Below are 129,291 nucleotides of genomic sequence, written 5' to 3' on the forward strand. Positions count from 1 at the left end.
TCACTCACCTGCCTGCCTGCCTGATCACCCCTAACCACTCTACCTGCCTGCCTGATTGCCCCTAACTGCCTCTGCCTTCCTGCCTGATCACCCCTAACCTCTCTGCCTGCCTTCCTGATCACCCCTAACTGCTCCCCTGCCAGCCTGATTGCCCCCAACTGCCCTCCCCTGCTGGCCTGGTTGCCTCCAACTGCCCTCCTCTGCAGGCCTGATCTCACCCCCAACTGCCCTCCCCTGCCAGCCTGATCTCTCCCCCAACGGCCCTCCCCTGTGGGCCTGGTTGCCCCCAACTGCCCTCCCCTGCAGGCCTGGTCACCCCCAACTGCCCACCACTGCCGGCCTGATCTTGCCCCCAACTGCCCTCCCCTGCTGGCCTGATCATCTCTAACTGCCTCTGCCTTGGTCCCCACCACCATGGCTTTGTCAGGAAGGAAGTCAGACGTCTGGAAGATGGCTGGTCAACCTGGTCTAATTAGCATATTACCCTTTTAGTAGTATAAATAGATTACATAGGATAGGATTGCTTACATGGGGGGGGGGGTAGCCCTTTTCAGCAGGAGGAGATGCTCTTGGCAGACAAAAATACATAATCCCTATATCTGGACTGATAGCCAGCCATATGCACTATACTGCCAAACCGGTCATTAAAAAATTGAACTGCTTTCTTACACCTTACACCAAACAGCTGTTGCCCTTAAAACTCTTCCTCAGCCCCCACCTTAGGTTCTGCCTTCACAGTTCACCCAGATTAGGTGCTGATTCATCAGTTTCTATGCCAGTCAGTGTCAAAAGCTCTGCCCCACCAGGCAGCCATTGGCTCCTTGCAGTTCACCCAGATTTGGTTCTGATTGGTTGGTTTCTATGCCAGTCAGCATCTCTGGGCCTATCTCCGGGCCTGATCCACAGCCTCTGTGGCAGCTGCTGATCAGGCCCCACCTCTCACTCTCTCTGGGCCTTGCCAGCAGCCTCAGTGGCTGCAGATCAGGCCCTGCCTCTCTCTCCATGCCTCTCTCTGGGCCTGATCTGCAGCTGCTGTGGCAGTGGCAAGGTTGTTAGGCCTCCGACCCAGCCCTGGGCCAGAGGCCTAACAAACTCACTGCGCCCGCCCCCCTGCCACCCCACCTAACTGTCGGCTGCCAGCCTTGCTGTGATAGGAGCCTGTGGACTGCAGGGGAGGGACCAAGACATGCTCCATGCACTTCCTGGTGACTGGTCATCTGTCTGGTCATTTAGGTCGTGATGGTCCCTGGCCTTTTATAATGTAGATTACATAATAGGCAAAACTATACTGATAAAAAGCAGACCACTGGTTGTCTGGGGTCAGGGTGAAGGGAGATGACTGAATACAAATGGGTATGAGGACATTTTTTAGGGTGAGAAAATTCATTTTAAACTTTGATTGTGGTGGTGGTTAAATGATTGTGCAAAATTACAAAAACTCACCAAACTGGACACTTAAAGTTAGTAAATATCACTTTGATTAACAAAAATATGGGGACAAAAACCCCAACTATTTCAAACAACATGCAACTAAAATTTAGAGGAGTTGTTTACAAAGAGTTTGATAGGATGGGTAGAACACATATTGATTTACAGAGCTCAAATTTCAGGGCTCAAATATTTTAAATATCAGAATGAAAACATTTCATCTTCATTTTGAAAATGATAAAGCAGGCTGAGAGAACATGAGTAAGTTGTCCAAGGAAATAGCTAATAAGTGGTGAGGCTGGAATTCAAATTAGGTCTGAGTTCAGAGCTCACATCCCATCCACTCTATGCCTTTGACTTTTTAATTGGAGCTGACATTAGTGTTACAGAATTTACCAGGTGATTGAAAAATACACAGGTGTACTTGGAGATACAGGAAAAAACTATTTATTTCCAAATGTACTAGTACCATGACTCAGGGAAGCCTGTTTCCAAATCCTGAGCAAACCAATATGGAGGAAGCTTTCTTTTTATACCCTTTGGTTTCTTTGTCCCCCAAATATGGATCAGACTTCTGGACCTTTCGTGGGCTTTGCAAAAAGCCCCGTGTGTTGGGATGGGGGACATGAGACCACACCTAAAGGCCTGGCCTGGTGCCAGTACTGATAACCTCATCCGGGGGGTTGTGTATTTGAACATGATTTATGGCCTCTGTAAAATGTGAGTATTTAGGTAAATAGGTCTTGCAAGACCAGATAATTCAGGAAGGGGCAGTGACTTGATTTTAGGCTAACAAGAATGTGCATTAGGGATAATGATTAACTAGGTACAGAGTCAGACTGCTAGCCCCCTCCCTCTCCCCAATGTCTTATTTTCCTCATCATTAGCATTTAGCATGGTCTCTTGGGGGCATTTGAACTTGTTGTCATTAGCATGTAATGATAAATCTCATTAAAATACACACACACACACACACACACACACACACACACACACACACAGATGGATTTAAGAGAGAGGAAGGGAAAGGGAGAGAGAGAGATAGAAACATCAATGATGATCCTCAATGATGATCTCCTACTGGGGATTGAGCCCACAACCCGGGCATGTGCCCTGATGAGGAATCTAACTGGGACCTCCTGGTTCCTGGATCACTACTCAATCCCTGAGCCACACCAGCTGGGCTAGATCTCATTTTTAGGCTGTTTCAAATGTTTCCTATCACATCCTCTACCACAATCACAGTGCTCCCCAGTGGTCGGTGAGTGAGTCTCATGTGCCCTCCTCCATGCCTTAGTCTCCTCCACTTGATTACCCTCTAACACTCTCCTGTGCTGCCCATCAGTGGTTCACATCCAGGAAAGACATTCCTCTAGGGAGTACTTGGAAACCTGTGTATCAGGGGGCATTTTGAACCTACGGGTACTTAGTGGACAGGAGTCAGGGATGCTAAATATTATATTATGTCACACGAGAAGCGTGAATGAATCATCCAGCTCCAAATCGCCAACAGCGCTATAGCACTCCCCCCAAAACTTTGGCTAACTCCGGTCTTTAGAAACCCCAACTCAAATCATCTCTGTGAGGCTTTCTCTGCTCAACATGGGCCAAGCCACCTCTCCGCAATGACACCAGGCTGTCGCTACCTCTGCTGTTCCTGCAAAGCCTTTAGTTCTACGGTCTCTGTTTTCCTTCTCTTCTCGGGAGAAAATCCTGTCTGCCGAAGCTCCTTGGGGGCACTGTGGCTTCAGGAAGCCAGCCTGCCATTCGGCTGTACCCAGCAGCAGTTCAGGGGCGCCCGGCTTGGCTTTCCCGGTCAGTCACAAAATGATTTAAAAAGGCTGCTGTGGCAGTGCTGTCGGGCTTTCTTTAGGGATTGTAGCTAGAGAGACAAACAGGGGGCCTTTCTGCAGAACGGAGTGTAAATGTGGATGCTATAGATCCCCGTGAGAGCCTGGGGAGGGGTTGGGGGCCCTCGGCGGTGGCTGACCTTTGCCTGGGACTCCCGTGGCTTCGGAGATGGCTCTCCTGAAACCTCCGGCTGGCACTTAATTCTGCACAGGTAGCCACGGTGATTCATGCACCAGGCCATTAATCCAGTAAGAAGCCGCTAAATGGGCAGACGAACAAAAACAGGAGGCCCTTCTGAGAGCCGTAAATTATCTCTCGTAACAGCTTTATATACTTGAAAGTGAAGGGTATCCAGACACCGTAGAAAAGTACCTGGGACCTCAGTTTCTAATAGAAACCTCGGAAATTTGATTCAACCACTAACAAATTGAAGGCTTATTTTGTACAAGTGGCTGGGCTGACACCGACATGAATAAAAAGATAGCCCTTCATCTGTCAGGAGTTCAAGAACTCGGGAGAGTGATTCTTGAATACTATTTCTCCCTCCTCCCGCCCCTGTATCTAGTGCTAAAGTACTAGCCCCGTAACACCCTGTCCAGACTTTTCCTCTACTTCACCCCTATGGCTGGATGATGGCTGCAGCAGCCTCTTTTAACTTGGTTTCCCTGCTACTCCTGCCCCATTCGAAGCCAGAACCCACACATCAGCAGGTGAACATTTCCAAAAAGCAATCCGTTTGCTCAGTAACTGATGCAAACCCTTGTAATGGCCCTCTGTTGTTTTAAGGATGAAATCTGAACCCCTTACCAAGGCCCTTCACCGTCGCAGCCCTGATGCAGCGCCAGCCTTTCTGTAATAGAATCCCCCAATCCAGACCTCCTGGCCGTTCCCCAGACCGCTGTGCCCTAACTTCTACCACCTTGCACTGGTGTCCAGACCTCCAGTCCAGATAACCAAGCTTTCAAGATTCAGCTCTGGTTCCATCTCCTCCTTCTCCTGCCCCTGGGTGAGGGGTGCCTGTTTCTGCTCCCCTCACCACCATGCTTTCTCACTCATCACATGCATCATATCTGCCTCCTTATGTGTCTCTGTCAGTCAACTTTGATTTTCTCAACTGAACCACAAGAACTTTACCTGATTCATCATTGCCTCCTTAGCACTTAGTGTGCCTGGTACCTGGTAGGTACCCCATAAATGCTCGCTGAATGTATTTGGCCGAGTGCCTATGCAAGGTCATGATAAGTAAGACAAGAATGACTCATTCCGAGATGCTGTAAAGCGTGTTTATCTCCATGTGGTCCCTGCTTTGTTTCTAATATTGCACTTGGAAAAGTTATTGTGGAAAATTGAATGCCTCATTGTTCCTGAATGACGGACGGGAGTAGAAAAGAGACAATATTTGTTATATTTGGGGAAATCAAAATACAAGTCTCCAATAGAATTCTGCCTCACAAATGATATCAACATTCATGCTCAAGATGATATATGCATAGAAGATGTACAGTTTAGTAGGTTGAACATTTTGATTAATTAGTTGAGTTCGAAGCTTCATGATTTTGTTAAACTGCCTTGTGTGGGGCTCAGTTTTGTTTACTTGGACTGTGTATTAGTTTCCTAAGGTTAGCATAACAAATGACACAAACTTGTTGGCATGAAACAATGAAAGTGTATTCTCTTACAGTTCTGGAAATCTGAAGCCCAAAATCAACGTGTTGGCAAGCTGTGCTCCCTCCAGAGTCTCTGGGGGAAAAATCCTCTTTGCCTCGTCCAGCTTCTGGCAGCGATCCTTGGCAATGAGGCTACATCACTCCATCTCTGCCTGTATCTTCACATGGCTTGTCTCTGTCTTCTCTCTTCTGTCTCTTCTAGGGACACTTGTCATTGGATGCATTACCCAGGAAATCCAGGATGATCTCTTGCTGTGATACTTAACTTGATTACATATGCAAAGACCCTTTTCCAAAAAAGGTCATAGTCGCCAGAGATTAGGGCAGTCGTGGACATACCTTTTTGGGAAAGGTAGGGGGAGTACAAGTCAACCCATCACAAAGTGGAAATAGTAATTTTAAATGCATTTATAAAAGCCATTGGGATGACATTCTAGGGAGTTATGTAATTACTTCACCTTAAATAAATATAATTAACTATTTTGAAAGGCTTGAAAGGGGTCTTATTTTCTCAAACTGGAAGGGGCTGCAACTGGGTGAACATTCAGTATTAATATTAAATGAGGACACCAGTTGCTAAGATTCCCAACTGGCAGAGCTCTGCGGTAATAACACTGAACGCAGAATAACTGTGGTGGCACAGATATTAAACCTAATTATGTGGTACCTTTAGCACATTTGAAAATGTAAAATGGCTATACAAATACATTGGACATGTTGAGTCCAGTAAGAACACTTGGAAAGTTTATTTTTCTCAAGGGGTAGAAACCATTTTTTCCCTTATTGCTAATGATATTTTATGTTCATTAAGGAAGAAGCAAGAAGAAGCAGATTAACTCTAGGAATCCTTAAGCATCAATTCTAGAGTCTACCACAAAATGAATGAAAAAAGTAGTGCATAAATAGCACTATGGTGCCATGAAATCAGTCCATTCACGTAATCTAGTGATCTATGCAAAATGCTTGGTCTCAGGCAAAATGTAGTCTATTGCCTGTTTTGTAAATAAAATTTTATCCTATATAATAATATGCAAATCGGCCAAACGGTAGAACAATTAGTAGAATGACCGGTCGCTGTGATGCGTACTGACCACCAGGGGGCAGATGCTCAGTGCAGGAACTGCCCCCAGCCCACAGGCCCCAGGCGAGCCAAAGCGGGTGCCAGTGGGGACCCTAATTGCCCCACCAGTCACCCCGCAGAGGGAGGTGATCAGCGGTGGCAGGGCGATAGGGGGGCAGGGCTGTCCAGCGGGGCGGGCGGCAGGGTGATCAGGATGGTGGGGCGGGGCAGCGGTGGGGGGCAGGGCTGGCAAGCAGGCGGCATCAGGCCAGCCAAAGCAGGTGCCAGTGGGGGCCCCCAATTGCCCTGCCGGTCGCCCCACAGATCGGCCCTGATTGCCGGCCAGAGACCCTACCCATGCACAAATTTCATGCACCAGGCCTTTAATAGAAACATAATCATGCCCATTAGCTTACATATTATTTGTAGCTGCTTTTGCACTCCACTACAGAGCTGAATGGTCAGGACATGACATCATGGTCCTCAAAGCCAAAAACATTTACTATCTGGCCCTTTATAGAAAAAGGTTGCCAACCCCTGATTCTACTCAATAATATTTAACATTTTTGAACATGTACCATGTGCTAGATGCTATGTTGTTTTAAATGCCTTTTCCATATAGTTTTATTTCATCCTCAAAGCTGCACTATATGAATTGGTTATTGTTATTTCCATTTTACAGATGAGAAAATTGAGGCTTAAAGGACTAAGCAATTTGCCTTGGATTACAAAGCTGCTAAGTGACAGCAGTGGGACTTGAACTGCTGTCTGTTTTATTACTGAACTAGAGTTTTCATTCATCAAACTAAGTCCAACTTTCGTGTTTCCTAATTACTTAAATTAGCACAGAGAACCAAAGAGAATATAGTATATATTGGCATATATTTGTTGTTGCTTTCTGAAAAATACAAAAATGCTTTTTTTTTAAAAAATATTTTTTTATTGATTTCAGAGAGAGGAAGGGAGAGGGAGTGAGAGATAGAAACATCAATGGTGACAGAGAAAATCATTGATAGGCTGCCTCCTGCATGGGATCAAGCTTGCAACCCAGGCATGTGTCCTGACTGGTAATCAAACCGTGACCTCCTGGTTCATAGGTTGATGTTCAACCACTGAGCCACACTGGTAGCAAAAAAAATGCTTTTAAGTCTTATTAGAACAATATAAAAAATAAGCTATAGCATATTTTAGTTAGTATTTAATTAAGTTATCATATGCAAAGAGTCAATGAATTCGTCCGTGAAGTGAGCCCTCTGCTCTTGGTTATAAGCATGACTAAAATGAAGATCTCATTCAAAAGCTACACATGGAATGGAAACTTGACCAACAGATTTCACGTAGCATTGTGGTTCTATTGGCAAGACTATCATTGCAGTGGGGAAGAATGCCTCAAGCCATCTTATCTGAGGACCACTACCAAAACTCTCCCTACCCGACTCTCCTCCCTTCGGTTCCATGTTCAACAATGAAACTGCTAGTTATTCAGCGCTGGTGCACTGAACAATTGTGGGGGTTAGGGGAGCACCATTCACATTGTAGTCCACAGGAATGGCAGGCCTTAGGGTTCTGCAGTGTGCAGCCTGGGATGGTATAGGCAGGTGGCTCTGGAAAGAATGAACTAGTCTTGCCAACACCTGTAGTTTTAGTGAGAGTGATGTCACTCGTTGTGAAATAAACTGGCCTCCAGTTGCATGCATTGCTCTCTGTGAACCTGAATTCATGTGAGTCCACCACTGAGACTGGTCTGTTTTCTCTGTGCTCACACCATCAGAGCTTTGGATTTGGCAGACCAAGAACCAGTCCCTGGAGTGTTGTAATGTTGCCAAGGAAATAGATGCCACATGATGAGGGCCCTGGGTAAAGAGCTATAGACTTCCTTGGCATTTCTACGATTAAACCACATGCCTTCCCGTTTGTGGGTGATGTCTTGCTGTGCTACTCAGAAGTGAAGGACTAACTCCCCAGCTGTTGGGTGTGCTGCTGGCAGCCAGCCCTCAGCTGTCTAAAGGGATTGCACCAGCTAGAGAGCTGCCTTGTCCCACTGCTCCAACTTCTGAGCTCCAAGAGTTTCAAAGGCTCAACCTGTTTTCAGAATTCCCAGTGGAGTTGGCTGAGGCTCCTGTTAAGATTGTGCTACAGCTCCACTTGTCCCTCTGCCCAATCCTGCTTCCTTCCCTTCCTCACACAGGGGCTGGCACACTGCCCGCATGCCAGTCTCCATCTCAGAGTCTGATTTCTGGGAAACCCAACCTGTGACACCACGCAAACCTCAAAATCGAAGACCCCACCATTAGGGCCTGTCAATCCATAGAAATGACAATAAGGAACTCAGTCTCTACTTATTCGCCCAACAGTTATTTCTTGAGCATGTTTTATGAACCACGTACCTTCCAGGCTCTAAGAACGGAGCAGTGAATAAGAAAAGTCTGTCTTCTTGGAGAACTTTCTAGTGTGGAAGTCGGACAAAAACAAATAATTTAATATGTCAGGCAGAGATATGTAGTTGAAGAAAAACAAAGCAGGGTAATAGGTTAGAATGTGGAGGTGGGGGGGGAGGGGCTGCCATAGGGAAAGCCTTCCTGAGGCAGTGACATTGATCAGAGACGCGAAAGAAGTCAGCAGTGCAAGGATTTGGGCTCTAGCTGGCTTGGCTCAGTGGGTAGAGCGTCAGCCTGTGGACTGAAGGGTCCCGGGTTTGATTCCAGTCAAGGGCACATGCCCGATGTTTCGGGGTGGGGGGCATGCAGGAGGCAGCCGATCAGTAATTCTCTCTCATCAATGATGTTTCTATCTCTCTCTCCCTCTCCCTTCTTCTCTGAAATCAATAAAAATATATTTTAAAAATAAATAAAAATAAAACAATGCAAGGATTTGGGAGGAGGGCAGGCCAGTGGAGTCGACTGAAATGCAAAAGGCAGGTCCTAGTTTAGGGACAAGAATTGGGTTTTTGAGGATTATCAGGAAGGCCAGCCTGGTAGAGTGGAGTGAGCAAGGTGGCAAATAGTAGGAAGTGAAATCTGAGGCCCAGACAGGGGTCTTGTATTTTGAGCACAATGGGAAGCATTAAAGGGTTTTGAGCAGGAGAACAACAGGATATGATTTGTATTTTTAAAAGATCACTTTGACTGTAATGGGGGAAAGAATGGAAGCAGGTGGACCAGTGAAGAGGCCACGCCACCATCTCAACCTGAACCTATTCAATGTTCTTTAGAAAAGAAGCTTAGAGTATTTCCTTTCTATTGTCTTTTATATTATATTTTGTTAATTTTAGCTTTTATTCATTGCTTTCTCCTTTTTTCTTTATTTATTCTCTTTCTAGTTTCTTAAATTGACCACTTATTATGTTTTTAGATTTTTTTAAATAACAAAAGAATTAAGTTTATACAGTTCCACTTGAGTATGATGCTACCTGTATGCATAGGCTTAGGTATGAGATATTTCCTTTTTTGTTGATTTCCATATAACTGTTTCAGTTTTGATTTCTCTCTTTGATCCAGGTTGTTCAATTTTGTTTTATTTTCAAAAGATAGTTTTAAAATTGTCAATTATTTAAGATTTTTTGACATAATTTTGTTGTTGACATAATTTTATTAGCTTACAGTTAGAGAAATTGATCTATAGAAACACTATATTTCAGAAAGGTTGTCTTTCTGAACAAGTATATGAGCAATTTTTGTTTAAATAAATAAAAATTTTAAAAGCCTATAGAAAGCAGGCAAGAAAATAGCTTATTAGAGGTGCATAAATGTTATTTAATTTTTCTCTGTTAGTTGAAAAATAAAGGTTGCTTGTTAAAGATAGAAAATTGAGCACATAATTCTACTCTGTTCTCTACAAAGACCTCACTAAAAACTACAATAAATAGCTTTTAAAACAATCGTGAATCCACAAGAAGAAATAGAATAAGAAAAGAGAAGACTGGAATCTAATTTTGTGAGCTAATATGTACAAAGATAAGTGGCAATTGATTGGGAGCCACTACCATAAAGTAATGAAATTGTACACATCTTGAAGCCTACAGAAGTGAGATGGCCTTCCCTTGTACTAGTATCCTTTATGGTCCCTAACAAAGGGATGGGCACATAACAGCTTATTAATAAATATTTTTAATCATAAAAATATAGATTAAAAAGGGAAAAGTAAATACCAGAGGAATTCAAAAGCCTAGAACTTTCAGAAAACTAGGGACTGAAATAAGGGGGAAGTGTTATGAATATACAGAAACTTGACCAAGCTTACAAAAGTAAAGAGAATAGAAGAAATGAGCAATTAAAATCTATATATATAAAAGGTTAATATGCCAAGTGTCTGACCGTCTGACCAGTCACTATGATGCGCACTGACCACCAGGGGGCAGATGCTTAATGCAGGAGCAGCCCTGACACGCACTGGTCATTTACAGAGAAACAGCACCATGGACCTGGCGCCCACAAAGCAACACTTGGCTTCCCCCAACACAGGCCCCACCACCACCCTGGAGTGACACCCCACCAAATCACAGCCGACACTGCCGAGACCCCATGGTGCAAAATGCGGCCCAGCCTGGAAATGGTCACTATGGGCGTGGGGTAATGGTGTCACATAGCAACGCTTGGCTTCCTCTCCCTAGCGACTAACCTCCTTGCAGTTTCTTCAGCTCAGGAACATGACTTGCTTCATAGCCAGGTGCAAACATTTTATACTTTAACCAAATGTCTGTGAAGCATTTTCCCGTGCCTCATCTCATTTGATCCTCACAGAAGTCCTAGAGTAGGTAGATAGGAGATTTGGTGGAATCCTATTTTCTTTTCATTAGCCAGAAAATGGAGATTTAGAAAGTTTAGAAACTTGACCCGACTGCAAAGAAATAAGAAATGGTGGACCTTGAAAAGGACTTCAGGTTTTCTCACTGTGCAGAATATAGTCAAACACTGCTGCAGTTAAATATTTTACCCTTTGTTCTTCCTGCATGATCTACAATAATAATCTGCTTTGTGTTGATATTTACTGCTGTGTTGCTGACAATTACCTGAAAGAGAAGTTGGGGTGCTTCACTGGGCTGGAAAAAGTTTAACTAAATCAGAAAGTAGGTCTAATTAAGCAAGTGTATTCTCTCTATATAAAAGGCTAAGTTGACTAGCAAATGTGTGATATATATAAAGCTCTCGCTGGCACCAAAATATTTTCTTTCCTACACCTATGTTATGGCATATGTATTTACAAAAACAACAAAAACTAATGCCATGAAGAACACAGCAAGTCAGTACTCAGATGGATCTGTGAACCAACCTTACTAAAGTAACCCTTACCTTCCATTAGTTTCCCCCATGTTTTCTAATAATTTTCCCACCCCTAGCCCAAACCCCTTTACATTTGTTTTGTCATATCTCCACAATATATCATATTTCGTTAAAAAGAAAAAAAATATATATATATACTAGAGGCCCGATGCATGAAGATTTGTGCAAGAATGGGCCTTCCTTCCCCTAGGTGCTGGCACCGCCTTCGCTCTGGCCGGAGCCACCTTTCCGCTCTGGCCCGGAGCCGCCTTTCTGCCTTCCCATGCTGCCCAGAGGCCCGGAGAGGCTGGGGTGGTGCAGAATGCCTGCGTCGTCACCAGGGCGACGATGCAAGTGTCCCACCCCACCCCCTGCCGCTTGGTGGCTGTGTATGCAAATTAACTCGCCATCTTTGTTGGGTTAATTTGCTTATTCACTCCTGATTGGCTGGTGGGTGTTGCGAAGGTACGGTCAATTAGCATGTTACTCTTTTAAAATATATATATATATATATATATATATATATATATATATATATATATATCATATCTGCATGCCCCACACTGGGGATCAAGCCCACAACCTGGGCTTGACCAGGAATCAAATCGTGATTTCTTGGTTCATAGGTTGACACAAAACCAGAGCCATGCTGGGCAAGCTAACTTTAAATTATATTTGATTCAAATGCCTAATTAGAGCAGCCTGCCTTGGAACTTGGTCTTATTTGTTGAAGATCTCCAGCTTTTTTGAGGTTCTTACTCCGCACTGCTTCCTCTGGCCTACACACAACCTCATTTACTTCTGTTAACTCTTTGAATCTGAACGAATTATTAGCAAAAAGGAAGGAAGGGGCCAAGAGATATCCTTCCCTTCCCCTCCTCCCACTCCATCCTGGAACCCTCTTGGTTGGTGCATTCTAGAAACCATATTTCATTCTTTCAACATTATTGAATATCTTTCACACATTGGGCCATGTACTAAATGTGGAATATACAAAACCAAGAGGCCATGGTTCTTATCCTTGAGAAGCCAAGCACATTCCAAACGCATATTCTAAAAATGGACCAGACAGACCTCAGAGTCTCCAAGAGTGTCAGAGGGGTGATCTTCAATGAATGTTCAGGACAGTGTTTGGCAAATCGTAGTTCTCATAATCTTTACAGATTCAGATGCTACACAGTGTCACATGGGCATAGGCTTTTCCTTGATGTCCTTACCATCTGCTCACCAGCTTTCTGCCTTGGTTTGTGCTCCCTTTTATTTTAGTTGGACAGCTCCTAACATCCTGAGGAGGAACTGTTTCTAAGCTATAAAGAACTTGGAATGTGTTTTTCAAAAGTACATTTTTTTCAACATTCAAGGAATTTTAAGAAATGTACCATTTGCCTCAGGGCAGATGATTTAAAAGATCTCTCTGTGATGGCTTCAAATACGCTGGTGATTGGGAAGCTGATGCATGAATATAAGGCATTATTATTCCCCAGTGAGGCTTCAGAGGAGGAAACTAGTTAGGGGACTATTTTCCTCCCTAACGTTTTATTCCTGCTGAAATAAGTCAAAATACCCAATGTTCTTTGTATTCGGAGGTGACACTGGTACAAGCACGACTGTCAGCGGCTGTCAATCCTGGGCTTTGGAAGCAATGTCACGGTGCTTTAACTTGCTTTTCAGTTTGCTCAGCATGTCTTTGAAGCACTGCCTCTACTCATCTCTTCCACAGCTCACTGTTCAGCCAAATTACACTATTTCAGCAGGAACTCGGCTAAATCCTTAAAAGGTAGTGGGCCAGCTTCCTCCGTGTTGAGGATGAAATCCTGTCTTTTTCAAAGAGTGATCTTCAGGTAGGCACCATCCACATGCCTGGGGTGGTTGTTACATTGCATATTCCTGGACATCATTCCCAAACCAATGGATTCAGAGACTCTAGGGGTGGGATATCAGGTAACCTGCATTTGGCCCAGGGATTCCTATGCACTGGTGGTTAAGACCTCTGAGTTGAAGGCTTTTACAGTCACTAACTATGTTTTGGTTGAGCCTCTATATTCCTTTACACTCAGGGACATCAAAAATCTTAGAAGCTCATTCCCAGAAAGACACCTGGAAATATTACAAAGGGCAGGTCTATTCATATGATTCAAATCATCCAAGAAAACTTTCTGCTCCTTAAAGATTCTATGGCTTACATTTTGAAAATATCCCCATGTAATCAAGTATACTTTTCTAAATGTCCAGGCAGAAAACAAGTCAAATTCAAAACAGTCACATACTTTGAAAGAAGAAGAGCTTGAAGAACAGGAGTAGAATGATAACATTCCACGGGAAGGGAAACAGCCCTCAGCTTGGCTAATCCATGAGCAAACAAGAGCCCTTTCAGGTATTGGTTAAGAAAATAAAAATAAGTGCAGCAACACCTTGGGCTTCCTCCCCAGACAGGTATACTCCCAGCCCTGCTCAGGGCAGACTGCACTTCTTCCTCCAGCCACCAGGAGCTCCATCTCTATCTATGGTTTCTACAACTACAGACAGCATTTCCACCCAATTGTGTGTGTTTAGCTTTTGATTTTGAAATAATTATAGATTTGTAGGAAATTTCAAGAAATGCACAGGGATGTTTCATATACCTGCACCTAGTTTCCCCAGTGGTAACATCTTGCACAACTATAGTACAATGTCACAGCCAGGAAATTGACACTGGTCTCTGGTACAAGTCACAGGGCTTACTCAGATTTCACCAGTTATACATGTATTTTGTGTGTGTGTGTGTGTAATTCCTTGGAATCTTATGACATGTGTAGATTAGTACAACCTCTACCACAAGTAAGCGACAAAACTATTCTGTCACCCAGGCTCCCGGTTCTATCCCTCCAGAGCCATGCCCACCCCTTCCACCACCATCTCACCATCTCTAACCCCTAGCAACAGCTAATCTGTTTCCTATCTCTATAATTTCCCACAATTATTTTTTAATAGCATTTTAATAGCCTTGAGGCAACCGCCAACCATGCTGAGCTTCCTGCCTGGACTGTCCAAGTTGCCTCTCAGGGTACCAATTACTGTTTTTGTCAGTGCTCTAGTTGCAAAGTTACATAAATTTTTAGTGCTTTGACCACAATCCTAATATTCCTAAAAGCATTATTCTGAATGGACAATTTTGCTGACTGTGTGGCTTGTCTCACAATGTCTATTCTATGTCACAGCAGAAAGAACTGCATCATGGCTCCAACATAATAGGAGGGTTTTTCTTTTACCCACAGAAAAATCCAAGGAAGATATTATGTCTAGCAAGATTTTTCTTCCAGTTGGCAATCAAGTAACCCAGATTTCTTTCATTTTCTGATTCTGCCATTTTGATGGTTAATTTTACATGTCAAATGGACTGGGACACGGATGCCCAGAGATCTGGTAAAATATTATTTCTGAGTGTGTCTGTAGGGGGTTTCTGGATGAGATTAACGTTTGAATCAGTAGACTGAGTAGAGGAGATTGCCTTCTTTCCCACACCCCCTGCCCCCCAATGTGGTCAGGCCTCATCCAATCTGTTAGAAAAGCTGAATAAAATAGAAGGCTGAATAAGAAAGAATTCTTGCTCTCTGCCTGACTGTCTTTGAGCTGGGACCTTGGTCTTCTCCTGTCTTTGGATTCCAATTCCGACTAGAATTTACACTTTATGCTGGTTCTCTGGCCTTCAGACTCAAACTGTAACTAAACCATTGGCTCTCCTGGGTGTCTAGCTTGCCAGCTGCAGATCTCAGATTTTTTCAGCCTCCGTAGTCTTGTGAGCCAATTCCTTATAGTAAATCTCTATGTATACATCCTGTTAGTTCTGTTCCTAACGGACCCTGACCAACACAACCACCCTCTCGGGCCATGACATAGTTGTGGCTGCCTCTCCGTAGTTGATGGGCACAGAGAGGAAGGAAGAAGCATAGCTGCTCCTTCAAGTTGATTAGGAAATGACACAACTTTCATTTAAGTCCCCTTCGTCTAGAACTCAGTCACATGGCCACTCCTAACTGCAAAAAGGCCTGAGAAAATTTGAGGTCAAAGGATATTTCTCTCTTCGAAAATTGGAGGTTCCACCTGGCCAGAATGGCTCAATGGTTGAGCATTGACCTATGAACCAGGAGGTCACAGTCTGATTCCCGGTCATGACACATGCTGGGGTTGTAGGCTCGATCCCCAGTGGGGGATGTGCAGGAGGCAGCCGATCAGTGATTCTCTCTCATCATTGATGTTTCTATCTCTCTCTCTCCCTCTTCATTCCTCTCTGAAATTAATAAAAACATATTAAAAAGTAAATAAAAATGGAGGTTTCCTTAGGAGGAAAAAGGGGGAAGTAGATGGCTTTGGACTAGGCCAAAAAACAGTGTCTGAAATAAGAATGAGTATGGAGATGAGGCTGCAAAAATTTTCATTACCGAATTATTTATAATAGTGAATATAATATTCTAACAGCTTAAAGAAGCCATAATCGGAGAGTGGTTAAATATATCATAATGGGTTCATACAACAGAATAAAATGCAATGTTACAAATGGTGTTTTAGAAGAATACATGGTTTAGAATGACATGGAAAATGTTTATAATGCACTGTTGATTTTAAAAAAGAAGGTAACAAAACTAACTTATATATAGTATGTTCCCTTTTTTGTAAAACAACAACAAAACAGTATATATGTGTACAGAAGAGAGACTGAATGGATATACAGTATATCACAATTTCAACTGTGGTTATCCCTCTGGGAAATTATAGGTGATTCTTATTTTTTTAAACGTGGAGTTTCTAAAACTTTGGAAATACAAAAAATGTATCACACTTGAAATAGGAAAAAAAATTTAAAAATAAGGTAATGAATATTGGTGACCATAAAACAAGGATAAAAGGCACAAGGTTAAAGAAGGAATTGGTGACCTGGGTTTGAATCCTTACTCTACAATTTATGAATTGTTTTACTTTGGATGAGTTATCAACCTTTCCAGGTCTTGAATTCCTCATCCATAAAATGAGAACACTGGAAATAAAAATATCGACCTCACTGACTTGTTATGAGGCTTAACTAAAATATTGTTCTTCTAGTTTAGGACTTGGCACGCAGTAAGTGCTCCAAGAGCTTAGCCATTGTTATCATGATCATTATTAACAGTAATAGAATACTGTTCAAGGTCACAGGGTGACATGGAAGTGTTTGAACATTCTCTCCTTTCCTAGGCCAAATATAAATCTTCATAAATACAGCCCTGCTTCTTCCTCCAAATCTCCATTGCTTTTTGTTCACCTCAGTTTTTGCACTATTCTTGTTCATAAACTTTCAAACATGTTCTTTGCTATCAATACCATTCAGCCTAATCTCTAATCTCATTTTTTAAAAACCCCCACAAATTCTAATCTTCATTATTTCATTTTAGTAGAAGATCATACCACTAATCAGTCATCATTAAACATCATTTCTGATGAATTTGGCTTTTAAGAAACTTCTAAGCAGTTATGATGACCACTTTTATAGAATGTCTCCCTCACCACTACCACACACATATCTGCCTCTGTTCCTACTGTTTCCTTTTCTGTAGAGGTAACTCTGTGGCTCTCTCCAGCCCCTCATTTACTCCTACTGCCCCCCACCCAGGTCTTTCTTCTTCCCAGTCTTTGGGGAAGGCAGCAGCCAGACTTTCCTGTGCCAGCACTGATTATGGATAAGCCTGGTTAATTCTGGATATTGTATAGGAAGCCATTTGACAATGTCTCTAACCTACACTTTATCAGTCATTGAGATGAATTTTGGTCTCTATCTGCCTTATACTTTGTCTTATTTTTTAAGTGGTTCAAAACCTGGATGAGGAACCATTTTTATTTATGTACCCTACTCAAACACACACACACACACACACACACACCACACACACACATGCTCGCGCGCAACAAACCCATGCTTTAATGAAAATACAACTTATAAAGATCAAGGTGGACTTTCACTTTTGTTTTACTAAAACAATGATAAGCAATGATAAGGAGCAGGTGGGAAGGAAGCTATACTGAAGCATCCAAAGAAGTAAAAAAATAAAAATCTGACCAGAATTTGAAGGACTAGGTGAGTGCTCAATGTAGATTCAGTTTGCATTTTTAGCATAACATAGTGCTTCTCAAACTTTAATAGTGCCCAAAGATCACCTGAGGATGTTGTTGACATTCATATTCTGATTCATTGAGTTTGAAGTGAGCCCAAATTCCGTATTTTCATAAGCTCCAGGTGATGCCTTTGGTCAACACACAGCACCTTGAGTAGCAAGGGTATAGGATATCATGAACTGCTACCTTCTGCCCTTGATACTCACTCATCAACTTCTTTATTTTGAAGCAAATTTACATTAATAATCATTTTGCCTAGTCTAGTATTTATGATGTGCCTCTAGTTCCCCAAGTGCACATCCACCTGGATAGCATACATACCATGTTTGCTAACGTCGCTCACCTGCCCCCACCTTTTATATTTTAAAGTTTTTAAAAAATATTTTTATTGATTTTTTTAGAGAGAGAGGAAGGGAAAGATATAGAGAGATAGAAACATCCTATATAATAAAGAGGTAATATGCAAATTGACCATCACTCCAACACACAAAGATGGCCACCCCCATGTGGTCAAAGATGGCTGCCCTCATGTGGACACAAGATGGCCAGCAGGGGAGGGCAGTTGTGGCTGATCAGGCCAGCAGGGAAGAGCAGTTGGGAGGGACCAGGCCTGCAGGGGAGGGCAGTTGGGGGGTGACCAGGCCTGAAGGGGAGGGCAGTTGGGGGGGGACCAGGCCTGCAGGGGAGGCAGTTAGGGGCAATCGGGCCAGAAGGGGAGCAGTTAGGCGTCAATCAGGCTGGCAGGGGAGTGGTTAGGGGGTGATTAGGCTGGCAGGCAGAAGCAGTTAGGGGCAATCAGGCAGGCAGGCAGGCAGGCGAGCAGTTGGGAGCCAGCAATCCTGGATTGTGAGAGGGATGTCCAACGGACAGTCGGACATCCTTGAGGGGTCTCACATTGGAGAGGGTGCAGGCTGGGCTGAGGGACACACACACACACACACACCCCGTGCACAAATTTCGTGCACCGGGCCTCTAGTCAATAATAAGAGAGAATCATTGATTGGCTGCCTCCTGCACACACCCCATACTGGGGATCAAGCCCACAACCCAGACATGTGCCCTGACCAAGCATCGAACCGTGACCTCCTGGTTCATAGGACAATGCTCACCGCTGAGCTACACCGGCTGGGCTGCCCCCACCTTTTAATGGCTCCCCATTATCAGCAAAGCTTTTGCTGCATTGACAAACCACCCCAAAATATAGGGACTTAAAACAACAACTATTCATTTTGCTCACGGTTCTGTGGGTTACGATTTGCGTTGGGTATGGTCAGCTGCACTTAATTGCTGTCCTCCTGATAGTGCTGACTGATGGCTGGCGCCGTGGAGAGCACTGGGCCACAGGTTTCTCCAGAACATCTAACCGGCTTCAGCAGGCTTGTTCATATGGTGGCAGGGAGGGTCTAAGTGCAGCATTAGGCCAGCCCTTTTCATTCTTCTACCTGAATCCTGTGTGCTACCATCCATCCGACTGATCAAAGCAAGTTGCATGACCAAATTCAGCATCAGTGCAGGGCTGAGTTACCTAAGGGTGTGGCTACTAGGAGGGGGAAGCACTTGTGGCTGCTTTTGCAATCTGAATATTCAAGTGTAAATTGGCCTTTAAGGTCTTCCCCAGAGAGGCCTATCAGGCTTGTGTTTTCTCCACACTATTGCTTTTTCACTTCACTCCTCGTGGGCCACTTTCTATCTACTTTTGAACAGAGCCCTTGGCTGCTTTCCAATGCTACCTCCTACTTAAGCTTGGTGTCTCAATTGGATGGGCTCTTCAGTCATATGGCACATCTCATTCAGACTCTTATATTGGCTAATGGGCAGGTTATATCCTCCCCTGCTAGATGGGATATTTCTAAAGGGTCTTGATTGGGGCTTGCTTTTTTGCATTCCTATAATATCCAGCAAGTAATACCAATTGCTTCTATTTATTAAGTGCTTTTTTTTGAGTGTAGCTAATTTATAAATCTTTTATCTCATACAAAGTAAGTGTTCTTATTGGCTCCTTTTTTATAGACTAGGAGATGAAACACAGAGAAATGAAGTAACTTGTCCAAGATCACAGAGCCAGGAAGTGGCAGAGTCAGGATTTGAACCCATTACCCATTGAACTCAGAGCCTGGCCTTTTCAACTAGTCTTCTCATTGATCAAAAAGCACAGTTTGAATAAGCCTCATGCCCATAATTAAGAATTGGCCAAGGAGTGTGTATGTTTTTTTTTCACTTGTTGGAAATGCAAGTCAGGCTTTGGGGGTAAAAGAAGGTGTCAGGGTTAATGGGCTTCTTACATGGATGAGCTCAGATTTTTACTCAAGTCTAGAGGTTCAGGCTCTGTAGAACTGAATCATTGATCAAATGATTTCAGACTCACAGAAAACTGAGAGAAAAAAACACACACAAAGAAACAACAACAACACAGAAAACCCCAAACCAAAAAACAACAATCTAGCCAGCTTACTTATTTGTGTTTCGGGAGATGAAGTGAGAACCATATCAGCATAGATATCAGACTAATGGTCAGCATAATGTTTTATTGAAAGGGAAACGAAGTTAAGATGAGAAGGATGCAGAGTATGTTTACGTTCTGCCTCCTTCCAAAAAAGATTTGAGTCCATTGCAAAGGGAGTGGCTATTTTTAAGTAATACAGTCACCATGGAGGCAGGGTGAGTCATTCTCAATTAAAATGCTGAATCTGCCACGCTGACGGGAAGACTCATATTGAGTCATCAATGCTCCATCTCCCTTGGGCGGTCCTGGAGAAATTCTCTTCTCTCAACGTCTCCATGTTCAATATTGCATGAGGACATCAATATTGACTGGCTTTGCTCTCTTGGTTTGGATTGTGAAGACTGCTCCATTCTGCCTCTGATAATTCACTTCCCAGCATCACAGCTGCATTTGGGCAGCTGGCACCAGGGGATGACAATGCCTTAGTATAGAGGGATGGGATAATGGGTCAGTCTTTCTGTAGGTGAGAATAATGCAGGAAAAGTAATATTACCAGGCGAAGCAAATAATGCTTTAGATTTTGTTTTCACATTAAAAAATATGGTACACAATTGCGATTGTGAAGGAACTAAAGGTAAATACCTCGTGTAGCAGTCAGGACTGAATGTAGATATCACTCTAGAAGGGACTAATTGTAAGGAGTAATGTGTGTACAAAATCCCTGGGAAGTCTAGGGGTGTGGGCTCTAGACTGGCTTCTAGAAATGGCTCCCAGGATTCTGCCGAACTGACCCACCAGGGGAGCTATCACCTCTGAGGCCACCACGAGGGCCACTGATGTCCAGAACCCACTGCTGAGGCTGTGTTTCTGGAATTGGGAAGCTGTCTGGACACCAGGAGGCTGGAGAATGGACTCCAAAAGGCTGAAACCGCTGTTCATGTCTCATGTCTCTATTGCATAGCTCGCCAATGACGACGCTCAGTCGAAAGAAGCAGGACCCTTTCCAAGTCTCATGCAAGTACATCTAATTGGTCAAACTTAACTTGCTTCTAGAATTAAGAATTGCTAGTTGGGAGGGAGTTTGGGAAATGCAGTTTGTAGCTGTCCAGCCTCTGGTAAGGCCCAGAGAACGATGCTGACCCAGCCAGCCCACACTCTTCACACCCAGGGTGTAGTGGCTTACTCACCTCCCTGGCAACGACCGGCAGCAACAGCAGAGATCATGGTCTCACTTGTGCTGAGTGCTCCCTCTGTGGCACGTGCTGCGCTGACCCCTTAACATCCGTCACTGCCACCCCCTCGCCATTACTATGCTCCTTTCACAGTGGAGTGAGCTGGGGCCTACAGAGATTGGGTAATTTGTGCAAATTTATGCTGGAGGAAGAAGAGGAGCCACGCTCTGAACTCCACCTGCCTGATCGCCACCACTCCTGGACCACGTCCTGTCATCACTGCTCTACCACCTGCCATCGCTCTAAGTCCAAAGCCTCTTTCTCACTCTCTTTCAAATGTCAGCAAGGCCAGGCTCCGGGCCAGTTCACAGGCTCCTGACAAGTCTCCTGCAGCTTTTCTCTGGCTCCTGCTCTTCACTGGGTATTGTAACTTTGCAACTATCTCAGCAGTTTCACTGCTTGGAGGGAGCTTTCTCTACCTACCTGTCCTCCCACTGGAGAGAGAATTGCTTTACTCATCCCAGGGAAGGTCTGAAATTACTTTCTGCTACATCCACATCTACCTTTATTTCATCTCTCTCCATCTGAAGTAGAGAAGATGAAGGCGAGACCAGGCTTTCGGAATTCTCTGAGTCTCAGCAAAATGTAATTACTATATATATATTTTTCTTTTCCTAATCACAGGAGACTTCTCTGAACAACCTAGTTACTGATTCTACGGCTCCCTCACTTCCTCCTTCCAACTGCTCTTTGAAGCTTGGCCTTGGCGGGGAAGTTATTTTGCTTCCAATTGCTTGAGCGGCCGCATTAATGAGGTTGATGACAGCCAGATCCTGCCATGCTTCTTAAAAGACTTGTCATTTCCTACCCCAAACATTTTGGAACACATGTGAATGGAATGACCAAGGGATGTGGTCATTCTTTGTGTACTTGCATCTGCCACTGCAAACCATCTCCTCAGAGTACCCTCATCACATGAGGTGTCACCTCTTCGCCCCTGGTTCCTGCCCTCTCTCCTCTCTCCACATCTGGGTTTATTCAGCAACCATCACACGGTAAGCCATCACTGGGACCCATTCTTATCATTTATTCACTCAAACATGTTTCTGAATGCATGCCAGGTCCTAGGCACATGCTAAGTGCTAGGAAGAGTAGGTAAACAGTCAAGCTTCTTGTCTTCCCAGAAGCTTCTAATCCAGTTGCTTACACAAGTAATCTACTCACAACATAATTTGGGGGAGAATATGTTTTTACTTCAAACTAGGTTCCTACTTCGATAACGTGACCAGGGAAGGCTTCTCAGAGGAGGTGACATTTACAACGAAGGAAAAGCAGGAGCCACCATGCAAGATGAGAAGGGGAAGATCATTTAAGGCAGCAAGCACAGCATGGAGGTGGGAAAATAAACATGTGGTGTGTTTCATAGTCTGCAAGGAGGTCAATGGGTGGGAGCCCACCAGCTCGAGGGAGGATAGTGCTCAATATCAATAAGGCCAGGCCTTACAGGGCCTTTTAAGTCAAGGTGAAGAGTCTGGATTGTACGCTTAGTGTGATGGGAAAGAGTTGAAGGATTCTAAGCAGGGGAAAGATGTGATCTGATGGATACTTAAAAGACAATTTTCTCTGCGGCGTGGGACGGGACGGGGATGGAAGATGATACCCAACAGTGGAAGCAGCCAGGCCACTGAGATTGTCCTCTGCCATGGGGAGATGACAGAGGCCTGGACTAGGTGGGGAAGGTGGAGTGAAAGGGGTGGGGTGAGGCCGGACAAGATTGCCAATAGATGAGATCGGAGTGGTGGCAGAGCAGAGATGTCTGTGATGACTTTGGGTTTTCAGAATCAAGGAATCCTGACACCAGCATGGCAGCAATCTTTTCTGCCCATGGGATTTAGTGGGCTTGCTGACTTAATAATATACTCTGGCAACCTGTCTTCTCTACATTTCTGGCTATATTCTTGTTACTCCATCCACATCCCAGTGGACAGAACTTTCAGGCTGCATAATCACCTGCCTAAAGCCTAGAGCCCGAGATGCCTCTTGGCTCTGACAGTGTGGGAAAATGGCTAAGCGCGTAGCCGCCAGGGCCAGACAGCCTGGTGTGAATCCTGGCTATTTCCCTTGACTAATGGTGCAATCTCACCTGGCTTCTCCAGGTTTAGCCCATAGAGTGGCTGGGAGAATTGGAAGAGCTACTGCAGGTAAAGTCCTCAGAGCAGCACATGGCATAGAGGCTCAGAGTTAGCTCATATTAGTGTACGTCAGAGGGATCAGGTGCTTTTGATCTGCCTTCCTTCTACACCCACCTTTACAGCAGGGTTTAGTGCTTTGAGGCATCCCCAAAATAGATCTAATAATCCCATAGTGGGTTAACAAGAAAAAATGATTTTGCTAAGTATTTCATAGGGACATGGGGGAAGGGGATTTCCTCTAAGGTGTACAACATTTCATTTCAAAACCCATTTGAAAATCTGGTCTCTTCTCTCCCTCCCTGGGCACTTGCTGCATATCTACCCCTCCCCCTTCCTTCTTGCAGTTTTCCTGGCCACTGGACCTGGATTCTCCCTCTCACCTCACCCTTAGTTTTTTCAGGGAAACCATAATTGGTTTTGCTGATAGTGTGTGTACGTGGGGGGTGAAAAGAAAAGAAAAAAAAACGGCTAAACCTTTCTGGGCTAAGATTTTATCTTAAGAGTTAGTAAAAAGAATAGAAAATAAACCCAAGGAAAATAGAAGGAAAGAAATAATAAGGATGAGACCAGAAATTTAGGGAAATAGAGAACAAAGAGATAAGTAGGAAGATCAATAATGAAACATTCTAGAAAATACCTAACCAGTATGCCTCAAAACTGTCATAGTTATGGAAAATAAAGAAACTGGGAAGTTGTCATAAACCAAGGACACTAGGGAGACACGATGACTGAAAGCAATATGGTATTCTGACTGGCACATCAAAAAAGGCAAGCAGAAGTCCAGTACAGTGGAGCAAGTAGCTTCAGGTAGAACTGATGCCAAGATCAGTACTAATGGCAAGTGAGAAACAAAAATTTTGTTAATTGTCCTGAGGTCTTGAAATAATTGATATCCTTATCCATCTGGCTTATTTCCTTGCAAGACCAAAGCATTCCAAGGGCTAGTGCAGGGTCTGAGAAAACCGATGTAGTTGAAGGATATAAGGCCTTCAACTATAGCTTTGAGCCCTTGCTTTGCTTCTGACTTCAAGGGATATTGGGGTGTTTGGGCAACAGTTTGGTAGGATCTATCTACTTGCTCTGTGTCAGTGGACTTCGAAGGTCACAGAATGTCAGGTTCGATGTTAAGACCATTATCTGGGTATGTATCGAATATAACGGGGAAGGCAAAAGTATAACAGGGCAGACACAACTTGGTTATGAATAGAAAACTTCTCTGGAACTTTAAGAAGTAGTTCCTCTGTTGAGCATTTAATATTACAATTCCACTTGCAGAGTAAGCCTCTCATTATTAAATTTGCAGGGGTGAAGTCCCATAGAGTAGGAAGAAATGTCTCTCATTCAAGTGCCCAAGGGTTATAGTTAAGGGCCGGGAGATAGGAAAAATACGTGGGTGATTTGAAAGATAGGAAGAGGTAGAGCAAAGAAGAGAGGTTTAATGTAGTAAGAGGAGCACCCTTACCTACCAGGAATTGATGAATGTGACCATCTATATTTGTTGAACTTGAGTGTTTAGGGTAAAACTCAGAGTATTGGGAGCTTTTTCCTTCTCCAGAGCACCTACATTGATCAGAATTGAGGGCTTTTCTTTGTCTTGGTTTTTCTAAAACTGGACATTCTTTTTTCCAGTGTCCCTTCTGTTTACACCGTCTATGCTGTCCTTGTCAAAAATGGTGGCTTGGGAAGTGGGTCACTTAAGCTGTTTGATCTGCAAGATCATAGTTTATTTTGGATTCTATCTCACTTTTATTCCAAACCCCTCTCAAAATGTTCTGACAGGTGTTTTAGTTCAGGCAAAGGTGCTATTGGTCACCCCAACAGAGTTTGTCCAAATGAATGCCAGTCTGGAGAGAACTGCAAACTCATTGGTCTCTAAGGCCGCTCCAACAACAGGCTTAAAGGGCCTGGGCCTGTGTTCCACCCTGTGATTCTGCTTCCTACGACAAACAACAGTTGTAGGCAGCACAATACAAAATAGAAGTTCAAAAGGGAGCCAACAAGGATGAAAAGGAATAGAATGATTCCACCAAGGATGCCTAACAAATGGGACCCAATAACAAAACCCGGGCACCAACTTTAGAATAAATAGCTGAGCAACTCAATGCGAAGACAGCAGAGTTCATATCCAGCATTGACATACCACAGACTTGACAAGCCACAAGCAGCAAGGTCCAAGGGGCCTCTGTGGGTACCTCCTCTGGTGGAAGGCTGGACATGCAGACCATATCTCCATGGAGTCTTCCAGGAAAACTGTGGAAATAAACGGAGACCACCCTAATAACTAACAGATTTTTAGAGCTTTCTAGAGCAAGGGAGATAGTCACTCTACTTGCATTGGGAAGACTCAAAGGCAGGCAGGGGAGTGGGAAAGCTTTATGGTAAAAGAATGAGAGGTTCAGGTGTGCTCTGGATGGAGGTTATAGGCAAGGAGAAGATGGAGGTTGGTTAAAGAAATGAGCATCAGATGTCATTGGTTTGGGGAGCATATTTGGCTTTCTCTGGTTGGTTGTGAGGTGGAAGCAGGTGAAAAAGTTGGGAAACTGGCAGTCATGGACCGTGTTCTAATTGTTCTGGGCAGATTGCTGGGGTTTTGGTTTGGCTTCTTGGGCTACTTGCTGCTGAGGGTGTGGGTTGGGGTTCTCATCGAGCCCTTGTCCATTGGTATAATCAGTCTATCAAGGTGAAGCTGTCATTGAGCAGTTAGATTCCATTTAATCACCATAACTATCTCCTCCAGGTCCCTCTTGTACAGACGAGGAAAAGCAAAGCTCAAGGGACTGTGAATAGTGTATCCAAGGCCATACAACTAGTGACAGCAAGCAAAATTCAGACCTACAAATGTTGGGCCTTTTTTTAAGGTCCAACTTGTAAAGACGATAAAATTATTCTGATGCTGCCCTATCTGTTAGAAACAGTAGGTACTCAAAATTTCTCATTGTATGAATGAATGGATGACAATAATTTTGGAACACTTCTTTTGAAATTGTCTCCACAGCCTGCATTTTAAAAAAATCCTTCAATGATGGCATGTCTTGATGGATTTAGATTTTGGAAACAAACATTTTTCCAAATTAAGACTGGCGAATAATGTGAGAGAACCTGCTGGCTCAAAGCCTGGTGTGTACATTCAGTAATGAGATGGATCTTGGGCTTTTTGCATATCCTGGATGTGATCTACAAAGCAGCTTTGAAGGCTTTTCCAAAAGAAAAGTTGTAAAAATAGTTGCATTTTGGGAATAAGTTCTCAACTTTTCCAAAGTTTGGAGGCCAATGCTTATTTTTTAAAAAAATAAGCTAACTCCTCATTATTTTTGCAATTTATCTTTCTGTGTAGTTTTACAGTTCTCAAATTGTCTACATCATTCAACAAATATTTGTTGAACATCTATTATGTGTTCAGTTTGTGCTTTGAACACGGATATGAAATATAGGTCTGTAAACCTGGAGCTCTAAGTGTAGTTAAGGAAGACGGAAAGTTAACAACTGAAATGCAATTGGATAAGTACCATGGCTGATAAATGGCAGGATGCCCTGGGAACATGCAGTAGGAATAGTGGCGAGTTGGTACATGTTAAATCACTGACCCCTGGTGGGGATGGGGTAGTGAGATAAGGGCCTGATTTTCAGCATTTGCTGGTTTCCATGGTGTAAATACTCCCCCCATTTCAAGCTACCAACATGATGCTACCTAAAAGGAAGTTGGATAGAGATGTGCAGCAGCACACCATTATATCCCATTCCACCTATACAGATACAATCGCTGCAAATAATGTCAAAAGCATAGATAATAGTAAAATATAGTAAAAACAATTGGGAAGTGATGAGTTCGAGCATTTGTTACTTTTGCTTTTAATACAGTTAACTTCATTATAAACTTATCTAATTTATTGTTAAAGAACAGCTACATTTACCTAAAAACCAGCTCACAAAATTACTGAACATTTAACAATCAGCTCTTGCAAGCAAGTAGGAACCAGTGCAAATGGGCTCTAGCAAGCCCCCGGACAAAAGCAATGTCTGGAATTACTGTAGATTCACCTAAAGGGAAGATGGTAAGGAAATTGAAGGCAGGGATCCTACCTTTTCATTTCTGTATCTCTGGCACCTAGCACTAGGTTGTTCAGTGGTCAACGTAAATCATTAATGCAAATTTAAAAAATTAGCCCCTACTATATTCTGGGCACTATTCTAGGAGCTTGGGGGTGGGTATGGCAGTAAAAACCAAGCCCCTGCCTTTAGAGAGTTTACATTCATGTGTGTGTGTGTGTGTGTGTGTGTGATGACAAATGCCTGTCATGTAAGGCGGCGGGAAGTAGGGTTAAAACTTCTGTAGTGCAAAGGAGAAAAGGAGTGAGAATTGCTTTTCATAAGGGTTGTGAGACGTTTAAAGGTTGAATGAAATGTCCTAGAATCTGGAAAACACGGTCTAAGGAAGGCTGAAGCGTAGACTCCGCGCCAATCTCACCATTTCAACAGGACTGGGACACAGGGTAACTTAAGAAATTTTTTCTTTCGAGAACCCCACGCAGTTGGCCTTCACTTTCCTCAGCCTTTCCGCACAAGTGCAAAGTCAGGTCCGTCTCAGAAAGCCCAAGGATTAACCTGACCAATCAGAGGCAGCGAGGCGGGGCTCACGTTCAGTACCCGCCGGAGCCCGCTGCGCATGCTCCAATTCGTCAGTTTCGGATACACTTTCTGGGGCACTTTGCGCATGTGCGAGAACGAGACGCAGAAATTTGTCCCTGGGTGTTGCCGTACCGTCCGGGCGGCGAGTGGCGTCCGGGTTTTCTTGTGTGTGTGTGCGTCCTGGTGTCCACTGTTCTAACGCCACCGTTGCCACCGCCAGTATGAACCCGGAGAGTTTCGCGGCCGGTGAGAGGCTGGTGTCGCCGGCCTACGTGCGGCAGGGCTGTGAGGCCCGCCGCACGCACGAGCACCTCATCCGGCTGCTTCTGGAGCAGGTATCGAGGGGTCGGGCGGCTGCCTGCCGCCGAGCCCCCGGCTCCGCTGCGCCCCGGTGACTTGCCGCGCCCAGCTTCACCCGCTTCCGTGTGCCGGCCGAGAGCTGTCCCCACGGCCTGTCGCTGCCGGCAGGCACTACGCCGACTGGCTGCGCTCAGCGCCTTCTCCACCTCGCCGCGCCCGCAAAACCTGAGCGTGTATTGGGGCGTGTGTGGGGTCGAGATCTTGAGTCCCGTCGTGTGTAACTTGGGGATGCGGAATGGAGCGGAAGTCCCAGTTGGTTTACCTTTTTTTTTGTTTGCGGAAAGGGCAAAGTTCGCACCTCCCACCTTTCACTCTTCCCGAGAACTCGGGGAACACGTGCTCATAAATCACGGTACACAGACCAAGCGCTGCCTCGGAACATCACCGGGCACGGCATTTCCGAATTTTAATTTCACTGAAGTTTGGCAACCTGCCGCTTTCGCAGTCTGGTTTGAAGAATCTCCGTGGAAGATAAGGTTTAATTGGCTTTCAGTGACCTTAACTTAGTACACCTTTAAATCGGAGTAAATCTCATCGCATTCATTCATTCATTCATTCATTCATTCCCTCTCGAATCTGTAGATAATTGTAGTGGAACATAAACCTTCTTCCTGGTTGAGGTTTCTTCATAGTGCTGAATTTCTGTCTGAGTTTTAGACAGCAAGGAGCAGGGCAAACTAACACACTAAAAGGGTTTAAAATGCATCGAGGTGCATTCTAAGGAACGACGAAGCCATCTTAAATATAATTAAATTATAACTCAATATAATTATATGTGTTTTTTGTTTTAAGGGCAAATGTCCAGAGGATGGTTGGGATGAAAGTACACTTGAACTCTTTCTACATGAACTGGCGATCATGGATAGCAACAATTTCCTGGGCAACTGTGGTGTGGGAGAAAGGGAAGGGAGAGTGGCTTCGGCTTTAGTTGCTCGGCGTCATTACAGGTATATATTTTTCAAATAGCATATGAAAACATTTCTTTCCCTGCTTTTTTTTTTTTTTTTTTGCTACAAACAATGGTGGCAGTATTCATCATATTAGATTATAAAATGTCTGTTTGGAACCTATTTCTTCCCTATTCAAATGAGCATGTAAACTTAAGATGCAACAATTTAATCTGAGTAGGTGCTTTTCAAGACAGCAGGGTAAAAGTTCTTGACAGGTTCAGTGTAGTTAACAATACTAGCTATATGTTCTTTTAAGAACAATTAACATAATAAACCTATTATTTGTATGATTTTAAAATATCTTAAGGTTTTTTTTTATGATTTTCCATGTTTCTTTTCTATAGTTGCAAGTTTTTTTAGAGAATGATATATAGATAGAAGTATAAATCATTGTTTATCTGCATCTAAACTGAATCCCATTTTATAAGCACCTTGCTTTGTTGCAATAGATGTAGGAAAGGGTATATTAAATTTAATATTAGATTATTAAGTTACTCTTAGATATTTTCAAAAAGCTTTTAATCAATTCTGATAATCATTTAATTGTCAGTGATTTAAAATATAATCATTTCTCGATTCTCCTACCTTTCTGTGAAATATAGGTAAACTCTAAAATGAAAACTCCTGTCTTCCATGATTTAAAATTTTACTGAAGTTTGACAACCCCTAGGTTTAACAGTCTGGTTTGAATAATCTTAGTGGAAAAAAAGTTCCATGATGACATTTTCTATCCCATAGTTGAATTTTATTTCAATCCAAACCACCAAACTTCTAGTTGAATCAAAAGGTTCAAACTTCAAGTTATAAAATAAATAAGTCATGGGATGTAATGTATAGCATGTTGCCTATAATTAATAATACTGTTTTGTATATTTGAAAGTTCTAAGAGAGTAGATCTTAAAAGTTCTTGTCACAAGAAAGAAAAATTTGTTACTGTGTGTGATGATGGACGGGAACTAGACTTGTGGCGATCATTTTACAATATATACAAATATTGAATCATTATTTTGTATACCTGAAACTAATAGGATGTTATATGTCAATTATATGTGTCAGTTAAAAGAAAAACCCTATTGCAGTTAAAACTAATGATAATGAATGTATAACTTGGGTGAAAAAGTCATGTTAAAAATGGGCTGATAACAGGTATTATCTGTAAAAAATGCTTTGTACATGAGGTTTCAGTGGTAATGAAGTGTGGCACTAGTGTTTTGTGATAATTCCAGGATGCAGAATTTCTGATCTATTTAAATATAAATTACAAATAGATTTTTGATTTTGAAGAATATTCAGAGGTCTTTTTAAACAGTGTATAACATCTAATTTAAAATGAGTGGATTAGCACATGCATTTTTCAAAGCATGGATTAAGGCAATATTTGAAATATCAACTCATCCCCATTGGAACTTAGTCCCCTACTCTGGTTAGGGGAAAAGGAAAGAAAGAAGAGAATTTAATGCTGCAGATATTTTGCTTTTCTACTGTTGCACAACAAACCTCAAAAACGTAGTGGCTTGAAATAATCATGTATCATCTCCTAGTTCTGTGGGTGAACTGGGCTCAGAAGGCTGATGATTGCTTTGGGTTTCGCATGTAGTTGCAGTCAGATGGTGGCTGAGTGTTTAGTCATCTGAAGGTTCAACTGGGCAGTTGATCCAAGTTGGTGCACTTAGGTTGCTGGGAGCTCAGTTGCCCTCTCCATGTGGCTTTGGCTTTTTCCCAGGAGGGCATGTGGATTACAAGAGGGAGTCCTCAAGAACAAGCCCTTCAAGAGCCTGGGTAGGAAACTTTAAGGCTTCTGATGCTCTAACTCAGAAATTCCAGATCATCACTTCTGCTACTTTCTTTCTGGCCCAGCAAGTCTCTAAGGCCTGACCAGATTCAAGTGGAGGGAATTAGACTCCATCTCTTGGTGTGGCAGTACCATATGGGTATAGGGAGAAAAGGAATTAATGGTGGCCAGCTTTGGAGACTAGATACGAGAGCAAAATTGATGAATTTGTTTCAACTTAATTGGATATTTTCATATTATTAATAGTTTATGAAATATATCTACAATAGTCAAGTATTGCTCCTGGTACTTTTTTTTTTTTTTTTGGTTGTTGCATTTGTATACTTATACAGTGGATTACTTAGAACACTGAATATTTTTGTCCAGTTGTTGGCCCATCTTTTGCTTAGGTTCATTCATGGAATTGGACGATCAGGTGATATTTCTGCTGTGCAACCAAAAGCTGCAGGTTCTAGCCTTTTGAACAAAATTACCAATTCTTTGGTCCTGGACATCATAAAGATGGCTGGTATGTACTGTGTTAATCGTAATACCTTTGGCTGACCAGCCACACATGCCTTTGCCTATTTTCTTTTATTAATATCTCTTTCAAAAAGGATACAAATGATTTTTGAGAAGACATATCTGTCTGTCTGTCTGTCTGTCTGTCTGTCTATCTATCTATCTATCTATCTATCTATCTATCTATCTATCTATCTAAAGCCTAAGCGACCGTTGCAACCGAACGGACGACTGAACAGGCTGCATGGGGTGACCAGGCCGGCAGGGGCATTAATGAGGGGTGACCAAACAACTGAACAGCAGGCTGCGTGGGGCGACCAGGCCGGCAGGGGCGTTAATGAGGGGTGACCAAACAACTGAACAGCAGGCTGCGTGGGGCGACCAGGCCGGCAGGGATGGGGGGCAGTTGGGGGTGATCAGGCCTGTAGGCAGAGGCTGTTAGGGGTGATCAGGCTGGCAGGGGGGCAGGTGAGCGGTTAGGAGCTAGCGGTCCAGGATTGTGAGAGGGATGTCCCGGATTGGAAAGGGTGCAGGCTGGGCTGAAGGGATCCTCCCGCCCCCCCCCCCCCCCGTGCATGAATTTCTTGCACCTGGCCTCTAGTATCTTACCTAATAATAGACAAACATGTAAATTGACTGTACCTTCGCTACACCTATAGCCAATCAGAGTGACTATGCAAATTAACCCCAAAAAAGATGATGGTTAATTTGCATACATAGACACCCTGTGTCCATACATCCGCTCCTGCACCAGGAGCCCCTGCGATCGGTGGCAGGGAGCTGGGTGTACGCTCCTGCCCAAGAGGCTTTCGGCCTGGGAAGGCCTGGGCAGGGGCGGAGCCGGTGATCAGAGGGAGCTGGAGGGCCCCTGCCCAGGCCTAAGGCTTCGGCCAGAGGCTTTAGGCCTGGGCAGGGCCCAGCCCAGGATTGGTGTGATCTATAGAGGAAACACCTTTTCTGACTGCACATTGGCTAAGCTTCCTGTATGCCACTGGTAATATTCTTAGTAACTTGGGTAATAAGAATTCAAAAAGGTGATCTAGGGTTTTTCCACCACACTTCTGGAGAAAAAAAATGAAGGTCCGCTGCTGGAGGGGCTAAGAAATATCATATCCTGCCCTAGCCGGTTTGACTCAGTGGATAGAGCCTCGGCCTGCCGACAGCAGGGTCTGGGTTCGATTCTGATCAAGGGCAAGTACCTAGGTTGCAGGCACCTCTCTGGCCGGGCGCCAGATCAGGGCTCATGCAGGAAGCAACCAATGAAAGTGTTCCTCTCACTTTGATGTTTCTCTCTGTCTTTCCCTTTCTCTTCCACATTCTCTAAAAGTCAATGGAAACATATCCTCAGGTGAGGATAAAAAAGAAAGAAAGAAAGAAAGAAATGCATATCCTATGAAAGACACATCTTGAAAATGCCTAAAGAAAGTTGTCATTTTTTCTTGGTGAAGGGACTGGAGTCCGTGTTAATGAAAACACCTTGGTGACTGTGGTGACTGGCAGTGGCTGAAGCAGCGGGGTGATGGGGCTGGTGCCTTCCCCTGATCAGCCCGGTTGCCTCCCACAAAGGGAGGCCAGACTGTGGCTTAGGTCCGCTTCCCGTGGGGAGCGGGCCTAAGCCATCAGTAGAACATCCCCTGAGGGCTCCCAGTATGTGAGAGGGGGCAGGCTGGGCTGAGGGACCCCCTCACCCCCAATGCACGAATTTCGTGCACCGGGCCCCTAGTGTATATATAAAAGGCTAAACGACCGTTCGACTGGCTGGTAGGTATGACATGCACTGACCACTAGGGGGCAGACACTCACCGCAGGAGCTGCCGAGCTGTGGTGACTTGGCAGCAGCGATTCTCGGGTGATGCACCCCAGAACCAGAGAGGAGGGAGCCCAATTCCCCACAGGGCCATGCGATTCCACCTTTGGCCGTGGGTTATGTTGTTGGGGCACTGTCGGCCCTGAATCTGGTTTACTGCCAAGCTGTGGTGACTTGGCAGTGGAGGTTCTCGGGTGACACACTCTGGAACCAGAGAGGAGGGGGCCGTGTGATTCCACCTTCGGCCGTGGGTTATGTTGTTGGGGCACTGTTGGCCCTGAATCTGGTTTACTGCACACTTGTGTTTGCGTTCCACACCCTGTATGATAGCAACTTTACAGAGTGCCCTCTTGTACTCCGGGACCCCTTGAGGGATGCCAGAGATCCAGTTTTGGCCCGATCCCGGCAGGCCAGGCCAAGGGACTCCACCTGCCGGAGGGACCCTGCTCACTCTGCAGATGCCCTTTGAGCAGCGGCGCCACCCCAGGTGCGGCTGGCCAGGGTGGGACCACGGGAGATTGGCTCCAGGGCTTGTCCGGCTCATCTCACCCAGTCCCACCCTGCTGGCCACCTTCTAATTAATTTCCTTTCAATGTGCACAAATCCGTGCACCAGGTCTGTAGTGTATATATAAAAACCTTTAGAATAAGATAGAAAATCAGATCATAAGCATGAAGGATGAAATTGGCAGTGAGCTTCCTGAGAGTGAGTACAGAAGCAGCAGCATTAAATCTACAACTCTTATTATTTGCTAGAAGTATATCATTCCCTCAAGAAGAAAGCTGGTTTTTCAATGGAATTGAAACTAATTTCTGTTTTACTTCTTATTCCTAGGTGTCCATTCAGTGACCAATTGCTTTGTAGTGCCTATGGCAACTGGTATGAGTCTAACTCTGTGTTTCTTGACATTACGACACAAAAGACCAAAGGCAAAGTATATTATATGGCCACGAATAGACCAGAAGTCCTGCTTTAAATCCATGATCACTGCAGGTAAAAGAAGAGACGTGTTGTATATAATGTATTCAGTATCACAGGTAGACATTTCAAACTTTTTATGTAAAGATATATAAATGAAAAGAAACTAAACCTATTTTTATTGTGATAAAATATACATAAAATTACCATTTTAACCATTTTAAAATGTACAGTTCCACAACATTAAGTACATTCACATTGTTGCGCAACTATAATCACCATTTATCTGCAGAACTTTTTCATCCTTTTAAACTGAAATTCTGCCCATTGAACAGTAACTGCCCCTTCCCGCTGCTCCCAGTTCCTAACAATCATCATTCTCATTTCTGTCTCTATGAATTTAACTACTCTAGAGTATTTTCCCTTTGTGCCTGGCTTATTTTACTTGTGTCTTTAAGCTTTAATCCATGGTATACTACGTGTCAGAATTTCTTTCCTTTTTAAAGACTGACTGACATTCCATTCTGTGTGTGTGTGTGTGTGTGTGTGTGTGTGTGTGTGTGTGTATGTATGTGTGTATGTGTATGTGTATGCTTGTGCATGTGCGTGCATGTGTGTGTCAAATCGAATTTGAGAATTTAACGTTATTTTTGAATGACTCAGTCTGTTGTGTGAAATGAACAGTATTGGGTTTTAATTTAACTGCATAAATAATCCTAAAGAAACTCATGTATGCCGAAACCGGTCTGCGGACTGAAGGGTCCCTGGTTGGATTCCGGTCAAGGGCATTTACATTGGTTGCGGGCACATCCCTGGTGGGGGTGTGCAGGAGGCAGCTGGTCAATGTTTCTCTCTCATCGATGTTTCTAGCTCTCTATCCCTCTCCCTTCCTCTCTGTAAAAAAATCAATAAAATATATTAAAATAAAAAAAGAAACTCATGTAAAAGGATTTGTAATAAGGACATATAGCAGAAATTGATAGACTTTAAAGAATACACTGATTTATTTTAAATGGTATAAAGTTATCAAGTCTGTTAATTTACATCCTATTAACTAAAGAATTGATAACCACATTCTTGGAATTTGGAAAAGATTGCCTTATTGAAAACTATTTTCCAAAAGATGTTGGCCTACGATTTACAGTTTATTCTTTTTCAAGATAGCCCCAATTCTTAGGAAGCAAGATAGTTGTATTAGTAAAAAAACACCTAAACTTGTATTTTAATTGCTTGAAAACAAAATAGGGTTGGGTCTAGAGAATTTGAGAAACAGTAAAAATGAGCTGTCTTCAGGAAGTTACTTATTTAAGTAAAGTTCGTATATTTGTTTTAATAGCTATGAAGGTATGGATTTAAAAAACCTGGATACCTCTGAACCACGTATTTGAAATGATGATTTTATAGTGACCAAGGTTTGATATTTCTGTAGCTAAAATGCAGACAACTTGGTGTGGATTCTAAAACTCAAAAGAAAACAACTTGCTCTTAACTGCTCTAACTTCCTGTGTGACCTTGGGGAAACCACTTAATCTTCCTGAACTTTGGTTCCCTTATCTTTGAAATGAGTGAGTTGAGCTAAATGATTTCTAAATCCTTTAGGCTTTTAAATCCATGAATCTAGCCTGCTGCTAGATTTGGTATTTGGGAAGACTGAAAATGAGACTGCATAATAACTTTATGTGCAAAATTTCCCAGGTTTATTTTCTATCCAATTTCTGAGACTTAAACCTTTAGGTTTTACTTTTTCCCTAGGTTTTGCTTGGTTAGGAATTTACTAGTATCACAGAGGAAATCTATAATAATAAAAGGGCAATATGCTAATTAGACCGGACATCTTCCAGACATCATTCTGGACATCCTTCTTGACAAAGCCAGGGCTAGAGGGAAGCCAGGGTCCCGGGTGCCTGCGGGTGGCCGTAGGAGGGAAGCAGCCCGGGTCCCGGGTGCCTGCTGGCGGCTGGAGGAAGGAAGCAGCCCAGGGCCCGGGTCCCAGGTGCTGGAGGGAAGCCAGTGCTGTAGGGAAGCTGGTGCCGGTAGCCGGGGGAAGGAAGGCCTACTCTTGCACGAATTTTCGTGCATCAGGCCTCTAGTAGTTATATAAGTGCTTTGTACATTATTTAGTGTATATGTTGCTTATACAACTTTTTAAGTTTATGGATACCTAAATATTTACCATATAAGGTTACATAGTTATTATTTGGGGGGATCTTTGATCACATGCTAGTTAGCTGTACTAATTCAATTGAAAACAGTTTTTAAAAAAATAGGTTTTTATTGATTTTAGAGAGAGGAAAGGAGAGGGAGAGAGAGACACATCAAATGAGAGAGAAACATCAGTTAGCTGCCTCCTGCACGCCCCTCCACCTGGGATTGAGCCTGCAACCCAGGCATGTGCCCTGACTGGGAATAGAACTGGTGACCTCTTGGTGCATGGGACGACGCTTAACTAACTGAGCCACAACAGCCAGGACAAAAACCAATTTTTATATTTAGGTTATAGAAGGCTCTTGTAAACCATCTTCTTTCTTTATTGATGGTTTTGCTATCTAGAAAAATGAAATGAGTCAGTGATCCCTAGGCTACTAAAATACCTTTTTCTTTAGAGGTAAAACATTAAGTTGATGATTGTGATTTGTTTCAATACTTGAGTTATTATTTTTATTCATATCTGAAATGAAGTGATCTTTAAAATAAAACTTAAGCATTGCCAGAGAATGTGTAGATTTATTTTTCTGTGGACTAGTGATCATTTTTGTCATCATTGGCTGTTACTACTTTTATAGGTGTATATTTAACATATGTTTTCCTTACTTCCCAGAATTAGTCTTTTTTGTCATATCAAAGTGCTAAATAGATTTGTGGTCCTAATTGTGGTCTAGTGGTCATGCACATTATTTTGACCTGCCTTTGACTCATTCCAGTGTTGAGCCAGGTCTTTATTGCTAGAGGAGGGTTCATCGACCAAAATAAGTATTTAGAGTTCTTGTGTAGAATAGTGCTACTTCCTAGAGTTTAAGGGTCTTCTCTTATTTTAGTTTACACTAATATTTTGATTTCTGATTTGGTTGGTTAGGTTTTGAGCCCGTGGTGATAGAGAACGTTTTAGAAGGTGATGAGCTGCGCACAGACCTGAAAGCAGTAGAAGCTAAAATCCAGGAACTTGGGTCTGATAATGTGCTGTGTGTTCATTCTACTACATCCTGTTTTGCTCCAAGGGTACCTGACAGGTAAATGATTTGTGAATATTGTCCTTTAGGTATTCATCAGTCTTTTATGTATTTATTTATTTTAAATATATTGTTTATTGATTTCCGAGAGTAAGGGAGAGGGAGGGAGAGAGAGAAACATCAATGATGAGAAAGAATCATTGATCGGCTGCCTCCTGCCCGCCCCCACTGGGGACTGAGCCCGCAACCTGGGCATGTGCCCTTGACCGGAACCGAACCTGGGACCCTTCAGTCCTCAGGCCGACACTTTATCCACTGAGCCAAACCGGCTAGGATTTCATCAGTCTTGTAAATAAAGTATATATACACTAATTTTCAAAGATGCTTAAGTAACATTTGGCAGTAAATAGGTGAATGGACTGTTCCAAGAGAATTGATTGACCTTGCTGAGAAACAGCATAATCTCTTGAGAAAATAAAAATTTAATATAGAAGAAGAAAAAGCAACTGGTACCAAGTGGAGATTCCTTTGTCACCCAAGTAGATGCAGAGCATCTGTTTTCTTGCTCTTTTTTCTGTTTCTAATTTCTTGGCATCTTTTTCCTCATTCTGTAATAGAAGTTTCTAAACAAAATAGTGAGTTTACTTGTTTTCATTGTTATCTCCACTCCTTTGATCTAACAGTTCTCCTCTGTAGGAACTATCAGTAGTAACAGAAAATTTTAGAATTATTTGTTGCCCTTTGAATATTTTTTAATTGGGAGATTAATCCAGATGTACACTTGAGTATATACAGTGGTTGCCTTTGCATTCTGAGAAAAATGCAAATGTTTAAGAAAATAAAAGCAAAGGGGAAAAAAGCAAATGTTTACTTTTCTAAAGGATGGCCACAAATTTTTAATTTGAAAATGTAATATGCTTAGGTATAGGAATACAGATTTCTAGTTTTGATAGCAAGTCTTTGTTTCATTTTAACATTTTGAATAGAAATGCTAGTAATTTGTTAAAATTTTGACTTTGTACTATTTTTGTAGCACCAAGTTATACTTTGGTTTCCATGGTACCACATAATTTGGCAGTAATGAATGCATATTGGCTTTTACTATCTTATATGTGGACTTTAAGAGACAATTTTAAAACCATGCTCATGAAAATTTGCCTTGCTCTAACCATGAGTCTGTGAATTTTAAGATTATATTGCAAATAAAACAAGAATTAATAATAATATAAGAATAAACTGTTTCATGTACTCACAATTGTAAACCTAGTTTTGCCCGCCTTGTATTGTATATGCTTTATTTATTACTTACCAATCATATTTTAAATTTACATTGAAATATTAAGCATCTCTCTTCTTTCTTCATTGATGGTTTTGCTATCTAGAGAAATTTTAATGTGATAGAAATAAATCACATTTCCAAAAACAGCATATGGATATTTGTTAGTTAGATTATTTATCCTTGAGGATAGTATTGTTTCTGTGTCATCTGGACTAGCTCTTTTTGGATGTTTACTATATGCCTTATGCAGTATTAAGTATTTTACATGTATGAAGTTTTTTATCAGTAAAATTCTCATATACCACTTTTTAATGGTAATATATGGTGAGTGTTTCTTACAAGAGTGAACTTTAGGAAAGTGGTGATACATCGTTATTAGTAATATGTTTGAATTTCTGATTTTATTAAATTTAAAATATTTGATGTCTTTACATTAAGCTTAATTCTTTTGTAGTCTTAATTTGGATGGGTAGATACTGTCTTTATTAGTTCATTAATTGGACAGAGAGCATTGTGGGGCCGGACCCCGGACTGGGACGGGGAACCAGGGGTGGGTGGTGGTGGACGCAGCCCCTTTTCCAGGGAGGCCGAGGGCCGGCTCCCTCTTTGGGGCTGGCGGCCAACCTCCTGCGCCCCGTCCCTCCCACTGTTCCTTCCCCCAGCTGGCAGGCCCCGATCAGCCTGGCCCCAATTGGCCCTGATCGCCGGCCAGGCCTGGGGACCTCACCCATGCACAGATTTTGTGCACTGGGCCTCTAGTTATTAGGTGTACAGGTTAATAATGCATATTTTGTAATCAAAGAAAACACGATAATTTCAAGAGAAACATCAAAAGTGCTTTATTCAAAGTAATGTCCATTGCTAGCTACACATTTCCCCCATCTTTAGGTAATTTGTGGATATCTGTCCCAATAGAACTTTTCTTGTTTTGAGGCAAACCATTCAGAGACCCAATTTTCCACTTCATCGTGCATTTTGAAGTGCTGCTCAGAAAGTGCGTGTGCCATTGATCGGAACAAGTGGTAATCTGAAGGAGCAAGGACTGGTGAATACAGTGGGTGGGTTAACACTTCCCAGGCAAGATCTTTTAACGTGTCTAACTGGTTTTGAAGTGTGTGATGGTGCATCATCATGAAGCAAATTTACTTTGCCGTGTCTTCTGGCACATTCTGGTCATTTCACGATCAAAGCGTGGTTCAAATTGATTATTTGTTGTTGGTAGCGATCAGTATTAACGGTTTCACCTGGTTTTAAAAGCTCATAATACACCACACCCTCCTGATCCCACCAAACCCAGAACATTGTCTTCTTTCTGAAGCAATTTGGCCTTGCAGTCGATTTTGATGGTTGGCCTGGATCAACCCATGATTTTGTGCATTTGGATTCTCAAAATGAATCCACTTTTCATCGCATTCACAATTTGATGCAAAAAAGACTTTCTTTCGTGCCATTGAAGCAACATTTTACTGATGACTTTTTGGTTTTCCATTTGTCTTTCGTTCAGTTGATGTGGCACCCATTTTCTTTAAAATCTTTCCCAGTGCTTGTAAATGGTTGGGAATTGTTTGCTGAGCAACGTTTAATCTTTCTGCAAGTTGTTTTTGAGTTTGACAAGCATCTTCATCCAATAATGCTTGTAATGTTGGTCTTCAAACTTTTTCAGTTGACCTTGACGCTCTTTGTCTTTCACATCGAAATCATCACCTTTAAAGCATTTAAACCAGCATTCACAAGTATCTTGAGATGGAGCATGTTCACCCGAAGTATACAATAACTTTCAGCAGCACTTTTCTTCAAAATAAAGTAATGAATTAAAACTTCCTACAAATGCTCTTATTTTGGCACGAAATTAGACATTTTTAAGCCTAAAAATATCTATGATGTTAACACCTTCAGCAAATTTGACATGAAATTTTGAAGTTTGCTGTCAATACAACAAAATAGCATACATATCCAATTGCATATATATCAACATATGTGTAACTCCATCTATTGAAAAAAATCCGCATTATTAACTGGTACACCTAGTATATGCTAAAATACTGCTGTAGAAATTTCAGTTTTGTCATCTTTTCCTCATGTGCATTAACAATAACTATTATATTAATTTTCACACTGTAATTTATAAAAGCATAATATGAATGTGTCTTTCTATTGAATATTTATGTTTGTAGATTAGAAGAACTGGCTCTGATTTGTGCTTCTTATGGTGTTCCACATATAGTCAACAATGCTTATGGATTGCAGTCTTCAAAGTGTATGCACCTCATTCAGCAGGTAAGAGAGTTTTAAAAATATGTCAAGAAAAAAATGGATTTTAACATATATGATTAATCTTTTGTTTTTCTTGCAATCTAATATTGTAAAAACAGTTATCTAGCACCCTCTATTTTATGGAGCATTAATGATTTGCATACAATATTCATTCAGTAAGAGTCATTTTCGGTAGTATGGTGGTAATTGTACTAATAGCTTTGATCTGAACCAACATAGAAATACTTCAGGAGCTTAGTTTTTAACTTTCTGAGTTATTCTCATTTTTCTAATATACTGGATTATGGTATTTTAAAAACGATATTGATTTAATATTAATATTTAAGGAAATCACTTTACCTTATTATATTAGACTGGAAATGACTTTATTTATAAACATTCTATTATACTAGTGACCCAGTGCATGAAATTCATGCACCGGGGAAGGGGGGGTGTCCCCTTAGCCTAGCCTGCACCCTCTCCAATTGGGGACCCCTTGAGGGATGTCCGACTGCTGTGTTGGCCCGATCCCTGACAGTCGGACATCTCTCTTGCAATCTGGGACTGCTGGCTCCTAACCTCTCAGCTGCCTGCCTGCCTGATCGCCTCTAACTGCCTATGCCTCCCTGCCTGATTGGCCCTAACCCCTCTGCCTGCCTGCCTGATCACCCTTAGCCTCTCTGCCTGCCTGTCTGATCGCCCCTAACTGCCTCTGCCTGCCTGCCTGGTCGTCCATAACTGCCCTCCACTGCCGGCCTGATCTCGCCCTCAACTGCCCTCCCCTGCCGGCCTGGTTGTCCCCAATTGCCCTCTCCTGCCAGCCTGATCTTGCCCCCAACTGCCCTCTCCTATTGGCCTGATTGCCCCTAACGGCCTCTGCCTTGGCCCCCACCACCATGGCTTTGTCTGGAAGGAAGTTGGACATCCAGAAGATGTCCGGTTGACCTGGTCTAATTAGCATATTACCCTTTTAGTAGTATAGATAGATTACATAGGATAGGATTGCTTACATGCGGAGGGGCGGGGGAGCCTTTTTCATCAGGAGGAGATGCTCTTGGTAGACAAAAATACATAATCCCTATATCTGGACTGATAGCCAGCCATATGCACTATACTGTCAAACCGGTCATTAAAAAATTGAACCACTTTCTTACACCTTACACCAAACAGCTGTTGCCCTTAAAACCCCTCCTCAGCCCCCACCTTAGGTTCTGCCTTCAAAGTTCACCCAGATTAGGTGCTGATTGGTCGGTTTCCATGCCAGTCAGCGTCAAAAGCTCCGCCTCCTAGGCAGCCATTGGCTCATCACAATTCACCCAGATTTGGTTCTGATTGGTCGGTTTCTATGCCAGTCAGCGTCTCCGGGCCTATTTCCAGGCCTGATCAGAGAGGCGGTGCTGATTAGCAGCCCCCACGGAGGCCCTGAGAGAGAGACGCTGCTGCTGGCGAAGCCCGGAGAGAAAGAGAGAGGCAACAGCTGATCAACAGCTGCCACGGAGGCTGTGGATCAGACCCTGCCTCTCTCTCCCCGGGCCTCTCTCCGGGCCTGATCTGCAGCCCCCTCGGCAATCAGTGCTGGGTTGCCGCGCCCGCTGCAGCGGCAGTCGGTGCTGGGTCACCACAGCAACCCAGTACTGACTGCAGGACTGACTTTTGATCAATCGAGCCTTTGGTTGTTTTGGATGTTACTGACCCTGGGTTCTTATATATTAGGATAACTGTCGAGTAAGCAAGTTTTTAAAAATTTTGACTTATCTTATTTTTATAAGCATCAACTACATCCCAATCATCTGTTTTAGATTCTTATTTTGAAAATATCCTTGCGTTTCCCACCCCATTCAAAATAAGAGTCGCAGCCATAGCCTGCGAGGCTTTGTATATTCAGGCCTCTGCAGCTCCTCTGCTTTCATTTCCTACTGCTCTCCTCTTACCCATTGTCTCACTGCACATGCCTTCTTTCCATTTCTCTGTCACATTACGTGTGTGCACACCACCAGGCTTTTGCTCTTGCTCATCCCTCTCACTGGATTGCTCTTCTAGAGAGTCACATGGCTTCTTACTTCACTTTTTATTTTATGTCAGTGAGACCTTCTTAGACACCTTATCTAAAATAACCCCTCCCTCTCCCTTGCTAGCATTTCTACCCCCCTTTTCCTGTTTTACCATTTTCAGTGATTTTTAAGGTGCACATTTTTTCACTTTATAACATCTCTGAAATTGGGATGTTTTACAATCATTGGTATCTTATAATGTTAATTGGCAGTTTTTTTCTTACCTAGTGGTATGTAAAATGTTGCTTCTTAAAATTGATGGCCTCTTGCTCTTTTTCTACATAGCACTTATTAATATTTAATAGGTTATTTTTTATTGTTAAGTTATTGACAGTAATTAAAATTAAGTTTTTGTTAGGGCAAGGACTTTGCTTTATTCATTGTTATGTCCTTAACTAGAGGCTCAATGCATGAAATTCATGCAAGAGTAGGCCTTCCTCCCCCAGCTTCCAGCACTGGCTTCCCTCTGGCACCTGGGACCCAGGCTTTTCTCTGGCCGCCGGCAGGCACCTGGGACCTGGGCTTCCCTCGCAGCCCTGGCTTCATCCAGAAGGTCGTCCAGAAGGACGTCTGGTCTAATTAGTATATTACGCTTTTATTATTATAGATAATTAGGACAGTACCTGGTACATAATTGACCCTCAATAACTAGTTACTAAAAAAAGGGAATTAATAAATGGAAGCATTATATTTACTTACAGTGATTAATTATTCATACTGTATTAGGATAGGGATAGATATTACCCCTGTATGGTATGACTTATATAATTTGTGTACATAATGATGTTAATAATCACATTTAGTTTTGAAATACATATGATTTAATGTCATGTGGACACAGGTTATTCACACATTATCTGTGGTCTTCTCCAACATGGTGGTGAATGCTCCTTAGCCCAGTAAATCTTATCTGATAATTTTTTTGTTTTTTATTAATATCATCTCTAATATAAATGTGGTTTATATGATAGTAATAGCCAATTTGCTAACTTCTTTACTCAAAGGTTGTACCAGTTAGGATATAATTGGCTGAAAGTAACAGAAATTCCCACTCAAATTAGCTTAACCAGTAAGAAAATAGATTTGTTTACGTGAGAATACACTGTAGGCACTGTATGTCAGTGTTTTGTAAGAGCTACCATTTCCTTGGAATCCTTTTCTATTATTCCTTAACTTTTTTTTTTTTTTTGATCCTCACCCAAGGATATGTTTTAAGTGATTTGAGAGTGAGAGAGAAACATTGATCTGTTGCCTCCTGTTCTCACCCTGACCGGGGATCAAAGCCACAACCCTGGTATGTGCCCTGACCAGGAATCGAACCTGCAACTCTGAGCCACATGTCCAGGGCTTATTCTTTAACTTTTTAAGGCTTCATCACAATTCTAAACTAGATTGTATCTACTTTGAATGGTAGCAGAGGAAGGTTTTATAATTCTCGATGCTGGAAATCTTAAAAATAATTTAATTTTAGTGATTTATTTTTATTCCACCTCCCTCATTTCCCCTTCTCTCCCCTTTTCCTTAATTTTTAGCAGCTTCAATTCTTTTAAAAGTCAAATACATCAGCATTACTAAAAGTTTAGAAAAGTGAGGAAGTAGAAGCTTATTCATAACCCTTTTACCTTAACAAATAATCATAGTAATCTATGTATCTATTTTTTTCTTATTTTATATACATTTATTGCTATTTATATAGTTAGTCATTGTGTACATTTAGGATTAACTTTTAAAAACAGTGAAAATATATTTAATTTTAAACTTAAACATAAACTTAGATGATCTCTACATGCCTATAAAGTTTTATAATGATAATTTTAATGGCTCCTTTACATTTACTGCAATGTTGTTTACTAACCTGGAAGTACTCTGTTTTGGTGCTCACACATATTTTTGAATACTAGAAATCTGGTGGCATATTCAAAGAGATTAAGACTAAAAGAAAATGAGCTTCAGGATATAATATAAAAGTTTCTCTCATAGTTGTGAATCAGGAATACCGTACTCTGTCATCACTTCTCTTCATTCATGAGATGGTTTTACTAAAATTTTAACCAGATAATAACACAATAAGATTGGTGAATAAATTTTAGCTATTTTTAAAACTTGTTGTGGATACTGTGTTAACTTCTAAAATTACCATTTACTCATGATAAAATAAAGCAGTACATAAATATTCCATTTTTCCCTAAAGTTCCCCTCAAAATAGTGGTGGTGGCACAGTTCCTTTATTTATTTTTAATTTTTTCTTACTGATTTCAGAGAGAAAGGGGGAGAGAGAGAGAGAAACATCAATGATGAGAGCGAATCATTGATTGGCTGCCTCCTGCACGCCCCCTACTGGGGATCGAGCCCACAACCTGGGCATGTGCCCTTGACCAGAATTGAACCCTGGACCCTTCAATCCGCAGGCCGATGCTCTATCCACTGAGCCACACCAGCTAGGGCATCACAGTTCCTTTAAATCAAATAAGTACTTGGATCTTGTTGAGTACTGGTTGCTGTTTCATGCCATTCTAAAAATAAAAATTAGTTAGCTTTAATTCTTCCCAATAGTTCTCGTTAGTAATATATACTATTTACTCATTACCCACCATGTGCCAGGCATCCTGTTAGACTTTTCAAGTTTGTTAGCTTAACCTAATAATTTAAGGTGTACTTATTGTTTTCATTCTACAAATGAAGAAGCAAACTCAGCTGGATTTAGTGACTTGCCCAAGATCCGAAGCTTTTATTTTGCTCTAAAAGACAAAGTACTAAAACTGCAAATACTTTCTTGGGAAGCATGTATTACAATAATGAGGCAACCAGTGAAGCAAGAGCTATAACTAAAATGTGTCAGGATTCTCTTTTTTTTAAGGGGCAGTGTCCCCAAATGACTTAATGCTGAGCATACAGAACATTCTGTATGCACAGGTAGTCCCCAGGAAGTTAGCTTTGCAGAACCTATGCTTATGATTATATATTGAACTGACTAATTTAGGATACTCAAGGAATACGGATGCTAAGACAACTTAATGGAGGGTGGGGGATATAGTAGAATTACAAAAATACATATAATTAATTCAGACATTTAGAGTCCGAGTGGATTTATAAAGATCCAAAGTGTAGGAAGCAGCAACTTTACATGTTAAGAATTTGAGAGAAGTAGGTCTTATACTACTTATTCACGGACCTAATTGTCAGTTCATTCAACAGATATTTACAGGGTTCCCACTGGCAACAGGATAGGTGCTAGGGATGCAGTAGTGAGTTCACAACAAAATCGCATCCTCATGGAGCAGAAGCAGACAGTAAACAATAAGTATGACAGTCTTGGTTAATGCCCTCATCTTTTGGGGGGTGGTGGTGTCAGTAGATGGAGTGATCCAGGATCCTCTCCTGGAATCAGGCAGTTGGGAATCTGCGTATGTGGAGGACCAACTTCAGTTATTCTCCGCACTCAGTACCCCTATTCCCCACATTGTTCAAGAGTCAGCGGTTAGTATTATTCACTGATGCTATCCCCAGAACCTAGAACAATGTTTGGGAAATGTTAAGTGCCCACATATTTGTTCTATGAATAAATGAGTAAATGGATGAACCAATAAATGGCAACTCTTTACTTCTTAGAACATACTTCTGTGTTTCCTATTCTATTTAATCGCTTCCATCCTTCAAATCTTTTTTCCTGCTCTTTGATAATGGAGCATGAGGTCTGTGTACCCTTCCTGGGATGAGGTCCAGCCTGTCTTTCCTTGCCTCAGGGTGTGCTGCCCTTTCGGGGCTTTCTGTGTTTACTGGTGAAGGGCCTTAGCAAATTCTGGCGCAGATTGTTCTTGGTAATTCTGCTCCCAATTGAGGTTCATGTTTCTCCCAGGATGCCTTGGACAGTAGTACTTAAATGTTCATAAAAGGCAACTGTAACTTCCACTTAGTTTTATGTACTATTATTTTGCATGTTTTTCAGTTATTCTATTAGTCTTACATGCTTCTGTTTTCCTGTGATGTGAGATTTTCTCTGATCACAGTTTATGAGGAATTAGAAGAGTAATGGGAAGGTGGAGACTTAATCATGTGATAGCCTGCAGCCTTTGCAGCTTCTCCCTGTTGCCTGGATCTGGTCTTGAGATTAGACCAGCTCTCTGCTGCTTCCATTCTTTCTGAGATATGGACGTGGAGAGAAAGTGTGAAGCTGAAGGTCAAAGGCGGTTATATTAATAGAAATGTAGATTCTGAATACAGATTGAAAATCTGTCCCCACAGATAAAGCAAATAAACCATCTTAGTTGAAATTTAGATAGTATCTCTATTTTTAAGAGGAGAAAATTGAAGCACATTAGACAGAAGGTCATAGACTGTGTTGGATGGGGACTGTGTTGGTTTTATATTTCTGGTAAGTAAGTATTCAATTTTTCACCAGAATATTAGATTTTCACTTGAAGTTCATTTGCAGTGGAATGAGATCATCTAAGATGATAACATTAGGAATCATGAGTTAATGTAGAAACATTGCCAAGAGTATACAAAAAAAAAAATTCCATTAAGTGATGTTAAAAATAAAAATTTCTTTTTCTCTTTTGTTATCTGAGTGGTGGTAGGAGCAGAATTATTGCTTTGAGTGATCATGCAGTTAGTAGGTTATCCAAGAATCAAAGAGAGGCACTTCAGTGTGCAGCTAATTGATTGGCAGCGTGGGTGGCTGCAGTCCATTAGATTATGGTGGCCACTCTTAACCTCCCAGAGGGTGCTTACAATTACTTAATAGTTTTAAGGCCCACTGATGACATTTATTGCCTAATAGAAGATCAGAGATGAGAGGCACAGTGGAATCTACACTCTAATACCCAATTTTAAGGTGAAAAAGCTCAGTTTCAATGTAGTTTCCACCTGAACTAATATTGAAACCCTGCCTTTCTCACAGTGTTGTTGTGAAGATTCAATGATTTTTGTGTGAAAGCAGGTTGTAAACTATAAAGTGCTCTTACACATATAAGGCGGAGCATTTGAAAACTCAGTTTAATACTTAAAAATATATTACTGGCACTTTTGCAAATAAATTGTTTATTTTCTGCATTACTTTAATGGTATTTATTTATTAATAGCTACTGTTGTCACTTCTAGAAATGAATATGTAATACTACATGTTATTTCATTCTAGGGGGCTCGGGTTGGAAGAATAGATGCTTTCGTTCAGAGCTTGGACAAAAATTTTATGGTTCCAGTAGGTGGCGCTATAATTGCTGGCTTTAATGATTTCTTCATTCAGGAAATCAGCAAGATGTATCCAGGTAAATAAATTAGTTGCTCTTCAGAAAAAGTACCTAATAAACAAAAATCCATTTGTACATAGACTACTATAATAAATCTGAATTTCCAAAGCTTTTTTACTCTCCTGAGTGTAACTTGTTCTTATTTCAGGAAGAGCTTCAGCTTCACCTTCTTTAGATGTCCTTATTACTTTATTATCACTTGGATCAAATGGCTATAAGAAGCTATTAAAAGAAAGAAAGGTAAGCTTTTCCTTTTAGCTATAAAATAATACTCCTGACTAGGACGGCACTCCAAATTATTGGTGTTTTTGCCTATTGGTTTTTCACTTTGGATAATAGATATCTAGTATAGTCCTACAGGATATACTTGATCTGGAACTACCATATGTGGTTTGCAATTAGTCATTGTCTTCCTGTTTATCTAGATACTTTGAGGAATCTTGGACAGGTGATTTTGCTTTTTTTGTTTGTCTTGAGAAACTCCTACATCAGGGATTCTTATTAGTTCAGTAAAATTCAGTTCATTTATCATTTAGATAGAGGTTCTTGAAAGACAAATGGAAAAGGCTTTTCTTTTTAGTTTTTGGAAGCCTGGAGACTTGTTTAGGCATGAGACATCAGTCAAAGAAGGAAGAACCAGGTCAGAAGTTGGCCAGTTTCTCTTTCTAAAATAATAAATTTATCCTTTGCCATTATTGGAATGTTGAACTCATTGGTTATATTGACTTTGAAAAGAAAAGTGACATTTGTGCTTGAAAACTGGGCTTTGTCTCTAACACTAAAAACTAGCTTAATTCAGGACAGCTCCAAAATGTAGACAGAGACAGTATTGGCAGGGTGAGTCAGACCAAGATGATTCATTCATCTCTCTTCTGGGAGAACTAGAGGTCTCTGATGCAATGCTGGTGTCTGTATAACTTTTTAGTACTTAGTAGCAATTATAGCACCTTGGATTTTCTAATAATACTTTACATATTTTTAAATATTTTTATCTATATTATCAGATAAATCCTCTCAACAGCTTTATGAATATGATAAGTTATAAAGTTTTTGTGCCCTATTTTACCCTAGTTCCCCTACCCCACTTACTCAGTCGATAGGGAAGTAATTATTTACTTGTGAGGATATCTCTTAAAATTTACATGAATAGGAAAAGATGCTAAGTATCATTAGTCATTAGGGACATGCAAATTAAATCCACAGTGAGATACCACTACGTACACACCTATTAAAAGGGCTACTATTAAAAACAACAACAGCTACCTGACACTATTAAATCTTGGCCGAGATCTCAAGCAAGTAGAACTCAGACATTGCTGATGGTACAGCAACTTTGGAAAACACTTTGGCAGTTTCTTATAAAGTTTAACATTCACTTATCATGTAAACTAACCATCCTACCTCTTACTACTTACTCAAGAGAAATGAGAATTTATGCCTGTACAAAAATCTAGACATCAATGTTTATAATGATTTTATTCTTAATTGCCAAAACCTGGAAATAACTCAAATGTCCATCATCTGGTGTATAAACAAACTGTGGTACACACATACACAGCAATAAAAAGGAACAGACTTACTAATATATTCAACAGCATAATGATTCTCAAATGCTGCACTGTGCTAAATGAAATAAGTCAAACTCACAAGTTCTGCATTTTTAAAAATCTTTAAAAATTTTTTTTTAAGTTCTCCATATTTTTTATATGGTTTCATTTATATGCCATGCTGGAAAAGGCAAAAAATATCAGGACAGAAAAAAGATGAATGGATGCCAGTGACTTGGCTTGGGGGAGGGAACTATTGTGACAAATTGTGGAAGTAGTTTCATGACTGTTAATATGTTTTTCAAAATTAATAGAAGTGGACACCTGAAAAGTGGACATTTGAAATTTTACTGTATGTAAATTATACCTTGATAAACCTGAGGAAAAAATTTTTAAATGATTAGAATAGAACTCCAGTTTGATAAACTCCATAAAGTAATGATCATGGCCATACATTGTAGTAGCCAAGAGAAGACCTCAAAATCTTCAAGAAACCTTTTTCAAAGGACAGATGAAGCTTTTGTTTGTAGGTGAGGTAAACTGTCACCTCAAAGTTTAGTTGTATCAGATACCAGTGGGTCTTAGCTCTTTCCTAAATAGTTGTTTCACTATGAAAAAGGTTCTTGAATTCGCAGATTTTATTTTATTGTTTGTGAAAGAATCAACTATTTCAGACCACTTCTGGTTTTAAAAGACTGTAAATATTTTTTAAAATAAAATAGTTATTTCCTGGGCCATGGCATTATAATTATGGTAATTGGCATATAATTTAGTAATCGAGTACAAGTCACATTGGTAATTTATAAATCAAACATTTTGTAAGGTTGAACAATTTAAGATGATGGTCTCTTCAATTTCATGGTACCTCATATCCATTTCTACCCCTATCAGATGTCAAGATGCAGCTCTCTTTGTAACACCCAGAACTTTGTTCTTTTCTTTTTCTTCTAATATATTTTATTGATTTTTCACAGAGAGGAAGGGAGAGGGATAGAGAGTTAGAAACATTGATGAGGGATGTGCCATACTGGGGATGTGCCTGCAACCAAGGTACATGCCCTTAACCAGAATCGAACCTGGGACCCTTAAGTCCACAGGCTGACGATCTATCCAATGAGCCAGACCGGTTAGGGCTGTTCTTTTCTTTTTATCTAGATAGAGTAGAGTGGAATAAACAGGGAGAGAATAAGAATAGGATTATAGCTACTGGGTATTAGCACGAGTCTATAGGGGTCCTGCTAGCTAAAGTTAGTTATTTTAACCTGAAACCTCTTTTAGGCTAAGGGAAAAGTAGGTGGATGGGGAAAACATTTTTATGAATGTATGCTGTATTCCAGAAACTCTGCTAGGTTTATTATATTCATTATTTCATATTAGAGTAAGTTTCTCAGGTAGGCATTATTCCCATTTTACAGAAAAGTTAAGTACTTACTCAGGGACCACATGTAAGTGCCCGAACTGCCATTGAAACTCAGGTTAGTGTGGTGCTAAAGTCTCTACTTGCTGTCTGATCACTCTGCTCTCACTGCGTCCAGTATCAGGGGAGTGTTTGCCTGCTCTGTACTAGGCACTTGAGCCATAAAAAACGATGATCTTGTGACTGCCCCTTTCTTACCTAGTGGAGGTATGTAAAACCCCAAAGGCTCTATTCTGTGTTAATTGGTTTATTTAAAATTCTTTAATAGAGACTTAGAATACAGATTATCTGCAGTAGTAGCCTTTTAGTATTAGAATGCTCATTTGAGAACTCTGTCACTGTAAGTGAATAAAATTGTTCTTTACAACTTCATTCAACAGGCAAATCTTTTCATTGAAAAATGTCGATGTCCTCCATAAACCATAATTACATATATGTAGCATAAATATTGTTTTTTTATTGGATTTGTTGCAGAAGTAAGAGCCTCTGTTGTTTAAATGGACTTGCTTTTGAACTGTGAAAATTTAATCGTGATAGTTTATTGGTTCAGCTCTGGAGAAGCTGAGGCAAAGCTATTTTGTTCCAGCCAGAGCTATTTATATACCATCACCGAGAGCTCCTTTTTATATTATTGGTGTTATTGCATACTAAAAAAAGGAGTGTTAAAAGAAAACTTGGAATTTTTTTATTCTGTGCCCTTATTCACCACAATGATATTTTTAGAGGGTATTTCATCTAGTATATCTTTTCAGAAAAGGCTTTATCTTTCTCACAGTAGAGGCAGACAAGAACTCAGCTTGAAGCCATTCCTTCTCAAGCTGTCTCTTTTGAAGGGTGAAAGGATCAGAGGCAGTGGCACTATGCGTGTGAATTGAGCCTCTTTGCCCTCAGCCCCTTCTGGATCAACACAGCTGCTTCATTGATGGGAGAAATGACCAGGAATTTAACTGAAGCAGCCTTTAAGGGAAGGGGTTAAATTTAAGAGACTGTTTCTTTGAATTTCTCTAAGCAAACAGAAAGATCAGTCTTACAAGTTTATCCTCACCTGTTTTGCTGGAGAAGGCCATTATTCTGCTTAGCTTTCCTTTTAGAAGAGTGCCTTGTTGACAGGTCAGGCAGGTAATCATGGTTGCAAATGTCTGCTGAATTGGACAAGTGCAGAAGAGGATGGCAGCGAATGGCTGCTCCAGGGGCTGGAATTTGTTAGTTGACACTTGGAGGACAAACTACATTATAAAAGAACATCAGACATCTAGGCCAAACAATGTTCTATAGCAAAGCTGGGTTTGGAAACATTAGAAGTTCTGCAGCCCTAAAGTGGAGTGGTTGAATCTCAACAAAAGCATGTGGCCTGTTCGTGGGGCCACAACAGAAGAGTTTGAAAGCTGTACTTTAGCCTGGGATGCAAAGACTGCCGAGTGTGCCTGGATCCTTTAATTTGGCCACAATCATAGAGACACATTGCATTGTACTGTTATCTTCAAATATGGACATCTTTGCATGGATATGTACCTACAGCCTGTTGTCCATCTATCCTTTCATGTTATCAGTGAAAGATTAGACTGTTTTCCTTTTGATGTATTACCCACCTTATGAGGCATACTGTAGTAATATGCAAAGTTCTATTTATATCTTAAGCTGAACATGAAACAGTATGTTTTAAAAAACATGATTACATAAGACCTTTTTCATTAAAATTTAGTGAATTATGCACAACTTTGGGTTATGGGGAGGGATAGGCTGAATGTTGGGCTTCATGACTGTAAATCAGTTTACAAAAGGCCATAGGAAAGGTAATGCTTAATATAATTCAACTTCCCCTCCATTAACATCTTGAACTATGGTGTAAAGTTTTGTATTTTTATTCTGAAAATATAGCTGACATTAGCATTCAGGTATACAGCTCAGTTTATCTGTAGTGAAGAGTCTTTTAAAATTAGGTTAAATACAGCAAAAATGACATAGAAAATCAATAATATTTCATTTCTTTTAAGTACAATCTCTCTATATATATTTGCTTGGGGTGCTAATAAATTTCTCCCTTTACAGAAGTATTTTATAATAAATGTCAGTTATAGATTTAACTGTAGCTAAAAAAAAAAAAAAAAAAAGGCAAGCAGGTTCTTTAGTGCCTTTAATATATCAGGTAAAAAACTGCTTAGCTAAGTATTAGTGTAGGAAATAGTGGTACAGTCTCCTAAACGATCTATTTAAAGTTAGTGATATTAATGGGAGAACATTTAGGACCTTAATGTGTGGAATATTGTAGGATTCAGTATATTGTGCTTTCAGATAACTTAAGCCTATTTGCTTATTGGATTACCTCATAACCCTTACACAGAATAGAGATACTATAAATATTCGCAGATGAATGTGAACTTGATTCATAAATATTTTCTTTTTTTTCTGATTACTCCCATAGTAGTGATATCAGATTTAGTTACCTTAGTATTATGCTTACTGTTTAAAGATTTTTACCCTAATGTTAGCTGCAGTTAAAACTGAGTTTTAGTGGTATTAGCAAGTGATTGATAGAACTGATTTAGTTAAAACTGATGTGTTAAAGTGTTTGTTAAAGTATTTTCCCAAGTGAACATTGGGAAAAATCTCAGTTTTTTCATTAACATGTATGCAGTATTAAGTTTAAAAGCACCACTAGGGGTGTTACTAAGGAAACATTTCCTCTCTGTTTAGAAGTAGCTAACTACAAATTAAGTACAGTTGATTCTTGAACAATATGGGGGTTGGGGTGCCAACACCCTGTGCAATCAAAAACCCACGTATAACTTTTGATTCCCCTAAAACTTAACTACAGTGGGCGTTGGTATCTGTGGGTGATTGGATCTGTGGGTGATTGGTTCTAGGACCCCTCCCCTCATATCAAAATCTGCAGATGCCCAAGTCCCTACCTATATATAAGGGCGTAGAGCAATGTATACAGTAGGCCCTCCTTATCCACAGATTCCGAACCATGGATCGAAATACTTTTTTCGACTTGTAGTTGGTTTAATTATGGATGTGAACTTGCGATACAGAGGGCCAACTGTATTTATTGAAAATAATTTGCATGTAAGTAGCTTTGTAGAGTTCAAATCTGTGTTGTTCAAGGGTCAGCTGTGCTCTATAAGTGTGACCACATTGGTGATTATTGTGGCAGCCATATTAGGTAGAATAATATTTTAAATTGGTGTTCAATTCTAAAATGTGTGTGTTTGTTTTTTGTTTCTATTGGGGGTGCGGAATGTAGGAGTCTGTGAAAGGTATTTATGGACTCTCAGATTTATTTCTGCTAAGAGTTTGATTTATAAGAGTAAGAGAGACAGGTGAAGATTAAGACTTTGGCGTATAATAGAGATGAAAAAATCAATAAATTAAAACGTGACTTTTTTAAACACTGGTGTGGTGCTGAAAGATTGTGAATTGTTTCAGTTGCTGAAAAACTCTTAACTTCTTCTATTTTATTGTTTCACCTTCTGAAGCGAATATTGAAACTAGTTTAAGAAGGAGGGGTCAGAAATTTTTATATGTCTAAGAAAAGATACCTACCACAAGTGTGGTGATGGCCAGAGGGGAGGAAGTGGGTGAAGGGGGGAGGGAATGAAAACATCTGTAACAGGGTCAACAATAAAAATTAAGTAAAAAAAAAAAAAGATACCTATCACAACTTTTTTTTTTTCTGTTTCTGGTGATAACATTTGTCTCCTTAAATATTTCTCTACACGCTCAATAGATATGACAAATGTGGATGTTAACTTTTTAAATATAAAAGAGTCAATTTCTTTTCATGATCTAAGATTTCATATTTTTTACATGCTGAGATTGATCTTATACCCTAAAAATTCAAGAACAACAATTAGCCAAAAATAAATTTCAGGTCAGAATATAAAATATACTGTGTCAACATTGTTTTGTGGTCTTTAGTAGATTCATTAATCCTATATAATAAAGAGGTAATATGCAAATTGACTGCCATGCCCTCACACAAGATGGCCGCCCCCATGTGGTCACAAGATGGCTGTGCCCATGTCATTGCAAGATGGCTGCCCCAATGTTGTCACAAGATGGCCACCACAAGATGGCCGGCAAGGGACGGCAGTTGGGGGCAAACAGGCCAGCAGGGGAGGGCAGTTAGGGGCGATTGGGCTGGCAGGGGAGGGCAGTTGGGGGTGACTGGGCCTGCAGGGGAGGGCAGTTGGGGGGATCGGGCCTGCAGGGGAGGGCAGTTAGGAGCGACCAGGCTGGCAGGGGAGGGCAGTTAGGGGCAACCAGGCTGGCAGGGAAGGGCAGTTAGGGATGACCAGGCTAGCAGGGGAGTGGTTAGGGGACAATCAGGCTGGCAGGCAGAAGCAGTTAGGGACAATCAGGCAGGCAAGCAGGCGAGCGGTTGGGAGCCAACAGTCCTGGATTGTGAGAGGAGTGTCTGACTGCTGATCCCTCAGGGATCAGGCCTAAATCGGCAGTCGGATATCCCCCGAGGGGTCCTAGATTGGAGAGGGTGCAGGCTGGGCTGAGGGACATCCTCCTCCCCCCAGTGCACGAATTTTGTGCACCGGGCCCCTAGTAATTTATAGACTTGATAGAAATTTTTCTCTTCTCTTAATCTTTGCCTAACCAAGGATGGAGTTAGTCGTCTGTGTGCTTTAAACATGAAAAAGTTATTCTGAGTCCCAGTGTGGGATCAGACTCTGCAACCCTTACCTTACAGAAAATGGAAGCAGCTTTTGTGACCTGTGAAATTAGAGAAGTATCATTTTCTGCCGTCTTCACATCAGGGTACTCTGTTGGTCTGGGGCTATTAGTTGCATCTTTAGACTTTATAGGTTTTGACTTTGGCTGGAGGAGGTCAGTGCAAATGGGTTGTTCGGGAGCAGACTTTTGTGGACAGATTTTCATTTCAAGACTTTGGAAAGGGCTTACTAGGAGAAAAAAGTATAATTTTAGGTCAAACAATTGCCAATTTAATATTTATATGTAACTTGGTTTAACTCCCACTTCTTACATGTGCACATGAAATTTTGTACTTATAAAATATTTTTACTTTATTTTCTACTATTAGCTGTGCATTGTTCTCTAGAGTAGGATCATGAATATAATATTTAGTTTTTAGTTGCTCTATTTTTAAATTGAGTTGAGAGAATTGTTAATATTAAGTTTATATGATTTAAAAGAAATTCATTTTTAAACTACCTCTTCCTAAGTTACTTACATTCTAAAAGCTTGGCACATTTTTCTTGGTGTTGAGGAAATAGTGGTGAAGCAGTCAGAGTCCTTCCTTTCAAGGAGTTTTTCTATTCTAGTAAATTGTCATAAGCAGTATTTGTTTAGGCAAATACATGAGATAATTTCAGATTGTGATAAGTAATGGTGTTGGAATGAGATTGAGAGTTGAGAATGGACAGAGTCGTTGAGCAGCTTTTAAGGGGAAGTAATAAAGGAAGGTCTCCTTAGTCTGTTTCTAAAGGGACCACTCATGGAATGACTGGAGAAGAGCTCCTGAGTCCAGGGGAAGCAGGCATGAAGGTTCTGACACTAGAATGAGCTTGGCATGTTCAGCTGTTGGAAAGGAGGCCGATGTGGCTGGCACTGTAGTAAGTGGCACAGTAGTAAGTTGCTGAGTTGTGCTTGTTGGCTGAGCCAGATCGTTCAGGGCCTTCTGGGTGAAGAGTTTGTATTTTTATACTTCCAGGAGGTAGTCATTGGGAGGGACATGGTCTGAGTTACGCTTTTGAAAGACCATTCTGTGTGTAGAACAGATTGTCGAGGGGCTGGAAAGGCGGCAGGGAAATCATTTAGAATGTATTGTTGTGGTCCAGGGCAGAGATCGACAGCTACTTGGACTAGAGCAGGAACCCTGGAGGTTCTGAAAAGAGGATGAATTTGTGACGGATACATGATAGCCCCAAAGCAGGAAATGTGCTGGTTCATCGTCTTCTTTACCTAAATCCTGTGGTTTCTGATAATTGTGGCAGCTTTGAATTTCACTATAGTGCAGCAAAGTAAAGAATTGCTCCTAGGGCACATGAATGATGTTTAATTTAATTTATATCACAAACTTGACACCAGTCAGATTTTGTCTTATTAAATTTGGCAAGTTTCAATACATATTTGATTTTCAACTGTAACATTTTCTTATTGCAGGAAATGTTTTCATATTTGTCCATCCAACTAAAGAAGCTGGCAGAAGCCTACGATGAAAGACTGTTGCATACACCTCACAATCCCATATCTTTAGGTAATTTTTTTCCTTTAAAAGGAAAATCAGCACTTGTGAACCATCCCCAGCAGGAAGCTGGTATTTCTAGAATGAGTATGAATTCCTTCTGGTCACAATGATATTTCTAAATTTATTACAGTATTAATTTGTAAATTGAAAAGGTTTAGTTAGCCTTTGGAAATGCTTTAATGTATTTCTAAGATTAAAAAAAAACCTATATTCTGAAAGAATCCAAGTCAATATTAAGTATTATAGCTAATAGTCAGAAAATAATACTTTAACTCCTGCTTCTAATGAAAATAATTTGGCCGCTAGTAAGGACTCAATATAAATATTAAAAAACATTTGTCAGTTAACAAACACCATAATATTAGAAGTTAAAGCTATTCTTATATTGTTTTATTGCTATTATTGTTTGTTTTCTTGAGCATCTCTGTGTTAGAGAATTCTGCATTTATGATAATTTCCTTTGTATAGGGGCTATGATTTTTATCATGTAGACAAGAACTGCTGAACGGCATAATATAAATGTTGACTTTTATGCATTTAAGTAACTTTTAAGCTTCATTATATTTCTTTTACTTTGTGAATATGTGCAGTGTAATATGCTTCATATTTCAGGCATATCTGAGGAAAGTTAGTAAATAGTCATTTGTAACAAACCTTTTTCAGGAATGGCTTCCATGGAGAACTATTTTGCCCAGCCAGTCCTTTGTTGGTTTATAATTTATGTAGATGCTATAGAAGGTGATGTGGTATAATTTGAATCCCAATTCTGCCATGTACTAGCCCCTAACTTGCTTTCCCCATCTATAAAATAGAGATAATAATCCTCACATGCAGAATTATTAAAGAACTAGAGGCCCGTTGCATGATTTTTATGCAAGAAAAGGCCTTCCTTCCCCTGGCTTCGCTCCCGGCCACCTGGGAGCCTGCAAGTCCTCGCACCCGGCCGGAGCACTGCTCCTGTAGCTCCCTCCATTGCCCCCTCTCCCCATCATAGCAGGTGTCCAGCCCCTTCCGGCCGCTCCATGCCTGCATATGCAAACTAACCCACCATCTTTGTTGGGTTAATTTGCATACTCACTCCTGATTGGCTGTGGGTGTAGCGGAGGTAGGGTCAGTTTACATGTTTGTCTATTATTAGGCACGGGCAGGGGGGTGTCCCTCAGCCCAGCCTGCACCCGCTCCAATCTGGGACCTCTAGAAGGATGTTTGACTGCCCGTTTAGGCCCAATCCCAGTAGGATCAAGCCTAAACGGGCAGTCGGACATTCCCTCTTAAAATCCAGTACTGCTGGCTCCCAACTGCTCGCCTGCTTTCCTTCCTGATTGTCCCTAAACGCTTCTGCCTGCCAGCCTGATCACCCCCTAACCACACCCTTGCCAGCCTGATTGATGCCTAACTGCTCCCCTGCCAGCCTGTTTGCCCCTAACTGCCCTCCCCTGTGCAGGCCTGGTCACCCCTAACTATCCTCCCCTGCAGGCCTGGTCACCCCTAAGTGCCCTCCCCTGCAGGCCTGGTCCCCCCCAACTGCTCTCTCCTGCAGGCCTGGGTTCCCCCCAACTGCCCTTCCCTGAAGGCCCGGTCGCCCCCAACTTCCCTCCTCTGCCGGCCTGGTCACCCCTAACTGCCCTCCCCTGCAGGCTTGATCGCCCCCAACTGCCTTCCCTTGCAGGCCTGGTCCCTCCCAACTGCCCTCCCCTGCTGGCCATCTTGTGGTGGCCACCTTGTGTCCACATGGGGGCAGCCATCTTGTGTGTTGGAGTAATGGTCAATTTGCATATTATTCTTTTATTAGATAGGAGGATTAGATAGGATAGAGGCCTGGTGCACGGGTGGGGGCTGGCTGGTTTGCCCTGAAGGGTGTCCTGGATCAGGGTGGGGGTTCCCTTGGGGCATGGGGCGGCCTGGGTAAGGGGCCTGTGGCGGTTTGCAGGCCAGCCACGCCCCCCCGGCGACCCAAGCAGAGGCCCTGTTACCTGGGATTTATTTATCTTCTATAATTGAAACTTTGTAGCCTTGAGCGGAGGCCAAGGCAGTCCAGGGCAGGCGGAAAGCTTGGCTTCCTCCGTTGCCAGGGAAACCCAAGCCTCCTGATCTCTCTGTATCCGCAACCATCTTGGTTGGGTTAATTTGCATACTCGCTCCCGATTGGCTGGTGAGCGTGGCTTATGGGTATAGCAGAGGTATGGTCAATTTGCATATTACTCTTTATTAGATAGGACTAGAGGCCCGGTGCAATGGGGGTGGGATGGTGTCCCTCAACCCAACCTGCATCCTCTCCAATCTGGGACCCCTCAGGGGATGTCCGACTGCCTGTTTAGGCCCAATCCCTGTGGATCTTAACTGCCCTCCCCTGACAACCCGGTCACACCCAAATGTCCTCCCCTGCATATTCCCTCCTTATTATATAGGGTTTTTTCTTTAACATATTGGACAGCCCTAACTGGTTTGGCTAGGTGGATGGAGCATTGGTCTGTCGACTCAAGGGTTCCAGGTTCAATTCTGGTCAAGGGCATGTACCTTGGTTGGGGGCACATACCCAGTGGGGAGTGTGCAGGAGGCAGCTGATTGATGTTTCTCTCTCATAGATGTTTCTAGCTCTCTATCCCTTTCCTTTCCTCTCCGTAAAAAGTCAATAAAATTTATTTAAAAAAAAAAGATACATTTAAGATTCCTCCCTATCTGCCTGGCTGGTGTGACTCAGTGGTTGAGACCCCAGGCTGCCCCAGCTGGGAGGGGATCGCGCCGTGGGGGTGTGCACCCCTCCCAGGCTGAGACCTCAGCCCAGGCTGCTGCCGCTGGCGGGATTGCGCCATGGGGGTGCACGCCTCTCCCAGGTTGAGACCCCAGGCTGCCGCCACTGGCAGGCGATCGCGCTGTGGGGGTGCACGCCCCTGCCAGATTGAGACCCCAGCCCAGGCTGCCGCCGCTGGCAGGGGATCGCACTGTGGGTTTGCGCACCCCTGCCAGGCTGAGACTCCAGGCTGCCGCCACTGGCAGGGGATCGCGCTGTGGGGTTGCATGCCCCTGCCAGGCTGAGACCCCAGCCCAGGCTGCCGCCACTGGCAGGGTATCGTGCTGTGGGGATGCGTGCCCCTCCCAGGCTGAGACCCCAGCCTGCTGCTGCTGGGAGGGGATCAGCCTGTGGGGAGTGAATTTTTTTTTGTTTTTTATAAAGCGTCAGGAGGGCCTCTGGGCAGCATTCCGCCAGGCTGCTTACTCTGCAGGCTCTCAGCAGCAGCCCTCCCTGAGACTGGGGGACTCCAACGGGGCTGAGAGGACTAGGCGCCTCCATCTTGTGGCTATGGGCACCGCCATTTTTGTCGTGGGGTGACGGTTAATTTGCATATCACTCTTTTATTAGATAGTATAGTTGAGATTATATTTGTAAACTACCTAGTATGGTTAAGTCCATCCTTAGGAAATGGTACCTAGTATCAGTGATTGGTGGTATGCATAGAGTGCAGTTTACTCACATAATCTCAGAAAGATAATTTTCATTTTTATATGCAGAAGTTGATCTTATTTAGTGTTTTATATGTGCTGAAATATATCCCACTTTCTCATTTTACAAGTTCCTAAAACATGGTTGAATTTGACTAAACTGCCATATTGATCATGTCATAGTTTTATCTGTTTAATTGGAAAATTCACTCTTTAGAGAGGTGATATGGAAATTCTGTCTGATTCTGAGTATGTTAATTTATATTAATGTATTTTTGTCTGACATGCAAGCAAATCCTTACTATAATTTATTAAGTGCATGCCAATCACGCCACTTGACAATGAATACAAAGTCATGTTTCTGTGAAATAAACTAGTTACAAAGAGACCAATACTGAGTGATTTCATTTATATGAGGTACTTAGAGCAGTTAAAATCATAGAGACAGGAAGTACAATGGTGGTTGCAGCAGCTCAGGGAAGGGAGAATTGGGAGTTATTTTTTAATAGGTATACCGTTTCAGTTTTACAAAATGCTAAGAATTATAGGGATGGATAGTTGGATGGTGGTTGCACAACAACGTGAATGTATTTAACAATACTGAACATAACCTAAAAATGGCTAAGATGGTAAATTTCATGTTATATGTATTTTAACACACACAAAAGTAATGTTTTCATTAGTAAGTGTTGTTTTTGAGTGATTTTTGCTCGTGAATCAAGGCTCACTGGGGTGCTTTTTTCTTTTTCAGCTGTGACACTTAAGACACTAGATGAGCACCGTGACAAAGCTGTCACTCAGCTTGGCTCAATGCTTTTTACCAGACAGGTTTCTGGAGCCAGGTAATTATGTTTAAAAGCTTGGATTGATTTGGCTTTTTGAAGTTATTTGGCTAATAAAGTACCTTTCTTTAACAATTCCCCCAAGTATATGCTGAACTACCCCTAAGAATTCATCGTGGAATAAATATTGAGGTCGAGAATCTATAAGTCTATTATATGCCCACCTGTGGACTGCCTACACATCAAATAGACACAGAAAGATCTGAATCTCGTTTATTTTAATAGACATACAGAAACAAAAGTTCATTACCTTTCTGTGTTTGTCTTTATTTTCTTTTGTTAGATAATCTTCAGTGATGTCACTTAATGGTGTTAGAAATGTCATCTTCATTACTAAATTTAAGTGAAAGTATTTTTAAGGAAAAGCCCATTTTCTAAACTAAAAAGGTTATGCAATTCTTGTCTAAGTACTGTCTTTGAAAAATGTACATTTTGCTCCTTTATGTACCTGGTTTAAAAATTAATTTCATTTTTAATTTGATGATGTCAAAGAAGAATGACTTGAAAAGAAATACCTTGTTCTAAGTGTTCCTGTTTACATTCTTCTCTTTCCTCTGACTATCAGAGGTTAGAGATTTCACATCAAAGGACAACTTTTTAAAAGAAAAAAAATCTTAGATGAATTCAGCTTTTACTGTGATATAACACAGCATAGTTAGATACTTCTAAAATGGTTTTCTTAGCTTTGCTTTTAGTGTTGCCATGATTTGTCTTTATGTTTATCTTAATTGACTTTGAGAAATAAAAAGGACTGTTTAGAAATCTGCTTATATCAAGTGTGCCAATGAAATCAAGCTTAAAAAAAAAAGTGTGTGCCATTACTGATTGCTGACCACCGCCCCACTGTTAGCAGTTATATAATTTCTTTTGGATCCTTGCTTTAAAATTCTTATTGCATGGCACTGATCAGATAGGTGTAATTTTAGTTTGTTGATTATTTGAGGTGACACATGGAAGTTAATCAAAGTGATTTTGACGTACTAGTTCCACCATTCCATTAAAGTTCGTATATGTGAAGTCAGATTCCATATTTGCTACAAAAACAATTTACTTTTAACTCTTTGAAGAAGATGTACAGGTGTCTGCAATCCCTAGAGCTTGTACCTCTTTAATAGGAGATAAGTAAATATTAATCACTTTTCCATGTAAAATTGAGTGTGTTGTATACTGTTTAGTTTAAAGCTGACAGTCTTTCTTCATAGACCATAATTTATGGCTGTTTCTAAACTTCTTAAGAAGTAGATGTAAGGCTTAGCAACATAGCTATGTTTTGTTTGTGGGTGATACTCTAATATCACCAGACATATCAAATTGGTAATTTTTTTCCTTTTAGAGTTGTGCCTCTTGGGGCTGTGCAAACTGTGAGTGGCTACACTTTCCGAGGCTTCATGTCACATACCAATGATTACCCTTGTGCCTACCTCAATGCTGCGTCAGCCATTGGAATGAAGACACAGGATGTGGACTTGTTCATAAAGAGACTGGACAAGTGTTTCAAGATAGTAAGAAAAGAACAAAATAGAGAGAGTGATGGATCTGGAGTTGACAATGATAAAACTGAAGATGTGGTTATTGAAGAAATGGGTTTAAAACTAGAGAATGTACTTCTTGACAAGTTCGAGGATTCTTCATGACATGTGAAGGGTTTCGTTTTGATAATTTGAAAGAAATGATGAGGTGACAGTATAAGCAAGCAGTTTAAAGATAAGTCTTGAAATTTTTGAATTGAGAATGTCATGGAGAATGTTTGGTCAAGGAATAAGAATATGGCCTGATTTAGCCATTTATGATTGTTATACTTTTTATTCTTATATAGCCTCAAGCATTATGATCCTTAATGGATTATAATACACAATTAGCATTTTTCTAATTGTAAAAATATTTGTCAACTAAGCATTATGATTCAGATAATTCTTATATAAGAGCAGTAAAATTACCACAATACTTTTTGAAATGTGTAGACTGTTTCTTCCTAACCATTCTCTACCGATCACAAATTACTTTTGTTTCTGATCACATAGAATTTAGAAAGATCTCTAATGCTACTAATTTCTAGATGTTTGTGGATATGTGCAAGTCACAGTATGCCTGTAAAATGGACACTTCCCAGAGAAGCGTAGTCAAGGGGTAAGCTTTAATTTTCTCTCAACAGCATTGGTTCTCAACTGGGGATGAGTTGCTTATATCCAAGCAAATATCTGGGACATTTTTGCTTATATCTGGGATATTTTTTGGTTGTTACGATTGGTGGGATGCTATTGACATCTAACATCCTATGGTGGACAAGACAACTTTCCAAAACAAAAAATTATCCAATTCCTAATCTCAGTAATGCTGAGGTTGAGAAACACTGCTCTAAAGTAAACTAGCTCCTCAAGGGAAGAGTTTTCCATAGCAACTTTAATTATTCAATAGTGCTTCAAAGAAGATAGCTCTACAGTGTTATTTGTCTATATGGTATAGACTCTTGGGTAGTAACCAGCGTTACCCGTTCTAAATATGTAATTATAAATTGTTTTATATGGCACTTGTGCATCTTTCCATTTGGGGAAATGAAAACTTAATTCCACTGTTTTTGCTTTAAGCAGCCTTCGAATATTGGTTAGTGTACCCAGGTGTTGTGCACAGTAATTAGAAAGAGTGGTTAACCATGGGTATTTCTGAACATAGATTGCTAGGGAAGTGAAATGATGTAGTATGATAAACAGGTGTATCCCCCCTCCCTGCCCACATGTTCACTTTCTGAGTCTGAAATTCAAGACCTATTGGCTGTAACAATTATTCGTGTCATTTAAGAAATAGACTGATGTCTCATAGTCGGAGGAATTAGTGAAGCTTCTGAATACACCAAATGGTGAAGCTGTTTCTCAAGACCCACTCTGTGGAGTGTTGTTCCTAAGAGGTGCTCATGGGGATAAAAGATCTTGTGGACAAATAATTTGGGGACTTTGCAGACCGGCTTATTGGCATATTAAAGGTTCTAAGAATTCCTTTGAAACAACTTGAACGTATCCTTATCTGAAGACTTATTGACATCCACTGAACATACTTTTGAAAACACTGCAGTAAAGAATCTGCCTTGATTTCTGGGTTTTTTTTTCTCTCTTGATTTGGCAATGTGTGCTATTAAACATGAGCTTAGACAGATCCACTCTCACTAAAGTATAAGTTAGGATACTTTAGACACTGGCTTGACAACCTTGGAAGTCAAGACTGTTGAAATAAAGTACTTACTTAATTATAAATGTCATAAAGTACTTAATTATAAATGTCATATATCTCTAGAGTTCAAATATTGTAAAGATCTGTTTTTAAAAAAATAGCTTTAACAACTTATTTTAAAGGAGTAAATCCTGGATTAAAAAGTTATGTAATGTTTTCTATGTGAATTTGGGACTGAATTGTAGAACCAATAAGCTGAAGAGTCTGCACAGAACCTCTGGAGTCTGCGAAAAGAAACGAAGTGATGTTGCCGGTGTAAATGCTGGCAGTGCACCTGTCTCTGCATAAGCCAGAACTGCTTTACAGAACAAGTGATCTGTATTGTCGTTTAAGAGAGGCCAGAGCAGAGAGACTAGCAAATATTGTTTCTTCTGCAGTGTATCAGCAGCTCTTAGGCTTCAGTTGCTGAATAGATAAGCATTCTAATTGAAGATAAATTACATGAGCCCACATGTGAATGATAGATGTGTTGTAACATTTCATTCCTGGTGCATAAAATCAGCTGCAGTGTTTATTATTAGCACTTTCTTTTCAGAGGTTTTGGGATTCCAGTTCTGTTCCTGCTGGTTTAAATTTGACCTTGAGATCATAGAATTCCCAAGAGTTTTGAAGGGTTGTTGTAGGTTCTGTATATACAGGCTTTCCTTTACCCTACCCCAATATTGTTTTCCTTGCTCTCCCATTTCCACATGTAAGTATAAGGAAGTATATACAAACAGTTGTTTATTTTAAATTGCTAGTACTAATTGGTAACCCTCCTAATTGGCCTTAGTTGTCCTGAAACTGTGGCAGGGGCCAAGGATGATGCCTTTCTGTCATTGACTAAGGTGGCCTGTCTGTTTTTGTGACCCAACTGCTCCCCCGCAGGCTGTCAGATAGAGTTTTGGAGTTGGGTTTTTAAAGTCACTGTGCTGTGGTAGTCTGCCCAGAAAAGAAAATTGAATAACAGAAAATATTCTTTAGGTCACTACACAATGTGTTCCTTATACACACAGAAGGGAAAGGTATTTTAAATCCAACTCTCAATTTGGCTCTTATGTTCTCAGCTGATGAATTCTCACTCTATCAGGGAATGACATGTGATACCAGCCTTAGGAACTCAGTGTTCAGCTATAAATCTTTCTAGTTAGCTTTGTGTATTAGATGAATGAAGCTATAGAATGTGAATTATTAAATACAGTTTTGTTCAACCAATAGGCATTTGATATACAGAATGGTAAATTTAAATTAAGTTTTTTCAGTATTTTGCCCCAGCATATAACACGGCTGTGGCTCTGTTTCTTTTCATTCTTTCTTTTTTTTTTCTTAAATGGTCCCAATGGTTACTAAATTACAACAGTGGTGAGATCCTATCCAGAGCCAACCCATGTCAGGAACATCAGATTGAACCTCTATGCGAAGTCCTTCCCCAAATAATGAAACCTGGACACCCCCAGAAGCCGTGGGCAAGCAAACATACCGAAGTCTGAGGATTCCTTCGCCTCATCTTCATTGCACTGCGGAGTATCTCCAGATAGCAATGCAGTTGCTGGATCAATGGGGTTAGCCTTGGAGCAACAAGAACTTCCTGAAAAATCACATCTTCCAAAAATCACATCTTCCAAACCAAGCATGCTTGGCAACAATTGGGTAAGATTCTACAGCATTGAGTACTGACAGTGTAGCATCAACAATGGCACAGAAAATACCATCAGTTTTTGGACATACCGAGGAGCACAAATCATCAGGCTCAAGATGCAAAGAAGCTTCTGATAGACCAATAAGCTTGTTATCCCTGAGTAACTGTTACAAGATAAGTCTGGCAGGGTCCTACCAATGCAGGCTTTTCAAAGGTACAGTAAGTGATAGCTCCCTGAATCCCGAAATTAGCATGATCATAGTAGTGCTGAGCACTAGTAAGTGTGGCGAGTGGAAAATCAGACAACAAATTCTCTTGGGTAGTGCCACACAAATCTTCAATAACTCTCTCTGAATACCTAGCATCACCCTTTGTGTGAATAATTATCTTACAAACATGGCAGAGGTCTAAAATGACCTCAGAGGGAGTATCACGAGAGAGAACAAGTACTTCGGACACCAACACTGCTATGTATGTCTTCAGGAGTACAGACAAGTGCCAGTTGGGGCTTGTGAGCAAAGACCTCACGTTATGATGAGCTTGACAAGGAGAGGTTTGGCAAAATTCTGTGGTTTTCTTTACCTCAGTGATCATTGTCCTGATTGCGTCGAGAGGCTTCAGCATTCCTAGTAAGGAGTACAAGTCAGGCGCTTGCACACCTTGACTGTCAACCTTAGTAATGTTTAGTTTAGCCTCATTAGCCGGGTGACATCAGGATTTATTTTCGCAATCCCTACAAAAAGTAACTTAGAAACCAGCACCTCCCTGAGTAATATGTCTGGCTAAGCTATAACAGGAGTCAACTTGAGCTTAAATGTTAGATGGAAGGTCTCATTGACATCAAGTAGATTATAAACAGCCTTAGTGAACCACCTGAGGGTTGGAGAAGAGTTGGTATGTAAGAGGCAACTCTGATATACCTGGCTACAGACGAGACTTTGCCTCTATATTTTTGCCCCATGTACCAAAATGACACAAATGTAAGCAGTCCAGGGGAGAGGGGCAATATGGCTTAGGGACAACCTCTCTGAGTGTTTAGGCGATTGACCCGAGTTAAGAAGAGTACCCAATTCTTTACCTTCTTGAGCAAATGATAAGATTTCTTTTGCCAGCCTATAGGACACTGCAATTGCTGGATCACCTTCCCATGACCGCCTATGAGTAGTAGTCTCAGTTGGCAGTTTTGAGAAAGGAATCCCAGGATAAATAGGACTCCGACTTAAGCTAAACCCCTTCTCTAAGATCTCACAGGTACAGGAGTTGCATGACAGTGTTGGGTAGAACGCTTCTGGAGCTCACAACAGTGCAGTATTGAGGCAAGGAGGTTGAAACCATGTATGAATGCTGCTTGAAAATGTAGCACATAGTCACGTTGCAATTTGGTAAAGTCTGCCATGTAGTCAGTAGTGAACATGACATGGGTTGATAGGATGTTTAAGGACCTAGGGAGTCCGGATCGGTCATCTGAAGCCGTTGGCAGCCAGTGGGTCAGCATTCCACCCAACACTAGGAACATCAGGTGGAATCACACTCTTTTCCTCAAGCAGGCGAGTTAATAATTGCTTCAGGTTTGGGCCAACAGATCTGCGGAGCTTAATCCAGTCACATGCGGCTGTGAGGTCTTCAGCCATCTTGCCTATCTTTCCCTCTGGTAAGCCTGTAATTGCTTCTTGGTTTAGGTGACATGGTGTCTGGCTCTGTTTCCTTAACCACCCTGTAATGAGAACTTTAATGAGGCCTAAGCTGTAGAACGATATGCCTAGGGTAGGTTTTAGTAAAATTTAAATTAAACAAAGGTAACTTTTTTAACCAGTGACGTTACTTTAATATTGAATAAGTAGCTCATCGTGAGAGTTAAACTCTTGTGTTCTTTCATGGAAGAAAATAGCCAACAATTGACAACACCAACAAATGCCGATCAATCTCATTTTATGTACGTTCAGAGAAATTTTTTTGCATACATATCCTTTGGTGCATTTAAAAGTTGGGTTTTCTTTTCCCACTTTCTAAGATGTACTGATTTCTGCCAAGCCCTTAAATGGTTTTGTTATCCTGTGCACTTCATGAGGCCAACCTTACTTTGTAACTGAAAAGTAATCAGTTTATGTACACCAAGCATGTCCAACTCAAAGGCTAACACGGGCCAAATAAATGAGGCATGTGGCTTGCGGGCCATGGGTTTGACATGCTTGATGTTCACAGAAGTTTGATAGCCTCTGAATAATTTGATAAGAACAATCAAATTTGCTATTAACAGTAAAAAAACCCAATACCTCCCGTGAACTGTTTTTGTCCTTATCTGTCACATTATGCAGATTATATGCCTTTTATGGCCGGCTGCTCATAATATACAGGACTAAGACTTACCCACTGCATCCTCTTGTGCCTTTCTTTTTTCACTGTCATGCTCCTTTTGGCCATTATGGTATATACAAATAAGATGATGAGTTCAATGCTAACGAATATATCTTTATAATTTCCCACCTAATATTCTACAGTTCAGTCTAAGGCCTTATGCAGAATGGAAATGTATTCTTTTTATGAAGTGGTATCAACTTGAACTTTTAGAGAAATGTTTAACTGTGTAATTGTGGTAGGTTTTGGCCATTAGAATTGAAGCTGATGTCAGTCTGCTAACCTATTTGTCTTACTAAAAGAGAAAGATGTTTTCAAAAATATTTTTTGCTGTAGACTGTTTAAAGATAAAATGAATTATATAATTTATTACATGAAATAAAAATTTAAAAAATCATTAACAGTACAGTGTATCATTTCACCTAATCATTGCTATAGATAAAATCTGAAAGTACAGATAACTAACAAAATTACTTGCCCACTTTTTTATTTAATCAGTATCACCTTGCCTAGATGTCAGCAAGAAAAGTCATATTTATAGTGAAAATCATGAGTCATAGGGGGTGGAGGTGGTTAGATTTTTTTTTTTTTTTTAAAGAGGAAGGAAATGGCATTCCAGCAACCTTTTTGTAAAGGATATATTGACTATAGAAAGTTGGGTGCTTAGAAGATAGTCTTTCCTAGAAGAAGCACCTTATCTTCATTTGAAAATAAAATAGATTAGTATCACTTCCTAACTCAGCAGATTTCATTTCTAAATTGTGCTGTTTGAATTTTATAGGAAGTTCTCATTTCATTTGGAGTTAGATTTCTTCCCTGGTACGTATTAACCATGTGAGCTCACATATTTAATTTCTCTGAATCTCGGTCTCATAAGTGAAATGGGTACAACCTTACAGGAATGAGGACTAAATGAGATGATAGTATATATAAATGATTAACTGGGTGCCTGAAACAGCACTTCTGTTAATAACTGCTATAATGCTCTGCACACCGCTATACTATACCAAGTGCTGCTAGATTTTAATGAAAATATATTCATTGTCTAGTTTAGTAGAACTTTTATTTTAGTAGAACATTTTTTTGAGAGGGAGTCATCAGTGAGTTTTGTCCACTCTCCAATGGAAATTAAAAAGTATACAGTTGATTTTAGATGACCATCTTTTTTTTATTCTCAGTTTTGGTTTTTATCAGTGAACTACCTTTTGTTTTGCATTTATATTTGAGAATATTCTAAAGAAAACAATATTTAAATGCATTAACTATTTTATGCACCTGAAATGTCAGATCACAACCCAGGAGGGATTACAGAAAAAGTTATTGTTACAGTGACTTCCACATCGGTTGTATCGTCTGACCGAAGTTTTTGGTATAATCAGCAGATCTGCAAGCATGGCAGTAGTTCATTATATTTATCCCTATTCTCAGAAGACCACAGTGGAATGATTGATCATGGCTCCCAAATTTACATCGTTAGCAGACCTCCTTCCTGAGCTCCACACTTCTGTGAAACTGATCATTTCGTGCATGTCTAACGGACATCTCAACTTCTACATGATTCCTTGATCTTGCCCAAAAAAACCTGTTCTACCCACAGCCTTCCCCACTTTAATTGATCACACTTCTGTTCTCCCAACAGCTTGGACTTATCCTCAACTTCTCTCTCACATTCTACATTGAATCCATCAAGAAATCATTTGGATATACCTTAGAAACGTACCCAGAATCAAACCAGTTCTCCACTCGTCTGTGCCTCCAAGGAGGTCTGGACTGCCAGTGTTTCTTGTCTGGTAACTGCAGTAGCTCCCTCCCCATCTTGCTTTCAAAGGCTACAGGCACTTTCTGCCTCAGAGCCTTGGTTCCAGCTGCTCCCTCTGCCTGCGAACATCTCTGCCCAGATGGTTGGCCAACTCCCTCCCCTCCTTTATGTTTTTAATCAGTTTCTCTCTTCAGTGAGGTCTACCTAGACTACACTTTTTAATACTGTAGTTATTGCCCCCACTTTAGCATTGTCTAAAATTTGTCTGAGGATTGAAAGTGAAGCCAGGCTGGTGTGGCTCAGTGGTTGAGCGTTGACCCAGGAACTAAAAGGTTGCCAGTTTGATTCTGGGTCACAGCACATGCCCAGGTTGCAGGCTCGATCCCCAGTGTGGGGCGTGCAGGAGGCAGCCGCTCAATGATTGTCTCTCATCATTGATGTTTCTATCTCTCTCACCCGCTCCCTTCTTGTTTCTCTAAAATCAATAGAAATATTTTTTAAAAAAAGATTGATAGTGGACCCTCAATTTTACTGTGCGTAAGAGTCATGTGAGCTTCTTGGTAAAATGCAGATCTGAATTCAGTAGGTCTGGGGTGAGGCCGGCCTTTCCAGCAAACCCCTGTGTGATACTGTTGGCCCGTGGACCACACTGAAGAGCAGAAATCCAGCAGACTATGTCATGTGAATATTTCTTAGGTCCTACTGTTTGTCTCCCTCCCTCTCTGAGGAACAGAGGCTTCACCAGAGCAGGACCTTTGTTCTGTCCACTCGTGTCCCAGGCACCTGACACCTGGCATAGGACCAACACCCGACTCAGGGGTGTGAATGGTTCAGTAGGCATTATTCAATACTCAGGGGTGTGAATGGTTCAGTAGGCATTATTCAATACTCGTGCAACTATGAAACGCCATCTTGTCTGATTGAAACTGTTCAGTGGTTTTCCACTGCTTTTAGAACAGGGCCCTAAAAATTCTATCCCGTGTGGCCAACACAAGAGGCACTGCTCTGCTCTCCCTTCAAGAAAAGGCCTGTCACCACTGCAGGCGTGTGCTTGGCTGACAGCCTCCCTGCTGTTGGCTCCTTCAGGGTTGGTCAAAACTCGGTGTTTGAGCCAAAGTCAAGCTTTTGGTCAATTTCGGAGCAGGGTGGTGGTAGCGGGCCCTGGCTCTTCCCACCGATGCGACTCCTCCAGCAGGCAGGCTCTGCTTCCAGCCGCCTGGGCACTGACTGAACTTTGTGGGTCTGCATCCCAGGCTGATGGCTCCCCTGCCCAGCCTGCCCCCTTTTCTGTTATAGGGCCTTACTTCCCATTAACCTTTTGTACTGTTTCTTTTAGCTTTAAAAAATATTTATTTTTAAATTATAGTCGACATACAGTATTATATCAGTTTCAGGTGTATAACACAGTGATTAGACATTTAAGAGCTGATCACGAGAAGTCTAGAACCCATCTGTCACCATCCAGAGTTACGATGTTATTGACTGTGTTCACTATGCTGTACTTTACACCCCACAACTTATTAAGAAGCTGAGTGTTATTCCACACTCCTCCCTCCAAAACATTTGGTCATAGAGGCAGAAAGTACTTATAGTTAGAAAGCTGTCAGAAAACCCCCCAAAACAGAGCAAAAACTAACCTCTCCTTGGAGAAGTGAACTGGAAATGTGCCACCCAGAGCTCCTGGGATCCGTTGGTCTAATGAAACGCCCCCTGTGAAGCTGTCCCAGTCAGAAAACAGGCTCCGAGAATGATGCCCCAAGTCACACGGCTAATTTCAGGTCAGATTCGGTACGGAGCCACGAGTGGGCCAGTGACAAGGCAGGGGCTGGTCAGAGCAGGCAAGGTAAGAAGTTGATCCTGAAAACATGTCACACCTTTTAGGTAAACTTTCTTTGTTTCCCTGTAAAATGCATCTACTTCACCCTGGCTGGTGTGACTCGGTTGGTTGGAGTGCTTGATTCCTGGTCAGGGCATATACCCAGGTTGTGGGTTCGATCCCCAGTCAGGGCATATCCAGGAGGCAACTGTTGCTCTCACATGGGTGTTTTTTTTCTCTCTCCATTCCTCACTCTAAAATAATTAATTTAAAAAAAAAATCAACCTTAAAAAAACAGCATCAATTTCCTTTGTTCTTTCAGTTTCCCCTGCTTGCTGTCACCATGTCCAGTTTATCCCCTATTTGTCATTGCCAGAGACTGAAACCGTCCAGGGTGACAGTGGGTGGTGTGGGGTGGTGAGGGGCTGGGCATGGGAGATAGGAGCCTTTTGCACAGCAGCCCCTCATAACTTTTCTTGAAGGCTGATAAAAATACGCTTCAGTTTTAATCTACTAATTAGAAGTAAATGGACCTTTTAACATTAGGAAAGTCAGCATTTTTTTGTTTGCATTTATGATCATTGTCTATTTTCCATTTATTCCCATCTATTTGCAATAAGTGTATTTTTGAGCCAACTTGGTTTATGCTGTTTCCCAGGGAAAAAAACAACAACCCACAACGAACCAAGCTGCTTCTATAGCCATCCCCACGGAGCCCAGCGCTTCCTAGGCATGAAATTGACTGACGCACACAAAGGCACCAGGTGCGGGGCCGCATGCCACTTGCCGCCTTTTTTTCAGTGTGTGTTTGTAATCAGTAAATGGCTGTGGATGTTTAAATGGTTCCCTGATACTGATGGAGAGCGGATGCCATTATAACTTGAACTGGTATCGCCACGCAGATGGTGGAAATAAACATCCAATTCTGCACACAGTTTTGTGTGTCTCTCACTTTGGAAAGATGGACTGAGTGTCAGCCTGCACAGTTCCAGCAGGGGGACTCAGGCGGGGCTGGGGCACGGGAGAGCAGGGCTGCCATCAGATTCCAGATTGGCTTTTGTGTTGAGAGCCCCCAGGGCAGCAGGTTTCGGGGGTGGGAGGGGGGGCGGGGGAAATGGGAGGGGAGTTCAGTGTAACCCCACCCCAGAGTTACCAGGCAGCAGCTCCAAATACCTCTTCACACTCAAGATGTAACTTATACTCTTGACCTTCTCTATTACAAAACTATTCCCATCCCAACCATACCTCCTGGAGCTCCCTGCGCCTTGCTCTGCACCTTCCACTTTTCTAGACACCTTGAAAAATGGGGGTGGTTCAGCACAGTGGTGATGGCACCAGATTCAATGGCACCCACCTAGCCTCCCCGGCCTGTCCCTCGGACGGCCTCCCTCCTGGGGACCATTGATCTGCGTACATTTTCCTCAGCACGTTGGGGGACCTTAGTAAATATTTGTTGAAAAAAATGAACAACTCACTTGTTCACACTAGAGAAATAACCAATAGGGTTTCATGTTAGCCTTTCCAGACATATTTGTTTTAAGTTCGGAATAAAGAGAAATGAATCTGGGCATGTTTGGGGAAGGGGAGTCCTCCTGGCACCTTAAGATTTGCCTGGGGCGTGGGCGGGGCAGGGATGGGGGCTGAAGACTACTCCTTGGGAAGAAGGCCAAGCCTGGGAAGGCTATGAGCCATTTCTCTGGGGCTGTGGCATTGACCCGGAATTTGAATACGTAAGGGGCGATTTCTGTCCTCAGGGCCAAAGAAAGGGTGACATGAGTGGCCAAGGCCATGGCTAGCAGGTTTGGTCTGTTAAATGAATGAATTATGCAAAAGCAAGGCAGAACTGCCCCTTCCCCCAGTTGGCTTGTTTCCCTTATCCCATCCTCCTTTCTCTGAATCAAATCATGCAGTGTCCTTCCCGTTTCTATAGCGTGCTTTCCGGATTACAAAATGCTTTCACATACATTATCTTGTTTTCATCTTCTGACAGTCTTTGGAGCCCGGCAGGGCGAGATGATGATTGGTATTTTGCAGATAAGCCCCAGAGAAGTTGGCTGACTTAGATGGCTTATCTGGCCTCATTCCAGGGGAAGGCTCGGGAATCCTGGTGCTCAGGGCTCTGATGCCGGCCTCGGAGCTTTCTTGGAAACTTTGGAATAAGGGTTAAGATCCTGCACTTTGGGGTGGGATAGGTAAGCTGTTTTTAAATAAAGGGCCAGGTAGTAAATATTTTAGGCTTTGCAGGCCTTGCAGACTCTGTTACAACTACTTGACAGCAGCCACAGACAGTAGGGCGGGTGAATGGGCATGGCTGTGTTCCAATAACACTTTATTTAGGGACACTGACATTTGAATTTCATATAATTTTCATGAGTTGTGAACTATTCATTTCCATACGATTTTGTTCCCAATCATTTAGAAGTGTCAAATTTATTCTTAGCTCATAGGTCATGCTGTTACCGGGGGAATTGAGGTATCCCTTTCCCCACTGAGTACTGGGGGTGGAGTCCTTACGATATCGAGAAAAAGAATTTTCCGAGACTCGCGTGGGAGAATGAGTGATTTCTGTTTGTGTGGAATTACACACTTGGGTTTCCAGAGTCCCATTTCCCCTAATCCAGTCCTGGAAGAAGTGTAGTTGGGGCTTCAGTAGAGCTGAAAGCAAGGCCAGTGCCCAGAGTCGCCGTTCCAGGTTGGAGCCGGGTCCAGTTCAGCATCAGGCTAGTGACAGTCCTTTAGTCCCTTATGTGTGGTCCACGGCCCTGTGGGCGAATGTAGGGGAGCCAAGAGAGCGCACCCCCTGCCACAGGAATCCCGAGACAGCCAAGAGCACCAGGAGAAACCAAGAGAGCGAACGCCTTTGTTCAGGGGATTGAATAGACCTGTTCCCCGGTGTGACGGACAGCAAGCACCTTTTTGCTAGTCCCCCCAACTTTACTGGGCACGCATCCCTCTTCCCTGTGCTGGACCCCTGGGGAGTGTAAAGTTGTAGCTTCCCGGTGAAGCTGCCCAAATGATATGCCTGTAATATTGGGCCTTTTCTTTGCTCCTTTCCTGTTCTTAATAACTAGGTTAATTACAACAGTGTCGCTATAAAAGCAGGAGGCTGGCTGGATCTTGCTCATAGGCCATTAGCGCTGGCCCCCTTTTAGAGCTGGTCGCCAGTTACCAGTGTGTAACTTGGGGCAGGTTACCGAGCTAAGCCTCAGCGTCTACCAGGTGGGGGAGCAATGCTGATGCGTCCCTTCAGGGACTGAGGAGGAAATGCAAGGACTGCACAGTGTCTGGCGTCATGTCTGTTACACAGTTGGCCCGCCGTAGATGGGAGGTGCCGTGATTCGATGATGCTAAATTCGGGCAATAGCGTGTCTTCTCAAATACATGGAAAGGGGACTCTGACCTCTTTAAAGCAGCCTCAGCCTTTCCCGCACCTGGTGCTAATGAAAAATTGTGTGCGGAAGGGAAATCTAGACATGCCTACGGGACAGAAATACTCTTTTTTTTTTTTTTTTTAGCCAAAGATAAGTCTTTAAAAAATAATAACTTGTCAGTGACAGAAAGACTCAAGCAAAATGAAAACAGGCTGCATGTGTGGCCTGCTGACAGGATCTCAGGATGAGGAGTTTCTGCTTTCTGGCCTTAGTTTCCTCATCTGTAAAGCGGGGATAATAATCATAGTCTCTACCTCGTAAGACTGAGGAGAAGATGAATAAGGTAACGGCTGTCGAGTGCTTGGCAGATTCGGAGCACAATTCAGGGCACACAAGAACTCCCCGTCTGCACCTCATCACACCGCCCTCCCAGCTCAGGTTCTGAAGAGCCCCGGCAGTGTTGGTGTTAATGGTGATAGTGGGAATGGGGGGGGGGGGGGCGGGGAGGGGGCAGAGGGTAGTCTATTAGCCAAATATGTACCTTTTATACCTGAGAACTGGGCTTCGGAAACTCTCTGCTCCTGGCCCCCAGAGGGTTCAGCCCAGGCCTGGGGTCACTGTCCGTGGGCTCTGGCATCACAGAGGAGGCTGGGATGGTGGCAGGCGGGAGACGCCTGTGAGCACAGAAGGCTGCTGAGGAGCTGAGTCCAGGAAAAAGTCCGAGTCTGTCCGCTCAGCATGTGTGAACCTGGCCTATATCTGCCAAAACCTGGCTCCCTGCTCGCCCCTTTCAGAAACAGAAGCTTGTGACTTGGCACCTGTTTCTGGAACCCTCTATAGACCAATCTTCTTGGATGATTCTATAGCCTTGAGCCAGGGGGCGGGAAGGGGAGGATGTGGTCGAGAGGAGAGAGCAGGGCTCGTGGGTCCCAAGAGGCCCATCGGGGTGTCTGGCTCTCTGGCCCGCAGTCCCCATCGTCAGCGGGAATGTGCACCTGCCCGGAGGACTGCTGACACTCCCTCTGACCACACCGCAAGGTGACACGCATCCTGAGGTCGTGGGTGCTGAGCGCCGCCACTGGGGAAGCAGGTGCACTCCTGGGTGCATGCAAATGAGGAAGGTCAGCCCTGTCCTTAGCGGTCCCCATGCCGTCGGACAGCCTCACTGGGGTCAGTCGGTCCTTGGGGTTCAGGGTCAGCTCTGGCAGTGATGTGGGGCCTTCTGTATGGGATGGAGAGGCAGCCTCCTACCTTCCGACTCCCCCTCATGCAAGCAGCAGTCACAGCCTAGTACAGGCCGGGATGGCACCAACTACAGGTCACCTGGCCTTCGTGGGACTCCCCAGGGCACGGCTGGAAAGGACTGAAGCTGCTGGCCCATTTACCTGTCTGACCGAGATTTTACCGAGCACGGGCCAGAGTCTGCTAGTTTCTTCCCAGCTTTCACTGGGAAAAATGGCACCCTTCCAATGGACTAAATATCCCAGCTTGCCTTGGAGTTAGGTGTAGCCACCTAGTAAGGTCAGGTCAATGCGATGGAAGCTGAGTTTTTGTGTGGGATTGCTGGGAAGTTTCCTAAAAAGAGAAGCAATACACATGGTTGTGCTCCCTTGGTCCTAACACAGGATTCAGATATGATGGCTGGAGCTCAGGCACCGATGTTGGACCATGAGGTGGGCAGCCAAGCATGGTGGGGGAGCTGGTAGAAATAGTTTGGGCCTCTGATGACGGCAGCTCCATAAAACTTTCCCCGGGCTGCACACCTCCAAACAATTTTCATGAGGGGCAGATACACTGTTATTTTTTAAACTGTTGTCATGAGTTCATGTGTTACATACAGCCAAACCCAATCTAAACTGATATAAGTCCCCACTGTGTGCCAGACATTCTTCTGGCGGTGACAGCAGTGAGGATGGTGCACGCAGTGCCTGCCCTGTACACTCACGGTCTAGTGGAGAGAGAACTACAGAGGAAACAATCCTTCCAGGAAATAATTGGTGCCGTGAAGTGAAGAAGACAAGATAATATTGAATGAGACATGATTCTAAGCTGTCACATGTTTTAACTCATAGTTTTCGTGTCAATTCTGTGCCCAAAGGGTTGTTCTTATCCCCATTGTCCGGATGGGGAAAACAGAGGCACAGAAAAGTGAAGCTGCTTGTGTGTGGATACTCGGCCAGTGAGTAGATAAAACAGCACATAGGTTGCGGCACTCAGCCTCGGAAGCCCACACTCTAACCATTGTCACTGCTGTCCCTCAGGCTGGAGAGAGGAGGCATGGCTTGGGGCCTGGCACTCAGCTGGCCCTGGGCCCTTGGAGTCCCATCCAGTGTCATTATACCGATGCTCCTCAGTTGTGGCATTTTCAGCATAGCAGTCCAGGGGTGTGAGACTTCTGGAGTGGTGCCTGCCCCTCCAAAGCAAGTGGATACCGGCTAGACGCTGCCTGACCTTTCTGAGCTGAGAAAACCTCTTTCATTGCCTTTTATTGGTAACAAGTGAGTCATTGGCTCAGATTCAGGGAGTGGGGACTCAGACCTCCCCCTTTCCATGTAAGAATATCAAAGAATTTGTGGACATGTTTAAAACCACCACACATATCAATAAATCTCAGTAATGGTAACTCTGCCTGGGGCGGCCCCTGGCAAACAAGAGGAGCACAGATGTAATGGCTGGAGCTCAAGCAACCGCCTTGGACCACAAAGACTCCACAGAGACACCAGGAGCCAAGAACATAGCACAAATAATAGGGACCATGTGTAGCTGATCTTTCCAGACCTAACCTTACGGGTGTGTCCTGGGATCTGGGAAGCTGAGGAGGCCTTTGTGCTGGCCTGGGCATCAATATCAGTAGTCAGTACTGGTCAAGTCCCTTCCCTGTCTCCAAGGGCCTGTGAGCTGCCAACCATTGTACCAACTGACTTGGTAAGAACTGAGGAGCTGTGCCCAGTGCAAATTTGACAGGGGAGTGTCTGTGCTGAGGCAGGGCCAGCCCTGGGGGAATGGGGTGTCCACCAGTCCCCAGGTAGGCAAGGCCACTCACAGATGAGCTGATCGGAGCATTCACATTTTGGATGCGTGGTTTTGAGGTCATCCTACCTTCACAGGAACTCATCCCAAATCCAGGACAACCTTCTAAGGGGACTCTGTGGAGGGTCCTAAAAGCTGTGGAATTGCCCAAGGTTTGGGGGTGTGGACCAGTGCAAGAGAAACTTGGGATTTTGCTCCAAAAGTCTTCCAAGTTCTCCATTCCATCACCCCTATGTAGGAAACCGTGGGCCGCTGGCTCCAGGAAGTATCAAGGGATGGTCATGGATCAGTAAACATAGCAAAGGTTCTTATTAAGGGCCTAGGCTTTTCATACATTGTCATATGTTATCTGGCTTAGTCATCACAACAATCCTGCAAAAGAAATCATTCCCCTTCTTCATAGGGGGGCTCCTGAAATTGAGAAAGATGTAAATCAGCCCGGGCAGCGTGGCTCAGTGGTTGAGCATCGACCTATGAACCAGGAGGTCACAGTTCAACTCCATGTCAGGGCACATGCCTAGGTTGCCGGCTCGATCCCCAGTGTGGGGCATGCAGGAGGCAGCTGACCAATGATTCTCTCTCATCATTGATGTTTCTGTCTCTCTCTCTCTCCTTCTCCCTTCCTCTCTGAAATCAATAAAACTATATATATAAAATGTAAATAACATGCCTAAGGTCACGGGCAAGTGAAGGACAGGATGGAAGCCAGAGCTGCTGTTTTCCTTCCTCTGCCCTATTCCAATCCTCACCCTTTGGTGGGATGGAGAAACCTAGGCTTGCACAAGTGAGTGACAGCAAGTATATGTCTGCAGCTGGCTTGAGTCATTTGAGAATAAGCTCAGCCAGGTTCAAGGACAAATTCTCTAGGAGGGGAGCATTCTCAATGCTTAGCAGGTCTCAGGAGATGCCTGGGGCCCCCTGGGTGTTCCACCCAGACACTGCCCAGACCATCTGCCACCTGGGACAGCTGGGCTCCGGGCAGCTGGGAAGATGACTGGAGAACTATTTCCCAGAAAAGAAGAATGGAAAATGTGGTATTAGTGGGGGAAGGTGGGGAGGGATCTGGAACTAAAGGAAGGATTCGGTTTTCAGTAAGAAGTCTTTCCTCTGGCCTCTCATTCTTCAACTTGCTTTGACTGCGAACAAAGCACTTTTTATACATTGAACACATGCTTTATCACCGACAGTTTCTTGGGAACCCCCTCCCCAAACCCCCCCTGGCTGTGGCCTTAGAACACAGTGGCGGGGGAGGGCTCTGTGCCCGAGCATTTTCCTGTTTGGAAATGGAAGGTGTGAGCAGAGATTCCGTCTCAGCCTGGCTTTGTGCCATTTTGGAGCCGGGCTCGGTTAACAGCATCCTTGTTAACAAGGCCCAACCCTCTGAAAACCTCAATTTAAAAAAAATAAATCTGACTTGATTCTAGTCTTCATTGATCCTGCTTTGTATAAATATTCCTCCATTTTCTGCTGCAGGAATATCAATGTTTGTCCCATATGGACTATACCCCATAGCAGCCTTCTTAAAATCCCTGACATTCCCAGGGTGGAACTATCTGTTCCCGAGATATCAGATAAGGAACTATAAATCCATACCAGAAACATGGGTGAGCATCATTCTTCTCACTCTTCTCTCATTCTTTCTTCCTTTTTGTCCCCCCTTGGACCTCCCCATTAAAAATAAAATCCTGTTTCTAAACATATCCTGTTTCTTCTTTCCCATCTCAATTTTTTGGCTCTTCTCTTCCCCCCGCCCCACCCCATGCACACATGAACCCATCCATCCACCTAGCGAGATGCACAGTGGGCCGGGCACACAGCTAGTTATGCAGGAACAGTGGTGACCAAGCGAGTGTGGTCCTGACCTCAGTTCAGTCCTGAGAGTTGAGTCCAGTGGGGGAGCTGACAAGCAAAGAGACCGTCATCAAGCCGTCGAATGGAGTGACCATAGAAGCATCAGGTGCTATTGAAACCATTGTAATGAACCCAGTTATGAATAACCGGAAAGAAGCAATGGACTGGACAGGACGGGGGGCTGGGGAGAGATAGACGCATGCCCAGGAAAGTCTGGGTGACATTAGGAAGGTACTTTCCTGTCAGTCACACCTGGGAACAGGTCCTTGTTCACACCTACTCTGGCCACTGCAAGCACGGGACGATTGGAGACACATACACTCCTAAACAAAGGCCTTCCCTCTCCTGGCTCTCTTGTGGCACTTGACTCCCGACTGCGGGACTCCCACACTCCTGCATCCGCCCACATGGCACACAGATATGTGGACGCCACACACATGGACTAATGGCCTGCAGCTAGCCTGATGGCACACCAGGCCCAGCTCCACCATGGAACGGACACTCCGGACACTGGCTTTGCTGCTGGCTCTACTGAACCGCAGCTGCACCTCTTCCAGGACTGGTTTCAGGGAAACGGGACTTTGGAATCTCAGGGGTGTAATTCCACGCAATGGAAGCTTTCTACCACATCTCATCCTCCCGTGGGGCCTCCGGAAATTCTTCTTCCTGCGGCCCCCGAAGAACCCCACTCCCACTAGCAATGGAGGAAGCCCATCCATGCACATGGAGTGTGGGAAGAGTACCTCTCCCAGACTCAGTGGCTGGGGGGGCAGGTGGGAGCCTTTACTTCCTCCCAGTTTCACAATCCGCCCACCTGAAGGCACCGCAGTAAACATACTAGCACGTTACCTTGGCAGCCCTGTCCCCTGACTTCACTTCACCTGCGAGCCACCCCAGCCCCTCCTCTGCAGACCTCTGTATGGCTCGTGGAGGCTTCCTGAGAGAGGGGCATCTAAGTGAGGAGTCAGAGGACTTCATTAACCGGGATCTCCTTCTTTCCTCCGTTATTTAGTATCCAGTGTATTCGTCTGCTAGGGCTGCGGTAACCAAGTCCTTAAATTCTGCTTACACAACGGAAATGTACTGAATCCCAGTTCTGCAGGCTGGAGGTCTGAGATCCAGGTATCAGCTGGTTGGTTCCGTGTGAGAGCCGTGAGGGAGACGCTTCCAGGCCTCTCTCCCAGCTTCTGCTGCATCACCCTGATCTCCGCCTTCATCTTCATCTCATGGCCCTCTCCCCGGGTGTGTCTGTGTCCAAATTCCTCTTTTCATAAGGACACTAGTCCTGTTGGGTGAGAGCCCACCCTACTCCAGGATGACCTCCGCTTACCTGATTACATCTGCATCGACCCTGTTTCCAAGTAAGCTCACATTCTGAGGTGGTGGGGTGAGGGCTTCAACATATGAATTTGGGGGATGCAACCCCACCTGTAACACCAAGCCTGTCCTTGTGGAGGCTGCTTCCAGGGAAGAGACTGCTGTCACTCCCATCGACTTAGCCTGGGCCTGCGGCTCCGGAAAGGACTGATGGGGAATGAGCAAGGAGGCAGGCAAGGAGCCTGCTGGGCTTTCTGGGTAAAGAATGAGAAGGGCAGCAATGTGCCTGTGATGCGCTAAGATGGGCATGGCAGGGAGGGGCTCTATACCAGGAACTCAGGAGGCAGGAAACCCGGGCCTGCTGGGAAGGAGGCTAAGCCTCCATAAATGCAGGGCCCATTAGTGATGCTAGAGCCACTTGAAGGGGCTTTAAAAATAACTATGCATCGGATGCAGAAAATCTTAACCAAACCCCCCCCCCCCCCCCCCCAAAAAAAAATCATCTCCCATAATTCCATCACACCACAAAGGGCTTTTTAAATCTAAGTTCAGAAAAGTGACAAAATGTGGACAGATCAGTGCAGTGTGGTGGTGGTTCAGGACATGGGATTGAATGCCAGCTCTGCTACGTGTTAGCTGTGTGATCTCGGATAAATTACTCCCACTCTCTGTGCTTCAGTTTCTTCATCGGCATGAGGGGGTGAATAACGATACTTACTTCACTGAACTGTTGCAAGAATCACTTGTGAGCGAGGAAGTAAAGCCCTCAGAACAAGGCCCAACATACTATATGTTCTTCAGTAAATGTAGCTGCGATTATACAGAATGTGAGCAGGTGCCCGTGAGGCCCAGAACACACCTGACCGCATTTACTTTGCCTGTATCTTCTTCAGAGAGGCCTGCCTGTCAGCAGTACAGGGTACCCGTGCACTGAATCTTAGGACCCAGAGAATCATGAAAGTATATCAAGCTGTTCTAGATTAATGCCATTTCTAAGGCTCAGCTAAATTGCACCTGGGGATACTAAGAAGCTTGCCGACGTGGCCACTGAACTGGTATTGGTGTCCCATAAGGAATCAAAAGAGAGGGGTACAGCCCTAACTGGTTTGGCTCAGTGTATAGAGTGTTGGCCTGCGGACTGAAGGGTCCCAGGTTCGATTCTGGTCAAGGGCATGTACCGTGGTTGTGGGCACATCCCCAGTAGGGGGTGTGCAGGAGGCAGCTGATCAATGTTTCTCTCTCATCGATGTTTCTAACTCTCTCTCCCTCTCCCTTCCTCTCTGTAAAAATCAATAAAATACATTAAAAAGAAGAGAGAGAGAGGGGCGTAGTGGGAGAGAGCCAGAGATGAAGAGTTTTTTGGGCTCTTTTGTAAGGAGAAAATGGGGACTTGTAGAAACGCCAGACTGGTGTGATGATAATCCCTTATAGAATTATTAGACAGTTTGGGCATACATGTAGAAGAAAAGACTGATCACCCAGAACCATCACAGGTTCACTATGAACAAGTCATGCCAACCTGACTTTCTCTCTTTTGGTGATGGGTTAATATAAATTTGGAAAGTGCTAAAGACCTGGTGGACCTTGACCTTGTGAGATATTTATCAGAGACACTCACAATAGCCTTTTGGACAAGAAAGAAAACTATAGTCTGGCTGTATCACACAGGGAAGTTGATTCATCTTTGGTTGTAGATATAGACTGTTGGAGGGGAAGGTTTTAAGAGCTGAGTCCTGGGCCCAAACATCTCTCTGTTGTCTTTTAGAAATAGACAGCATCCCCCCAGCACAGGACCGATTAGTCTGTTCTCCCCTCCCCCGAATATAGTGTTAAAGGTTTTTGCTCGTTTGTAGACGCACCTTAACACTAACAACAAACATAGGACAGTTTTTTATTTGCATTTTTCTTTAAATTTTCTCTCAATGGCGAAATGTTGCATCAAAATTCAAACAGCTTGATGCTCATTTCACGGTTCGTTAATACTAAAGTCCCTGCAGAATCTGGCCGATGAAGAAGGAAGCCACTTGGTCAATAGGCATTCTTTCTTGCTGTTGTTCTTTCAAAACATTTTTTTGCTTATTACCAACTGTGTGCCAGGCGCTGTGCTAGACATGAGCGAGTCACAGGGTCAGGAGGAAACTGGAGGTTTTCAGAACAAGCGCAGGAGGCGTTTTCTTGATCGCACCGGAGCTGGGAAGCACTTTAATGAGAGCCTGTGCTAGCCAGCCGTCCTCAAAACGTTAGCGAGCTTCCTTACCCTTTGTGCTGGGCTTTTATTTTTTTAAATAAAAGCTGATCTCAAGGGAGAGGCCATAAAACCAAAATTACAGTCCAGGCATTTTTCTTTAAAACCAGGAAGAGTGTGGAGAAGGGAACTTCTGAATAATTACGTGTGGCCAAGCTCGGAAAACAAGCAACGGACCCCAGCCCCCACTGCTCCAACAACTAAAAAGCAAAGTAAAAAACCAGATGTGGCGCGCTGGCCAGTCCTTCTCCTGCCCTCGCTGCTGCAGGGGTGTGTGTGTGTGTGTGTGTGTGTGTGTGTGTGTGTGTGTGTGCCCACAGGGCCAGCTGGTATACCCGGTCCCTGCACATCATGGGGATGTGTGTGCTTGCCCATGGAGTGGAACAGAACATGAATCACGGCGGTGACCAGCCAGGAGCCACCGTGCCCCGGAGTCTCCCACTGCAGCTGCATTTTGCTACTTTCTATAAAGCTTGTTTTCTAAAAATGACAGGCCAAATAAAAAAGAGGAGGAGCATTCTCTTCGCCTAGCCCAGTGGTCGGCAAACTCATTAGTCAACAGAGCCAAATATCAACAGTACAACGATTGACATTTCTTTTGAGAACCAAATTTTTTAAACTTAAACTTCTTCTAACGCCACTTCTTCAAAATAGACTCGCCCTGGGCAAGGTCATGGTATTTTGTGGAAGAGCCACACTCAAGGGGCCAAAGAGCCACATGTGGCTCGCGAGTCGCAGTTTGCCGACCACGGGCTTAGCCCATCCCCACCCCTCCCTTGTACCCTGGGGATCAGATGGCAGTTCTATCAGTCAGGGGCAGGCTGAACCCGTGTAGTCCAAGTGGAGGTGTTTAGTCAAACTTAGGGTTACCCTGAACTGCTGGGAGTTTGGAGTCATATGGTTTTGTGCAAATGGCTGAAGCTACCCTAGAGAAATAAGAACTGTTTTCTACATGATCTCAGGCTGCCCATTAGGAGGGTCAAGGGAGCTTTAAAAAATTATCAATACCGGGTCCAACTCCAGACCAAGTGACCCAACTCTCTAGATTTCTGTAGTTTCTTAACATCTTCCCAGGTGTTTCTGAACCACTGGGGTGGCAAGAGCTTGGATTTCAACATCAGGGAGATATGGGTTCAAAACTTGATTTTACTGCTGCCTTTTGAGGGTGGGGCGGGACCTTGAAGAAGTTTCTTAAAGACTTTGAGGTTGTTTCTCAGCTATAAAATGGAGGATATAGAAGCTACCCTTCGAGGTGGAGAGGGCTAAACGAGACAAAATATGTTAGTGCTTCACTCACAGCAGTGAGTGGTCAATAAATGGTTTGGTTGATGTTATTATCAGGGATTCAGTTACCACCAGATGCTTGTGGATACTGGGCTCACATTCTGTCTCAGTGTAGCCTCCTCCGTGTTCTGTGGGTTGTGTTTGAAGATACCAGGACCCATCTTTTCTCCCTTCTCTGCTCTGCCCACCGATCTGTGGGCCTCAGTCTTGTCTCAGCTCTTTTATCCTCTCTCATGTTCATGGCAAGAGGGAGAGAGTTCAGGGTATACTTGGCCCCAGTGGTGTCACATGTCCATCCTTGACCAATCACTCTACCAGTGAGAGTGTGAGGCTCTGATTGGCTCAGGAATGGGTCACATATCCACCTCAGAGTCAGTCGGGGAGAGCAAATTGAAGACTATGAGCTGGAGTTGGAGAGAATGTGGTTTCCCCAGGAGAAACCATGGATAGGTGCTGGGGCAAACGCAGAAGATACCTGCCTCCCACAATCTGCCTTACTCATAATTAACTACAACTGTGTAAAGAAATAGGTCAGATTACAGCAAACAGAAAGGTGGAATAGGACAAGAAGGGACAGGGTGCAATGCCCTTTGTTTACTCTGCTGGTTGCCATATTGCTTGCTAATTCTTTATACAATTATAATAAATTCCTGGCTGCTCCCTGACCAGATTCTAATCTCTTTCTTGCTCTTCCATTTACCTGTTGCCATGTCTTTATCGGAACCCATCCAAATTATATTGATCCTTCAAGATCCCCCTTCAAATTCTCCTCCTCCAAAAAGCCTTCCATGAGACCCCTGCTCCTTCACCTCCTCCCTATGGTCAAAGAAATGCATTTAGGTTTCTAGCACTGTTATTTGTGTCTCTTTTATAGTACACACCACTTGCTATGCTGTATTACTATTCTAATATACACTATTGCTTCTACTACTAGTCTGTGATCTTCTTGAGGGCTGGGTTTATTCACTTCAATCCCTTCATTATTATCATAGTTAATTTTCTATGTCAATCCGGCACATGGTGCCCAGCTATTTGGTCAAATATTATTCTGGATGTTTCTCTGAGGTGGTTTTGGACAAGATTAGCATTTAAGTGAACTGATATTGAGTAAAGCAGATTGCCCTCCACAGCGTAGGTGGGCCTTATCCAATCAGTTGAAGGCCTGAAGAGAACAAAAAACTCACCTCCCCTGAGCAAGAGGGGATTCTGCCAGCAGACAGCTTTCAGACTTGCACTGCAACTTTAGTTCTTCCTGGGTTTCCAGCCTGCTGGCCCACCCTGCAGATTTTGGATTTGCTGGCTTCCATCATCATATGAGTGAATTCCTTACAATAAATCTCCCTTTATATACACACATCCTATCGGTTCTGTTTCTTTAGAGAACCCTGGCTACTACAATTACTTAGCAGAGTACCTGGAAAAAAAGTAAGAGCTCCGTGTTTGTGACTACGTGAGGGGATAAATGAATGAATGGATGGATGGATCCTGATGGCCCTTAGGTGCTATGCATCTAAGGAAAAACCTTTTCACCTGCAACTGCAGCTCATGGGGTTACATGTGGAAACACGCTTTGTAAAGGGCCGACCTCCCCACAGACATTTGTCATTGTAGTTGCTACTTCCTCCACCACTGAATCACCGCCATGGCGGCTTCTGGTTCCAGGCCTCGTGCCAGTGCTGGCCTTGGCGTGGTCTGCAGTTCTTGTCCTCATGGATCTTGTTCCAAATAACTACCCTTCTCCTCTTCCCCCAACTGCCGAGGATTGAGTTGATCAACCGGTGTTTAATTTCCCGTCTCCTCACATCTGGGCCATGTTGTTTGAAGTTGTGGCTCAGTTTGATAGAAGGAAAGCATGGCGGAGCGGTGGGGGTGGGGGAGTGTTCACTGTTGTTCCCTTTTCTCTTTCATGAGCAAATCACGTAGCCATGAAGAACCAAACTATGTCAGCAGATAAAGGGGGCCTTTTTGCCAGAATGTCTGGTGGTAGGAGAAAGCCTATTAGCATGCCAAACTCATGTTGTTGCCAAGACGTGTTACTGTCTCTACTGAAAAGCCTTTGCTGAAATGATGGAGACAATGAAGAGATCTGTGGGTGCCGGGGGTGGGATGGGGGAGATGAATAGACAGAGCACAGCACAAATAGTTATATGATACTGTAATGATGGATATATGTCATTATACATTTGTCCAAAGCCATTGCATGTACAACACCAAGAGTGATGTGCTTTGGGTAAGTGATGGACTTTGGGTGATTATGTGTCTATGTAGGTTTATCCTTGATGAAAAATGTACCAATCTAGTGAGTGATGCTGATAATGGGGGGAGGCTATGCATGTGTGGGGACATAGGGTATATGGGAAATCTCTGTGCATCCTTCTCAATTTTATTATAAACCTAAAACTGCTCTAAACAAAATAAAATCTTTTCTTTTTTTATAAAAAGCTTTTGCTGAATGAGAACAGTTTCGGAAATCAACGACAAGCCCCAGATGAAAAATCACCCTGATTTATTGCAAGTCCAAACAGCTTGGCTCAGATGAGGGGGCTGGTACCACATTCAAAGAGCAGCTGTGAAATCAGTTTGGGTATGGGTTTATCAGCTATGAGTCGGGCTTGGCAGGGTATCTTTGGGGAAAAGGGGTCTTGGGCAGGGGACTCACCATACTATGAATAATCCTAAAGGCACATGCAGTTGCTGGGGAAGATTTAACTGCCTCAGCTGTGCCTCGTCCATCAGAAGAGCCTCAGCCATTAAGAAACAACAGGCCAGGGACAGGGCCTTCTGCCCCACTCCCAGCCCAATGTGGGCTGGATGGTTTCACTTGTCTGATGGCAGCTTCAGCCCCATCTCAGAGATGGAAGAGGCACAGCAAGGTCATGGAGTCCAGCGGTTGTTGGATTAGAGGAGACCAGGAGGCTTTCTGAGGTGGGTGTGGCAAGAGGGCAGTGACCACACAGATGCATAAGCTGCCATTGGGTGCCACCGTGTGCCAGCCCCTGTCCCTGCCCTCCAGGAGCTCAAATCCTCCCAGGGAAGAGTGTGAGGGACTACCAGGTCTTCTGTGAAGGCTGTTAGTAGTGAGTTCCTTGGTTGAACTTTGATGCCTTTTTGCTTTTTCCTCATTCATTTATTCCTTCTTTTCTGTGTATAAAGACCCACAGGTTGAGAACCGCTAGCAGGGTCGCCTAAGACCATCGGAAAACACAGATATTTACATTACGATTCATAACAGTAGCAAAATTACAGTTATGAAGTAGCAACAAAAACAATTTTATGGTTGGGGGTCACCACAACATGAGGAACTGTATTAAAGGGTCGCAGCATTAGAAAGGTTGAGAATCACTGCTCTAGTAGAAAACGTAAATACACAAAGGTAGAAGGAAGAACGTACAACCCTCCACCTACCAGAAACAACTCCTTGCTCAGTCTGACATTGGACAATGATGCTTTCCACACCGTTCTCTATGTACACGCTCATGTGTCCCTCAACATAGTGGGACTTTCCCGTTTCCCAATTTGCATTTTTTAAATTCAAGTGTCACGGAAACATTTTAAATGACTGTGCAGGATTGTGTTACATGGCTACTAGTACATCCAAACATAGCCTCCACCATCTATGATGCACGGTGAGGTTGCTGTGGGCTTTTTGCTCTGAGAGACTCTGCCAGGTGATTCTTCTGGGGGCCTCCCCACTCTGACAGCCTCCTGCCCCCGGAGTCCCAATGCCCAGGCCCTAGCTCCACGCCCTGTGCAGACTAGGCTCTTAGCTGGCATTTGGGGACTAACCTGAGAAAACAGTTTTGGATCCTCATTCTATTATCTCTTTAGGGAAAGATCCAGAACTAGAATTTTAGCATCAAAGGGAAGAGACATTCTGATTTTAGTCACACAGTGCCAGATTGCCTCCAGAACGGCCCCGTACACATTAGCAAAGCTTCTCCTCACCTTTGCCAAAGCTGGGGCTTCCCTCTTTAAAATCCTCCCCAATTTGAGGCTCGATGCTTTAATCCAGGGGTCCTCAAACTTTTTAAACAGGGGGCCAGTTCACTGTCCCTCAGACCGTTGGAGGGCCGGACTATAGTTTAAAAAAAACTATGAACAAATTCCTATGCACACTGCACATATCTTATTTTGAAGTAAAAAACCAAAACGGCCGAAACCGGTTTGGCTCAGTGGATAGAGCGTCGGTCTGTGGACTGAAGGGTCCCAGGTTCGATTCCGGTCAAGGGCATGTACATTGGTTGCGGGCACATCCCCGGTGGGGGGTGTGCAGGAGGCAGCTGGTCGATGTTTCTCTCTCATCGATGTTTCTAGCTCTCTATCCCTTCTCCCTTCCTCTCTGTTAAAAATCAATAAAATATATTTAAAAAAAAAAAAACACACAAAAAACCAAAAAAACTAAAACAAAACGGCAAAAACACCCGCATATGGCCCGCGGGCCGTAGTTTGAGGACGCCTGCTTTAATCTTTAAGCACCATTTATCAAACCGTGTTAACATTATTTCTTCTCCTCACTAGTAGCTAGCCTAGGGTGAGAACTGAGGTTAGTGTTACTATATATTCAGTGCAATTGCTCAAGAATATTGATAAAGCTCATCACCATGCTGGGCACCTTCAGACATGAAGAGAATAAGGCTCCATTTCTGCCTCTGCCCCCAGGCAGGCCCAGCGTGTGACCTGGCATGGGGTGGTGGGGGGCACCTTTGGGTAGAAACAAGCGAAGCTGTGGGAGGGAGAGAAGCAGGGTGGTGAGGGTTATCCCACGTGGCGGATTGCAGAGGCTGTGCCCCGGGAGGTCAGGGGTGGACAGGAGGACGCAGGGGACATCGCAGCGCTGGCATCCTTGCCATTGCCCTGAAGGGGTGCTGCCATGCGGGAGGAAGGGACTGTGTGCAGCAACCACACCCCTTACACCACCGCAGAGAACCACCTGCACGAGGCCCCCTCAGTGCGCTTGTTCACATGCATCCTCCTCACGCGTGTTAGAGTGAAATAGAGAAAGAAGGTTTTGTGGCCCCTCGTGTCACCCGCACACCCACGCGGCCCCCCTGTTCTGGTGTCAGGTGGACAGCAAGGGGTCCTGCCCCCTCCCTGGTCCTTGTGTAACCTCCCTGTGGGTGAGCATCCTTCCTGTGAGCATCCTTCCTCAGTCTGCCTATTTCCTCGATTTAGAGGGCTGGCCAAGTGCGGGCGCTAATGTGTCTTCCCCACCACCTCACTCACCATGACACCCTGGGAAATTCTCTTAGGCTTTCTCAGGGTACTCAGAGGGGCGGGGGTGGGGGTTGGAGGCGGAGGGCTCTGTCTACCTCTTCGGTGGCCACAGAAAAGAGCACACTCTTACCTCCCTGCCTGTCCCCAGAGCCAGGTTCCTTTTCCTGGGGGGAGGAGGGCAGGGTCCCCTGCGAGTTGGCCAGGGCAGAGCATGGGGGCAGGAACAGCTGCTGGAACCTTCCCAGGTAGCTGCCTGTAGGACTGAGGAATGGGCCTCTCAGATGAGCACACTGTGGAAAATTCAATTTCTGCTTGTTGCCTCCTGCAGCTCTCACCCGGCCGGCTGCAGAGGTAGAGCCAGGAAGAGCTATGGAAATGTCAGAAAGCAATTGACGCAGCTAAATCATGGCTGTCATCGCTGGGGCGTCCATACGTCCCGCTCTCGCTTTCCCGGCAGTCTTGGCTCAGGAACCCACTCCTGATGGAGGACGGGGTGGGGGGTGCAGGGGGAGCTGTGATTTCAGAGAGGCTGCCAGATGGCGGTGAGAGGCCCAGTGCACACATGTCACGCCGACTGACAGCGCTGAGAATCACGCAGACGGAGAAGGAGCCCGTTAGCTACAGTGGATGGCGCGTCTGCAGTGCACTGAATGCTACGCGGGAAGTAATGCACCTTGATAACTGACCGTGAACTCTTACTAAAGGTCTGATATGCCGAGACCGGGGCGCAGTGATGCCTGGTACGGTCAGCATATCAGCATAATGTTCATTGCAACTATCTTTCCCTGGAACCAAATAAAGCAGTTGCTCTTTCAAGTTCGCTGACTTAGGCCAGATGAGTGAAGAATAGAAAAAGGGCAAACGGCTTTGCCCGTGCACTTCCTGCTCCTGCTTGGTTTTCTCTGCCCGCTCCCACCAAGAAAACATTCTTCCTGCCCGGCTGGTGTGGCTCAGTGGTTGAGCATTGACCTATGAATCAGGAGATCGAGGTCCGATTCCTGGTCAGGGGACATGCCCGGGTTGAGGACTCGATCCCCAATAGCAGGCATGCAGGAGGCAGCCAATTAATGATTCTCATCATTAATGTTTCTATCTCTGTCTCCCTCTCCTTTCCTCTCTCTGAAATCAGTAAAAACATATTTAAAAAAACAACAAGAAAAAACAACAACATTCTTCTTGTCCTTTAAATATTGTGGCATCTACCCCAGTCTTCAAGAAGCCTTTCTGGATTTACTGAGCTCACTTGGCCAATACCCTTTCTTTAGCATGCACTTTTAAAAACCAGTCTTCCCTGCTAGACTTCCAGCTCTTTCTTTTACAAACTGCATGCCTTTGGGCAACCCTCAGAGCTGTTGGGTGGATGGAATGAGTTAATATGAAAGCACCTAGTACTGTGCCTGAAATAGAGGGAGGCTAGTTTATTATAACTTAATATATATAGCTAGTGGCCCGGTGCATGAAATTTGTACACTGGGGAGTTCCCTCAGCCCAGCCTGCACCCTCTCCAATCGGGGACCCCTTGGGGGATGTCTAATCACCAGTTTAGGCCCGATAAAGTGGCAGTCGGACATCCCTCTCGCAATCTGGGACCGCTGGCTCCTAACCGCTCACCTGCCTGCCTGACAGATTGCCCCTAACTGCTTCTGCCTGCCTGCCTGATTGCCCCTAACCCCTCTGCCTGCCTGCCTGATCGCCCCTAACCTCTTTGCCTGCCTGCCTGGTTACCCCCAACTTTACTCCCCTGCTGGCCTGATCTCGTCCCCAATGGCCCTCCCCTGCCAGCCTAATCTTGCCCCCATCTGCCCTCCCCTGCCAGCCTGATCACCCTTAATGGCCTCTGCCTCAGCCCCCCCCCACCATGGCTTTGTCTGGAAGGAAGTCGGTCGTCCGGAAGATGGCTGGTCCCAGTCTAATTAGCATATTGCCCTTTTAGTAGTATAGATAGATTATATAGGATAGGATTGCTTATATGGGGGGAGCCTTTTTCATCAGGAGGAGATGCTCTTGGCAGACAAAAATACGTAATTCCTATATTTGGACTGATAGCCAGCCATATGCACTATACTGCCAAACTAGTCATTAAAAAATTGAACCACTTTCTTATACCTTACACCAAACAGCTGTTGCCCTTAAAACCCCTTCTCAGTCCCCACCTTAGGTTGTGCCTTCGCTGTTCACCCAGATTAGATTCTGATTGGTTGGTTTCGATGCCAGTCAGTGTCAAAAGCTCCGCCTCCTAGGCAGCCATTGGCTCCTCACACTTCACCCAGATCTGGTTCTGATTGGTCAGTTTCTATGACAGTCAGCATCTCCGGGCCTATCAATAGACCTGATCAAAGAGGCAAGGCTGATCAGCAGCCCTAGTGGAGGCCAGAGAGAAAGAGAGACGCGGTTGCTGGCCAGGCCCAGAGCGAAAGAGAGAGGCAAGTGCTGATCAACAGCTGCCATGGAGGCTATGGATCAGACCCTGCTTCTCTCTCCCCACGCCTCTCTCCGGGCCTGATCTGCAGCCCCCTTGGCAGTCAGTGCTGACTTCTGGTTGGTTGAGCCTCCAGTCGTTGTGGATGTTACGGGCCCTGGGTTTTTACATAATAGGACTAGAGGCCTGATGCACGAAGATTTGTTCAAGAATGGGCCTTCCTTCCCCTGGCTGCCAGCACCACCTTCGCTCTGGCTGGAACCGCCTTTCTGCCTTCCCATGCTGCCCAGAGGCCCGGAGCAGCTGGAGGTGGTGTGGAATGCCTGCGTCTTTGCCATGGCAATGATGCAAGTGTCCCACCCTGGCCCTGGCCGCTTGGTGCCTGCATATGCAAATTAACCCGCCATCTTTGTTAGGTTACTTTGCATACTCACTCCTGATTGGCTGGCGGGCATCATGAAGGTATGGTAAATTTGCATCTTTCTCTTTTATTAGTGTAGATATGCACAACACATATTATAGGTAAAGTATATTATGACATATATCCATTATATACAACATATAATGCATTTATATATAATGCTATCTAATAAACAGGGAATATGCAAATTGACTGTCACGCCATGACAAAGATGGCAACCCCCATAGCCACAAGATGGTGTCACCCAGTCCCCTCAGCCCTGCCGGAGTCCCCCAGTCCTTTCAGCCCTGCCAGGGGGTGGCAGGCGCATGGTGCAGCTGGACCCGCCCTCAGCCCCCCAGCTGCCCAGGGCTAGCACGAGGTGTAGGCAAGCCTTGGATGTCAGCTGCCCAGCCAACGCCTGAGGCACAGGAAAGCCTCAGATGTCAGCTGCCCAGCCACCTAGGGCCAGCCCAAGGCACAGGCAAGTCTTAGATGGCGGCTGCCTAGCCGCCCAGGGCTGCCTGAGGCTCAGGTAACCAGGGCCGGCTGAGGCTTGTGCTGCTGGCAGTGGCAACAGCAGATGTGTGATGGGGGCATCGCCTTCCCCTGATCACCGGGTTGCCTCCTTCCCCTGAGGGCTCCCGGACTGTGAGAGGGGCCAGGCTGGGCTGAGGGACCCACCTCCAGTGCATGAATTTTCATGCATTGGGCCTCTAGTATAATAATAATACTTATGATTAGTTCAACAAGTATTCAGTGAGTGCCTGCTATGTGCCCAGCATGGTGCTGGATGCTGGAAATGGAGGAGCAACTATGGTAAAATGCCTCCTGTCCCCATTGAGGTGTCACACACCTAGAACAGGAGCAGGAGGCACATGCCATGTGCCCTCACAGAAAGCGGAACAAAACCCTTCCTAAGCAGAGGAGGGGGGTGAGGCTCAGGGAGAGGCCTGGGAAGAAAGAAGGAACTCCCCCAAGTCACCCTGAGGGCTGGAGGGAATGGGAGGGCTTCCTGGAGGAAGTGAGTGTGTGCTGGACCCTGAAGGATAGTAGGATGGGGGTGGGGGGGTGGGGAAATGGGGCAGGCATCCCAGGTGCAGAGTGAGGGCAGGGAGCAAAGGCATCCATTCACCTATCCAGAGTGCCCTCAGTGAGTGCCACTGTGTGTCAGGCACTGTGCCAGGCCCCGGAATACAGCAGTGACCGACACAGATCGAAGGCTTCGCTGGAGTTAGGAAGAAGGGTGTATAATATAAAGGAGGTGAAAATGCCTCCCCCACCCTGCTGACCCCCAGGAGTTGTGGACAAAAGTGGCACTAGGAGACTGAAAAGGTCATGACCTGGTCTTTGCTTTTCTGCCCCTGTCGGCTCCTGGTGGAGTGGGCAGCTCTAGAAATATCCAGATAGGCAGGAGCATGCTAGGGAGCATGGCGTTTGGACCTTTTGCACTGGATGGGGCATGCCTTAGGGGAGGCTGCAGGACCCAGGGGAGCCTCAGCCCTCAGTCTGCCCTCCTACGACTTGCCTGTGGGGTGATGGTACAGAGGCAGGGTTGGGAGCAGGCTGCCGAACAGGCCGAGATGGCTTCTTGCCCTCGGTAGTAGGAGAGCAGTCTCACAAAGCCAGGTTCTGTTGACAGGGAAAACATTTTCCTAAATTCTGCTATTTCCCCGTTTACCATAGTCAGGCCAGCGAACGAGTGGGCAATAGCAGGAAGGAGGGCCTGGTCTGAAGGGACTTTGGCCACCTGCCCAGGGCATACGTGGACAGACTGAGCCAGGAGGGAGCGATGCGTCTTCCTAGCTGGCCCTCCGCCAGAAGTGTGGAAGCCAAGGCGGCAGAAGAGGCCACGACCTCAGGCTTGGCCAGCCACCTGCATGGTTGGCAACGGGAAGGCAGGGCTTGGCTTCTGGGTCATTCTTTCCTGTGCTGTGTGGTGGGCCCAGAGGCTGCAGCAAGCCCTGGGTGAGGAAACGTGGAAGGGGGTTGAGTGCAGTGAATCCACCAGGGCACAAGGGAGGCAGTCAAGGCCAGAGCTGGAGAGAGGACTGTTTTCTCACAGCATCGCCACTCCTGCCCACGCCCCACTGAGAACGGAGCCCTGATTCTTCCAGGCAGCAGGTGGAGCGCTAGGTGGGGAATAAGGATTGACCTCAGCCTCTGGGGGTCATCTCATCCTCCTCGCTAGATAGTTTATTTACCAGCCTCCCATGCAATTAGGGGTAGGCCATGGTCCTAGTTTGGGGTGTATGAAATATAGGGGAAAGTCTGTTGGAGAAATTTTAAGAGAGGGAAAGAAGGGGAGAGAGAGAGAGAAAGAGAGACTGAGTTGAGAAAGTTCTTCCTCACTACTCCGTGAGGCTGTGTCTCTGCTTTCTGCCTTTGAATGCGGCTGCAATGCCTGGAGCTGCAGCAGCCATCTTGCTACCCTGCGGTCCTGGGCACGAAGAGGAAAAGTCAGCTCCCCACTGATGACAGTAGGAACATAGGAGCTCAGTCCTTCGCAGCATTGTTGAGAAACTAAGCCAGCCTCCAGACCATCAACCTCCAGACCTGTTTTGAGCAAACCATAAATGTCCCGTCGTTTAATCCGACAACAAACAGTGGGTGTCTGGTGCTCGCCGCAGAGCACATTTTAGCTGATAGACATAGTGTGACTCAGGGCTTAGTCAGCAAAGCAGAAACTGCATCAATTGCCTTGAACAGAGATAGTTAAATATGGAACATTGTCTGAACAGAGTACTGAGTAGGCAAACAAGGAACACTGAGGTATCAAGTAGGTAGACCTGAGGGGAGTAGGAAGAGGCGGGGATTATTGGGAACTGGCAAGGAGGGGGCGCTCTGCAGAGCTGGCATCTGGCTGCATCTGGAAGGTGGGAAAGACTGCAACAAGCTGCTGCCGCCTGCTGCAGGCTCTTGCTGAGGCCACGCAGATGGAGCAGGAAGGAACAAGCTCCTTCCCCCCCGCCCCCCGCCCCCCCCCCCCCCCCCGCAGTTTCCCTGAGCCAATGAGTGTGGCAGAAGTCTCAACAGGTATATTCTTGAGCCTAGGCCTCAGGAGACCCTGTGGCTCCCAACTCACCTTCTTAGAATTGCCCTGAGACCACCATGCGACAAAGACCCCCTGAGGAAAGACCACATGGAGAGTGAAGCCCAGCCCAGAGGCCCACTGCCCAGCCCACCTGCCAGCTGAGTATGGCTGCGTCAGTGAGCCCAGGTGAGTCCAGCTGAAGAACCAACCAACCAACAACCAACCAAGCCACAGGATCGTGAGAGCTCAATGTGGGGGGTTACCATGCAGTAATTTGCAACTGAAAAGATGTGCAGTGCAGAGACCAGTCAAGGAAGGCAGGGCACCCAGCTACAGGATGGTGCTGGGCAGGCGGGAGGGGTACAGGGGCACAGGCGGGACAAGGGACAGGAACGAATGGCGAGAAAGAAGGGCCTGTGTCTCTGTTCTGACCTCTTTATCAGTACGTCTTACCCAGACCACAGCCGGAAATGGGCTGCTTTGGCTTGGAAACGCGTACTCCTATATTCTCTCCTTTGTTCTCACTTTCCTCCCTTGGCAGTGTGGCTCCAAGGTGTATGCGGGGCCCCTTTCCTGCAATGCTGCTTGCTGGCCCGTCGTCTGGTTAAGTCTGTGCATCCTCACTCAAAAGACCCGAGAATTCCATGCATTCTCAGCTTCGACAGTTGTGTCCTCAGAGCAGTCCTTGAACCTGAACCAGATCCGCCTGTATGCTTTCTCAAGATACGCTGAGTTTTCCTACGTAACTAGGAAAGCTCATCTCAATTTGTAATTATATATTTATTCGGCTGTTTCAAAGTCCGGACTCAGCAAGACCTAAGGAGCGTAGGCACTGAGACTCTACCAAACGTGGTGAGTAACATCAGAGCTTCCTAGTCCCTCACTTTCCCTACCAGTTTCTCTAGATCATTGGTCCTCAAAGTGTGGCCCCTGATGGGATCAATATCACTTGGGATCACCTGGGAACTTGTCAGGGATGTGAATTCTCAGGCCCCGTCCCAGTCCTTCGGAATCGCCAACTCTGGAGATAGACCTCAGCTCTCTGGGATTTAATGAGCTGGCCTGGAGATTTTGATGACACTGAAGTTTGAGAACCGCTGGTCTAGGAGAAAGGTGAGTTGGGGAGGGAGTAAGGAATGAGGAGACGGGACCTGGCAAAAAGACAACCTTATGCCAGCTCCCTGCTCGGCTTGGTCTGGCCAAATCAGGGCATGGAGTCAGGAATGTCAGATTGGTTTGGAGGGGATGGTCTAAATGCACAGGAACTTTGCTGAGAGCCAGAGCGAGAACCATGCCCCAATTTAAAAGTGTGAAATAGAGCTTTAGTGGAATTAGGTAACTTCCCAGACTCACATGGCTAGGATGTGGCAGGGGCCCTACTTGACCCCCAGTCTATCTGTCTCCCAGGTCTGCTGGCCAGCCGGCTCAGTCGCCAGCCTCCTCATTATTTGAAACTGCATTTCACCCTTTTCTTAGAGAAGCAGCGAAGTGAGCATCTCTGCACACAAGACCCCAGCACAGCAGCGTCTGAAGGTGAGAATGTGTCGGAGGCTTGCGGGCAGCTGGTGGCTCAGCTGTGGGTCTCCCGTTATGGCTGCAAGTCTCTTTTCTCCTCCGAGTCCTCCGCTCCAAGCGCTGAGGGTGAGGCCTGGGGATAAACAGCAGCCAGCAATGCATCTCCCCGAGTTTATTTACTAAAGCAACATTTTTTATTACCAGGACATGTTCGCAGGGAAATATGACAGCCTACATTTTATGTCGCCATTGATCTTTAATCCCAGCCTGCCTCGAGGTTTCCTATAAAATCAGGGCTTCCTGGCCCCAAATGTGATTCCAGCACCGGAATGAATGACGGCCCGGGCTGCTCTTTTCTCATCTGAGAAGGCTGAAATTGCTTTGTGTAAATGGGTGGAAAATGCTGATATTTGGATTCTATAAATAGCTCGCTTCCTGAGCGAGCCAGCACCGGGTTTCATCTGCGGGCGTCTCCTTGGAGTGTTTGGGGCCTTATCACTTTTATCCAGGGTGCGGCATACAAATGAGCGCGGATTTGGAACATTTGGGCGCATCTGCGGGTCAGGAGGGAGGGATGCTGCTGGAGGCACAGGACTCGGCCCCCCGAGAGCGGCGGGAGGGCTGGAGATGTGCAGGAACCTTACTTTAGGGGAGAGAGAGCCGCACAGCCCCCGCTCCCCACTTCCAATTGCAGCCTGTGCCTGCCTGCGTGGGAGAAGTTCTATCTATAGCGCGCTATTTTTAGCTCCATCATCTGAAGAACCTGACAGCCAGTTAATGACTGGGACCCATCGTGTCTGCCACGCTGTGCAATGCACTCGCCAGGAGCAGATGTGCGGAGGCTCAAGGTTGTTACATCTGCAAATGCCCTTCCTTCCCTGGGAGGTGGGCTGTTTGACGGGCCTCGCCTCTTACTTTCTGAAGACCCTCCTGTGGCAGGGAGGGGGCCTCTTGCTCATTTCTGGTGCCGTAAATGCCACCTTCCTAATTCAGGATCCCATTCCTAGACACTGTGAACACAGCCTGGACAGATGGAGGGGACCCGGCAGGCTGGGGTGGGAGCTGTGAAAGGAATCTCATTTCACCTTGGGGAGATCGGAAACCTGAGAAGGCCAGCGAACAGCCAAGCTGGCTAGGAAGCTGTAATTTTCCCCAAAGAGGGAAAACCCTGTTTCAGAGACTTCCTGCTTTTCAGAAGCTGTACTCTGTAGTGGCTCCAGGCCTTGAGTCTATAGATCAGGTGCCACATGCTCCATGCTCAGAGAGGACCAGTGACCTGCCCAGGACCACACAGCCTGCCTCCCCTGCTCCCACACCTTCTGCAGCCCCTACATCTAGGACCAAGTTACAGTTCAAAGGGCCGACTTGTACTCAGTGAATGAACACAGAGATGTGTTTGTGCATTCATTCATTCATTCATTCATTCATTCATTCATTCTCTCACTCACCCTGCAGCCAGGGCCATGGTGGGCCGGCCGGCTGAGCACAGACAGATCAGACTCAGAGCAAGGAGTGGCATGGACACACCAGCATCAGGAGCCTTAGGCACAGTGGTGGGTGGGACTGAGGGAGAATATGGCAGATGTGTCCAGTGAGGGCTCCCCTGGGGGCTTCAGCCCCCTGTCAGGCCTCCTGGATAACCTGGACAGCTGACACCTATAGCAGGTAGCCCGTGCCAGGGCACCATTCTGAGCACATTACCCGAATCAGCTCTTCAATTAGGTTGCTAACTACTTCGTAGGCCTGGCCACTTGCTGGAAAATCCCATCAGCTGATTCACACTGTTCCAGAGCGTCCTCCACTCAGCATTTCAGTTCTGGTAGCTGAAAATGCATTAGTGGATCTTAGACATGCTCACACACTTCTCTCAAAGTCCTCACTTCTTCTTTCTCTAATAAACAAAGAATCTGACACTCCAGGGGGACAGAACCGGCCTGAGGACTGAGTGTCCAGCCCTCACACGGTGCCCAGTCCAGAGCCACCCTCCCAAACCCATGCTGCTTGGGTCATGTGCCTGACTGGGTCTTTCTCCCCATCCCCAGCTGCCGTGTCCACATTTTGGCCACCCCACCCCTACCTCTTCTCAGTCCCATCCAGCTGACTTCTCCAGTAATTTGCTCACCTCTTTCCTCTGAAGAGAACATTTTGGTTTGCAAAGAAAGCTCAGGAATGTTATCTCTTTCGATTCTTCCAGCAATCCTGGGAGGTGGCTATTTTTCACTTCATCTCCATTAATAGATGAGAAAACTGAGGCTCAGAAAAAGACAATGAACTTGCCAGTTTCTCTCCAGTTTCGGTCTGCTGTTGCTTAGTTGTGAGAGGTGGCTCTGGACAGGGCTTTGCCATCTGACAGATTTGGGTTTGAAACCTGCCTCTTTTTTCTGCTGTGTAACTCTGGGCATTTCATCCTCCTGAGCCTCACCTCTTGGTGGTCAGGAGAAGTAGATCAGATAGTGTGTCTGCAGTTCCCAAGACAGTGCCTGGCACTCAGTAGGTGGTCAGTAAGTGACCACTCCCTTCCTCTTTTCTCCTTCCTCCCTTGCCATCTCTTCCATCATCTTTAAATTTTAACAAGCTTCGAAGAAACTAGAAGTCCTTCAATAGTAATCGCTGACAGCCGTGTGGCAGGCACAGTTCCAAGCATTTGTTAATTCTCCTAGCCCTAGAGGTCTATGCTATTTTCATTCCCATCCACAGATGAGGAAACTAAGGCACAAGAAGACTAAATAATTTTATAGCTTAAAAATACTGATACCTGGGTTCCACCTGCAGAGATCAGCTTAATTGGTGTGCTCCACATTTAGCTTTATCATTTATGAACTTTGTAGCCTTGAGCAAGTTACTAATCACTGGGAGCCTCAGTTTCTTCATCTGTAACATGGGTATAATAATATGCTCACCTCATGTGGTGGTTGTGAGGATTTAATGAGTTAATTCATGTTGAATACTTAGAATACTGTCTGAGTATTAGCCATTATTATGTTATTCTTATTCAAACTATTTTTATGATGATCTTTGGAACAAATCATTGGCTGAAACCTGCAACCAGAATATTTGCCTTGAACGAAACTTTCAGAGGAGATGCCGTAGAAACAAAAAGAGAGGGGCTAGAACTTGATTTCGCTTCCTGAAGAAGTTGTGGAAACTGCTTTGGTATTTATTAGCTTGGTAATAAATCTGTGCAGATGGCAGGACTCAGTCCAGAACTTTCAATGCAACCTGGTGGGAAATTCGTGGAGCAGAGAACTTTGACCTCTGGTTCAGAAGTTTTTATACCATTTTAGGGCCATGCACCCCTTTAGCAGTCTGGGGAAGCCTATAGATACCACTGAAGGATAATGGTTCTAAATCATAAAGCAAAACACTAGTATTGCAGAGGAAATGAATTGCCTTGAAAAACTGTTATCAAAATATCAGTTAACAAACTTATTATAATAACATATGCACTCCTTTATTAACACCGTAAATAGCAAGGTCTGAGCAGTGGGCAGTGATCAACATAAAAGATATTTTAGGATACTTGTAATGTGATATACAAAAAACCTACCTGTGATTTCTTTAGTGACAATGTCACAAGCACTCTTATACTACTGTGTTTTGTTGCCTCATTCATAATGAAAGAGAATACATTCAGTACAATGTTAATGAAAATAAAGATGTTATTTTTTTTTTCTTATTCAAGTTCTCAGACCTTTTTTAATTCCATGACCCTCAGGTTAAAAAAACCCTATTGGGAGGCTGCTAGTGGCTGCCCAGCTAATCACTGGGTGTGACCAAATGGGCTTAGTTAGGTCAGACTGTGATGCCCACAAAGGAAAGGAAAGGTGCCAAAGGAAGATTTTTTCCAGTTACTATTGCTATATAACAAAAGACTTCAAAACGTTTTGGCTTCGAACAATGACTTATGGATTTCCTCATGATTCGGTAGTTACTCGGTTTGACCAGGGCTCAGCAGGCGATTTTCTGCTGGTCTCGCTTGGTTTTTGTTTTGTTTTGTTTTCACTTGGGGTTTTTCATGTGTCTGCATTTACTTGGGAGCATGGCTACACCTGGAGCTTCTAAGTTGTTCTCTCATCCTATGTATTAATCCTCTCAGGCTGCCAGAACAAGATACTATAGACAGAGTGGCTTAAACACAGAAATTTGTTTCCTCACAGTCTTGGAGAATGGGAAGTCCAAGAAGTTTCTGGCAGCATTGATTTCTTGTGAGGGCTCTATTTCTGGCTTGTAGGCAGCCACCTTCTTGCTCTGTGTTCACTTGGCCTTTCCTTGGTGCACATGCATGGCGAGAGAACTCTGGTCTCTCTTCCTTTTTTTAATTAATTAATTTATTTATTTATTTAGGACACTAATCCTATCAGATTAGGGCCCCACCCTTGTGACCTCATTTAGCTTTATTTATTTCTCCAAAGGCCCTATTTCCAAATACAGTCATACTGGAGATTAGGGCATCAACATGAGTTTTGGAGGGCAGGAAATTCAGTTCATAGCATCCTTCCAGGCCTCTCTCCATGGGCAAGCTCTGATCATCCTTCAGCTAGCCTGTGCTTCTTTGCAGCATGGCATCTGGGCTCCAGAGAGACAAAGTAGAACCTTTTAGTCCTCTTCAGGCCTGGCCTTGGACATTTAGAAAATAGCTTCCACAACCTTCTACTGATCAAAACAAGTCACAGGCCAGTCCAGATACCAGAGGAGAGAAGACAGACCCACCTCCTGATGTGAGGAGCAGCCCATCGGGGGCAGGGGAGGGGATTATTGGGGGCTGTATCTGGAGTGTGTTCTCCACGGAGACTTACCAGGACTGATGACTGCTCAGAGCCAGGGAGGAGGGAAGGAGTGAGTCAGAGCTGCCACGGAGGTTCTCTGGTCCAGACTCGCTTTTTTGTTTCCACATGAGACTTCTCCCAGAGTGCCCGGCAGGATCCAACAGAACCACCAAAAGCTATTCCTGAGGCTTGAAAAGTGTTAATCTAAATGAAGAAACGTGCCAATTTATTAATACTCATTAACAGACTTAATTATGCAGTGTGTCCTATACTGTCAATAATGCAAGGAGTTGTTACTTTATAAATGAGAACTAAGGGAGCACTTCTTTCATTATCGCAACATGTCTGGCTACTGCTGATGTCTAAGCAGAGAGGATACTCTCCCCCGGAGGGAGCCCTGGCTGAGCCCCATCCCCACCCAGAGTCAGAATCTGGCTGCCCTCCCTGGGATCCTGTAACTCCCATCCTTGCCCATTTGTTTTTACCAGATTAATTGAGATATAATGCACGCACCATCCATCACTTGCCTGTTCTAGCAACACTGGATTGGAATAATCTTGTATCTGCCTCTGTGACTGGCTCTCCCCTCAGCTACGCACTGGACTCCTCTGGGGAACTTTAAAAATTACTGCCACCTGGGCCCCACTGCCAAGCGATTCTGATTTAATGGGTCTGGATGGCTTGGCGTTTATAAAGGCTCCCCAGGTGAGGTGATCCTAATGTTCAGCCAGGGTCACGTTCAGGGTGGGGACTGTCTTAGTGGTGTACAGTAGGAGCTTAATACAGAAAGAACAAGTGAATGAATGTCCTGCTTTCCTACTCTTCCTTAGGCTCCACTCCCGCTGCTGAAGATATTGAGGATTTTGTTTTGTGTGCATTTGTAGATGAGTTGGTAAAAATGAAAGGCTTTTTTTTTGCGGTGCGGGGGGGGGGGGCATCTTTCTCTCCCTCAGGAAGGAAATAGAGCTTGGAAACTTCGAATCTTGAAAGCGAGTGTTTGTTACTCTTAGGACAGAAGGAAGAGGCCTCTGTGTTTAAAAGCTTAGATTAGGAGCCAAGTGCTAGTGGAGGGATTGGGGTGGGCGGGGCGGGGGTGGTGGTGAGGGCGGGGCCTCTGAGGGTTAAAGAAAGCTAACAGGTATGCAGCATTTACTTTGTGTTAGGCACCGGGCCAAGGGCTTTATATTAACTCACATATTTTTCATTCCGACCCCACTTCATGAGGAAGAGCCAAGGGCTGCTTTCATTTGATCGATGAGGAGACTGAGACACTGAGCCATTCAGCGTGTGACCTGAAAGTGCCAGAACTGGGGAGGAAGTGCCCAAAGACTGGATGCCCCTGGATTTGGGAGGGTGGCAGGAGGTGGTGCTCCCCCCCGTTTGGTTCCTTTGGTGTGGGTAGCATCTTGGAGGGACCACACAGGCATGATTTTCTGGAAGCTTCCACCTGGAGCACCTGGAGGGCTCAGAGTCTGAGGCCATGGGCTCATCAACATCGTCCAGTGAGAACCAGGCTTCCAAGGGCGCTTAGGCGATGTCCTGGATTACTCATGAACTCCTGCCTCCCTCTACCGTGCCCCCCAAAGGATCTGCCCTAAGAAGAGGACTCTGGTGGGTGGTGGCTTGACTTGTATTTAATTCTACATCGAAGTATGATAAATAAAGCAAGAATAAAACTAATACTTGCTACAATGCCTGGGAGCAGGCTAACGGTCACAGGATCCTGGCAATTTTGCTGCTGGGCTTCTCCTCCTGCTATGACCAAGTTCAAGGTCACTCCATCCCTAGGCTAGCTCCTGGAGCGTGTTCCCAGCCTCCATTCCTCCATGCCCAGCTGCCTTGCTGTTCCCACCAGTTCCAGTGTGCGCCCCGCCCCCACAGGCCTCTGTCTGATTGGTTTGCTTAGGGAGATTAAGACCCAAACCGGGCTTAACTCAGAACCACACCAATTCTTCTGTTCACTTCCAAGCTTCAAACCAGCCTGAACAAATTCCAGTAAGCCATGGTTAAAGGGCCTCCCCCAACTGCACCCCCCCCGCCCCCAATGCAACACTCCTGTCACATTCCTTGGCAGGTGCACGCTAGGAAGAAATCTGTATTTGATTATTTATATTCGTGTCTGGTTTTGCTTAACAGGATTTGGAAGGTTTGGAGGGAAAGGATTTGAAGAGAGCAGCAGGTGGCTGCCGGGGGAGGGGTTAAGGGAGAAAAAGGGACGGGCCCTTTCCTGCCTTTGACAGAACTGAGATGGAGCAGGCAAGGAACAGGCAAGTCACTGAATTCCTGTGGGAAACACGGCAGATCCGGACTCCCAGCAGGAAGTGTTTGTAATAAGACCATGCGCCACTGTGTGCTGAGCCCTTAACCCTTAGGAGTAACATTAAGAGGAAGTGTTCATACCAGCATGTGTCAGAGCAGCAAGCACTTACTGCTTCCCACCCAGAATCTCACCCACTTTCATTGCCCCCACTGTATAGATGACAAGACTGAAGACCAGAGAGGTTATCGGATGTGCCTAAGACCACACAGCAGGGGCCTGAGATGAGACTTCAGCCCGAGTCTGTCCCAGGCCCTCGCTTTTAGGAGCTCTGCAGAAAGGCAGCTGGGAGGAAGCCAGAACAGAGGACTCAGCGCTTCTCAGCCTGATGCACATTAACATCAGCTGGGGAGCATTTCAAACAGACCCCACCTGGGGGGACGGGGGCGGGGGGGGGGGGTAGTTAATTGGTTCAAGCTTGGCCTGGGTTTGCTACCTTTTCAAAGCTCCCCAGGTAAGATCCCGCGGGGTGGTGTGGGGCTGGGATTCAGTCCTAAGACAACCGGGATTGCGATAAGACTCCTCGAGGAGAAAAGCCAGCGAGCACCCTGGGGGTACCTGGGAAAAGAATGACGATTGCTACTACTTGATGCCTCCTTCTTTTTCTTGATAAGTGACTGCATTCAGGGTGGACTTTAAGAGATTTAAACACCACGCTTCCCAATACAGCACAAAGAGAGAAGTCATCTAAAACTCCTTCATTTCCTCAGAAGTTTAGGCCCAGAACTAACCCCCTTGCCGCTTAAACACAAACACTGCAGACCAGTTCTCACCCCGTCCTAGAGCCAGGCCAACTCATATCTAATTTTTAACAAAATCCTTTATTTTAAAATTGTGATAAAGTAACATAACATAACATTTACTATTTTAAACGTTTTTAAGGTCAGTGGCATTAAGTACATTCACATTATTATGCAACCATCACCACCACCCATCTCCAGAACAACTTTTCATCTTGTAAAACGGAAACTCTGAAACTTATTCAATAAGAACTGCCCCTCCCCCTCCCAGCCCCAGTAACCACCATCCTACTTTCTTCTCTATGAATTTGACCACCACCCAGACTGAATTTTAGGACAGGTTAATTGAACCTATATCAGCTCAAGTTCAAATAACAACTACCTTTGCATGAGCAATTACTTAGCGACATGGCAGTAAGTTGCCTTGTATCCCCTCCATTGTACAGATGCTCAGTGTGGCGGGGGTGATTCCATGTGCTCACGCTGGAGGACCGCCTTTCTAGCCTCTGTGACCGTTAGGTGGGGCTGTGCTACTGGATCTGGCCAATGGAAAATGGGCAGAGTAATGCATGTCATTTCCAGGCCTGGCCCTAACCTCCCCTGAACTGCCCACCACACCCTCTTCCCCTTCCATAGCAACCACAGAAGCCATGTATTTAACACGGCAGTGTCAAAAGACGGGAGGAGCCTGCATCCTTGAGTCCCTGCTTGGAGCTAAGCTACCAAGAATTGGTGACCAACCTGCACCAAACTGGCCAGGAGCAAGAAATCAAACTGAGCCATTGGACATATTTGTTACTGCGGTAGAGCCTATCCCATCCTGACTAATACACAGGGGTTCAGTAACTTACCACAGTCTCATAGGGAGTAGTCGCTGGAGTCAGGATTCTGATACCACAGTTGGTGATCTCCCACATTTTCCTTTACTTCTCTCATATTTTCCTGTATTTGTTCCCAAACTATGAAGTTGATGTAAAATATGTGGTCTTAAAAAGAAAGAAAGACAGGGGTTACTCTAAAAGAAGCCAGGCTTTGTAACGTCTCTCCACACACAACCAGCCTTCTCTGCATCACGCCACATCCCCCAAAGAAAAATAAAACAGATTTCTTCTGCTGAGCTCCGTCCCTCCAGTTGATAAAAAACCCTGGCAGCTTCTGGTACTCAAGTCAGGCAGACGTTTAAAGCTACTTTCTTTAAGAGACGCTTCTCCAGCAATTTATTTTCTGTCACTGCCTGAGTTCCTGCCTATGAAGGATGATATTTTGTTCACCTTTGGTGCCTTTACCCCCTTGTATTCTGCAGTAAATGTCCCCAAACAATGCTCGCACTATCCATTAGGAAGGGCTGTCTTGACTGGCTGTCACCCAGCAAGGTTTTTGGTCTAAACATAATGTCATTTCTTTTTAGCATATCACCCACCACTATCTCGTGTTGAGTGAGTGTGTGTGCATTAAAAAAAAATGTTTCAACACAGTATTTCTTCTCTATTCTATATCAACACGGCACATGTCAGCACACAGAGAACAAGCCTAGTGCTTGATAACCCTTTGAAAACTTTGAGGAGGAAGGTTTAGAAAAATGACCGAGAGGTAGCACATAAATTTGGAAACTTGGGAACAGAAAAGCAAACCTGGATACATGCAGCAACAATACTAAGAAGGAAAATGCCAGAAAGCTTTTCATGTTCTGAACCTAACAAGACAGCGAGCTTAAGTGCTTTTTGCCCAACCCGTGAAATAGAGTAGGGTGGCCAGATTTTGCCAATAAAACATATGCAGTTACTGAGAGTCTCTTAGATGGTTGGTGCTGTGATGTGGACTTTCCACAGCTTCTTTGCTGTGTGACTTTGGGCAAGGTGTGAATGTCCCTGAGCCTCACTTTCCTCATCTGTAAAATGGAGCTAATAACAGCTACCTTTCAGGATTCTTGGAGGCATTAGTGAATTGCGTGTGAAGCGCCCGGCCCACAGTAGGTGCTCTTCCTTTATTCAAATCACCTTTCCTGTGGATTACATGTTGCTCCTCAGCAAAGTCTGGCCTCTAAAGTGTGGAGCAGCCCAAGGCACCGTGAGCCTGGCTCAGGAGATGAAGTAGGAGGTTTGGAAGGGCCAGAGGAGAAAATGGCACTCCGGGGAGAATCAGAGGACCCAGAAGAATCCTCCTCTTTCCTTGAACTTCACCTTGTGTGGGAGCGGCCCGGTTTCTGGTTTTAGGGATAGGTCCCCACTGAGAAGGTACCTTGTATGTTCTCTCCACCATCCCCTCTTCTCTGATTTATTGATGTGCGAAATTTTCTTCCTAGAGGCACCCAATTTCTAAATCAATTTGATTCTTCAAATATTTTGGGGTCACCTACCACATACATTGAGTGGCAGGTAGCAGCGGGGAGACCTATATATGACTTAAATGGGACCAGAGTCTCAAGTAGAAGGAAAGATCCTAATGGTGGAATTTTGCGAACTGGGAGAGGCACTTCTGGAAGCAGGAGGAGTTTTCCAGGGACTTGAAATTGTACTATACTAGAGGCCCGGTGCATGAAATTTGTGCACTCAGGGGAAGGAGGGTGTTCCTTAGCCCGGCCTGTGCCCTCTCTTAGTCTGGGAGTCCTCAGGGGATGTCCAAATGCTGCTGCACTCGCCAGCCTTGAGCCTGGCTCAGGGCTTCTGGCTGAGTGGCTCCCCTGTGGGAGTGCACTGACCATTAGGGGGCAGCCCCTGCATTGAGCATCTGCCCCCTGGTAGTCAGTGCGAGTCATAGTGACCGGTCCCTCCGTAGTTTGGCCAATTTGCATATTAGTCTTTTATTATATAGGATCATTCTTTTACTCGACAGGTGTTCGTTGAGCACCTATTATGTCCTGGTCTCTATACTAGGGACTGGCGAGGTAGATGATAAGACCCAGTTCCAGTCTTGGAGTTGCTCGTGGTCCACTGGGCAAAGTGGGCAGAGAGGAAGGTCCACAATGTGTCAGGTGCTGCAAGTGCAGAACAGGGTGCCATGGGGACACCGAGGAGGGTCAGCCAACTCAGACCTGTGGGGGTGAGGGAAGGCTCCCTGGGGGAGGTAGCACTTGACTTAGGTCTTGAAGGAGAGTGGGTGTTAAAGAGGGGGACAAGACAAAGGAGAAAGATGTTTCGGGTGGAATATACAGCACATGCAAAAGCATGGATCAGCTTGATAAGACCTACATAATAATAATAAAACCACACCACCCAAACTAGTAGCAGCCAGCATTTCCTGAATGCTCGCTGTAAAGTAAAGCACTTCCCATGAATGATCTCACTGAACCTCACAGTGGTTCTTGGAGCTAGGTGGTCTTCATGTTCCCATCCTCCAAATGAGGAAACTGAGTCATAGGGAGGTTGGATAATTTGTCCAAATTTACAGTCAGGTAGCTTCTAAGCTCAGAACTTAACCTGGCTTTTCTACTCACAAAGCAAAAACTCTTACAGCCTCTTCCATACCTCCTCTGAGTATTCATTTGGAGCGTTGAAGCCAAGAGCAGCCTTCCTGAGTCATTGTTCTCTGTGTTTGCCGTTTTCTCTTTAAGGTGGCTAAGTCTGAGGCCCAGCAGCTTGGGTGTGGACTCTGATCCATGGACTTCCTCTCTGCCCTCTCACTGCCCAGGATTCCAGCCATCCATCTTCACAAAGCACCAAATCAGAGAAAAGTTCTGGGAAAAACAAAATCGATGGCCGATGTCACCCCCGGGTCTTTAATGAAATTGCAGCGATGCTTGACTTGTGATGCCTCCCCGGCTGTCCACCCCTGGCTCCCCAAGCACTTAGCATCCCTATCGATTCCTCCGCTGCTGGAGATGGGAGGGAGCCCATTAGGAGGACTCACTGAAGCCTGTTAATTTATCTTCCATTGTGGGTTGCCTTTTCACTTGTTGACTTAACTTATCTCATTTCCTTAGTTTCTCCATTTAGAAAGAAATAATATTGTCAAGCTAAAAAAAAAAAGAAGTGTGTTGGCTCTGTGGTTCTTGAATCCATTCTCTCTCTCGCTCTCTGTTCTGTAAGGGAGCCAACATATTCTATTTCAATGGTCGAGTGAAAAGCCCTGTTTCGTTCAGAATGTGGAAAGTTTTCTGGCATTTTTCTTCTTAATATTGTTGCTGCTTTCTATTTGCTTTATGCCTTTTGTTTACATCTCCAATGCCACTTTTAGGAATCTGTCCCAAGTGAAAAAACATCTCTGCTTATTTACTTACTAGAGGCCCGGTGCATGAAAATTCATGCACTGGAGGGAGGGGGGAGTCCCTCAGCCTGGCCTGCCCCCTCTCACAGTCTGGGAGCCCTCAGGGGTGGGAGGTGACCCGGCGATCAGGGGAAGGTGACACCCCCATCACACCTCTGCTGCTGCCACTGCCGGCAGCGCAAGCCTCGGCCGGCCCTGGTTACCTGAGCCTCGGGTGGCCCTGGGTGGCTGGGCAGCTGCCATCCGAGGCTTGCCTGTACCTCGGGCCGGCCCTGGGCAGCTGAGGGGACTGGGGGACTCTGGAGACAGGCGCACGGAGCAGCCAGGCCTGCCTGGGGGTGGGCCCGGCCTTGCCGCACACCTGCCGCCCCGTTGGGGCTGAGGGGATTGGGCACCGCCATCTTGTGGCTGTGGGCGCCGCCATCTTTGAAGGTGTGGCAGTCAATTAACATATTCCCTCCTTATTGGCTGTGGGTGCCACCATCTTTGCGATGGCATGAGGGTCAATTAGCATATTCCCTCTTTATTAGATAGGATAGTGAAAATTTGAAAATAGCCTGTCTTAGGCAGCTTTGCCGTGTAGTGGACAATCTTAGCATCTCAACTGCCACAATTACAATACAAGGCGATAAATGTGTTTCATAACAAAGGTAAAGGCAAATAAAAACAAGAATCCAGACAGGAAGGGATCCCCTCTGCCTGGAGGAGCCAGGGAAGTCCTAAAGAAAAGGTGATCTTTAAATCGGGTTCTGAAGGGTGAATAGTTTACTAGGTAGAGCAGAGGAGGGTCCAGGCGGGAAGATGTATAAAAGTGGGGGAGGCCTGAAAGAGCACATTTAAGGAACAGTGGGGAATTTGATGTGGCAAGAGCTTTGATTGTGCGCGTTGGGGGAGGGAGGGAAGGTGAAAGAAGAGAAGTCAATTGGGGTCAGAGGGTTTTGGTGCCGCCCTGAGAATTAGACAATGGACAGTCAGTTTGGATTTGCAAGCAGAACTGTGGAAGGTTGTTCTGTTTCAGGAAGGTCATGAGGCCTCCTGGAGGCAGAGGGACAGTTAGGAGGCTCTGGAGAGAGGCCATCTGAGCTTTGCTGAGGTTTGGCCCAAGGCAAAGGTGGGGAAGGATTAGAGAGTTATGGAAAAAAAAGAGGGCGAAGATAAACAAAGACTTAATTCCTGGATTTGTGATTTTTTTGAGACAAAATGGAACAAATTATTAGAATACAATTGCACTCAAGAATGAGAGGGGTGCATATATTCTTTCAAATCAGTGTTTTGGGTGTCTTCAGATATATATCTAGAAGTGGGGTTGCTGGGTCATAGTGCAGGTCCATTTTTAATTTTTTGAGGAAACGCTGTACTGCTTTCCACAGTGGCTGCACCAGTCCACATTGCCATCAACAGTGCACGAGGGTTTCCTTTTCGCCACATCCTCACCAACACTTGTTTATTGATTTATCGATGATAGCCAATATGACAGGTGTGAGGTAATGTCTCAATATGGTTTGAATTTGCATCTTGGATGATTAGTGATGTTGAACATCTTTTCGTATGTCTATTGGCCATCTGTATGTCTTCTTTGGAGAAGTATCTATTCATTATTTACAATAGCCAAGGTATGGAAGCAACCCAAGTGCCCATCAATAGATGAGTGGATAAAAAGCTGTGGTACATATAAACAATGGAATGTTACCCGGCCAACAGCATGGATGGACCTAGAGGGCATTATGCTAAGTGGAATAAGTCAGTCAGAAAAAGACAAACACTATATGACTTCACTTATATGTGGAATCAAAAGAACAATATAAACAAAACAGAAACAGACTCATAAATACAGAGAACAGACTGATGGCTGTCAGAGTGGGGGAGGTTCAGGGGATGGGTGAAAAGGTGAAGAGATTAAGAAGTGCACATTGGTGGTTATAAAATAGTCACAGGGATGTAAAGTACAGCAGAGGAAATATAGTTGATAATCTATATATATAAAAGCCTAAGTGACCCTTTGACAGTTCGACTGTTCAACTGGTAGCTATGACGTGCACTGACCAGGTGCTCAACGCACAGCCATGGAAACATGGAACAGACTGATGAATCTCAGAGAGAAGGGGGAAAAGGGGGAGGGCAGGAAGAGATTAACCACTTGCACTCGCTTGCTTTTTCTTGATTCCTTTATTCTACTCAGGATTTAATTTTTTAAATACCCTAGATTTTACAAAGCGTGGCAGTAGAATAAAAAACTGGAGTTTTTTTATACAAACTTATTTATTTGGATTTTTTTATATTTCAAATTATTGATACATTCAATACAATTCGACATACGAGCTGCTACCGATGCTAACTGTGTCGAGTCACACTTGACATCCGAGTGCAAAAGGTTAACTAAAGATCTTATATCAGTGATGGCGAACCTATGACACGTGTGTCAACACTGACACGCGTAGCCATTTCTGATGACACGCGGCCACTGAGGCGGCCACATGCCAAGGATGAAACATTTGCTGCTCCTGAGGATGAAACATTTGCAAAATAATGTTTTTTCCTCAAAGTGACACACTACCCGAGTTATGCTCAGTTTTTTGGCGAAGTTTGACACACCAAGCTCAAAAGGTTGCCCATCACTGTCTTATATGCATACTAGAGGCTCAGAGCACAGATTCATTCACCAGTGGGGTCCCTTGGCCTGGAATATGGAAATTGGGCCAAAACCAGCAGTCCAACATCCCCTGAGGGGTCCCGGATTGCGAGAGGGCACAGGCCAGGCCGAGGAACCCTACCAGTACACGAATCCATGCACCGGGCCTCTAGTATTGTAATAACTATGTATGGTGTCAGGCATGTACTGGAACTATCAGGAGGAACGATTGATAAAGTATATGATAGTCTAACCACTGTGCTGAGCACCTGAAACAAATATAAAATAATATTGAATATAAATGGTAACCGAAAAAATTTTTAAAAAGGATGCGAGGGTTACAATGAGGGAGACAATAGAAATAGAACTTTGGGAAATTATTGCCTCAAGCAACAGGAATTCCAGAAGAATACCTTCACACCTGGTGTCAGCCTTATCCCAAGAAAATAAAACCTCTTGTCCTCTCTGGAATGTGTCCAGGAAACATGGTCCACACCCAGGATCTTAAATGCGCAGGCAGATGTCCACATGCTTCTAGCATCTACCACATTCTAGCCTTTCCTCTACCAGTTTTCCTTCAGAGTGAAAGTGGAAGAAATGCAAGTTCATAAAATACCACCTTTGAATTTGCTTCAAATATGACAATTGGTGGCTAAACTCAAAATACAGATTTCTGGCCCAGTCAGCATGGCTCAGTGGTTGAGTGTCAACCTATGAACAAGGAGGTCATGTTTCGATTCCTGGTCAGGGCACATGCCCAAGTTTTGGGCTCGATCCCCAGTGTGGGGTGTGCAAGAGGCAGCTGATCAATGATTCTCTTTCATCATTGATGTTTCTATTTCTCTCCCTCTCCCTTCCTCTCTGAAATGAATAATAATAGATTTTTTAAAAATATGGATTTCTGTGAACATCTACAGTAACTCTTCCTGAAATGGATGATTTTGGACACTGGGAATTGGTTGTGCATGTGCATACCCACACATGTGTGCACACATGTCTATACACATGCACACACATGTGCACATATGCATACACACACAGAACACTCTATCCTACCCATCCTGCATATATTTTTGCCTTCCTTTAGTTACCGACCATTTGCAAAGCTGATCTAATGCCCATGAAAACAGTCTCATATCTTACCGTGACATTATATAATGAAAGGGAAGGTTGGGGTTGGAGTGTAGGGCTGCAAGCTGTGCCCAGTAATAAGGCCCTCAGTTTATAGGTTAATTCTGCCAAAAATATCCTTACAGAGGCTGCCTTCTCAAGCATGTCGGAGAGATGAGAATTTATTACCCAAGGCACTGCTGTCATTGGGAATATAGGTAAGTAACTGCACTGCAAATGCGTTGTGAAGGGGACACGCTTCTGTTGAAAGTTGGCAGGTGGGGGATGCAAAGGGAAGCTCAAGGCCTAGGAGACAGGGAGAGAAAAGCGCCCCCCCCACCCCCCCCGCCGGCTTATGTGTTTGGACATTTCCCATTTGGGGACCCTGTCATGGTTCCTTGGGGAATTCAGATATTCAGCCTGGGAAAGAGAGACGGTTGCACGTTTTGGAGTCTGTCTCCAAACAGCACTGTCATTATTATTGAGGGCTTTAAATGAGTGGTAGCCTGGTGACAAAGGGGATTAAAATGCCAAGAGTGTGACCGTTGAGTAAAAGCTGGCAATTAACCTCCATGACACCTATTATCCACTGGTTTTCTCAGAATTAGATGCCAACCCCAGATGAAGTTTTGACCCTACATTACAGGCTCATGGTTTATGGTGACAATTAACATTCTGGGCCCAAGTTTCTAGGCAAAGCTTGAGAAATGTCTTTTTCTAACTCCACTGTCTCACCCTAAATACTCATCTTTGGGGACCTCTCACTGCAGCATCATTTTGGGGGGACCCCATCATATTTTAGGATAAATGCTAAACTATTGCAATGATATAAAAAAGACAAACAGAGCCTTACACAAGATTTCAGTTTACTTCTCTCCCACATAACACTTGAGTTTTTGGAAATTGGCGCAGGCTGGGCAGGCAACTCTGGTCTGTTGAGCCCGGGTCCTCAGGATCCAGGGGGCTTCTCTCCTGAATCAGCAAATACTTTCTGTGCAGGCCCAGGCAACTAACATTTCCAGCTTTGTGATCCAAATGGCCTCTGTTGTGACTACTCAATTTTGTCATTGCAGGATTCAAGCAGCTAGAGCCTATACATAAACAAAGGGACATGGTTGTGTGCCAATAAAACTTTATTGACAAAAACAAGTGGTGGGCAGGATTTAGCCTGTGGGTGGTAGTTTTCCTCAACCAGACCTGGAGCAATGCAGTCCAGTGGAAATATAATGTGAGCCAAATCAAATATAAATATATATGATTTTTAACTTTCCAGTAGCCTCATTTAAAAAAGCACAATGAAGCAGGTCAAATTCATTTTCATATTACATTGTGTTTAACTCATATCTAAAATTGTATCATTTCAGCATGCAATCAAAATAAATAAGTATTAGTGAGCTATTTTACGTTCTTCCTCTGGTACTGAGTCTTTGATCCCCAGTGTGCATTACATACCTACAGAGATCTGTTTGGACAAGCCACATTTCAAGTGCGTGGTGGCTTTCCTGTTGCTGCAGCCCTGGAGGACTGCTCTTGTCCCCTGGTTAAAGCTGGCTCATTGATACTACTTTTGCATTCCAGCTCACGGGATGGGAGGGAAGGGGAGCGTGCGTCCAATTTTTGCAGAGTCAAGACTCCAAAGTCACATACGTCATTTTCCTTGACTTAATGTTGGTAAGAATCCAGTCACATGGACACATCCAGCTGCAAAGGGGAGTGGGGAAGGTGGTCTCTGGCTGGGTGGCCATGTGTTCAGCTAACGCTTGGCAGGAAGAGTTCTGTCACTTCACTAAGAGGAGGGAGGGGAGAAAAGATATTGGTTGATTTTCACCATGCCATTTATGTTTTATTTAACTGTTCAACAGTCTTCTCTCTGATTCTGAAACCAGACTTTGGCTGAGGGTGGTCCTGAACGTCATTCTGTTGGGATGGGAGCGACAGGGGTTTCTGTTCGTATCCTGTCTTTCTCTCCTTGACACCACCCATCCCCCTGCCATTCTTCCTAGTTTCTCTCCATCTCCTGCACCCACACGCCATCTGTATTAGTTTCTTAGGGCTGCGGTAACAAATGACCACAAGCTTAGTGACTTACACAACAGAAGTTGATTCTCTCATAGTTCTGGAGGCCAGAAGTGCAAAATCAAGGTGCCAGCAGGGCCAAACTCCCTCCAGAGTCCTAGGGGAGACTCCTTCCCTGCCTCTTCCAGCTCCTGGCCTAGCTCCTGGCCTTTCTTGGCTTGTAGACTCATCATTCCAATCTCTGCCTCCATCTTCACATCATCCTCTTTGTATTTTTCTATGTCCTCCCCTCTACTTATAAGGATGCCAGGGTCTACACTAAATCCAGGATGATTTCTTCTTAAGATCCTTAATTAATTGTACCCGCAAAGACCCTGGTTCCAAATAAGGTCATATTCTGAGGTTCCAGGTGGACATGGAGTTTGGGGACATGATCCAATTCACTATATTGTCTGACTAGGACTCTGAATCACAAACAACCACGTTCCCCACACGTTCCTGAATTTCTGCTTTAAAAAGTTTTAAATCCCTTGCATGTAGGAAACCCAGCACCAGAGCAGAGCTTAGGGAACTTCTCGAGGACCTCTCCAATGGCAGGAGGAAGCAGAAGGCCCCTCAGCACTGCAGGTGGAAGAAGGAGGTGAGGGACAAGGCGCATGGAAGCAAACCTGACACTTGGCACATATCCATGAGTGGCACATATATAAAACACTTTGGATCCTGAGATAAAATAACAACAAAAGAAAACAACTAAAGAACAGGATCACCCTGTCTAGTTCTTGTACCCAAAATAAATGAGTCCTTGAGCATTTCCTGACAGCTGCTGATTACCTAGCAAAATGCCTTTATCCCTGACTTGTGCAATGTTGATTTCTACAGATGAGGAGATAAAGAGTCACGTCTGAAAATTGCTCTTATTCCACCAGGAACAGACAAAAGGAAAGCTGACAACTTTGGTAGTTTTGCAGGTTAAAAAAGAATACCTGTTGTGTGTGTGTTTTTAAAATTTTCTGACTTCCTTGCAATTCTTAGAAAGTAGATGTCTTGCTTTTGCTTCTAAGTTTCCATGTGTGTGTGTGTGTGTGTGTGTGTGTGTGTGTGTGTGTGTGTGTTAGCTGTGAAGGGGGAAGAATGGTGACAGTATCTGAGATGTGGCCTCCTCTCTCTCTCTCTCCAAGTCCTGTCTCCTATCTCTTCATTCTGTCCACTTCTCTCCACTATCCTTTTTCAACCATTCTAATTGGCCAAACCACAGCTTCTTGCCTTCCTACAATCCATGTTTTCTATGGAGGTTAGAGTGACTATTTTGAAACCCAAACCTGCTGATGTTACCTTCTTGCTACTAAGCTATGCTGTGTTCTTGTTGCTCTTAGAATAATAACAGATGTGTATATGGCACTGACGTGTGTCAAGCACTGTTGTAAAAAGTTTTATATACACCAGTATTAGTTAATTTAATCCTTCCATTAATATCCCCATGTTTTACATGAGCAGACAGAGAGATAAGTAAGTCACAGAGTGGGGACTCGAGCCCAAGGAGACAGGTTCCAGAGTCTGTTCTCTTACCTGCTGCTCTGGACAGTGGCCAAGTGGCCTCTGAATCTCTCTATGATGGCCCGGCCACTTCACCGGCCTTCTCACTCCCTGGTTCTACTTCCTTGTATCTCTGCTGCTGTCATTTACCACACGACCTTTGCACACACTCGGATCTGCTGAGCACACTCTTCCTTTCTTTTCTTTTTAAAAAATCCTCACCCAAGGAGTGAGGCTATTTTTAGAGAGACTGGAAGGGGAATGAGGAAGGGGAAAGAAAGCTACAGGATCACCCTGTCTAGTTCTCGTACGCAACTAGAGAGAGAGAAACATTGATGTGAGAGAGACACATAGATTGCTTGCCTCATGCATGCACCCCAAATCAGGGGCAGGGATTGAACCTGCAACCCAGGTCATGTGCCCTTGACTGGGAATCTAACTCATGACCCTCCAGTGCACAGGCAGATGCTCTAACCATTGGGAACACCAGCCAGGGCCACACTCTTCCTTTCTGTCTTAGCGAAGGTAACTCTTTCCAGACCTCAATTCAAGAATGCCATCCATGATCTCCCTCTAGAGAGGCCTCCAGGGCACCGCAAACTTCTGCGAATCACACATCCCAGCTCTACCTCTCCTTGGTTTGGGTGATTAGTTGATGGTGCCCCTGCCTCCCCTTTCACACCTCCTCTAACCCAGTTGCCAGCTTCATGAGGACAGAGTTCTTCTCTCTGTTGTCCCTCCAGGGCTCAGCATGGGGTCTGGCTCACAATATTTGCAGAATAAGGATATGGACGAAGAGGATGTTGGTGAATCAATGGTGTCTGATATCAGGGTACTTACTGATGAGGATTACAGAAAAGCTAATCAGCCCTAGCCGGTTTGGCTCAGCGCATAGAGTGTCGGCCTGTGGACCAAAGGGTCCAAGGTTTGATTCTGGTCAAGGGCTTGTATCTTGGTTGCAGGCTCCTCCTCGCCCTGGGCCCTGGTCATGGTGTGTGCAGGAGGCAATCAATCGATGTGTTTCTCTCACATCGGTGTTTCTCTATGGCTATCCCTCTCTCTTCTACTGTCTCTAAAAATCAATGGAAAAATATCCTCTGGTGAGGATTTAAAAAAGAAAGAAAGAAAAAAAAGCTAACCGGAGGTGAGAGGACTAACACTGTGGTTTTGTTGTATTGGTTTCCGTTCTTTGTGTGACCTGCCCTAGTTGGCCGGGATGCGCAGAGCAGGGAGCGAGCAGGCTGCTGTGGAGAGGACCTGGGTCTTGGAGCAGAAAGACCTTGAGAGGAAGTCTTCCCTCAGGGTCAATGTTCTGCCATATTTCTGTGTATTTCAGATGCTCTTTTTTCCTTCAAATTTTAACGTTTTTGAAAGCGCAATCCATCTTACAACAGAGCTGTACACTTAATGAAGTGTGTTTTTTTGTTGGTCCCTGTAAAACACTTATGAAATCAATGGCGAGTCCCACAGTCAATGGCATTTTGGAATTGAGGTAATTCTCTTTGTGGCCTTGGGTAAAGTCTTTGCTTTCTGAGTCCTAATTTCCTTATCTATAAAAGGGCAGGGTTGTCGTAAATATTGGAGATGAATATAATGGCCTCAGTACAGTGACTGGTGGCTCTAATTCATCAACAGCAAGTCTATTATGGGTTTCATAAAATATGTGTCAGATTAGTGTTTTGCTACAATAATCCATATCCTCGCATGGTCAGTCACACATTTGGCTACTCACAATTTTAAAAAGGAAATGAGAGAGAAGATGGTAGGGGCTCTTTCTTCTTTACATTTTAATTAATGCTGCATAAAACCTCTTCCCAGTATCTCTGCTTTGTGAGGCAAACCTTTCCCACCCACAGCCCCGGGGGAGAGGCGCTAACTGGTCACTAGGGTGTGCTCTTAAAGCTCAGTTTTTTTTTTCCCTTTCCCCCACTTTCTAAAGACTCTACAAATAATCTACACAGGACCTTGCTTCTGCCTTCCATTAAAAATTGTATGGAATTTGACTCATCGCCGAAGCACATCTTTTTAAAAGTCAGGGCAATTACTTGTTCTATTTCTACATCCATTGCTCTTTCCCGTTTATTCTTGGTGAGCATTCATCAGCGCAGTTATATTTCAGTAAAGGATTCTATTTGCTCTAAACCAATAACTGGAGTATAATCTTGGGAAACTCATCTGCAGTCTTCACTGACGTCACTGTTGTTCATCGACTCGAGCCAGGACAGGAGAAATCATATAAATTAAGCCTTTAGATGATTCTGTGAAAAATTATGCTTTTGTGAAGGCCCTGACATTGCCCTTAAAAATATCACAAGACCAATAAATAGCTGTCTTAACCATATTTAACTTGGCAGACGCGTGTGTACTAAGAATAATCGAGGAAACATATATTTGGATTAAAAACAGAAAAAGCAACTGCTGAGTTAAGGCAGAGGAGGAGTAGAAAGTGGACTGAGCATACTTTTCAAGTAAAGAAACTCAAATCCCTCTTCTGCTGATTGGAGGAGCCAGCCACAGTGAAAGATAGAGCTCAGAGCATACCAGAGGTGAGAGGACTTTTCCATTGGCCAAGTTTTGTGGATGTTGGTAAATCATTTTTTCTCTCTATTTATGCTGCTAGGATGAGGTTTTCCATTATTTGCCATAGAACACATTTCCTCATCTTTTAAGAGTTGATTAAGTTTTGGAAATAGCAAAATACACTGAGAGCAAAGTTGGGCAAATAAAGTTGGTGATCAAGTGGACTAATGAATGTGTGTGTGTGTGTGTGTGTGTGTGTGTGTGAGAGAGAGAGAGAGAGAGAGAGAGAGAGAGAGAGAGAGAGAGAGAGAGAGAGATTTTTCTAATTGACAAAAAGCAATGAAACTGACTGCAGTGGGTTGAATGGTGTCTCCTGCCCAAAAGATCTGTCCATGTCCTAATCTGAGGAACCCATGAATGTGGCCTTATTTAGAAAAAGGGAATTTCAGAGGATCTCAAGGTGAAATTGTCCTGGATTATCCAAGTGGGCCTTGAATCCAATGACATTGGAGGCAAAGGGAGAGTTGAGACAGCGGAGAGGAGAAGGCCATCTGAAGATGAAGGCAGAGATTGGAGAGGTGCAGCCAGGGAACACCTGCAGCCAGCAGGGCTGGAGCAAGCAACAGAGCATTCTCTCTTGCTGCCTTTGGAGGGTGCACAGCCTGCCGATACCCTGATTTCAGCTTTCTGTCCTACAGAACCAAGAGAGTGAACTCCTTTATAAGCCGCCATTTTGTGGTAATTTGTTGCAGCAGCTCCAGAAAGTTAATATGCTGGTGTTCTTTTTTGACTGTGGGGATGCTGGGATGGACATTGGTCCTTTCTTCTTTCTTTTATGTATTTATTCAATGATATTTGAGAGTCTATGATGTGTCAGGGATTGTACAAAGACAATGTAACCAAACATCATAGTCTCTGGCTGGTGGCCTGGGCCTCCCTCTGTGGGGTGATTGATCGTGGGGGGCCCCCAGATTGATCACCCCGCAGAGGGAGGCCCCACCCACCCACCCCAGCACCGCCGGCCTGGTAGCCTGGGCCTCCCTCTGCAAGGCAATGGATCGAAGGCTCCTAGATTGATTGCCCAGAAGAGGGAGGCCCTGCCCACCCGACCTGGACTCTGTGATCGATTGCCGCACAGAGGGTGGCCTGGGCCTCCCTCTGTGGGGTGATCATGGGGCGATGGCAGGCCCCCCGACCAATCGCATCGCACCTGCCCTGGCTGGCCTTGTGCCAGTGCGTGTCATAGCGTGGTTGTCTGGAAGGTTGTCTGGACGGTCGTTCTGCTATTTGGCTGTTCGGTCGATTTGCATATTACGCTTGTATTATTATAGATATTTGTGTGCACTACATAGTGTTCACTATTGTAAGTCTAGTTACCATCCATCACCATACAATTGATCTCCTTCACCCATTTTGCCCTCTCTCAACCGCACTTCCCCACAGGTCTGTTTTATGTATCTGTGAGTTTGTTCTGGTTTTAGTTAGTTTTATTTTTAGATTCCACATTCAAATGGAACCATGTGGTATTTTTCTTTCTCCTTCTGATTTATTTTCCTCAGTGCATAATACCCTCCAGATCTACCCATCTTATCACAAATGGCAAGATTTCCTCGAAGAATGTCCTTGAGACAATCTAATTTTGCATGCAGTCTAATACCCCTCTACCTCAATGCTCCATTGAAAGTTTGAACCACTGAAAGTTCCCACATCAGTGTTACCACTCATTCATTCATTCATTCATTCATTCATGTAACCATTTATAGAGCCTGGAGAGGTTAAGCGATTAAGGTCATAGAGCCAGTTAGTGACAGTTTATCCTTTTGGCTGAAACATCACTCCCTATGGTGAAAGCAGAATTTCAGAACCCAACCTTAAAGCTGTATGACAGGGTTCTTCTCATCTTAGACCAGAGGTTCAAACGACTCCAGGTGCCTTGAGCATTTTTGGTTCTCCTTGACGTCTCTTCAGTTTTCCTGCTTCATTGGTGCTCATTCCAGGTGCTCCAAATCCCAATGCTCCCTGGGACTGTGGGGATGCTGGGATAGACATTGGTCCTTTCTTCCTTCCTTCTTTTATTTATTAATTCAACGATATTTGAGAGTCTATGATGTGTCAGGGATTGTACGAGGCAATGGGACTAAAGTAGTAACCAAACATCATAGCCTCTGTCCTTGGCCTCCTCAGGGCATGGACCATCTCAATGCCATCCACTCATTCACTCATCCACTCATTCTCCAATATTTATTGATTGATGTTTATCCAGTATTTATTAGGTCAGTGCCAGGAGCTTTTCTAGACCTTTGGGAGATAGCAGAGAACAAGACAGGCAAGATTTCTGCATCCATGGAGGTCACATTCTAATGAGGAAGACATGTAATATATACTATGTCAAGCAGTGGGAACTGCTTGCAAAGAAAAAGCTGCGTGAATGACAGAGGGTGATGGAGGTTCCATTTTAGACAGGCTGGGCAGGGAAGGCCTTGCTGAAGACGAGACATCTGAGGAAAGATCTCAATGATGTGATAGGTGAGCCATTGCTGAGTGGAGATGAGGAATGGGTTAGTTATTGTTCCCTCTGAGGAAATAATTGACAAAGAATGAAAAGTTAAAGTGGATGGTGCACTCTAGCAGGCTAAAGAGCCATCTCAGATGGTGATGAAAGAAAATGGAATTTTTTAAGGAAAGAGGATGAGGGATGGGACATCCAAAGGGCAGGGCTGCACAGCACCGATGATGGCAGCACCCAGGAGCTGGAGTTGCATCCTTATAGGCAGTCCCTGGAGGGAAGCTCTTGTCATCAGTGGGTCTGGGGGGCTGGGTAGGCTTGGAAGGTGGACGGAATGCAGTGTGCGATTAGGTGTCTTTAGGACAGTTTCAATTCCTAACATGGTCTGACTCCTGGTGTCCAATAAATCTTTCTTGGTCTTTTGTTCTATGGTGGGAAGCTTACAAATGGCCATTAAGGATTGTATTGCCCTATAGTCCTAACAGAAGGAATGTATGTCATCTGAGTCCCTATGGTATCTGGGTGGGGGAGAGGTTTATCAGTGAGGTGGGGGTCTTCCCAGGGCCCCTCAGTCTGCCCTCCTGGGCTCATGAAGTTGTGTCTGAAGTTGCCCAGTGTCCTCTTTAGCTGGAGACAGTGCAGTTGGGGGACTGTAGAGAGCCAGCTGGACTAGTCAAAGTCAGAGTGACAGAAAGGGGACTCGCCACATGACATCACATCCCTCCTGCCTCCCAGGAATTCTTCATCCGTTTAGGAGAGGGGAGTGTCATTTCCCAGAACTGCTTGATCAGAACCTAATTATCCCTGGAGCTATGCATTTCAACGGCAGGGTTCCTGCCACCTGGCGTTGAGAAATGGGTCAGCAGCCAGGACAGAATGTGCCGCCCTGGCATACAAGTCAGGGCTGGCCACTCAGCTTTGGTACAGAGACACTTTCCCACCTGAACACACCCATGCCTGGCCTCTTATTACAAAAGAAACTGTGGACACAATGTCCTAAACAGGAGACTGGCAATGTGGCCCTGCTACTCTCCCAGAAGACACTACCTCTCTCCAAACCCGGTGGACACCTCTAAGTCCACGACCTTCTCAGTCTCAGCTCGTGACAGCACTGGAAGCTGCCTCCTGTATCTCCCCTCTTTGCATCCAGGACGTGTAGGGCTTCCTGCTGCTCCTACCTTCCTGCCTATTAGTCTCCAAAGCCCAGAGCTTCATGCATTAAAAAACTTCGGGGTTACGTGGTCTGGTGCTCTGGTTTGGAAACAAGAGACCCAGAGGCATGTGGTTAATTTATCTAATGCCCAACAGTTGGTTCAGGGCTGAGCCAGGCCCCAGGCTCTTCCCTCTGCTCAAGGTCACCTCCATCTTCTCTCTGTTCTGCCGTCTGCTTTCTCCTTCACTGGATTTGGTCTCCATGGAGCTTCAGAAGTGGTGGCAAAAGTTCTATCAGCAGCCTGCCCTCCCTTAGCCAGGGACTCTCTGTTCCAAGGAGAACTTGGTAGATTTGACTTGACTCTCCAGCCTGTGAAAGGCCAGAACCCTGCCCGTGTCTGCAAATTCCCAGGGCGTGATTGTCAGGGTCCCTTGGCTGTGGGCCCTGCTCTGAGCACAGAGTCTCTGTTTCATCTGTTGTGGGCCTGACATGATTTACATGCACTCACACACACACACACACACACACACACACACACACATACACACACACACACACACATCCCATTCATCTTGAGCATGTGTGCTTTTGGTAGTTTTTCCAAAGATTGGAGAGTCACGAGGAGGAATCATATAGCTTGCAGAACCTTTCTCATCTCTCGGTCTCTGTCCTTCCTTCTCTCTTCATATTTTCTATCCCACTCTCACTCCTGGGAAAACAGATTGTGTTCTTCTCCTACAAGGCATTTAGCCAACCTTTGGAATCTCATGCTCATATTTTTCTAAGCCAACCCATTGCTCTCCTTGGTAAATAAACAGGTCTCCACTTTCTAACACAGCAATGATCTCTCCCACACCCCTTTCTAATCCTGGTCTCCTGCTTGCCTTTCACATGCAAATCTCCACAGACAACCCAGCTCTGGACCCACTGTTCGTCCTCCCCAGAATCCCTCCTCCTGCTCCTCCTTGCCCAGCTGTGTGCTCTCCCTGGGCAATAGTATCATTGGTCTCAAATTCACCTACGGGAGGGTTAGGGGACAGCATAGGGTTGGGAATGAGCTTTCAGATAAAAAAAAAACAAAACACCCCACAAAACACAATTGTGAATCTGAATCTGCCACTGCCCATGGAACCCAAGGCAGATTACTTAACCTCCCTGAGCCTGGACTCTTCCCCTGCGTGTGGGGATATTAACACCTGCTTGGCAGAGACATTTCCACTCTTAAGTGAGATAAACTTACGCAAAGGGCCTGGCACAAGTAGGCATTAGAAAAATGTTAGCTATTATTCTTGTCGTCGTTATTAATAGATGGCTTTGCTCATTCCATTTTCTCATATCTGTCTGTTTGGATCCTACCTGTTCGCCATGGCCCAGCTCCAGTGGCCCTGGGAAGCTTTGCATCCCACCCTACCTCTGGATCCTGCATTTATGGCCCTTTGGGCTAGTAACTCCTGGGAAGCACTGAATTTATAAGAAGAAATCATTGTTAATAGTCTCTTGGGTCCAGACAGGCCTGAAGATCTTCTTTAACAACTTTTACTGAGTTCCTCTAATCTAGCCCCAAAGTCTTTCTTTTCCATAACAATTGTCATATAATTTCTTGCATTTCTTTAGTTATTTATCTGGCTCTTTGAGGACAGGGCTTAAGTGCCAAGAATCTTTGTAGCCTCAGTCCTATCAAACCCAGGGTTTGATATATTCAAGGAACTCAATGGATATGTGTATGTATGTATTGAAAGTGCTCAGTAGCTGATGGTTGCCAGAGGGAAAGGGAGAGAGGGTGAAAAAGGTGAAGAAAATAAGAGGTACAAACGTCCAGTTATAAACTAAACAAATCATGGGAATGAGGAGTACAGCACAGGCAATATAGGAAATAATCTATATATATAAAAGACTAAGTGATTGAACGACTGGTCGCTCCCACAGCGGGAGCACCACTCAGCTGACAGACAGGCACCACATGTGGGGCTCACGATGGCCACTGCAGCCCAGAGACCACATTGGTGGCGGCGGCTGGCGCAGCGGGGCTGGGATAAGCAGGAGCGGCAGGCAGGAGCAGCAGGCAGTGTTGGACTGCTGGTTTCACCTGGATGCCTGCAGGCTATGCCAAGGGACCCCACCAGTGCACGAATCCATGCACTGGGCCTCTAGTATTGTAATAACTTTGTATGGTGACAGATGGTTACTAGACTTACTGTGGTGATCACATCGTAAGGTATATAAATGTTAAATCACTATGTTGGATACCTGCAGCTAATATAATATTGATCTCAACTATACTTTAATAAAAATAAATAAAAGTAAAACATAAAATGCTCAGTAGATGTTTATTGAATCAACCAATGAGCTATGAGAAAGGAAATCCAATAGGCAGCACTTATCAGCTCCTGTAAATCAGTGAACTTCAAGATAGAAGTCACTGCTGTTATTCTCTTGGGCCCAGGAATGCCTGGGGAATCTTCTGTAACACCTTTTACCAAGTTCCTTTCCGTTCATGTCCACTGGCAAAGCCCAAATGTGTTTTCACCATTTTTAGCAGACTGGGCAGTCACAGCTCAGTCTCTTCCTGAAAGGCCTGGATGCCAGCCGCCAGGGGTCAGTTCCAGCTGTTAGCTCCTCTGGATCCTCCCTGGCTTGTAAGCTGAAGGCACTCTTCTCTCGGGAGCCCTGGACTCTGACTGAGCAAGTTGGTGGTGCAGGGCCGGCTGTATCTGCCCATGTGGGACTGCTTCAGAGCCTCCGGGTGCTGTCTGAACTTTGTGGGGTCTGCATCACAGACTGATGGCGCCCTTGCCCTGACCTACTGCTCCCCTTGTTCTGTGATAGGTGTTATTCCCTACGAAGCCTTTTGTACTTTCAATTTCAGCTAAGCCTCTGCTTCCCAAAGATCCTAAACAGCATACCTCTGCAGACCAGTGTCCCAAGAGAGCCTAGGAGGAGCCAGAAGGAAGGCTGACCTCATTTTCCAGGAGCTGTGCACGTTAAGGCAGGTGAAGCAATACAGAATCTCGGGCTGATCTGACAGCACCAGTTTTGGCCATGCTCCGGCCAGTTAAAGCCTTATCCAGGGGCCTGCCCCGTATATCAGGAAGGACACGAAGGGTCCTTTGGTTTTTATGGGGAAATTCAGCTGTAATTACATTGCTCAAAATATTATAGGAAAATCGATCAGAGGGGATGTTCTTTGGGTGGCAAATTTCCTGATTTCCCAAATGAGTCTAAAAACAAGACATTATTGATGAATCCTATTATTCCTTTCAGAGGATAAAGATAAAAATAAATAGTGCTGTCTTAGATTGTACACCCAGAGGACTGGTCGCAGCTCGTCCTGGAATGGGGAGGGGGTGGAGGGTGGCTGGGGGCAGTTTTTCCAGCTGGCCCTTCTTTGGTCTGGAGGTTTCCTGGAGTATGTGATCTCCAAGTGTGACTCTGTCTGTTCCTCTCCTTGCCCTTGTTGCCCTTCAGCAAGTCTCTCGGGCTCCTGGGGATTCCTGCCTCAAGCCAGGCATCATGTGCATTGAAGGGAAATTTGTGAAGGACCTTCGTTCTGCCACTCACCCTTTTGCACTCAGCTGGTGCTTCCTGGGATATTTGGACAGTTTTGTCTTTTTAAAAAATATTTTTTAAATTGATTTTGTAGAGAGAGAGGAAGGAAGGAGGATAGAGACATAGAAACATCAATGACGAGAGAGAGACATCATCAATCGGCTGCCTCCTGCATGCCCCTTACTGGGGATCGAGCCCGCAACCTGAGCATATGCCCTGACCAGGAATCAAACTGGTGGCCTATTGGTTTCAGGGTTGATGCTCAACTGCTGAGCTATACCAGCCAGGCTGGACAGTTTTGTCTTGTAGATCACGTGTGGCCTGAAAATCATCAAGACCCGTTCCTGAGAGCTTACAGAATATGTAATGTTGCTTTTAGACAATAGTCCACCATCAGAGACATGCCTTCATCCACAGACACTTGGATGGTTTCCATATCTTGGCTATTGTGCATAATGCTACAGAGAACATGGGGCGCAGTCCTGATTTGATTTCCTTTGGATGTATACCCAGTAGTGGGACTGCTGGATCCTATGGTAGTTCTATTTTTAATTTTTTTGAGAAACATCCATACTATTTCCCACAGTGGCTGCACCAATTTACATTCCCACTAACAGTACACAAGGGGAAAAGAGAGATGTGTTTTAAAATACCTTGGGGCAAGATGGAGGAAGAAATGACAAAGCTCCTGTTTTCTAGAATCGTGTGGAAGGCACTGATATGCTCTTTTTCCAATGCATCCCTAACCCTTGCCCACATGCCCTCCAGCGTGGTGACAACTCTGTCTATGGCAGCCTTTGGCACTTTGACATTGGCTGCCTGATCTTGCGAGGACACTTAACAGTCCACACCTCAGTGTCTCCCTTCTGTGCCAGGGTGATTGTGAGGCTACAACTGAGATAATGGGGTGAAGAGCCCTGTTAGCTGTGAACCTGCAGTAAATGTCAGGTTTTATCATGGTACCCTTAGGAGCTACTTTACTTCCGCCACAGTAGGAAGGAAATATCCTTGAGATAGAAGCACTCCAGGACTTTTTTAAAACAGAGGGCAAGCCTTTGTCCGACATGAGCTAAGATGCCTGCTGAGGACAAACTTGGGATTTACAACTGCCTCTTCCTAAAACAACTGCTCCTGCGGGTCAGTGGTCAGACCAGTGGACACCCCCCTCACCCTTCCTTAAATGACGAATCACCTGCTCTCCTACCGAATCAGCAGTCTTCAGGAGCCACATAAATTCTAAGCTCCAAGGTCATTCTACCGATTGAGAACAAGGAGTCTTGAGGTTTATTTAAGGGATGAAAATTTATCTCAGTGCAATGGCGGGTCTGATCTTGTCCTGGTATAAGGGGAGGTGGGTGGGTGTGTGCTGGTGTCGCCAACATCTTGCCCCTCTGGCTGGGCTCCTGAGCTTCTGCCCAGTTACCTGGGGGATGCTGAACCTTGGGTACAGGATGCCCACCTGGATTTGGTGCATGAGAAGCAGGCCAGGATGAGGGCAGCAGGAATCCACAGCTGGATCACATCTGCCTTGTCTACCATTGTATTCCCAGAGTCTAGCATAGTGCCTAGCTCTGTGGAGCCACTCAATAATATTTGTTGTACAATTAAATTAGTTAAACTTACCTTCCCAGTTTTCAGATGAATGCATAGATTCTATCTCTTGGGTTGTGGAAGAACTAAGACACTTCTGATATACTATCAGGATATTGTAACATAGGAAAGTCTTATTTCTTTGGGTACATTTTAAGCTTCTTGAGGAGAATATATCTAAATATATATCTATCTAGATCTATATCCATGTCTATATTGATCTGTATCCATATCCATACCAATATCTATGTCTATATTTATACCTATCAATATTTATACCCAGATTTATATCTCTCTGTATCCAATTCTCTATCCATATATATACCCATATCCATGTCTATTATCTATATTTATATCTGTCCATTCCCATGTCCATATCTGTATCTACAGTGATTTGTGGCTCTCAGGTGAACAGGTAGAGACCCACTAGCTAACCACTTAACTAACTTTACTGCTTATAAAGATCTTCAACTGATTGCATCCTTCAAGCAAGCCAGGGTGATATGCATTGTCGTCTCCCATTTGCAGAGGAGGAAATCAAGGCCCCTAGAAGATAAGGCCTGCCAAGGCGGTCAATGGTGAAACTGGGATTCAA

The 129,291-nt window shown here is 44.4% G+C and overlaps 1 protein-coding gene and 1 long non-coding RNA gene across 4 annotated transcripts; one reads left to right on the top strand and one right to left on the bottom strand.

The window, feature by feature from the left end:
• Nucleotides 1-20,088: 20,088 nt before the first annotated feature.
• LOC307097440 lies at nucleotides 20,089-27,764 on the bottom strand. Its single transcript, XR_013813350.1, has 3 exons — nucleotides 27,660-27,764; nucleotides 25,335-25,444; nucleotides 20,089-20,288 (listed from the first exon to the last, which is right to left on the bottom strand). It is a non-coding gene; the product is annotated as an uncharacterized lncRNA (long non-coding RNA).
• Nucleotides 27,765-27,915: 151 nt separating this feature from the next.
• SEPSECS (Sep (O-phosphoserine) tRNA:Sec (selenocysteine) tRNA synthase) lies at nucleotides 27,916-69,190 on the top strand. 3 transcript variants are annotated; one of them, XM_079770289.1, is made up of 11 exons: nucleotides 27,916-28,155; nucleotides 28,973-29,127; nucleotides 31,312-31,430; nucleotides 34,065-34,223; nucleotides 37,222-37,375; nucleotides 40,769-40,871; nucleotides 48,036-48,165; nucleotides 48,296-48,387; nucleotides 57,250-57,343; nucleotides 61,527-61,617; nucleotides 62,951-69,190. In XM_079770289.1, exons 1-11 carry the CDS (start codon nucleotides 28,042-28,044, stop codon nucleotides 63,249-63,251), a joined length of 1,512 nt encoding a protein of 503 aa, XP_079626415.1. In that variant the 5' UTR covers nucleotides 27,916-28,041; the 3' UTR covers nucleotides 63,252-69,190. The 3 variants fall into 3 exon arrangements, with proteins under 3 accessions (XP_079626415.1, XP_079626417.1, XP_079626416.1); XM_079770291.1 differs by having other exon boundaries at nucleotides 27,961-28,066; XM_079770290.1 differs by lacking the exon at nucleotides 27,916-28,155 and adding an exon at nucleotides 28,178-28,656.
• The last annotated feature ends 60,101 nt before the right edge of the window (nucleotides 69,191-129,291 follow it).

This window comes from Cnephaeus nilssonii (genome assembly GCF_951640355.1).
Source record: "Cnephaeus nilssonii genome assembly, chromosome: 1".
Classification (NCBI taxonomy): domain Eukaryota; kingdom Metazoa; phylum Chordata; class Mammalia; order Chiroptera; family Vespertilionidae; genus Cnephaeus; species Cnephaeus nilssonii.

Excerpts from the sequence above, each read along its gene's own strand:
- SEPSECS (XM_079770289.1), top strand. The coding sequence starts at position 28,042 with ATGAACCCGGAGAGTTTCGCGGCCGGTGAGAGGCTGGTGTCGCCGGCC. Across the intron at positions 34,224-37,221 it reads TAAATCCATGATCACTGCAG|GTTTTGAGCCCGTGGTGATA; the intron begins GTAAAAGAAGAG and ends TTGGTTGGTTAG. Across the intron at positions 48,388-57,249 it reads AGCTATTAAAAGAAAGAAAG|GAAATGTTTTCATATTTGTC; the intron begins GTAAGCTTTTCC and ends TTCTTATTGCAG.